This window comes from Archocentrus centrarchus, chromosome 1 (genome assembly GCF_007364275.1).
Source record: "Archocentrus centrarchus isolate MPI-CPG fArcCen1 chromosome 1, fArcCen1, whole genome shotgun sequence".
Lineage (NCBI taxonomy): Eukaryota > Metazoa > Chordata > Actinopteri > Cichliformes > Cichlidae > Archocentrus > Archocentrus centrarchus.
Genome location: NC_044346.1, coordinates 28,455,966 through 28,597,248, shown reverse-complemented (window position 1 = coordinate 28,597,248; position 141,283 = coordinate 28,455,966). Strand labels below are relative to the sequence as shown.

The 141,283-nt window shown below is 38.6% G+C and overlaps 8 protein-coding genes across 13 annotated transcripts; 2 read left to right on the top strand and 6 right to left on the bottom strand.

Moving 5' to 3' along the window:
* The first annotated feature begins 987 nt into the window (after positions 1-987).
* Positions 988-3,794, top strand: LOC115787079 (fibroblast growth factor 20-like). Its single transcript, XM_030739654.1, has 3 exons — positions 988-1,519; positions 2,391-2,494; positions 2,665-3,794. Exons 1-3 carry the CDS (start codon positions 1,195-1,197, stop codon positions 2,908-2,910), a joined length of 675 nt encoding a protein of 224 aa, XP_030595514.1. The 5' UTR covers positions 988-1,194; the 3' UTR covers positions 2,911-3,794.
* A 30,682-nt stretch (positions 3,795-34,476) lies between these two features.
* kpna7 (karyopherin alpha 7 (importin alpha 8)) lies at positions 34,477-38,040 on the top strand. The gene is made up of 12 exons (XM_030740492.1): positions 34,477-34,622; positions 34,712-34,855; positions 34,927-35,012; positions 35,095-35,263; positions 35,380-35,479; positions 35,731-35,813; positions 36,223-36,309; positions 36,409-36,585; positions 36,732-36,965; positions 37,339-37,521; positions 37,631-37,777; positions 37,906-38,040. The coding sequence occupies exons 1-12, from the start codon at positions 34,548-34,550 to the stop codon at positions 37,990-37,992; spliced, it is 1,572 nt and encodes a 523-aa protein (XP_030596352.1). The 5' UTR covers positions 34,477-34,547; the 3' UTR covers positions 37,993-38,040.
* A 611-nt stretch (positions 38,041-38,651) lies between these two features.
* On the bottom strand, positions 38,652-44,907 carry xpa (xeroderma pigmentosum, complementation group A). Its single transcript, XM_030740496.1, has 5 exons — positions 44,501-44,907; positions 44,309-44,414; positions 40,415-40,580; positions 39,279-39,396; positions 38,652-39,200 (listed from the first exon to the last, which is right to left on the bottom strand). Exons 1-5 carry the CDS (start codon positions 44,769-44,771, stop codon positions 39,046-39,048), a joined length of 816 nt encoding a protein of 271 aa, XP_030596356.1. The 5' UTR covers positions 44,772-44,907; the 3' UTR covers positions 38,652-39,045.
* Positions 44,908-47,248: 2,341 nt separating this feature from the next.
* LOC115779389 (sodium/potassium/calcium exchanger 2-like) lies at positions 47,249-64,154 on the bottom strand. Its single transcript, XM_030728028.1, has 10 exons — positions 63,959-64,154; positions 62,051-63,180; positions 53,871-53,906; positions 53,543-53,654; positions 53,218-53,301; positions 52,358-52,437; positions 52,060-52,197; positions 51,728-51,817; positions 50,305-50,471; positions 47,249-50,191 (listed from the first exon to the last, which is right to left on the bottom strand). Exons 2-10 carry the CDS (start codon positions 62,969-62,971, stop codon positions 49,942-49,944), a joined length of 1,878 nt encoding a protein of 625 aa, XP_030583888.1. The 5' UTR covers positions 62,972-63,180; positions 63,959-64,154; the 3' UTR covers positions 47,249-49,941.
* An 8,523-nt stretch (positions 64,155-72,677) lies between these two features.
* Positions 72,678-76,649, bottom strand: LOC115782695 (sialic acid synthase-like). Its single transcript, XM_030733046.1, has 6 exons — positions 76,384-76,649; positions 75,468-75,683; positions 75,288-75,387; positions 74,244-74,398; positions 73,769-74,035; positions 72,678-73,620 (listed from the first exon to the last, which is right to left on the bottom strand). Exons 1-6 carry the CDS (start codon positions 76,513-76,515, stop codon positions 73,411-73,413), a joined length of 1,080 nt encoding a protein of 359 aa, XP_030588906.1. The 5' UTR covers positions 76,516-76,649; the 3' UTR covers positions 72,678-73,410.
* Positions 76,650-83,129: 6,480 nt separating this feature from the next.
* On the bottom strand, positions 83,130-87,358 carry LOC115787798 (sialic acid synthase-like). The gene is made up of 6 exons (XM_030740522.1): positions 87,227-87,358; positions 86,909-87,124; positions 86,002-86,101; positions 84,379-84,533; positions 83,548-83,814; positions 83,130-83,315 (listed from the first exon to the last, which is right to left on the bottom strand). The coding sequence occupies exons 1-6, from the start codon at positions 87,356-87,358 to the stop codon at positions 83,130-83,132; spliced, it is 1,056 nt and encodes a 351-aa protein (XP_030596382.1).
* A 4,548-nt stretch (positions 87,359-91,906) lies between these two features.
* clta (clathrin, light chain A) lies at positions 91,907-105,746 on the bottom strand. Of its 3 annotated transcripts, XM_030727668.1 has the most exons (7): positions 105,450-105,746; positions 104,798-104,826; positions 102,363-102,480; positions 98,581-98,692; positions 96,569-96,622; positions 94,520-94,555; positions 91,907-93,091 (listed from the first exon to the last, which is right to left on the bottom strand). In XM_030727668.1, the coding sequence occupies exons 1-7, from the start codon at positions 105,625-105,627 to the stop codon at positions 92,920-92,922; spliced, it is 699 nt and encodes a 232-aa protein (XP_030583528.1). In that variant the 5' UTR covers positions 105,628-105,746; the 3' UTR covers positions 91,907-92,919. The 3 variants fall into 3 exon arrangements, with proteins under 3 accessions (XP_030583528.1, XP_030583536.1, XP_030583544.1); XM_030727676.1 differs by lacking the exon at positions 94,520-94,555; XM_030727684.1 differs by lacking the exons at positions 94,520-94,555; positions 96,569-96,622 and having other exon boundaries at positions 105,450-105,744.
* Positions 105,747-109,537: 3,791 nt separating this feature from the next.
* gne (glucosamine (UDP-N-acetyl)-2-epimerase/N-acetylmannosamine kinase) lies at positions 109,538-136,261 on the bottom strand. Of its 4 annotated transcripts, none has more exons than XM_030737975.1 (15): positions 136,133-136,243; positions 119,350-119,373; positions 119,170-119,241; positions 118,880-119,028; positions 117,882-118,128; positions 117,165-117,372; positions 116,935-117,087; positions 116,449-116,661; positions 115,673-115,760; positions 113,910-114,120; positions 112,583-112,712; positions 112,280-112,501; positions 111,019-111,201; positions 110,169-110,285; positions 109,538-109,779 (listed from the first exon to the last, which is right to left on the bottom strand). In XM_030737975.1, exons 1-15 carry the CDS (start codon positions 136,133-136,135, stop codon positions 109,544-109,546), a joined length of 2,256 nt encoding a protein of 751 aa, XP_030593835.1. In that variant the 5' UTR covers positions 136,136-136,243; the 3' UTR covers positions 109,538-109,543. The 4 variants fall into 4 exon arrangements, with proteins under 4 accessions (XP_030593835.1, XP_030593827.1, XP_030593843.1 ...); XM_030737967.1 differs by lacking the exon at positions 136,133-136,243 and adding an exon at positions 123,615-123,751; XM_030737983.1 differs by lacking the exon at positions 119,350-119,373 and having other exon boundaries at positions 136,133-136,261.
* Between the last annotated feature and the right edge of the window lie 5,022 nt (positions 136,262-141,283).

Below are 141,283 nucleotides of genomic sequence, written 5' to 3'. Positions count from 1 at the left end.
TGTGTGTGTGTGTGTGTGTGTGTGTGTGTGTGTGTGTGTGTGTGTGTGTGTGTGTGTGTGTGTGTGTGTGTGTGTGTGTGTGCATACCCTTAGTTTGTATGTGTGCGGGCGCTGTAAATGTGCGGCTGGGTTACATAAAACAGGAGCAATAAATCAACAGTCGAGTGTGAAAATTACGCAAATGGGGGCTTTCCTAGCCCCTCTTTCTCGCTGCACCTGAGCCATTTCGAAATGGGGGCACTGAGATGTAAAGCATTTAAGATAATGGTAACATCACTTTCGTGCCTGTTTGACATACACGCGCTCTTTCTTTCCGTGATTATTTCACACTTTAGTTGTTGCAGAGTTTCGCGCTCCCCTGCAAATCTTATAAACACCTGTACTGTTTAATCTAGCCTATTATTTCTGCTGAAGTGCCCATGAGCAACATTTAGTCTACTTGTGCGTCAGGGAGGCGGTCGTGTAGCTTGAGGGGAAGTAAGGGAAAATACGCCTGTCAGGCTAATTTTTATTAGTGGTTCTTAATTTCCTCTCAAAGTCCTTACGTGCCCTGCACTAAAAGCAGAGGGATGGGGAACAAAAAAAAAAAAAAAAGAGCCATAAAGGGAGGGGATCGGGGCGTATTTGCATAAAAGGCAACCCAGGGTGACTAGGAGGCAGTGCGCTATAAATGTGGAGTGGTTTGCACTGGTTTCACTGCGCTACACACTGCTGCTGGGGGAGGTATCAGTGGAGAGAAGAAATAAAAGGCCGAAGTGAATTTAGCGAGCGAAAGAGGGGAGGTGGGAGAGAGAGAGAGAGAGAGAGAGAGAGAGAGAGAGAGAGAGAGGAAAACCCTGATGTGCACCGGACCAAAGGGGGAGTATCCTAAGGTGAAGAGAAGAGAGCAGATGAGAGGAAAGAGGGATAAATAGCAGAAGAGAGGAGACGAGAAGACACGCTCTTGCAATCGGGGATGTATCCTGCAAAAATAACGCAGGAGTTTAATCTCAATTAGATACCAATCTAATCACCGGTGCGTCAACACACACACACTCACTGGGGATTTTTTTCTGCACGCACGGTCAACTTTTCTTTTTCTTCGCCTTTCGGGCTAACCCTCGCTCACTTGCTCATATACAGGCTCTCTAGTCATCACTTGGAACTCGACTTGGAGCTCCTGTACTGCAAACAGGATCTGGTGTCTTATCTGTGATGGGGGCAGCGGCCGAGGTTGGGAGCTTTGCCAACGGATTTTTGGACAGCTTTGGTGCCGCTCCGGCTCCGGTTGGCTCTCATTTTATTCTTACTCCTGCCGGGGCGGTGGACTACAGTTCGGCAACCGGATTGATGATGGGGGCACAGGGGCAGCAGCAGGACCACCTGGTGTCCGCGGAGAGGCTGTCCCGGAGCCTGGCGGACCTCAGCCATCTGAAAGGGATTCTGAGGCGGAGGCAGCTTTACTGCAGGACCGGTTTCCACCTGGAGATTCATTCGGACGGCACCGTGCAGGGCACCAGGAAAGACCACAGCAGATTCGGTACAGACCCTCTGATTACTAGCGCAAGCAGTAATAAGAATGTAGTAAAGCTATTTCGAATTTTGAGATACAGACTGACAGGTATCTTTGTGATGGAGATACTGACAGACTCAAACACTCAGAGACTAAACCGGGGAGGAAATAGTGATGGTCGTGCCATTCAATGGTGAATAGCTTATTGGATTAAATGGCAAATAATATACAGAACAGAGGTGATCAGAAGTGGAGTTATAACTCATATGGGAACATAGCTGCATCTCTTCCACAGTCACAGCCATCATTTTCTGAAATACCCATGCCAATGCAGGCTGCTGTGATCAAATGCTAATCATAAATGTAGCATCTTATTATAACACTAAACCCTGTTTCAGCATAACAGTAGATTATTTAGTTAAACAACTTATTTCAAGATAAAACAGCTTTCCAGGTGGGACAACAGTTGAGATATTTCATGTTTGCACAGGAATGGACGTTTCCTCTTTCAGATTAGATTGGACACTTCCAAGCTTATCTTCAGCTATCAAGATAAACAGCTTCAGGTTGCGGCAGATCAAAAGTAGACCACTTAGAGATTATTTATTGCTGCAAGGTTGTAGCGCCTCTGGTACTTAAATTAATTTGAGATTTGGATGTAACTTCATACCAGAGACCATTCCAGCTTTACTTGTCAGAGTCAGCTGATGGACATACAGCAGACTTACTTTACTAATTGTATTAAAATATACACAATTCAGTCAAGTGAAACAGCCTTAGCAAGACAAATGTTCTATTATAACAAATATAATATATATTTTATGTCTATGTGTTGTCAGATATGTTAATGATTATTGAATGTGCTTATTAATAAATGCAATGCAATGTATGTTTGCAGGGATTCTGGAATTCATCAGTTTAGCTGTGGGACTGGTCAGCATCAAAGGGGTGGACAGTGGCCTTTACCTTGCCATGAATAGCAAGGGGGAACTGTATGGCTCTGTAAGTGTACACCCTTGAACACATATGGATCATACACACATATTTGTGCAGCCACAGATTTCAGACTACACTCTAAAAGCTATTTCGTTGAGAATAATACCCACAGCCAGTAGGTGGCACATTTTGCACCATAAAACTCATATAGTACTTCTTATTCTTTCTTTCTGCAGGAGAAACTGTCAGCAGAATGTGTCTTCAGAGAGCAATTTGAAGAAAACTGGTACAACACTTACTCCTCTAACATCTATCGGCATGGAGACAAAGGTTCATTTTATTTTGTTGCCTTGAACAAAGATGGGACATCCCGGGATGGAACAAGATCAAGGCGGCATCAGAGGTTCACTCACTTTCTACCAAGACCTGTAGATCCAGAAAGAGTTCCAGACTTGTACAGAGACATACTGGGTCAGAGTTGAGGCAGAATGCATTAGCTGATCAAAAGCAAGGTTAAGAGCAGAAGTGCACCTGAACACGTCCCCTTAAGGGAGATGGAAGATCTTGTTGATCTGGACAAAATAGGATCATAAAAGTGCACCAAATCAACACTCCCCACTGCTGGCATGGAGAAAGGAAAGAGAACCTGACTAGCTGGGGAGACTGACTGAACGGCACCAGGGATCTTCTGTGGAAGCTGTGAAGACCCCTATGGCAGAGACAGAGACTACCAGGGCTCCAAATATTTTCTCCTTATCAGCCTATGCAAAAGCCCTGGTGGCCAAATGGATGATCTTAGAATTTTATTAACTTTCACGAATGAAATCCAACTATCTGCTTGCCCAGACTGCATGTTCAAAAGGACAAAGGTGTGAACTTGATAGTTGAGATTAACAACTGGCTGCTATTAATCTTTTACTGCTGTGTCTTGTCAATTTCACTGTTTTGAGTTGAACTTTTTACTTTATTCAAACATTACTGTGGCTGCTAAGTAAGCAAATAATTTACATGCATAATCCACTATACAGTGTGGCTAGTTTACATAAAAAGAAAAAAAAAAGTAGTTCATGCACTGGAAAGCAGCCATGTTTGTTCTGGGAAACGGGTCTTAGAGTTGGGATAATCAATTATACTAAAATAACTGTTGTGATGGCAAGGGTGAAGTCCCATTGAAATCAATCCAAAATATGACTTTTCTGCAAAATGCATGAGGAGGAGGAGAAGAACAACAGTGTGTGTTTTAATGGAGCTCTCATGGAAGCCAGTGAAGGAATTCTGACTCTCGTCAAACAACGGATGGGACTGACAAAGACACCTTTGCAAACATTTTGACAAATTTTATTCTTATTTATGAGTTTTTCTTTCCAAGGACATACAGTATATTTATTTCATATATTTATTTATTTCGAGAATATATTTTTGCAGCTATGAGATAAAATAATAAAAAAAAAACATATCCAGAATATGCAAGAGATTTTTCTTGTTTTATCGTCAGAGTATATACTGTGGTTTTGTGCTCATTGAAGGAGGTCTTTTCATAGGTTTTAAGGCTTTGTGTTTTGCATGCTCTCTCTATGATTTGTGAAAGTGCAGAATCAATTATTCATTCATCATTTAGTCTTTCCAATCAACAGTGCACACAGAGTGTAATAATGTGTCTGTTTGAGCCAATTTGGTTATCTTAATCTGCGTGCGCGCAAATTGTACTTTGAGTTCTTTATGACTAGTACAAAATTTATCTAAAGATGTTCTGTAACAACCATTCCCTAACCTTAAAAATAAGGATCCATGAAAATGCAAAGTAGACAGACTTTCAATCTTCTGCAATGTCAAACTGTAGTGGTGCAACATTTATGCGTGACACCAGTTTATAAAAGACTTCTGTGCAGGACACATGTGATTTCTCCCTCTGAGCTTTTCCAGAAGCCTCTTTTTTTCACCAGTCCTTGTCCACTGGAAAGGAGGGCAATTTCCAGAGAACTGGAAGAAAGAAGACATGAGGAAGCAAAGTTGAAAGCCACCTGAAGATACACTGTGATTCAATCGGGGTCATGAGCAATTCACAGAGAAAATTCCCATATTGCAACCCTAATATTTGTTGCCCTCCAAAGCGCCAAAAAAGCCAAGACATATTTGGGTATTTTTTTTCACTCTTAACAAGTCACATCAAGAGCTGCACATAATACTACTGATTTATAGAGTTTAAATAGTCATTTACGAAAACTAGTAAATTATTTTTGACAAATAATATTACTAGAGTACCCTTTCAGTAAATTCTACATCATGCTATACATGTGGCTAATTATCCACTGGAGAATTTTAGACACTGCAGACTCTCTGTATCCTGTTTCCAATAAGCTGACAGCTGAATTATCATACCTGTTTTGGTTAACAATGCCTACAGAGTCTGATTTTTTTAAAAAAAGTGAATGAGACAAAGAATTTAACATCTTTTTATACTTGAGAGAGACTTCAGCATTGCTGTGGTCAAAAAGTGATGAATCAAGAGGACCCCTGGTTGCCTAATGATTACTTAAATTCAACATCCATTGTTTGGCCCTCAGCCAGGCAGACTGACACTTGTTAACTTTAATCATCCCTTGTGTCTTCATTACCGTAATCATTTATTAATAAGAATGTTTTATCAGTGCAGGATCTGCACTGATAAAAAGGTAAAGCTAACTTGAGAAAGACAAATATCATGAAGCAGAAAGTGTGACCCTTGTTTTGTGGTATTTTGCAAAGAAAAAGTACAATTTGAAAGTGCTATGCACAGAATATTTTCCAGGTTTCATTTAACCCTGTGTGTTGAGTTTCATTGCTGATGTTGAAAATTGGCAACAACAGTATAATCCGAAGGACTATATACTAGCTGCTCACTTCAAAGTCTAATTAGCAGCTGTTCAACATTTATAATCTTACACTTCCCCTTATTTGCTATAAATGGCCCAGTGTGGGGAAGCATCAGCTCTTAATCCCACAAAGTTGATTGTATTTGTCTGGATGTAGTGTTTTTAGTGGGAAAATGTTACATCCCCACTGGTTTGAGTGGGGAGTCAAGGAGGCCATTTATGTGAAAAGGGAGCGACTATTGCTGAACCGTGAAGAGGGCCTGAGAGTACATCGTTCACCATCACGCTCTGTGACTAGTACTTATAGTCACTGATCAACGGTCATGACAATTTACATATTACCATCACGAAACTGAGCTCATGGCTAATTTTGGTCACTGTGCAACTGTACTTTTAATAAGGTTGGGGAAACCTACTGTTGGCTAAGAGTGAAGAGGTCAATTGGATGAGTGATGAAATGTTTCTCCCACTGAAAACCCTATGTCCAGATGAATAGAATCAAATTTCTGGGTTTTCCTTACCTGAATTATTGAGCATGCATCAAGACATCAGCTGTTAAGCGATGACTTAGCCTCTAGGGATAAAGAAAAACACTGTTTTGTGTTTGTTCAGTCAGTAGATATGCAAATAACAGATAACTAGATAACTAGGGCAAGACTTCCTGTTCCTTGTTTACTATAAATACAGATAAATTCAAAAAAGGTTAATAAATGGCTGTTCTGTTGTCAGATGACAGCAAATGCTTTTGAGATTACATCTCAGTAGATGTATTTGTCATTTGCTGTCCACCCAGGCTGTTTGCCAAAGCCTGCTTATACTGAAGCTTCTAGTAATAGCATCTTGTTCACTTTGTACATATTCTGCATATTATTATATATTACGTACAGGCTTAAACCTCTGTGGGGACAAAAACAATGCTCCTGGTGAGCACAGCTAAACCTCAAGTCCGTTCTTAAAATATCTCATGAAGCTACCATTAATTAGCAACTTAGCTCGCTACTGAAAGATTTTACGCATATGCAACTTACTGTGCACTGCAAGCCTTGATGGGTGTAAGAGCACTAACTGAGAAAAGGGTGCTTAAGATAATCACTTCCACAAAAAATAAGCCAACTCTATCTGCAGATAAGGGTTGTGCAGTATGATCAAAAGCTGGAGAAAATCTACTAAACAGTCCTTGAGGTACACATGTTTTGTCACTCTGTGCATGTTTGTTAAAGTTTTCAAATAATTCAAACTAAATTTGATTAAGGCTCTGAAAGTAGAGTGAAACTGGAGTAAGCTAGTTAGCATAGCTAAGAAACATGTCAATCTTTAGAATTATTTTAGCACACCTCAATCACTCTTCACACGGGACTAGAATTACCTGAGGCCTGTGTGCGATTAAGGGATTTGCCCACCACGTTATGTGTGGTAACCTTCAATCTACTTTGTGCAGGCTAAGTGCTCAAACAGGCTCTATAGAGTTATCTGAGCACTGAATAACCCCCTGTTGTGACATCCGCAGGACCCTTGTGTACTGGGTGTAGGAGCTAAAATGGCCTAACAAAACCCAACTCTATGCAGTACTGATGGAAGACTGCCTGTCAGCCTGTACCCCGAAACATCTGGCTGTGTGACACTGGGAAAAGACCAGCTCTTTCTGATTTGTCTGAAATTCTTTTGTGTCCAGCTGCATTTCACATCAAGGGGATACTGTCATGTATAGGTTGGTGCCAGCATACTGGCTCCTCAGCTTGGCAACATGTTTCAGATAAGATTACAGAGTGCTTTCGTTCATATCTGCCCAGTTGTACAGGCTGGAGCATGGTTACATTGTGTCTAGTTAGGACATGGTTCAGTGTGTGTATAATCCTCTGATAGGGGTACACAGTGTAGGCTAAGAGAAAAAGAACATCACACAAATGGTGCCTGAGTACCAGCATACGGATACTGGCTGAAACTTTATGTCAGACACAGCAAGCAAGAGAGAAACATCTTAAAAACCAGGAAAGAAAGAGATGCATGTATAACTTAAAAGTTTTCAAGAAACAGGTGGGTTTCTGAGAAGATAAAATAGGGAAAAAAAACTATATGGGTTCTTAGTGCTTTGCTGGCCTGTCAGGTTACAATCTTCCTTTGAAGTGTGTGTGTGTTTGCAGGGAGGGGGAGGCATGTTTATGTGACTCAAAGTGACTGGATAGATTCATGTCAGTACAACTTCTGTGTGTGTGTGTGTGTGTGTGTGTGTGTGTGTGTGTGTGTGTGTGTGTGTGTGTGTGTGTGTGTGTGTGTGTGTGTGTGTGTGTGTGTGTGTGTTCTCTGAATCTGTGTGAAGGTGAGCCAGGGGTTCTCCTGACTAGAGGGCTGTCTGACTGATGTGTGAAGGCCTGTGTGTGTGTGTGTATTGCTCTACCTCAACCCTGTTTCTTCTTTCTATGTCTATCATCTGTGGGGTTTTCCATGGACTAGTTAGATTTCCACTGCTGGATCCAAACAGAAATAATCATAGCAAAAGGGAAAAAAATATGCTAAAATTCTTTAAATCAGAACTTCCTCAATTATTTTTTGCCTTTCTCTTCTAAGTAGTCCAAAAAAGCTCCACTGAGGCATTTGTCTTACTCTGTTTGTTACACATACTGCTCTTTGCTGGAAGGCTAAATGTTTTCATATTTTTATCACCACAAAAATAACAAGAAAATTCAATATTATCTGCTTCAGGTGTATAGTCTCTTATCCTGAGAAAAAATTTCAAACTTGTGAAAACAGCACTGAAAATAGTTTGAATTTAAAATGAGGAATTACCATCTTCAAAACTCTTCATAAACAATTTATGAAAACACTTTGAAGTCTGTGTCCTTTTTTATGACTTTATGTTTATGTAAATGCTTTAACCTGCACTGACAGACCATAAGCTGTAAACAGAACAGCGACTACTTATTACCTTATAAATAAAATGTGTGTGTTGGTACGTATGTGCAACAAACAGGGTCCACGCAGGTGTTCTTCCTGCAGCCGTCAACACATGCACACGCACTTTTAAGGTCTGCGTACTCAAGCTTTCATCACTTCTGTGTGTGTGAGATTAATGGTTCTCTGGGAGTGACTCAGCTGCAATGAATTCACAGTAGAAAAAGTGTCCATCCCAAATTCTTAGACATATTAGACAGCTAGGAACTCATCCAACCTTTGACTAACAAATGACCCAATCTCTTAAACTCTGACATATCCACTAGTGGCTACATCTTAATAAACTAAGTACTGTTCATATCAGAAATAAACAACCCAGTATTTTATGTTAAAACTGCACTGACTTTTTTGGGGTGGATATTTTAGCTTAATGAGGACACTCACTATTTTCATGATCTCAAGGCACTTATTTTCAAGAATATCTAGTTTGTATGAGCACCAATGGATCAGATGGTTACACATCACACATAGCAACAAAGAAAATTATCTCAAAACATTGTAGTTTTGTAGTGTTTTGTAGCCTTTCAGCTTTAGCTTTTGGTTGGATGGCTACAATTGCATTCTAAATCTGGCTTTGCAGCACTTGCTCAAGAGGTGGATAACATAGTGGAGCATTTTTTCAGCTAAACAACCAGATATGAGTGGAGGGTAAAACTGAGAAAAAAGAAAGTGAATCCTGAAATCATATTAGTTGGCCAGAAATACAACTCAAAATGAATAAAAATGTAGCTGTTGTAGCCAATTTTGATGTTATGTGTTGTTGTGAGGTTGTTGGTAATATCTAATAGGTGTAGATGTTTATCTAGTAGCTTTTAGCCTCAGTCACACAGGTCTAGACAGGTCTAGTTTGCATCCATCTGGCAACCATTGGTCACAAGGAAAAAATGAGTATTCCCCAACTGGTTGCAAGTGGTTGTTAGGGGTTGCTTATAGTCTCTGTGAAATTGTTTGCTAAAATCCCAGCCAAACAGGTATAGAGACCAGTCAGTGACCCCTTGGTTAAAGCTAGGGAAAAGTGTGTATTCCACAGTTTGTCTGTGTAGGTTCTCAGTCATCCAGGTCATAGTAGTCTCTGTGTGTATTCCACAATTGATTGGCGAGTAGTTGCTGGAGGTTGCTGGCCGTTGCTAGCATGAAATTGGTCACTGGCAGGTTGCCATGGTCACCTCCAGTTCACATGCAGGACTTGACTTGTTTGCAAATGCTAGCAAACTAATCACCAAGTGGTAGTCAAACTGTCAAAAGTATGACACAAACCTGAAATACAATACATTGGTTTCAGTGATAATGCACAACTTTTACTTTGAAAATGAACATTCTCCATTTTCATTTTCTGTTGCCCTTTTTCAAGTTTCTCTACATCTCAGAGAGTGAGATGCCAAGTGTTTGAAGGCAAGTTGGTGTCTTTCATGCAAACTATGGGTGACAGCAGCAATCTGCTTGCAACCAAAGCAATGACAAGGAGATTTTTTTGGTGTAGCATCCTCTTTCACCCAGCATCAGACAGGAAACCCACAGAAACCACTTGCCAACCGACTGGGGAAGATACATTTTTGACTAGCAACTGGAGGTTTCTAGGGGGCTGCCAACAACACTCTAGCCCTATGTTACTTAAGCCTTACTGGGGCACCTCACAGCACCTGTGGGTACGAGAGGGAAGTCTCTGGTGAAGGGAATTAAAGCCTCACAATTTTTGAGCCATTGGTCATGTGTTTTTGTTTTTACTCCTTTTGTGTTTTTTAAATACTTTTTTTAACATACTAATTTTAAATACTTTTCAAGCAAGTTCCCTCAAGCAGCTTTTTTGGTCATTACATTTCGACTACAGTATGATGATTAAAAAATACAGTTGGTAGCATGCTTTCCATCTAAGATTTATAAAGTAATAATAAGTTTGTATGATAAGTATTGTGTAGATTACATAATTAATATATATATATATATATATATATATATATATATATATATATAAACGAATTACTTTTACAATTTTCTGGCAAAGGCATCATTACACATTTACAATAACAGAAACTAGAGCATAAAAGACGTGAAGAAACATGAAAAAATAAGTGTAAAATTATCTCAGAAGACACAACAATACTGAGGTAAACCACATCACAGGATAAAGTAAACCAAGTGTACCTGAAGTGCACCTCCGCACCCTCCTGCTGTTTTTGCTGGGTCTGTTTCAATGAAAAAGTGTTACCTGACATATTGCAGATGAAAGATTCACACCGGTGCGCATATTTTCAACCCTGTTATCATCAACAGTTCTTAAGCAGTCGTTGAACATGTTGTTAAGCAGAAGGTAGAGTTTGTGTCAAATACCCATCTAACCACTGCCTTCAGCTCATATTCACACATCTAAAAACCACAAATTATACAAGACACAGGTAGGACATGAGATTGGGCAAAGAACGAAAGGTGAAGTTCTGTAAGATCACAAAATTCTACAGATTTTTAAAAATCCCACAAGATTTTTATGTATTTTTTTCACACAACCACAATGTTTTTGTTAGTTTACAGAGGTTGCTGGCAGTTAGCAGCTGGCAGTAGTTTAATTACCTCCAAAAAACCCCAATCTCTTTTAAGTCATGGAAACACATCAACAGGCCATAATTGGCCATGCAAGAGTTCTTCATGAAATCAATGTTTTTCTCCTGTAACTGCAGTTTCTGCCTTCTTTTTAATTAATTTAGATGACTGAATTATGTTTGTGGTGTCAATTAGTCCATGTTTGTGCACACACAAATGTATAAAGTGAATGACAAACTCAGTTCAACCTGCAGGTGTGATCAGCAAACAACAGGGGTAGAGATTTCTGAAAGCTGTAGAGGAAATGCATATTGTAGGGAGGAAGCCAAGCAGAATAACCCATTAAGCTTGTTTTCTTTTTTGGACCATAAGAGAGTTTAAGTTAATTTCCTCTCTTTAGCTGTACTTGTATGTACTGAAGAATAAAAGCAACTTTGTTGGAAAGAATCGCCTCAGCCACTTCAGCTTTTTGTTTTTGTACTGTTATTAAATTATTTGAAATATAGGACAGTGAACTCAAGTGTAGAGTAAAAAAAGACTAAAGCTAGAATTACCCTGCTCCTTATGTAGAGATGCATGTAAAAGTATTTGCAATTATAGGTTGCACAGGCTCATAGGGAAGCCAGTGCACAGGCATGCACTGCATGGGCTAGTATTCCTGCTGATACTTTTCTGTAATGGACACATAGTGTATGTCATACTTTCAGTCTTGGAAGAAACATTCACAAAAACATGTCATGTAAATCCTGGTGAAGCATGTTTCCAGCCTACAGCTAACTAGTTTTGTGAATCTAAACTTAAACACGCTTACACTGATAACATACCGTTTGGTCCCTTGCTAAATTCTGCTAAGTCTCTAATTTTTATAGAAGTTTAATTTTAATGGAGACAGACAGAATATCAACCAAAATTCCAGTGAAAACACATTACATAAAAGTTATAAGTTATAAATTGATGTGCACATCATTGCGTGAAATAAATATTTGATCCCCCACAGCCCAGCCAGAATTCTGGTTTGGCATCAAGTCGACCCGCTGTGTTTGGAGGAAGAGAGTATGATCCAATAACACCATTCAGTCAAGCACAGAGGTGGAAACATTATGCTTTGGGGATGTTTTTCTGCTAACGGTACAGGATGACTTCACCGGATTGATGGGCCAATGGATGGGGCCATGTACTGTAAAGTCTTGGACAAGAACCTTCTTCCATCAACCGGAACATTGCAGATGGGTTTTGTATGGGTCTTCCACATGACAATGACGCAAAACATAGCACCAAGGCAACAAAAGAGTGGCTAAAGAAGAAGACACTCCTGCCTAAAGACCTCAATCCTATAGCAAATCTGTGGAGGGCAGAAAAGAAACCTAAAGGTTTTAGAGAGTTTCTGTAAAGAGGCGCAAGCCAAAATCTATCCTGTCTTTGACTATTTTGAATTATCAAAAGCTAACTAAACTAAACTAAAGGAAGTAAAAGTAACGCAATTTCTCTCAGGATCATTACTGGCTGCCGAGCCTACTCCCCGGCCTGCGTGGGGCTCCCATCTCCATTGCTGTGAGGGTCTCTCACACGGTCTGCTCACTGGGGACTGGATGGGCAGGCCACACCCCCTACTATTCTGTTATTGTTAAAATAAATGTGCTTCCATTTTGTGCCATTGAGGTTGTACTGTGTGAATCTATGTTGAAAACTTTTCTATTTGCGCCTTTTGCCTTCACTCACACTGGGCGGAGGACAGACTGAAGATGTTGCTGGTTTTGCCTCAAAAACATTTATTTGTTAAAAAGTAGGTAAATTCTTATGTTTACATTTTTGAAAAAAAAAAAAAAGGCACCTCACCATTTCCTGTAAAATGAAATTACTAAAATTTACCATGGGATCCAGATTTTTTTTTTAATTTTTCTTTTAAAAGAAAAGTGCCCAGGCAGATTTAAAGGGTTTTGTATCTGAACTCTTCATGTTCCTATAGTCTTAAAAAAAAAAAAAAAATACAACAAAAATGCCTTCTGAAAAGTAGATTGTACATAGATAAACTCTCATGTAAGATTTTATTGTTTCCCGTGCTCATTATAGCTATAATGAGCACAACTGCACACACTTGTGGTGTTTCCATAACAACCGTTAACATAACAGAGAAGAACATGAAAATGCAAGACTTGCACATCACATCATTAAAAATACTATAAATTTGAAAGGAAAATTGATGTATCAAATGATAATATATTACTTAGGATACAATATTTTATTTTACTTTACAAGAGCATCTGGCCCTCACACTGTCTGGCAAGAAAAATTCCAGCCCTTGGACAAATGTAGTTGAGGACCCCTTCAGTAGACACGCATTCCCCTGTGGTTCTCCACCCTTGTGGTGTAAAATCATTTATAAGGTTTACTGTGAACATGTTTGCTCAATGCTATGGATATGTGGACAAATTCACTCTTAAATTCTTAATAGAAGGGGGAACTATCCATTAACATATGAGACAATAGGGGCTACAGAGAGAAAATGGCAAGGGGAGACAGAAAAGGGTACATTTGAGTGATACAGTAGAGAATAAATGTAAATGATAAGAGGAAAAAAACAACTAATTTTGATATGTATATGTAGAATGTCATATTCTCTAGTTATAGTGTGTCAAAGCCAAAATTTGATTTTAAAAAAAAAATTCCTTAATTTATATGATGCAAGATAAATATATTCAGCTGATACTATTTAGTTTCAACAAAAAACAAAATAATTAACTTTGAAAAGTTAGGCTCCAAATATTTTGGCTTTGTTATCTTCATGTAAAAGAAGCAAGCTCTAGAACAGATTGTGTTTGTCAATTGAACCTATACTTTCTGGGACTAACCCATTGACTACGTAGGAGAGAATCCTGGAAGGTCCCATAGTAAAATAATGGGACTGGTTGTTCTTTGCTTTTTAATGTGGGGTGGCTAGTTAACAAGATTTATGTATGCAAAAACAGACACTCTTCATTCCTAGAGTCTTTTCTCTTGTAAAAGTAACAATTTCTCTTTGAAAAAAAAAAACCTCCATAAGTCTCACCTTTATGTTGCTTGTTCAAGTCTGAAGTCCATGGCTTCTTTACCTCATTGTGGTGCATCAAACCCTAGCAGACTTGTTAATGCTTCTCATGGCTGGAAAGCTGTAAACACCAATCAGAGTTTGATGACTGCTGAAAAAAAAGCAGCTGTAGTGAGTATTTTCTCACCACTAGGGAGAAGTTTTAACAATGTAGCATTTTGTCAAATGACACAAAGGTGAGAAAGGCATTTTATTGAGGTTTCAAAGAGAGATACAAACATAAAATCTCTAAGGACAAAGAATAATTGGTTAGTGTGGCAAATGTCCACTTTTTAGTGACAACCCGCTGTGAAACTTTAAGCTGTGCATTTCTGGGATCAGCAGCTTGGTGTTTTAAACTTGACATGACTACCAAGGGGCAGATCTCACAGATTAACTGATAAGCACTGCACGCTTGCTGGGAACAGCAATTTACAAAATAAGTATAATTTTGATTTCAAAATGACACGAAAATAGTGATTGAGACCAAAAAAAGAAAGGGAGCCTGCTGGTCTTTTTCTCATAGACATGTTTAAAATCAGACCCCAGAGGAGTCTTCCAGTGGTGGTCTTTGGAAAGAATGTAGGTTTAAGGCACCTCTGCATTGGCTTTATTTTTAGACCCAAAAGCTACACTCACATCCACGTTATTAAGTACAGCTTGTCAGCCAATAATGTGGTAGGAACCCATTGGATTTAGATGTGTAGACATGACCAAGATGACATGCTGAGGTTCAAACTGAGCATCAGAATGGGGAAGAAAGGTAATTTAAGAGACTTTGAATATGGTATAATTGTTGTTGCCAGACAGGCTGGTTTGAGTATTTCAGAAACTGCTGATCTACTGGGATTTTCCCAAATAACCATCTTTAGGGTTCACAGGGAATGGTGTGAAAAAGAGAAAATATTGAGCTTAGAACAAAAAACTGAGGCTATGTTTCACATGGGCTCATCAATTTGGGCAATAGAAAAGTAAAAAAATGATGCTAGGTCTGATGAACCTCAATTTCTTCTGCAATATTTGGATGGTAGGATCAGAATGTTGCAAAATCCAACCTGTATCCAACCTGCCTTGTATCAATGGTTCAGGCTGCTGTTGGTAGCATAATGATGTTTGGTGAATGTTTCCACACCATGAAGAATTAATGCAGTTCTGAAGACGAAAAGGGTGGTCCGATCTGGTACAAGCAAGTTGTACCTAGTGAAGTGTCTGGTGAGAGTATGTCCACTTTTTAGTCTATGTTAAGGGGACTGATGGATCAACAGGAGTTTGAATACTGAGTAACACCTTCAAAACCAAATATGTATGCTTTAATGACTTGCTCTATGAAACTACAACGTTTCAACATACCCACGAGGACCTGTGCCCATTGTGTCTTGAAGAAATCTGTCGACTTTAAAATGCATCATGTTACGTAATTTTAAAGACCCAGTTTTCTCTAAGCCCCATCTAAATACTCAGCAAACCATTAATGGTCAAATGATCTAACAGTCAGAACTGTAATTTTATTATTAGTCTTCATGTGTGCTGATACATGAACACACACACACACACACACACACACACACACACACACACACTCACACATACATGGTGGAAGTAATTAAAGCAAGTGGAGCTAAATTGAAGAGTATTGAACTCATCTCTCACACGCTCCTACTATGTCAATAGATCACTCACCAAGCGCTATCGACCACTCCAAAGACTTCCCACTGCAAACCCTGTTGCTGTGCATGTATTAGTATGTAATATGTTGGACAGTATAGGGCATAGGCAGAGAGGCAGAAAACAATGAGATGATTTTTGAAGCAGCATTAGCAAAGGAAATGGGTACTGTTTGCCCTTCATACTATTATTCTTTTTTACATCTTTCCTTGTGTCAGAAATGTCTCATCTTTCCTATGTCACCATGCGCTCTCCTCTCCTTGTTTTCTCCGCTCTCTCTGAATCTCTGTATCTCTATCTATCTTGTGGGAAGGGTAATGATTTTGACTAAATGAGACTCTTGCACTTCCCCAACCCACTAGATTACCAGATCAATGGAACAGCATTTGTGTAAAGGCATCTGTGGGGAGATGCCTATGTGTGTTCTCTCAGTCTACACAGTCTGTATAGTAATCATGAATACCCAATAACCCCAGTGACTAGTTATGACATGGAGGACAAAGCTCTGTTGATGGAAAGTGACAATGGAGAATAATGACAACAGAGATTTTCCACAAACAGCAAGGGAGTATGGAGCCATAGATTTTTACTGAATAATTGGTAGGAATTTTCTACAAGGTCTTGGCATGACAAATGTGTGTCAAGCACACCATCAGTGCTGGAGTAGAAGAACGCGTCGGCTGCTCTGTTGAAATGCATTTCCCCTGTGTGGTGGTTCATCCCTTGTGCTTGATGTGACTTCAATTGGAGAAGAATTGATTATCTCTTATTTGTGATCAATGCTAAATGTGTTAACATGTATTGGCTCAGTTCTTTGACTGTGCAACTGTGCTTGTATAAAGCTTTTTCTCATCCACGTTCACTGTTTGCCACCTGTCTTCATCCACACACCTTTCTAAATGTTGATTCCGTTGTATTTCTTTGGAAAGATTTAATAAAGTAGAAAGGCTGCTTTTTGCAGACAGGTAAGGGTTTTGGCGCTTGTTTGATATTTTTTAATCACACTTGTAGATGACATGATGTTCTCAGATATATACTGTCTTGCACATACAGCATGCTTTTGATCTACTTGTAGATAGTTTTTAATCATGTGGAAGTCAGGGGACTGTGTGGTAGCCAAATTTTCAATATGATTTAAAATGTATACTTATTTTATTTAAATAAGACCAATAAACATTAATTAGCATAAACAGTTACTTTAAGTCTATCATTTAACAATGCCAGATTTAGCCACACAGAATAAGTTTTCACAGTGCAGTTGTGTGCACAAAACTTAGTACACCCTTACAGCTTCCATAGGAAGAGGGTAAGTAGTAGCCAGGTGCTGCTAATCAAATGCATTTGATTAACTGATCATCAGTAAGTGTGACCACCTGTATAGAAACAGATGTTTGGCAGTTTGCTGGTTTGGAGGATTCAGTTGTGTGTTAACACAATGCTAAAACAGATTCACTCCAAGGTCAAGCTGTGCAGTGCTCAAAGAAAAAAAAAGTTTAAAAAAATCTTGTTTGGAAGAGTTTCCAGGAGAAAGCGTTTTCTCTCTAAAAAGAACATATCAGCACAGCTTAGGATTGCAAAGTTGCATTTGATTTCTGATCACTGAAGACTTGAACAGTGTCCTTTGGACAAACAAGACCAAAGCTGAGATTTTTGGCCATAATGTGCAATGGCACATTTGGTGAAAATCAAACACAGCATATCATCACAAATACCTCATATTAATTGTCAAGCACGGTGGTAGAGGGGTCCTGCAGTCACAGGCACCTTGCAGTCATTGAGTCAACCATGAACTCCTTTGTATAACAAAATATTCTAGATTTAACTGTGAGGTGGTCTGTCCAACAGCTAAATTTGGTCATGCAAAAGGATAATTATTTAAAGCTCACCATCAAATCTACAGCTGAATGGCTGAAAAAGAAAAGAATCAAGGTACCGCAATAGCCCAGTCAAAGTCCAGACCTCAACACAATTAAAATATTGTGGTGGGATCACAAGAAAGGTGTTTATAAATGAATGCCTGTAAACCTCAATGAACTGAAGCAATGTTGAAGCCTATCACAGCCACAGGTAATTGGGCAAGAGGTAGGGTACACCTTGGACAGGTTGACAGTCTGGCACAGGGCTAACACAGAGAGACAGACAGCCATTTGCACTCACATTCACACCTATGAGCATTTAGAATCACCAATTAACCTAACCCCACTAACTGCATGTCTTTGGACTGTGGGAGGAAACTGTAATACCTGGAGAAAACCCACACAGACACAGGGAGAACATGCAAACTCCACACAGAAAGGCCCGGGGCAGATGGTGGATTCAGACCCAGGAGTATGTTGCTGTGAGGCAACAGTACTCACCACTGCACCAGCATACTGCCCTCCTTCCTCAACAAACATTTTTTAATAAAATCAGAATTCTGCACATCCAGGTTTAGCATCTTTTTTACTGAGGCATTCTTACAAGTACTTCTTTTGCATTACTGTCACCAGCTGTCTATTAATGCCATAAAGCAAGGCTTGTATCCAAACATCTGCATTATTCGGGTCATTCATCCATACATCATCCATGTTCTTTTCCACATATCTAACTAGAGTCAAAGGGGTTTTGAGTCTATCCTAGTTGGCCTGCTGATAGATAGATAGATAGATAGATAGATAGATAGATAGATAGATAGATAGATAGATAGATAGATAGATAGATAGATAGATAGATAGATAGATAGATAGATAGATAGATAGATAGATAGATAGATAGATAGATAGATAGATAGATAGATAGATATCAGTTACCCTTATTGGCAGTGGAACCTGACAGTATGATCCACACCAATGCACAAACACAAACACACACACGTCCAAGCACGCCGTGTTCAGATTTCTGTTCAGTGCGGAGAGCCTATCAAAGCATGGTCTTTTCCTCCTTTTAGTGTTACAGCTCTTAAGCCTCAAACATGAAAGATTGACAGGCAAGTTTTATTAAACCTCTTCTCAACGCAAGTGTGAGTGCATTTGTGTGTGTTTGTGAGAGAGCAGAGAGAGGTGAAGACAGCGGTCAGGCTCAAGACTTGCCAGATTTTCAGAACAAAGCATGACTGTATAACAACAGACTTCCTCAGGGTTTTTATCTGTGTGCTCCTTCCTGAAACACGAAGCTGTGAATTCAAACACGAAGGATTAATGCTTGCACACTAGGAGTGTCATGACAACACTGTATTGGTGATAGCAGGGATACTTAAAATTTAAATGTAAATATTGTTTCAATAATGCATATATGATGATATCTTAACAATGGTGTAATTTGGCTTTTGGTGACAAATGGCTACAAACTCTCTTGTCAACTTCATGCATTTTTACTTTCAGTTTAATTAATTTACCAAAAAAGACAACACACAATAAGCAAAGCTAAAAAAAAAAAAAATGTCCTTGAAGAAAATTTGTTTGCAAATTTTCTATAGATTATGTGTTTATATCCTCATTGGGATTTTTTTTCCCTTGACCACGACAATTGTGATGTAAAAATTGATGTCAGTACAGCTCTATTACACAGTTGTAGGCATAGACTGGGTTCAGAGAGATACTACACTTTGTAGTATAAAGTATTAAAAATAGTAAATTTAAACCCAATTTATCTTAAGCTAATGGTTAATTTAATTTTAAGAAAAATAAATATAAGTAATAATAATAAGTACTAATTGGTTAATAACTGCAAACAAATTGATGTCTATAAACATTCATTTTTAAAGCTAAAAATGATCATTATAATACTTTTATTTGGTTATGTTTAGGCACCAAAACTACTTGATTTGTTTCAGGGAAAAATTCTAGGCTGGGTTGAAATACCTACCATCCATCCATCCATCCATCCATCCAGCCATCCATCCCACCCCCACCCCCCGTTTATCCTATTCAGGTTCACAGGGACCAACAATTTCTGGTTTATTCATTGGCAGATGAACCCAAAATAAGCAAGACCTTAAAATTATCCCTTTACTGGAAAGATTACTTAAAATTAGGTGTTGGCAAAACAGTTGCAAACAATAAAAGGATAAATGCTCTAAAAAATGATAGGGCCCTAATAAAATTGCTAAATGCACAAATGACACTAATGATTGCATTATTCACTGGGGTTATGCATTTTAGTCATAGCTGCTTTGTTAACACACGCACAAACAAGCACACAGATAGAAGGCATTTGATCATGTCTTATTTAGTAGCTGTGTCACCTCCATCTAACTGATGATTTCATTTATAATGGGAGAGACTTCAACAAAGAAGTAGAGAAAGACATCGAGACGTGTTTGACTGTGATGAAAGTGTCCATACCTGAGGAGTTAGAACATGTGGAGGTGACAGACAATTTTCGTAAAAGCACTGGCAAGCGTGTGTGTTTTGTGTGTGTGTGTGTGTGTGTGTGTGTGTGTGTGTGTGTGTGTGTGTGTGTGTGTGTGTGTGGCAGCAGAGCTCTGGAATGTGTGTCTTATACTGTGCATACTGCTGCAGATGTACTTGAATGTAGAGAGCAACTATGACAATAGAAATCATCTGAAACATTGTTAAAAACCAGGTGCATGCACACACACACACACACACCCACACACACGCGCACGCACGCACACACACACACACGCACACACACACACACACACACACACACACACACACATTGTTATCAGAAAATCAGGATATGAGTGATCACCGCCTTCCCATTTAGACAGGCAGTTTCCTTTTGTGGCTGCTTTTATGTGTGGTGTGAGTCTGTGTCATTAGGCTTAGTTTTCACACATGAACTTTGGACAGTGTCACAAGAATTAGGTCAGGGCAGCTGTCATGGGGCAAGGGCGGGGTACACGCTAGACCAGGGGTCTTCAAATCCAGGCCTCGGGGTCCGGTGTCCTGCAGGTTTTAGATGTGTCTCTGCTTCAACACACCTGAGTCAAATATAGAAGTCATTAGCAGAACTCTGGAGAATTCGACTGCATACTGAGGAGGTAATTCAGCCATTTGATTCAGGTGTGTTGGATCAGGGACGCATCTAAAACCTGCAGGACAGGGGATGGCTAGAACCCATGCAGATACAGACACATTATATATATTATAATATGGGCGCCAGCTGTCCAGTGGATTCAAACCCAGGACCTTCTTGCTGTGAGGCGGCAGTGCTAACCACCATACCACTGTGCTCCCCCAGCTGCTATATTTTAAAGCAAATTAAATTAACTTTATAAAGAAGCTTGATGGCTACATTAGCAATCTATCCAGCATGCACTGTTAACATCTATCACTCCAAAGTCCCAGAGTAGTGTGCAAAAAGAAGTGCAAACCTCTGCCAAGGCAGCTCACTCTCTGGGCAGTATTTACTTTTGAGGGAATAGCATTGTGTTTTGCATATGTTCATTTAGTTTTATTTGGGTTTTTTTTGCATTTTTGGCCACAGTGGCTACAGTGGAGAGTGACAGGAAATGGGGAAAGATACGGGGGAAGACACGCGGGCAAATTGGCGACGGGCCGGGACGCGAACCCACGCTGCCCGCACCGCAACGCGGCGTGTGTATGTGGTCCCCGGCTTCACCACCAAGCCACCCAGGTGCCCTTCTTTGTTCTTTTTAAGAAGTTTGTAGTGCAGTAAAACTCTGATAAAGGTAGCATGACAGATGTTTACTTTTATTACACAAACATTATGTGGGAGCAGGTAATGGATAATAGGTACGGATTTGTAAATAACTGGAAATTTGAGCTTACTATATAATATTATACTAGAGTATATTTGTAATTAATTAGCTCATTCTTTTTCTCGTGACAATATTTTCTTTAATGATATAAGGCATTTTGGGGTCAACTTGAAAGGAAGGCAGATGTCAAATATAAAAGTGAGATCAGAGGTCAAATGTGACATGATATTTGGATGCAAACTATAATGTGACATTTAGAATTCCCATTTACTGGTATCATTTCCTAAATGTTGCCAATACAAACAAAGGCAGCAGAAGATTTAGCAGAGTTTTAAAGCTAAAAGAGATTCAATGAAAATTACATAATGAAATTTTAACCTTATTTGACCTTGAAGAAGTAGTTAGGGGTCCATATTAACATGATATTTAGAATCACCATGTATCATTCCCTATATGCCTATATGTACAAACAACAGCGGTAAGAATCATAGTTTTAAAAATAGCTCCATCCAGCATTATTATCAATTTGATCTTCAGATCAATCTATTGACCTTGAAGGTGAGGTCAGAGGTCAAAGGTGACATGATATTTTAAATCTTTATAAGGTACTTTCTATATGATGATAATACACACCACACTTGTAAGAATCAGTGTTTCATTCATTGTTGAAAATGAAGTTGACCTTGAAGATCTTGGTGGATGTAAAGCAAATTTTAATGCACTGTTAACATGATCCCACTCTGTGCCCCTACAAAGTTTTATCAGAATCCATTCAAAACTTTTCAGGCTATCATGTTTACAGACAGAATGACATACTTGCACGCACACAAACGCTACCAAAAACAAACTTTTTGGCGGAGGTGATGACTGACAAATCTTGAAATTAAGCGCTGATTACTCATTATTAATTAGTTCTGTTGTAGTGCACTTGTAAATGACACCATAAATCAGTCACTCAGAAGGGGAAACAAAGTCTGTAGTGAAGGTAAATGGTCATTAAGTCACAATGTTTCTCCACTGACACTATCATTGCTGGAGATGTTGAAATTCATGTTGTTTCTCCTTGTTTGCCTAACTTGTATAAAGCCAAACACATTCTGCATCAGTCTCAGTGCTCTATATGAATGTGATTCAGGTTACAAAGGGATACAGGAGAGTCTGACCTGCAGCTGTTTTATCACTATGTAACAATTTATTATGTAAGTCACATACACTTGTCCTGTTGTAGCGAACAGAGGTGACCAGGATGACAGCAGGCATGAGGTGCATACAGTACCAGTCAAACGTTTGGACACATTCACCCATCCAAACTTTTGGCTGGTACTGTAAATGTCCAGATAGTTTAAAAACAGTAATCATGAAATACTTCCTATGAAATTCCTGCACATCAAAGGCAGAGTGTAGAATGCTCAACCTACACCTATGCAGAGAAAAATATTCCTGCATTCCAGTTTCAGTCTGGATGTCTTTTACAGCCAGGCCGATCTGGTGTGCTGGGCCTGGACATGTCAGGACATGCATACGCCCTGAACATCCACAGAGCTAGTGAGTTATCTGTGTGACTTTTGTGTGTTTTAGTCACGGACAAGGAACATACTCACTCATGCAGGCGTATGCACAGATGCAATGACAGGTGGGTTTTGCATATGCAACGCGTGGATGTGTGTATGTGGGACACCGCTGCATGGAGTGTTTGTGTCCCTATACCCATGCTTGAAGTCAGATGAGCTAGCACATCCAGGGTCCTCTTTGAAGGTGTGTTCATGTACACAGTCTGACACACATACACTGACCAGCTGTTTCTCTCTTCCACTACCCTTTGATGTCTGCACTTTTTTCATTCTACCCACCATAGTTGCATCTCTCTCTCTCTCATCATTCCCCAGTGTGGCTCTCACCAATTCATCTCCTATAATTACAACTGTTTGAAAAATATAAATCTACTGTACTGTAAGTAATGTCACAATTTGTGCCATCTACATGATTCCATAAAACAACATGCAAAATAGTGCATAATTTAGTCTCTTATTGCATTCAAAAATGGATTTTAATTTCATCAAAAAACAAATCACAGAAAACTACATTAGGTAGAGCAAGGGGATGATTAGACTGGATTAAAAATCTATTTTGCAAGAGTGTCCTGGCTAAAACACTTCTCTTAAACCCCCTGAATTAAAATTAAAAACCTGCACTTCAATCATATCTTGATCGTTTGAGTTGAAATGCACTGTGGTGGGTGAAGTGGCAAAATTACAAAAGCTGTGCCATTGTACAAATACTGACTTAACTGTATCACCAACTCAGCATGTACTCACACTAAGTGATCCCTACCATCCCTGAGTACATCTGACTTCCAAAGTCCAGTTTGTTTAACAAGTGTCATCACTGCATGACATGCACAGGTGCAGGTAAGTATATTGTGCCCTGTACTGCTTGAAGAGGTGATTCTCAGTGTAGCTCAGTTGGATTCTGGCATGGTTTGCATGTACTGTGATCACTAATCTTGGTCCTGTACAGCTGCCTTCATGAAACATGTTGTGGTATGTAGTTAACAAATCTATGCAAGGCATGTGAGAGTTGTCACTGCTGCTAATATGTCCCCAGTAAAGCCACAAAATAGGTAAAATCACTATCTTCATTGTCTTCTGGAACAGTGCTTTTCAAAGGTGCATGTGTGCTCTCTTTTGTGAAAGTGAGAGGCCGATTTAGAGCAAGGAGGCTGGGTTGTTAAGAGCAGTGTGCGCGCAGGTCAGTGTGGGAGCAGGGACGAGTGGGCTTTTGTACAGTACAAGGCAAACATACCTAGTGTGAATACACCCTTAGACCTTATTCTTATTTAGAATGCAGCAAAAGGTTATGTGACTAATAAGAGATTATACTGGACCCTTCTCTCAATAGCCTCAGTGTCCTCTAGGTAGTGTTGCAACGTGACCATTGACTAATCAAAATCCTCGTAGAGTTAGAGAGAGAGTAACTTTGAAATGAAGATTTTTCTTAACATATGTAGGATGTTTTAAGTGCTTCTCTAATCGTCACCTTTAGAGAACTCCAGAATGGCCTTTGTACATATGTATCTTTCTTAAGCAAAGACAACATAACAACATAATAAAACTGTTTTTCCAGTGTTGTTTGACAAAGGATTTCTCGAGTGCCGTTTGTTTAAAGAATTATCTTAAAAAAATCTTTATACATTAAAGCCAACAACATTTGCAAACACACAGCTGTCTGTCTGCATGTCAGTGAGGTATGATAATTATTGTTTAGATTTACAGTTTTGCAGTAGGTATGCTTCAGCAGCAAAACATACTGAACAATGCAGAAATCAAAACGTCTTTTCTTTCATAAATGTTATTAATGGTGTCTCGCAGGGAGGCTGGTGCTGAAACAAGGATCAGTTTCACATGTGCAATCTCTTTCAACAAGAACACACACAGAGATGTAATAAAACTACGTTAAACATTTTTTTTTTCATCAGTCCTACACTGGTGAGCATTTGAAGTATTTGCATGTCATTAAATCAACTTAATTTCATCTGTTCACTGCTTGGTGCACTTTGAATTTTTTTCTCCAACTTGATAATTAAAAACAGCTGTAAGAATTTTTTTTTTTTTTTAGAACTTATTATATGGCACAAATAAGATAGAAACAGTTGTTCAGGTTAATGCTTTGTGGGATATGCCTGTTTATACAGAATATAGCCCATCTCCCCTTTCTATGATGGCCGACATTTACTGTTAGTCTTTTGGAAACAAACTTTTGGCTGCTGAAACAGCTGGGCAATAGCATGGTCTAATTCTAGCTGGAAGCATGGGGTTAGGGCTAGCCTGGGGGTTGTGTTAGTGATCCACTATTAACAGCAGTTGAAGGATAACCCGGGCTTTTTAACTCGTTTAATTAAAACACAGGTTAAGGACCCTGGGATAATCTTTGACACAAACTTGAAATTGCAGCTAGACTACTGACTGGAACAAAAAAAAAAAGAGATCATATTAATCCAGTGTTAGCAGCCTTGCACTAGCTTCCTGTGCATTACAAAATCCATTATAATGTGCCACTATTAGTGTTTAAAGCCTTAAATGGTCTCGCACCTGCATATCTTGTAGATATGCTCCATCCGTGGTCTTAGCTTATTTCACATGGGGTCATACCTTTGCTGTTGTTGCACCAAGACTCTGGAACGATCTCCCAAGTGACCTGAGAAGAGCATCAACTGTAACTGAAGAATTACCTTTTCTATCAATTTTTTTTTAAACTTCAGATTTCTGGAACTGTGATTGGAGGATTGGTTGCTACTGGGTTATTTCATGTGCACACAGTGAATGCATGTAAGTCTTTCTTTTTTTTTTTTTTTTTTAGAAACTAGTTTAAAGCATTTTGGTTTTAAAATGTGCCATATAAATGAAAATTACTTACTAACAAAAACTAATAACATTTCATTTTGTACATCCATTTCACAAAATAGATTCTAACTAGATATAACACCTATGCACTGCCACAGTTAAAAAAGAAAAGCAAAAAACATTAATAAAAGATGTGTACAAATTAATCCAATAACCCCAAAGAAAATTCATAAATTTGATTCTGAAAAATTAAGTTTTTATAACCAGATCGGAGTGCTCTGTGCATGAAAAGCACAGTGTTTGTTTTGCAAAAATCATTTAATGCTAATGATAACTCCAGGTATATTTCTGGAAGTACTGAAGAACTGGTCTCTGAGAATCAGCATCCAAAATGGCACTGTGGGAAACAAGTCACTTTGTTGACGGCAAAGAAAGATAAAAGCTGTGTTTTTTAACCCAACTTTTCCCCATATTGTAATCTTTCGACTATCTTCCCTTCATCTTGAAGCCATTAAGACCTTCTAGAGTTACCTGGCCTGTCTGTGGCCCAGCAGAGCCCCAGAGCCCCAGTCTTTGTCCGGATCAGGGCAGCAGGTGAATAGGATGCCCATGCAAGGGGCCTCTCAGCATAGATACACCTGATACCTGGCTCAGACCCCCACAATAAAATCCATCCACCACCTAGCCTTCCAAAGAACTGATTGGACTCCTAAAGACCCCAACTCCATTTGACAGCCTGCCAGCTGCTATTTTTTTTTTTTTTTGCATACACAGACTCACAACAAGAATGAAAGAAGTTACTGTTGACAAAATTGGCAGTGCACCTCCACCCCACCACCACCACACACACACTCTGTATGTTGTATGTATGTTCTCAGGTCTGCTCTCTTTTTTTTTGTCTATGTGGGCTCTGCCCTGTTGTCTGAGCCTCATATCTGTGTGAACTCTGTGTTCACCTTTGAAGTTCTCTACCATGCATCTCTGCACCTCCTCTGCCCCTCCCCGTCTCTCACACTGCTTTGATTCCCTTTCTTGTTACGGGAGTTGGCTGATCCACAGATAATGCCACTTGGCCTCTCCGACGCTGCGTGCTACTTGAAAAATACAAAACCAAATCTGATTCAGGCGCAGAGAAAACAGAGGCATATAACCCAAACGTTGTTAATTTGTAGATTTACCTGCCTAAGTGTGCAGCCACAAATTGAGTCTGACAGGTGCAGTGGGTTTAAAAAAATGGATGAATGGGTAAAAACCATGGCACTTACTTTGCTTGAACTGGATTTTTGGTGCACTTTCGCCACAAACTCAACGTTTTACAGCGTGTCATCAAGGTGCTGAAATAGCACAGCTGCTTTGAAAGCACACAAATGGATTATAACAAGACTCACAGTTGCATGCTGATGATAGTTTGACTGGACTGGCTAAAGAACAATATAATTAAACGTCTTCATTGCCTTTTACTACATCTGCAAACAGTCACCAAAGGTGTTAACTATTGCACATCTGTGTCAAATTGGCACAGCAGTATCTTTCTGTTCAGGACAAAACACTGTAATTATGTGGCCTGTATACTTTTCAGGAACATTCTTATTTTTGGTTTGACCTTCTGTGCAGTTTAGACTCTTCAACTGAGGCTGAAAATTTTAAACTACTGCAAGTGGATTTCTGCAGTGAATACATTTTCTGGAACAGAAGCTTTCTCTGGTAATCTAAAATAGAGTAGTCAACCTTGACTTTGAAACCACATTCAATAAAACAAGCTAACAAGATACAGCAGTTTTGGGATCTTAGCAAACATCAGTGTAGCGTAATAAGCAACTGATTAATGAATTTAATGAAACAGTTTCAATTTTTATTACTATAGTGTATTCTCCTATTTTTCAATGCCGATGTCATGGTCCGGGGTCCTTTGGACCCCGTGTGTTTTTGTTTTGCTTCATTTTGTCTGTTCTGTTTTGGGTTTCTTTTGGTTGTGAGGTTTAATTGTTATTTCTAGTCCCTGGTGTTCTCTCTGTATTCTGTGTTAGGTCTGCGTCTCTGTTCCATCGTCTTACTTCCTGTTTTATTTTGTTAGTCATCTAGTGTTAGTCACCTGTGTTCCCACCTGTTTCCTCTTCCCTCATCAGTCCTCCTGTGTATTTAAGTCCAGTGTTTTCAGTGCCTGTTGTCGTGTCGTTGTCTCATCTTCGTCTTGTTCTTTGTTCCCTGCTGTGTGCGCCCTGTTTTTGCCTTAGCGTTTAGAGTTCTAGTCAAGTCATTTCTGTTGTCCTGAATCTGCCGTTAGTCTTGCCCAGTCCTGCCTTTTGTTTAGCTCTGCCGAATAAAGCTGAGTTTTTAACTTACCTCGGTCTGGCGTATCCTGCGTTGGGGTCCTCCTTCCTGCCTGCCACACAGACATTACATGACAGCCGATGTGCCAGTGTTTGTGTGAATGTAAGTGTTTGATAGTAAGGATATAATTGCTGTCATAAAATCCTAATCAGAGAAAAAAGGGCATCTCAAATCTTAAAACTACTTCCAAAAGAAGAAATGTTTCCAATGTAGACCTTTCAAATTCCTTAAACACAACTGGACTTACTGCAGCCAGTAGCATAGGGCAAACAGTTGTTTAGAAGTCATCACATAAATACAAACAAGCTTGACAGACTTTGTGTTTACAGCAAATAAACAACATAAACTTGGTATATTTATGACATACTGATGTAGAAATGTGGACAAAAGTCAACCAATTTTCTGCTAAAAGTACAGTATAGAAATGTGGTGTGCATGGCTGCACAGCAGGTATGTTTGGCTCAAAGAAGGAGGGCTCCAGCTCTCTGGGTTTAAGCATTTCACTCACATAAAGGCAGAAACGTCTGTTGAACACACTTGACATCAGAAGGGTGTGACTGCAGGGCAACATGATCCAGGCAAATTGCTTGGTTTCTTCCATACCACAGCGTAACGACTCTGATTGTATTATGCCTTTTAGATACAGTATACTAGACATGTAAAGCGCAGCACTGAATTACACTTTAATAATTTCTGTTAATAATATTAAGGAATTAATGAATCCACTAATTAAACTCTGCTAATAAAATGTATTCACTATTTGTACATTTTTATCATTAGTTGTCTCGTTGACATTTTATGAAATTAATTGTTTTTAACACACAACAGGTAAAATATAGACTTTTTAACCCTGTTTGTCAGTAAACATCTATTGTGTGTTTATGTGAATGTCTCTGTGTCTGTGTGCGCAGATCTAACAGTGTTAATGTGTATTTCCACAGTGAATGATGAATGGCTTATTTCGATCTCCCAGCTGTTGAGCTCATCTATTTAAGCCAACTACTATGGCTATGTCAGCAGAAACAAATGATCTATCAACACACACAAACACATGCACACACACAATTCTGCAGCCTGGTCAGTAATGAGTATGATGGATTGCACCTGTGGTGTGTCATGTCTGGGTTATTGATAGGCAGGTATTGGATGGGCAACATGAAATATTAATAGGCTGGAGCTAAATGCAGATCTGACAAAGAGCGAGAAGGAGAAAGAGAAGGGCAAAAAAGAGAGATATTTGAAATGCAGGGAGTTTGAAATGCAACCTAAGGCTTGATAGCAAGTACAAACCATGCATAACAATAAAAAAGCAAGCATTCATGTAAGTTTGTCTGAGAATTTGAAAGATGTCTAATATCAGTATCACATTTTTGGTTTTCTCAATGGAAATTCCCTCCATCTTTGACACATTTCACATAAACACTCAAATCTCTCTCTGTCACTCTAACCCATATCCTGTGGTGGTTCTTGCTCTCTCCGCTGCTTTGATATCTGAGAACCACTGACTTTCACGCACAGACAAGGGACACCTTTGTCTTTGCCACGCTGCACGAGTGTTTGTCATCGTTTTTGTAAATCCATTTCTTTGACTGCATCCAGGCCCTTCCTAAAAAAAAAAAAAAGTCTTGATAGCAACTCACACACTTACAACAAGTAATGTCCCGCCAAGAATCTGTCCCCTGTAATGCACTTTAAACAGCAAAGAGAACTGAAACATACCTCCCCTGTTAGATGCGGAGAGGGCATGTTATCTTGATGTGTGTGGGTGTGTTTTTGTGTGTGTATTGATGCAGCACTGCAGAACAATCTATACTAATGATTTCCCATAGACACCTCAAGTTGTTCTGAGAACCAGGGAGGATGGGAGAGAGAGAAGTCAAAAGAGACAAATGATATGATAGATGGAAGGAAAGACAGACTGAAGGAACGAAGAGGCAGCACACAGGAAGGGAGGGCAATTATAGAAGGATTGTTACCAGTATTATCATACTGAATGCACAAGTCACAGTTTAAACATGTACTACCTTGTAAACTGCAGTTTTGAGAGCTCTGTATGGGACTTGTAAGCTGTAACTAAGACCAATACTTAAAGGTAATAAAATACTTGATCAATTATAATTACTTTTTGCTAGTAAGTCATTAGTTGTCATTATTGGAATATTAGTGAGGCTTTTACAAGCCTTTTGGCACTGATGCGCTTAAATTTCTCAGCTTCTAAAAGGTCATCCACCAAAGTTAAAAGGTTATCGTTACTTATACACTCACAGGCTAATTTATTAGGTTCACCTGTTCAACTGCTGGTTAACACAAATATCCCATTGGCTGATCACAAGGTAGTAACTCGGTGCATTTAGGAATGTGGACATGGTCAAGAGGACCTGCTAGAGTTCAAACTGAACCTCAGAATGAGGAAGACAGGTGAACTAAGTGACTCTGAATACGGAGGGTTGTTGAGGCAAGACAGGCTGGTCTGAGTATTTCAGAAACTGCTGATATACTGGGATTTTCACACACAGCCACTTCTAGATTTTACAGATAATGGTCCAAGAAAGAGAAAATATCCAGTTAGCAGCAGTTCTCTGGGTGAAAATGCCTTGTTGATACGAGAGGTCAGATGAGAATGCCAGACTGCTTCAAGCTGACAGAAAGGCAACAGTAACTCAAATAACCACTTGTTACATCCAAGGTATGCAGAACAGCATCTCTGAACACACAAGACGTCAAACCTTGAAGCAGATGCTACAACAGCAGAAGACCACACTGAGAGCTGCTCCTATAAGAACAAAAAACAGGCTACAGTTCACACTGACTCACCAAAATTGGACAATAGAAGATTGGAAAAATGTTGCTTGGTCTGTTGAGTCTCGATTTCTGCTGTGATATTTGCATGGTAGGGTCAGAATTTGGCATAAACAATATGAAAACATGGTTCCATCCTGCCTTCTATTAGCAGTTCAGGCTGGTGATGGTGGTGCAATGGTGTGGGGGATATTTTCCCGGCACACTTTGGTGCCCTGGCCAACTGAGCATTGTTTAAACACAGTCTACCTGAGTGAATGACCAGAAGTGTACCCACCTTCTGATGGCTGCAGATGTCACAAAGCTCAAATCATTTCAAACTGGTTTCTTGAAAAAGACAGTGAGTTCACTGTACACAAATAGAGCACCTTTGGGATGTGGCGCAATGGGAAATTCACATGTGATGTGCAGTAAATTTGTCAACAGTCATCTAAATATGGACCAAAATCCATGTTTCCAGCACTTTGTTGGATCTATGCCACAAAGAATTACAGAAGTTCTAAAAGGGGCCCAACTAAGTACTGGCAAGGTGTACCTAATAAAGTGTTTGGTGAGTGTAAATGGCAACTATCATGTCAGCAGCTGGTAATAAATTTATATACAGTTTGTAGTTTATAGCCCATATGCTGTACAGCTAAAAAGCCCTCATTCTATGAGAACATACACATTCTGGTAATACAAGCGTTTTTATGAATGCCTCACAACTGACCAATAAAGCATAAAAAAAAACAGTTTAATGATCAGAAATGCATCTGTTTGTGAGTTTAAACACGGCATTGTGGTTTCACCATATTCACTATACTGCAAAAAGTATTTACTCACCCATTCAAATCATTAAATTCAGGTGATCCAGTCACTTCCATGGCCGCAGGTGTATAAAATCAAGCACCTAGGTATGCAGACTGCTTCTACAAACATTTGTGAAAGAATGGGTCGCTCTCAGGAGTGAATTCCAGCGTGGTACCGTGATAGGATGCCACCTGTGCAACAAAGTCCAGTTGCGAAATTTCTTCGCTAGTAAATATCCCACAGTCAACTGTTAGTGGTATTATAACAAAGTGGAAGTGATTGGGAATGACAGCAACTCAGCAATGAAGTGGTAGGCCACATAAAATCACAGAGCGGGGTCAACAGATGCTGAGGCGCATAGTAAACGGAGGTCACTAACTTTCTGCTGTCAGTCGCTACAGACCTCCAAACTTCAAGAGGCCTTTAGATTAGCTCAAGAACAGTGCAAAGAGAGCTTCACGGAATAGGATTCCATGACTGAGTAACTGCATCCAAGCCTTAAATCACCAACTGCAATGCAAAGCATCAGATGCAGTGGTGTAAAGCACAGCGTCAGTGGACTTTAGAGCGGTGGAGATGTGTGTTCACTCAGGGATGAGCGAGTTTGGGGTGGAAGACCTCGAATGGCCTGCACAGAATCTCAACCATAACCTGACAGAACATCTGTGGGAAGAATTAGAACGGAGACTACAAGCCAGGCTTTCTCATCCAGTATCAGTGTCTGACCTCACAATTGTGCTTCTGGAAGAATGGTCAAAAATTTCCATAAACACACTCCTAATCCTTGTACAAAGCATTCCCATTAGAGTTGAAGCAGTGGGCTGACATCATATTATCAGCTACAGTTGAAATAAAATGAGCATTTGTTTTGTGATATCTCCTCATTTTATTACATTATTGAATTTGTAACTTGTTAACTAATGTTTTTATTCTTTTTTATTGTTCTTGATATATGATACTGTATGGTGTAAGGGTGTAGGAGCGACCATTTCTGCTAACTTGCATGTGGGCTCTGTATGCATGGTGTGACTGTGTGAGTGCCTTGAACCTGCACAGTGGAATTTCCTCCAATCACTTCACATTGTTCACACGAACAACGAGTCAAAGCAACAGGGCAGGACAGAAACACTCCACACCCTTCAGGGTGTCTCTGAGGAACCATAAGCACTTCCAGGTCAAAAGGCCAACACAAGCACACACATATAGTAGCACATTCTAATTCACCATGTAATTATCTAGAAAGTTCATATTTCATTAAACAAGTGAGTGTTCAAAGGGAATGATGCCTTAAGTCTTTGTGTTTCTTATTAATAGCCCAGCAATGTCATATATCAGCACTTTTGGTGAAGGCTCACAGCTGTTTGGTTATCCACTCAAGGACATTCTGACCTTTTAATGGCAATTAAATAAGTTGTCAGAGAGCATGAGAAATCATCCATCTCTATTATCCTCTTTGGTTTCCTGCATCTGACATTAATAGTGAAGCAGGGCTGAGAAAACAGCAGAGCTGAAGAAACAGACACAGGGAGTGATAACACCAAGGGAAAATATATTTTCTTTTTTCCATGGTTCATAATTTATTTTTAATGATTCTTTTGATTGGCACTGGTGTTTAATAGTCAGCATTAAACCTTAGCAATGTCTAGCTATAATATTCATCAGCTGCTTAGTGACTTTGTCAGCTATATATATATATATATATATAGTGGACAGTGGCTGAGCTGTTACATCTAAAACTATGAGCTGAAAAAGGCTAAAAGCTGTCTTGCAAGAAACCAGTTGCCATATACAGTATTAGTATGATTTTGCTTTAAAGTGTAAAACAAGAATTGAAATGAATAGATTGGGGGGGGGGGGGGGGGGGGGGGTTGATTTGTTCCAACATTTATGTTGCATGCCTTGTCTGTGTGAGAGAGGCAGCCGGTGTGGGAAAGACTGTTAAGATACTAGAGGAAATCACTATGTGACCAGGGTTGTGGTCTACAGTTGATTGTAGGTGAGGATGCAGAAAGAAATTAGTGTGTTTATACAGTACAGTACAGCACATGAGTCTGAGCCCTTACAACTGCATGACCCTCTGTGTTTGTTATGAAGAGGAAGTGATTACAACTTGGTCAGGGGGAAACCTCCACTTTGGCTGGTATTGTTCAGCCCTTCCTGGTCATTAGAGAGGAAGACGAGACTCCATCACTGTCACTCCTCCTCTACCTCGCTTTCTCTGTCAGCGACTTTCATCTCTTTCACTGCTTTGATCCTTATATTTTCCCATTTTTCTTGTTTAGCTCTCCCCATTTTTTCTTTAGTATTGACTCTAAAATAAATAGCTAAACTCAAACCTACTGTTTGGGAGATATATGGATACAGGCACAAAATCATTCATGATACCATTAAATCTTTTAATTTAGCCAAGACTTTCATTTCATTAGTTTCAACAAATTGCTTCAACGATTCTATGCGCATGCTGAAAAAGCTCTCTTATGTTATGCTGCCATCTGTTGCCTAAAATGAATCCTGACGCAAAAGCATCTGCAGTCCCCAAAACGTCCACTGTGGAATTTAAGCGGCTGCCTTTTAATGATTTCTCATAACTGTGTGTTTAAGCTATTTAGGTATTAAAGTATTAATAGAAGCAACAGGCGTATTATCTAGAGTGCAATATATGGAAAAGTGAAATGCCCATGCTTTAATTTGGAGTATCAACTGTATCAAATTCAAAACTACTAAAAAAAAAAAAAAAAAAAAAAAAAAAAAAAAAAAGAGAGAGAGAGAGAGAGAGAGAGAGAGAGACAGTGAAGAGCTCTGCTGAGGAATTGCACTTCTTTTTTTTTTAAGTACTGATGTTTAGTGATATTTAGTTCATGATATAAGAGCCGTTTAATACTGCAAAGAAATGAAAACTTACTCGAACACTCTGAACTTACCCAAACCTGAAGGAGCCTTTAAAGCCTCCATTGAAACCCGCACAGCTGCGCTTGAGTGAATCAGTGGGCACCCTCCAACAATCACACCTAATTTGATTCACCTGAGGCAGTTTTGCCAAATATAACAACACGACGAAGGATTTCAGTGTGTTTTTTTCCCCAGTGTAACTCAAGGAGGTTGGACTACCGTGCAGTCAAAGGCCAACATGCCCACCATGCCCACTAAGAACGATACCGGCGAGCGTCTCTCCAAATTTAAAAACAAGGGGAAAGATCCTGCGGTAAGTCGATTTTTTTTTTTTTTTTTTTTTTTTTTTTAAATAAAGTAATACCTTATAAACAACTTTGTATGAGTTGCATTATCCCTTAGAAACTTCGAGAGAAAAGGATCACGCAGTGCGTGGAGTTGCGCAAAGCTCACAAGAACGAAAATTTCTTGAAGAGGAGAAATATAACGCTGTCGTCTCTCCCGGACGAGGAGACCCTGTCTCCAGACTACATCCCAAACGAGCTGGTCAGTTTCCAGAAACCTTTGATAACTCTACTAAGACTAGCAGTGCCTCTAACAGCATACCTGTAATCCAGGTGACCTACGTATCCATTGAGGATATAATTAAAGACGTGAACAGTGAGTGCAGGACGTCTCAGACCCGAGGCTGTCAGGCAGCTCGGTGAGTGTTCAGGGATTAACTCTTTTAATCTAAGCCCGATCTTTCTGATCATAGTAAAGCTTTTTGTCTTATCTCATCTCAGGAAGCTGCTTTCTCAAGAGCGTAACCCTCCTCTGAAGCAGATTATAGATGCTGGTCTACTGTCTAACTTTGTGTCCTTCCTGTCTATGGATGATGAGCCAACTCTGCAGTTTGAAGCAGCTTGGGCTCTAACAAACATTGCCTCTGGGACCTCTTGGCATACACAGCAGGTATCAAAACTGCTTGGGGTTTAATGTTATATTGGATACATCTCACAGCAACTACTTTGGTCAACCTTAGTTCATCCTCTGTTTTTAAATCAGAGCAAATATGTTTCTACCCTTAGGTGGTGGAACATGGTGCTGCACCAGCTTTCATCTCTTTACTGTCATCACCAATGCTGCACATTAGTGAACAGGCTGTCTGGGCTCTTGGAAACATTGCAGGTTAAATTTTAAATGGAATATATTGCCATGTCTGGAGTTGCTGTAACAGAGGGATGTTGAATAGAATGTGAAATGAGTTGAAAAAGTACTTCAGTGGTTGACCAGGGAATTTTTCATTAATTTTTTTTTTTTTTTTAAACTAAAGACTTAAGCTCACAACTCTATAGTCACTTTCCCACTGAACAAAAGGGGATATGAATATAAAACCCAGTCCCCTACATCCCCCTTCTCACAATGTATCTACTTCACAGGTGATGGTGCAACTTATCGAGATGTCCTGATTGAGTGCGGTGTCATCCCAGCCTTGTTGGCTCGTATATCTCCTGACACACCGGTTAGTTTTACACAAGCTCAGAATGACACCCCCATGGTGTGTGTGTGTGTGTGTATTTTTCTTACAGATTTGAGACTGGTCTGCATTTAGAGTAACCATAAGTTTGACTTTTGTATTCCTGTCCCTTTGCTTCATGACATGTCAAATTAAAAACTTATTGATCTTCTAAAGCTTAATGTATTTAAGTTGCCCACACCCAATTGCAGGAGTGCAACAAATTGGAAAAATGATGTAACTTGGCCTTAAAAGGTCTAATAAATCCCCTTGTTTTACTTCTGACTCATGAGCCCCAAATGTTTTCTGGCCCCAAGTGAAACTGTATTATTTGAGCTGCAGTAAAATGCCTGAAGGACAAAATGTAAATCTAAACTATACTGCTATAATCTGAGATTCTTGACTAAAACTGCAGGTTGGCTATTTGCGTAACCTGACATGGACGCTGTCCAACCTGTGCCGAAACAAGAACCCATTTCCACCCTTGTCTGCAGTCCAGCAGGTATGATCGGTAACATTTGTATTGAAGCTTGACATCCAGATTGCTGGTATTCCACACTTAGAAAAAGAAGCTAATATACTGCATCTTCTGCTTCTGTAGATGCTTCCGTCACTGGTCCAGTTGCTCCATCTCAGTGACAAGGATGTCTTATCTGATGCATGCTGGGCAGTCTCCTACCTTTCAGATGGTGACAATGACCGTATTGAAGTTGTAGTGAAAACTGGTATTGTTCCTCGACTGGTGGAGCTCATGAGTCACAAGGAGCTCAGTGTCATGGTAGTGTTTATGGCATTAATTCTGTCACCCAAATTGAACTACTCTGCAGTGCTTGAGTAAAAGTCTAATATGTTTAAGTGGCAGACTCTTAAGTCCAAAACTTTTTTTTTTTTTTTCTTTTCCCTTTCCTTAAATTTGATACCAAGACCCCAGCTCTCCGCTCCATTGGGAACATAGTGAGTGGCTCTGACCTGCAGACCCAGGTAGCAATTGATGCTGGAGTTCTGAATGTCTTACCCACATTAATGAGACATCCAAAGGCCAGTGTTCAGAAGGAGGCAGCATGGGCATTGTCAAACATTGCTGCAGGTCCTTGCAAGCAAATCCAGCAGCTGATCACCTGTGGTCTGCTTCCTCCTCTGGTACAACTGCTAAGAAATGTGAGTAGCTTTCCATCAGTGAATTTCTATGGATTATTAATGGACTCTTCATTGCATGCAGTCTGACTTGCAGTATGGGGAAAGCTCAGCTGTGTTTATGAATGCACTCTACTTTTGTGCTTACTGGGTCACTTAATGAAATGTAGTGGTACAAAGCCATCAATTTTACCCTACTGTGGAAAGGCTATGAAACTAAGTTCAAGGTTGGCTAAGGCTGAAATCCACACAGTAAGTCAGCCTGCAACACCTTAGTTCTATTTAAGCCTTTGAGTAAACTGGCCTTCAGGTCAGCTGACCTTCTGCCATATATTCAGATTGTAGCAATGGGCTTATCTAGTTTAGCAGCTAAATATCATGAGCTTTGTTTTCTCAGGGAGACTTCAAGACTCAGAGGGAAGCTGTGTGGGCTGTGACAAACTTCACCAGTGGGGCTACTGTAGCGCAGGTGGTCCAGTTGGTGCAAAGTGGTGCTCTGGAAGCAATCATCAACCTGCTGCAGGTCAAAGATGCTAAAGTCATTCTGGTCATACTGGATTCCATAAACAACATCTTCATGGTGAGGGCAGTAGACGGTGCATAAAATGCATTAACTTGGGTAACAAAGTTAAAAATGCAGTAAGGCTTCTATCCAAACACTTGTAAGAGGGGGTTTGTATGACTTTCAGGCTGCAGAAAAGCTTGGTGAGACTGAGAAGCTTAGCCTGTTGATTGAAGAGCTGGGAGGTCTGGACCGCATTGAGATGCTGCAGAACCATGACAATGAGATGGTGTATCAGTCTGCGCATAACATAATTGAGAAGTACTTTAGTGATGTAAGTCTTAACTGTATGGCTCAACATGTGTTTAATGTAAAGTCATGTGTTAAGCTTTGTAATTTTAGAGTAAGAACTTGTGCTCCTTTTGCATTTGCAAATTTGAAAGATGACTTTTGTCCTTCTAGGGTGAAAGGCATGGTGAGAAGGTCAACACGACAGAGGATGAATTTGTGTTTCAAAGCCCTGATGTCCAGAAAGCTTTTGAATTTTAAAACTTGACTGTTTGAATTCATGTTGAAAGTGAAATAAAGTAACTCTAAATGTTAACAGTAATGGGTACCTTAGCAAGCCCTGTGGTCTTGTCATTCTGTCTTTCAGTCATTTGACAAATCAACTACATGCCGGTCCTCTTCATATGCCACTGAAGTGTGCCAAACAAGAGATCCAACAAATCCAGTCTAATGGTATTGCATATTGCTCAGTAACTACCCCAACCACTGAGACTCAACATCAGTTGCTCTGTAGAGCAGCATTAAGGCTGTGGAGGACACCGGGCTCAACAAAACATTTTCAGAATGTTAGAATTGGACAGTTTTTAGAAAACTTAATTTTATTATAAATGGACATTAAAATTACAGCTAATACCAAATGGTATAATTTACAAAAGCAAACCTGTGAAACATTTCACAATGGTCAGACCTGGATGAGGTTTGTGCACTGGTACATCTGTCCAATGCTATTACATGTCTCATAAAACTGAAAGTTGATACTGTAGGGAGACTGGTCCTGAATCAACTCCCAGAATGCCTTGAGTTTTAAACCATAACTAAACTGCAGCAGTGAATATCAATGCTTCAACAGGTGATGTCAACTTCCAGATTCATGATAATGGAGAGCAAAACACACACTGAAGACATCTGGCTGCAGCCACTTTTTTTTTTTTTTAAATCGGCCTTCTAGAAAGCCCTTTTAGAAAGTGCCGAGTTTTCTATAATTTCTATTTGTCATTTCATGCAAAATGTTTTTTCTATATCATGCTTTCCTTGATTTGCCAAATTTTAAGAGATGTGATACAGAACAATGAAAAGCAATGTACAAAGGTACTGCTAAAAATACAAATGAGTCATGAATTAACCCAAGGTATAAGTAACAGCCATTCAAGAATAAATTATTGCTAATTGTTAGTGGAGATTTTGGCCCCTATGTGATTTAGATGGCCTGTTAGTTTAAAAAAAAAAAAAAAAGCCAAACTACTGGTACATTGGAAATTTGTGGTTCCTGTTGATGCACTAAACATCAGTTTAACAGTCTGTATATGTGAGTCTTTACATTTTCTCATAGCTAAGTTCGTGTCCACAGGTGATGCAGGTTTTCTTGTAGAGGTCTTCCTCTTCATCTACAACCTCCTCTGGCCCGTACTCGTGCTGGTGAGTGGTGGTGGTTTTGGTCCACATACTGCTCCTTACTGCTCTGCGTAGCTCTGATACACACATAAAAAGATGTTTCACAGTGGAAACCATTTGGGATGTGAGAATTTTCGTTCAAAGAAAACACCAACCTTTGACCTTCTTGTTGAAGCGTTTTTGTTTCTGCACCTCTCTATTCTCTTCTCTCGTCTCTCTCGCTTCCTCTAGAGCTTCCTCTGAGCCCCATACCTCCATACATCTCTTCTCCACCTGTGGTATACAAAAACCCTTTAGAAGGACCATAGACTGTACACAAAAGATGGACACTGTGACCATGTCCCCCTTGGAATTGTAAAATCCTACTTTGAAATTTAAGCATTTTGCTGCAGCCATCTTGAGTTTTTGAAACCCAATGCTAAAATATGGAAAGCTGATGACTATTCAGCCCCACTGTAGCCACACCATAAAGCATATCCCACTTTAACATCTATTTTCTTCTCAAGGGACCCATAAACTATTAAATGAACACAATGTTGTAGTAAAAAAAACTTAACTAAGCAATTAAGAACAGAAAATCATCAGGGAAGTGATTAATGAGTTAATAAACAAGGTGAGAAGTAAGTTTGTTTTTTTTCCATAGGTTTCTATACAATCTGACTTTATTTTTTTTAAGCAGTGTCGCCCCCTGCTGTCCATTAGGTAACTTTTTTCAAAACAGTATTTGTAAAATTGAGTAATTGTTTTACAGTTCAATATTTAAAGGCAGCTCAGTGAAATTATTTAAGATAAAAAATATTACATTTACATTCACAATGAGCAGTCTAGCAACAGGATGCTGAATAATAATGAACATTAGCACAACTGTAGCCCCTTAACTGGCAAGGGCCCGGTGACGGGCCGTTTGTAGTCCCTTTTATATGGCAGGCTAGACCCTCCCATTTTTATTGACACGTCATTCGGCCAATCGTGTAACTGGCTGCACCAAATCACCTGACAAAGCTACGTGACGCCCTCTGAGTATTATTGGCTCTGGGAAACCCATTTCTTAACATGATTGGCCGAATGAGGTGTCAGTCAAAATGGGGTCTAGCCTGCCATATAAATGCACTTCATTCGGCCCGCGGACCAGACGCAGCCGATTAATAGGCTATGAAATGGGTTGTTCAGAGCCAATAATAACCAGAGGGTGTTATGTAGTTGTTTCAGGTGATTTTATTTGCAAGTTAATGCAAGTTCAAATGTGATTAAAAAAAAAAAAATTGTCAACAGCCCAAATATCTGCACACACCTGCAGCTGTAGGTAGAGCTTCATATCTCCCCAGCGTGAGTTATGAGGGTTTTTCTTCAGTATAAACCTGAGAGGAGGCTCCCTCTTGTCCAGGTCACAGTCCTTCAGGAGGTAGCGCTGCTTAGCCTCAGTTCTGGAGATCAGCTTGTGCTTTTCCTCGTTGTCCCTGAAAAGGAAATAGGCTGCCGCAGTTAATCCATGCGATCAATTTTAAATTTTATTATTATTTAAAAGATGTGAAGGTTATACACACAAGGATTAAAGGCAACTAAATGACCAAGAAATTTAAAAAATATATAGTTAAGTCCCTTGAAATATTCAAGGACTTTGATGGTTGCACCAGAACAACATATTGAGTCATCTTAGTGCTCAATTAAAAGTGCTCAAACATATACAGTAAATGACAACAAATAGTCTTTATTTTAATATAGCATACTCATAATTTCTAAAAAATATATTATTTCTATTTATAGTGTGCAGATTTAGTTGCTTTTTGTATATTCAGCACTGTTAAATTACCTTGTCAATTTATTTTTCTTGCTCTACTGAGGCTGGTGAGTCTGATGGTCACAGGAATCAAGTGAGGAAAAAGATGGGATTTGTAATACAGCACTTATAAATACAGGAAGTGCAAACTGGAATGAAGTGTTGGTACGTCACAGGGAGGATGAGGCATTGGACATTAAAGATCTTGTTAAACTAACTGTTGGTGTTGTCTTTGTAGTCTATTAAAGTGTATGTATCCGTTTCGATCTGAGTTTGGTTTTGTTTAAGCAGTTAGTGTGCTGTGTTGCATCTTCGTTACATCTTCATGATGAAGCTGGAGTTTAGTTCTGTTCTTAAATTTGAATTGTTGTTAAATTTTTCATTTTGGTTTTTTTAAAAAAAAAGGGAGTGTCTGCGTGGGTTTGCTCCAAGTACTCACACAATCCAAAGACATGCACTTACTGAGGTTAGGTTAATTGGTCACTCTAAATTGCCCATAGGTGTGAATGGTTCTCTGTCTCTCTGTGTTAGCCCTGCAATGGGCTGGTGACCTGTACAGGGTGCACCCTGAATCTCGCCCTATGTCAGCTGGGATAGGCACTGCCTCTCCTGGCTTGCCTACCCTCCATAATGCATCATGGTGCCATGTGTTACCCAGGTAAGACACACACACACAGCCATCTACGTGATGTAAAAGAAAACAATTCATCAGACCACCTTCTTCCATTGCTGTGTGGTCCAGTTCTGATGCTCACGTGTCCATCGTTGGTGCTTTCAATGGAGGACGGGGTCAGCACAGGCCAACTGACTGGTCTGAGGCTATGCAGCTCCATACGCAACAAACTGCGATGAACTGTGTATTCTAACACCTTGGTTCAGTGGTTCACCACTGTTCCTTCTTTGGACTGCTTTTGATAGATACTGACCACTGCAGACTGGAAACACCCCACAAAAGCTGCAGTTTTGGAGATGCTCTCACTCAGTCATCTAGCCATCACAATTTGGCCACTAACAAACTCACTCAAATCCTTACACTTCCCCATTTTTTCCTGCTTCTAACACATCACCTTTGAGGTCTTGACTTCCTCCCTATTATAACCAACCACTAACAGGTGACATGATGAAAAGATAATCAGTTCACTTCACCTGTCAGTGGTCATAATGTTATGCTTGATCAGATTACAAAATAAAAACATGCATCATGGCCTCCAAAAATACACTGTTTAAGGCAATCTTTTTTTCCATCATTTGTATGATGGTTTGCGATCTTACTCAGCACCACATGGATGCATGCAGAGGACCATCAAAGACAACTAAAGGCACTCATTCCTAAACAAAAAGCTTCTGTAACACAGACATGGTGTGGTTACACGGTCTGACATAACCAAAAAAACTGTACTTTCCAAAATTTCCTGCAAATTGGTCCCCGCAACTGGCTTAAACAACAAAATCCTCTTCTATCACTTAAGCAACAACCATGTGAAAAAGAATGGCGAGAGTTTACAATTGAAAAATACTGTCAGGTGCTTGAAATAAACCGCACAATCAAATGTTAGAATTGCTGCTACAGTTTAAACTTAAAAATACAATGTTTACATTTAGTATTTTATATAGGAAGATGTTGGGCCTGTAATTATTTTTTGAAGAATGTTTAAACTTCTTCAAAAAATAAGAAGTTTTTTGCCTATGGCAGTCCTTGTACAACCACAGTGAGAGCTTGGTCCGTATAGCCGGTAATAAGTCGGATTTGTTTCCTGTGGGTGTTGGACTCCGTCAGGGCTGCCCTTTGTCACCGATTCTGTTCATAATTTTTATGGACAGAATTTCTAGGCGTAGCCAGGTGGCGGAAGGCTTCTTCCTTGGTGGCCTCAGAGTCTCATCTCTGCTTTTTGCAGATGATGCGGTTCTGTTGGCTTCATCAGGGGGGGGCCTCCAGCTCGCAGTGGAACGGTTCGCAGCCGAGTGTGAAGCGGCTGGCATGAGAATCAGCACCTCTAAGTCTGAGGCCATGGTCCTCAGCCGGAAAAGGGTGGAGTGCCATCTCCGGCTCAGGAACGAGTTCTTGCCTCAAGTGGAGGAGTTTAAGTATCTCGGGGTCTTGTTCACGAGTGATGGGCGAAGGGAACGGGAGATCGACAGGCGGATCGGGGCTGCTTCTGCAGTGATGCGGACGCTGCACCGGTCCGTCGTGGTGAAGAGGGAGCTTAGCGTAAAAGCGAAGCTCTCGATTTACCGGTCGATCTACGTTCCTACCCTCACCTATGGTCACGAGCTTTGGGTAGTGACCGAAAGAATAAGATCATGAATACAAGCGGCAGAAATGAGTTTCCTTCGAAGGGTGGCTGGCCTCTCCCTTAGAGATAAGGTGAGGAGTGCGGCCATCCGGGAGGGGCTCAGAGTAGAGCCGCTGCTCCTCCACATCGAAAGGAGCCAGTTGAGGTGGCTCGGGCATCTGATTAGGATGCCTCCTGGCCGCCTCCTGGGTGAGGTGTTCCGGGCATGTCCCACCGGGAAGAGGCCCCGTGGTAGACCCAGGACACGCTGGAGAGATTATGTATCTCGGCTGGCCTGGGAACGCCTTGGGGTCCCTCCGGATGAGCTGGAGGAGGTGGCTGGGGAGAGGGAAGCTTGGGCTTCTCTGCTTAGGCTTCTGCCCCCGCGACCCGGCCCCGGATAAGCGGAAGAAAATGGATGGATGGATGGATGTTTAAACTTTTCAAAAATTTATGTTTTTATTTTTACATTCTTTGTTTTCCATTTTCCCAGAAGTTCTAAATAAAAGGAGAAAAAAATAATCACATATAAAGTTTTTTGAGTAAATAATTTAAAATGAAAAAAATATATATATTTTTGAAAATGGGGATAGCAACTGAAGGGACAAAACGTATTTCCTGAATCACAATTCACAACATTACACAATAGGAAAGATATCACTGAATGAACAGTGGAATTCCTGTCAGTAAGCAGGAGTGTAAACTGCTGCTGAGGTTCATGTTAATGATCTGTTCTCAGGAATTTGGAGGCAGCACAAAAAGTCCAAAGGGAGACTTTCACATGTAAATGAAAAATGCAAGTCAAGATAGTTTGAGGGCCCACCTCTGCTTAAAGTTACACCTACCCTAAAAGGAACTGTCTGCATTTTAAGATATTCACTGGTGTAAAAAGATAAGGCTTAGCATTGTAATTCTTATTATTTTAAACATACTAGTGGTTTGTTTCTAGCAGCCTATGGCAGGTGAACATGACTCCGCAGACTGTAAACAGCTGTTAAGTGTCAGGAATCCGTGACGTTTACAGGTGTTTATTGTTTTAAGTTTTTAAACATAAGTCGCAAAAATGTAATAACTCGAAATGTATTAAGTTTATAAACTGCCACAAACACATACTGGTGTGTGTGTGCTGATGTACCTGCACTTGTCGCACACAGGCAGGTCAAAGTTGTTGCTGAGGTAGGAATCCATAAAGGGTTTCTGACATTCATCACACAGCAGGTACTCTGGTTCAATCACCGGAGCTGAACACACAAGAAAAACACACAATAATCAAAACAAAAGTAAAGAGAGTATGCACGAGTACACATTTAAGTGACGAAACACACACCCGGCTGATGCACCACTTTCTTGATCTTTTGCTCTCCGTCTAAGTCGTCTTCCTCCTCAATGAAGAACCCAGCGCCGGAGTCGATGGTCTTGGAAACTTTCGCCGCAGTTGCGCCCTCCACAGCGGACAAAGGACGACTGGCAAGACGGGCTTGTCGGAGCATCAACGCCCGCTGCCGGTTCCTCTCGATTTTAGCCCGCATCGCTGCAGATAGCTCGGGTTTCGGACTCGGAACAGCAGCATCCACTACCCCGGACTGTGACGGCTCCATGATGTTCTCTAAACACAGCGATCACCACAGAGCAATGGATAAAATTACTCTGCGCAACTTGTCCCGTTATGCTCGGCTCCATGCAAAGTGCAGCGGTACATTGTTGTTACAAAACTGACAGCTGGATGCTTCCGGCTTCTTTTTCTTTTTCTTTTGGGTCTATTGGCGGTTTGCAAACAGCTTTCGGGTGCATTACCGCCACCCTCTGTCTGAGCTGTAGTGTGGACTCCAGTCTTTGTACCTGATCATTTTCTGAGGAATGTTTGTTGTTTGTTAAGCCATTTAACATCAATATAGGAATCATTCAAGGATTTAAAAAAAAGGCACATAACTCAAGGGATGAACCAGTGTTGTGTCTATGCATAACAGACAACTTAGCAAAGAAACAATTTTAAATTGTATCTTTAGGCACTTTGTTACTAGCAGGCTGTCACAAAAACACATCAATTTTTCCAATTTTGTTGAATCTAATATAGCACAGTTTGATAAGCATAAAATAGTATTTTACACCAACAATTCCCAAAGATTTGCCAAAAACTTGGCAAACTTTTAATTGCCAGAAGTATTAAACAGAGAGATAATGGCTAATATGACTTCCTTTTCCTACTTTATCTGCTTTCTTATATATATTTTGTATCACCTACAATATGAACAGGAACCCACACAAAAAGTAAAACACACACTTAGTGACTTCTAAATATAGTTTTTCAAATGATAAATCCTGCCTAATCCTGTTTTTGTGAAATTGTAAATTCATTAGTACTGCACCAGAATCTGATGCTATTACCACTCCCACTGACCTAAAGCCCTTGAACCATTGCAGGGCAAAAATCACTGCCATCATCTCACACACACACAAGAAGTCATTAGTTTGTGTATTCCCAGACTCAACATTAATTTAGTTATTATCTGATGAGCACATTTTAGACTGTATCATTCAGATATCTGTAGGCTTTCTTGATAATATTTTGTAATATCTTGACTGGACCATAACCTAGTTAAACAATTCTGTTTCCTATGAGACTGGGTGACTCTTAAAAGAATACTTGTCTCTTTAACCTTTGCACTGAGCTGCAAAAAAGTGTGTGACAATCTGTTCCCTAGCTCTGTAAAAGCTCTAGCACAAAACTACTCATAGCTCACAGCAATGCAGGTTGAATGAAGACATTTGAGACAACTGCAGAAAAAAACAATAACACAGAAAGTTAAACAGGCAAAGTGTCCTTCATATGCTTTAATCTATTTTGGGCAGGACAGTGATTAGTGCTATTAGCTCATAGAGCCCTTCTGTGTGCGTGCGCGTCCCATGCATGTGCAGGTTTTCTCCAGGAGCTTCCGTGTCACGAAACATGAATGGGTTAATGCGTTCTGCCTTGACCCAGGACACTCTTGCGAAAGAGACTCCTTAATCTCAACAGTTTTACCTCCTGGTTGAATAAAGGATGAAAGGAAAAAAACAAAAAAAAAAACAGCCATTTAAAGATTTGGGGGCAGAAATGCTGAAAATGACAATTACTAGTTAATAGAATATTAAATCATAAATAATTTATCATTTTAATGGCATATTATTGAAGGCAGGTTTGTTTTTTCCCTAACCACCACTCCGGTTGCACATTCTGTTACACAATACAAGTTTTTCACATTAGCACAACTGAGCACTCTTCTGTTGCTTAAAGAAGTTATACATTTGGCACGTCCAGTGTCTGCAGCATTGACTTCTGTTGGCTTGATTATAGTCTCAAATAATTTCCACCCCCAAAATAATTGTTTTTCTGTGGTATTTGTAGTATTGATTTGCACGCTCAAGCATCTCTGTCAGTTACTCACAGAGATGCTTGCTGCAGATACAGGAATTGGGTTTGGGATATTCATAGCATGGTGGCATGGTGGCTAGCACTGTTGCCTCGCAGCTAGAAGGTCTGGGTTTGAATCTACCCTGGCCCAGGTCTTTCTGTGTGTAGTTTGCGTGGGTTTTCTCCAGGTACTCTGGTTTCCTCCCACAGTCCAAAGACATGGAGTTAGGTTAACTGGCAATTCTAAATTGCATATAAGTGTACCCTGCCTCTTGCCCTATGACAGCTGGGATAGGCTCCCAAGAACAACTTACACTATTGTCCTCAGCTGTCCATTTAATCTCGGTTACATCTTACTGTTCTTTGCAGCAGCCCATGCATGCTTTTGTAAGAGGCTTGTGTCTCTGTAAAGTAGACCACATCCTGATGGATGACACTGCTAATCTCATCTGTGTTATGAGGAAGCTTGAGTGCTAAAGTGACCTCCCTATTTAAGTGATTTAAAATATCATGTCAATGTCACATTTTATTATGAATCTAGCAGTGAAAATGTGGCTGAATCTGCAAAGTATTTCGGGCCATTTTTAAACATAAATGGCAAATACACTACAATTTAATTAGGTTAACAAGACTGTCAGGTACACTACATATATTTCTGAAAATTAACTAAAAAAGTTTACCAACTTTGAATTTTTTTTCATTTATTTGATGTTATAACATTTTATACAGAGATAAATTATATATGTTTTTACAGTATCATACATGTTTCAAGTAGAACATATCATTTATATATGATTCCATACAGACAAGAGAAATACAAAATCATTTCATAATGTTTCATAGTATTGAAAATGGTCAAGATGAATTCTTCTAAATGCACCCATTCATACATACATTCCTCACATTCTTATGATCCATCAAAGCAAGAAAAATGTAGTAGTGATACTGCATAGACTGGCTAAATCTGACCTGGAGTCTGAGAAAATTGTGCTGAGTTTTATAAGCTGCTGTATGTGCTGACTTTGACTACACACAGCAGCTTATAATCACATTAGTCTCAATTTACAATTACAAAAAAATATACATATAAATACACAATAAACACAAATTTTAATGTTGGGAATAGTTGAAGTTGATTTTATGGAAATAAATTTTACACTTATTGGAAAAAATAAATAAATTTATTGATAAAGTAAAATGAAACAAAGAGCATCAGAAATACTTGAGTATTTGTATATATGTGTGCCTGAGTAAAACTGAACTTTTTCATGATTGGATCTTCCTTCCAATATTAACATACAGAATATAAAAATCTAATTATTATTTTAACAGGTTGCCAACTGTTGCTTTTAGTGATCTGCTACAGTATATTGTTTCAGCTTTTTTTGTTTAATTCCTAACTTCTGTACTTCTAGAAATAAACAGCAAAGGGATGTTGTTAATATTTCCACAGTGCATTTCACTAGCAAATGACAAATTACCCCAAATGACAAACATTTATTGCTAATGAAGCAACAGGCTTCTGGGCCTGGCAGATCCCCCAGATACCTTTGATAGTGACTGACAACCAGAGAAAAATGGTAGTAGATGGTGGAGCACGGAAATTGGAACAAATAGATTTGTGGTGCAAATAGGCATTTATAGATGTATGATTGGATGGGGAGTGTTTGGGTGTGATCCAGCTTCTGAAATTTAGATAAATTATCTCAATAATTTAGCATTTCTTCAGGAATGGTAAATTATTGCTTAGATTAAGCTCTGCTTCATATATTTTACAGAGGAAGCAGGCAGCATGAGAAAAAAAAATCAATGTGGACATTGATATGTTTCTCTACTTAAAGAGGGAAAGTTCTAAAATACTTTTCTGAGCATTTTGAGTCTTTGGGGGTGAGTTATCAGATGCTTTAAGCCATTTGAGGTGTCTGATATGTTGTACATGAGGGCAGGTGGTTTGGTAGCAATAGGTGGTGGATGATGCTCAAGGTGAACACTACCAATACTAAGCTGCAGTTTCAACAAGGCCCCATGTCTCTTTATCTGTCTCAGCAGTTGGATTTTGCTCATAAAACAACAATGCTAGACTGAAACCTCATGAAATAAAAATTTCACATCAGAGAGAAAATGAGAAGTTAAAGCTTTTCTTAAGTTAAACACTTCTTTATTGTACTTTCCTTTAATTATTTAATATTACACCGTCCTTAAAACATTTCCATTCAGTGCATAAGAATTTTTTTTTTTTTCAGTTTTCTAACATTTACATAACATTTGAATGGAAACATATTGTACTGTATTGTCAGTTTACTACTACTAGGGATGTAAAATTCATGCTTTTCACTCAGTGTTATGTCACTAACTGAACAATGGCTTACAACCTGTAAGTCTAACAGAAATAACACAGAGTCTGTGTTATCGTTTACAGTACGCAAGTTGTTGTTACACCAAAAATAATACAGATGGAAATCAGTGATATTGTTGATATTGAACACTCCTTTTCAGTAACATGTAATTTGAAAAAATAGATTTAAAGTTTAACAAGTAAAATAAAGCAGACGCTGTTAATCTTTAGTCCACAATTTGTTGTCCAAACTGCATCTTTGGGATACAGAAACAACCCTTCGCTAAAGTGATCCGTATAAAGGCAGCCAGAACAGATGAAGTCTTGTTCACAAGCTCATTATAGATAGTTTGGATGTACGTATGTAGGCAGTACTGACAAACCAGTTTTATCCATGTACAGTAACTATTTCGCATTTGATATATCCTATTATATCAGTGGATGGGTGACAATTCTGCCAAATATGACCCCAAATGTCAAAATATATTTAAAAAAAACACTGAACATTTCTCTGATGTAGCAAAGTACGTGGAGTAATGGATGCTGAACGTCTGCTTGTATGCGTAATTTTCTTATGATCTTCAGTTGACATTTCCATCTGGCATTGCTTTCACACACCATAGCTTGCTTTCAGCATGTTTCAACCAACAGTGGAAACTGCTGGCAGTCACATGGTAGAAATAGAATTCTTCTTATTGAATGGCATGAAGTCCATAAAAGAAGCACAGGCCTGTATGCCATGGTTAAATGGCTGTAATGCACCAGCCTGAATCTGCAAGGTTGATTTGTGTCATGGCTTCTGCCTAACTGTCAATGTGTGTGTGTGTGTGTGTGTGTGTGTGTGTGTGTGTGTGTGTGTGTGTGTGTGTGTGTGTGTGTGTGTGTGTGTGTGTGTGTGTGCGTGTGTGTGTACAGTAGCTATGCAGTCCTCTACTGTGTCCATATTAAGAGACAGTTTGTATCTGCTTGTTTTATGTAATGGTCAACATGAGCACAATTATGCTTAATTTCTGCTTTTTGACAGGGAATTGGAGTCCCTCCCTCAGACTGTTACAGGGCAGACGATAACTTTGTCCTCCAGCATGACACTAACGACCAGGAAAACAAAGTAGAGCAGGAACATAAGAAAACCCAGAACTTTGCTCATTTTCCACTTGCAAGCCGCAATGGACATGGTGACGAAGAGGAGCATGAGGAAGAGAAGGACGATGGCGCAGAACAGGCCGTTGCTGCTCACCTCTACTGGCTTGAAGTCATTGATAATGTTGAACATGAGCCAGGGGAATGGTAGACTGGAGCAAGGATAGAGGCATAGAAAGAACAACAGAGAAGAGTTGGGATTTCTCAGCACACATTGTCATTTAGAAATGGATGGCTGTGTGTTTTTGTTAACTGGTAGACTCACCCCACTGTGATATCAAAGATGTTGGAGCCCACTGAGCTTGACACAGCCATGTCTCCGAGGCCTTTTCGTGCTACAATCACACTGGTTATCAAGTCAGGAATTGAAGTGCCGGCTGCTAATATTGTCAAACCCATGATTTCTTCTGTGATCCAGAAAGTCTCTCCAACCTGAAATGAAAAATAAGTTAGAATCAGATATTCAGTTTTTTTCAGCCATGCATAACATGAATCTGTTAATGTGATGGCATTCTGTCAAACAAGCAGAGGTTAGCTTTATGTTAAAAATTTCTGTCATTCAGACATGGCAGTGAAAAATAGGGCCACCGCATGTGCACAGTAATTGTTCTATCCAAAAGCTAGCTTTGTACAGTTGCATGCATTCAGGCTTGTGTAGCGTTGAAAATGATGCCTAAAAATTCCTCTGCCCAGTCAAATAACACAGCTATCAAGAAAAGAAAGCAGGGTGCTCACATAGGCATTAAGCTGACACAGAAAGGAGTGCTTGGCTAAAAGGGTGATATATTGTCTTATTGCTTGTTACTAATTAGTTTATTTTTTTATCTGTTTTTTTTTTTTCCATCTAGACTGTCCATTAGCTTTAGTTATCCAGTTCAGGGTTGCAGTGGGGCTGGAATCTATCCCAGCTGCCATAGGGCAAGAGGTGGGGTACAACCTGGACAGGCTATCTGTTGCTGGGCTAATACAAAGAGACAGAGATCATGCACGCTCACACTAACACCTATGGCTGATACACAATCACCAAATAGCCTAACAAACATGTTAATGGACTGTGGGAAGAACCTGGAGAGAACCTGTGTAATATTATAATTGTAATTTTTATGTTAATCAAAATGTAAATGAATCCTATCCTAATAAGCTATTCTAATCATTTCAGTAAAACAAACTAAAGACAACAATGATATTGTATGTATTTTAGCCTACAAAAGAGTCAGTGCTCACATGCTGTTTTCAAAAATAACATGAGACTTTCAATATTTCTAAAAGTTCAGCTCCAAAATGTACACCATAGGCTGTTTACACACTGTCACTTTATAATAATAATAATTATGTCATATCCCACTTTCCCCACTACTTTTTCACATGGTGCTCTTGACCTGTGGAAGGTAAATTAACAGGTGCACTTTGTCAGTGACCTTGTACTTCTCTCCTGTTGCTGCACTTGTGTTGTTAAAATAGAGCGTTACGGGTTGATCTGGCTGTGGCTCAAGACAGATTAGCCGGGATTAACTCCTACAGTCACACATTTAACACCCTGACAGCTGCACTCTGCTTCTTCTTAGGCTGAGAAAGGCCTCAGATATAGCACAGAACAGAACAGACTACAGAGTCATTGTATGTGACCAACAATCAGACTCTGAGGTATAAATTTGGGCATCTTTGTGAGTGCATTGTCTGTGAAGTACCTGATGAGCCCACCACACCATCAGGTAGGAGAAGAAAGCAATCCAACAGATGGAGCCAAGGAAAGTGATGGGAAAGAACCGTTCTGAGGTCTGAAAAAATAAAAATAAAATGAAATTAATATCTTCTTAGTCTAAGTCTTCTTTTGTTCAAAACAATAGTATGAACTGTCACTTTAACTATCACTTTAAAATATATATATATATATATATATATATATATATATATATATATATATATATATATATATATATATATATATATATATATATATATATATATATATATATATATATTTTTTTTTTTTTTTTTTTTTTTTTAAAGACTTAGATACCTCTCTCCTGACATCAGGCAGCGTGAGCCAGAGAGGAAGGATGATGGGCAGGATAACGAGGTATGTGATCTGTTTCCTGGGGGTCTCAGGCCACGCCAGGCTCAGAGGTTGGTCTTCATCTTCTTCTTCCTCACCACCCTGAGGAGGAGTTCATGACCTTACATTGCAATACTGTGCCTTTACATAAATGTATTTTTATATGGGCAAACACAAGTCAGTTAAACTTCCTGATTGTTAATATCAGAAGGAAGTGAAATATTTTGCTTGTGATCAGAAGTGATGCTGATAAAGGCCATACCTCTTGTCCTCCTGCAGCTCCATTCATTGGTGGCGTAACCTCCACTGCAACATTTGTACTGTTTGGGATTTTCTTATTAGCTTGGAGGTAGAAAGTAAATAAACAAGTAAGAAAATGTAATTTATATAACACATTTAAAATCACAGTGCTTCACAATAAAAGAAAGAAAAAGAAAAAAGAAAGAAAGAGGAACAATACTGGCAATAATTTATAAAAAGCAATATTTTAATGGTAATCATTTAAAATAACAAATTAGAAGTTGTAGTCTAATGAAAATAATAAGGATAAAAATAAGCTTTACGTTCCTCTGTTGAGAACAAAAAATATAATCTTGTTTTTTTACTTAATTGTAAAGCGGTTTGTGCATCTTAAACACTTCTGAGATGACAACAATTCAACTGACAAATCAACCAACTTAAAAATATAATGAAAATTTAATGCATGTGAAACAAATCACAGATTAATCCACAACCAGACAAAAACCAGCCCAGCTCATTAATGTGTTCATGCAATCATAGTCTACAAAAAAGTAAAACCATCATTTTCACTGTTTTGGTAACATGGATGCTCCACAATGTGGATGCTGACATTCAGGGAAAAAGTGAAATTTTTAGTTTTCTTGTGAAATGAAAGGGATACTTTCAGTTTTGTTTCATGGTTTGATTGCCTGATAGTTATTTTTTCTTCTGTGGTCTGCCACCATTTGTTTTTGATTAACACATTGATAAATTTGTGTGTTGCTTTACTCATTCATCTGTTAAACTGGCAAATGATTACACAGTTGATTTGTCACTTGATTTATCAATTCATCATGCATGGAACAAAAGCATAGTGGAGTTTCAGCGTTCACTGTTACTCACCTATTCCATTGGCAGTGGGCCCATCTTCTCTGCACTTCTTCTTGGCCATTTTATGAAGGATTGAAGCCTTCTCTTTGAAACGTCCTAAAACAGAAGAAACTGTCCTTTCAGTCTGTCCAGCATGTGGCAGGAGCACATAGAAATGGTGCAGCTACAGCAAGAATGAGAGGAGCGACTCGGACACTGTCCTTGGACGGTGGTCAAATAAAACAAACTCTGTTATGTGTCATTTTCTGTGTTTATTTCAAACATTTCTAATTTTGGTGGGTTTTTATCGTTTGTGAGAGCGCGTATATGATTTGTATATGTTTCCGCTCACTCATACCTTCATTACTGAGGGGATCCAGCGTGTGTATCATGAGCTGGAAGATGCTGTTTCTCATCAGTGAGTTGTGTAGAGAAGCACAGCTGCCTTCCCTCTGCAGCCTGGGTTTAGCCTGTAAAAAATTAAAGCACAAACACCAAATGTTTACATGGATTGAAATATAAATGTGTACTTTACTCATCATTCATCTTTGTTCATGTCAGCTGACAACAATGGCTTAAGAAAACAAAAAACTAATAAGATATTAAACTGTTATTTGGGTTTGAAACATAAAGCATAGTACATATACAGTATACTATGTCATACAGAAACACACTCATAAACTCACCATAAGCTTGTTCTCATCATCACTTGGTGCATTTACCTTTAGGAAAGAACACAGAGACAGAATATATAATAAACAAAATATATGAGGGGTTTTCTGTTTGTTTTTTTGCAACTTGGTACATTAACTTCTTATATTTGTGGTACTGGATTGGATTGCATTACTATTGCTGTAGGATAAGGAAGCAATAAGTAAATTAACGAATCAATGAATGTGATAACAATTGATAAAAAGCAATAAAGCAACTGTCCTGTTTTTAAAAATCAAATAAAGAATTTAAAAATATATTAAAATAAATATTGAAATGGAAATGGTGAAGGAATGGACAAACAGGACCTCGGCACTATGCAAGACACTCTTCATTTTGCATTTAAATCAAGTACATGGAATTTCTCTATGACAGCATGAAGTGGCAAGGACAGCAAGAATCAAGCTATGATGCTCAAATGAAAAGAATCAAAATTTATCATGGCCTTCTTTTTTTAGTAAGTCAGCTAATAAAGCTTATGTGTAATTTCAACAAAAAAGATCTGTAATCTCTCATGTCTGCTTTCACGGGTGTTCGGCTGTTAGTGTCTTCTTCACATCATTTCCACTTTCTGATGCTGTCAAACTCAAAACTGACATCATTGCTCTAGTCCAATCATCTTTCTACCTGCCTTCTTCAAGCCAATCAGCCTCTACTCTGCACACTTTAAATCGTTCTGGATACTTTAAATCTTTCTCTCTTGCAGACTCATTCGTGCAGCCCATCTGCCCCCCTATCTCCACCTCATCCAAGTCATTCAGTCCTCCATCCTAACTTCCATCTTTATCTTCACCATAACCAGTGTTTACACTCTGGGGGTCCTGCTTTAATACCTGTCACCGCTGGGATGCCATGATGGGCCATTGGAGTCTAATTGCCAAATAGCTTAATTGAATTTTATATATCAATAAATCATATCCAGTTCCTCCTAATTATCTCTCCTTATTGAACTTTAGGTGTATGCCTTCAGTGTAGATGACACCACTCTGTTCATGTCCAGCATGCGTGTAAAATGTCACTTTCCCCTCCTTCTTTAAGCCTCCTCATAGTGAAAGTGAACCAGTGCCAGAAGTTTCAGGCACCTTTCCGACATGAAGGCTACACACACAGGAGGATCTTACACTAATCTTAATCCCAGCCATTTCTTAAGATGACATATGCACCACAATAGAGTCACTACATAGACAAAACATATACAGATATACACATACAGTCAGACTGCATTGGTGTGATAGAAAAATTTAATAAGATCGGTGTCAGATGGAAGCATTAAACTTTTTTGGATAATGGCATGTAATGTAAATGTACTCTTGTAGGTACAGACCAAGACACCATATATAGTTTCAATCTTAGGGGATGTTTTAATTGAAATATTTTTTACCTATGGTAAAAAATAAATAAATAAATAAATAAATAAATAAATAAATATATATATATATATATATATATATATATATATATATATATATATATATATATATATAAAAGAGCATTTAAAAAGCTCCCTCAGTCCTAACTCACAGTGCATCACTGAGCTTCTCGCATGATGTAAAATAACAAAACAAAAACACAAAAAGCCAATAAAAAATTCTGATGCAGAAAAGGTGGCAAGAATAGAACAAAAAAATAAATAAAAACATATACACAGGCTAAAGGCATGAACCATGAATTAATTATAAGTAGCTTAACTACAGATTGCATGATAATACACTGCCTATCTATTTTTTAAAAATTAATTCACAAGTTGCATTCTTAAAAAAGTTGCAGATTTTTATTTTTATTTATTTTTGCACTTTTGAAATTCATTGGGATATTATGGAATTGGGTTCAATTCCCAAGCCAAGTGCTGTTTAACAAAATGTAAATTCTCAGTGACAAGTGCTCAATAGCTGCCCATATGTCACCCAACTAATTATCTCAGACAGGTTTGTGTAAACATGACAATGCTGTAATTCACTCACTTCTTTGTGCCAGAGAGAAAAATCTCATTATAGGTAAAATAACCTCCAGAGATCAATGGGAGCATACGGTTCCTGTCCAGAGTGCTGTATGCATTGAATTTCCATTAACAAAGCAACAGCCAAAAAAATGAAGGATGCAGTCAAATACATTAACTGAATTCAAGGTGTTCTCATGAGATTTCTGGTCATTTTAGTCATCTGCGTTCACCTTGTGGGCTTTTCTGTCATTTGTTATCATGACAATGTGGTCCAGGAGACACCCAGTGTAGTAGTAGTGATTACCATAGTGGTTACTTGGGAAAGTTTTCATGTGTCTGTCTGTATGCAAGTTTTGTCAATATAATAGTGTTGCCATTGTGCAAGATGCAGTTACAGTACTACACAGTAGCTTAAATGATGTAATGGACATCCAAATAAAGGCCAGTTTCAAAGACTGGTTGTGGTCCAAGACCTCATGCATGTCACTGCTGGTGTGAGCCCATTGCAAAATGGTTTCCAGTTATTCAAAGTAAGTAGTTTTAAAAACACAGAGTTAACATGTTAAACTTAACTACAGAAGGTTTGCAAACTCAAAAAGTTTCATCACAAAGATAGCGTAACTATCTTTTTAAAAAAAAAAGAAATTATACACATTCTAATTCATCTTACATCTGCGAATGTAAGAAAGATGTCTGAGAAAGATACCACTTTCTGAGATACTACTTAACAAAAACACCACACAGCACGTTTTCATGATGGAGTCATCAGAGATTGAGCAGATAATCTCTTTAACTTTAAGACACCTGCTGCTGCTGCTATGGCAGCTAAACCAAACAAAACTAAATCCAGTTTTGTTTTCTAAAAGCTTCGCTTCCAAGTTTGTCTTACAGTTGTGTCTAGTCTCAGTATTAATGAGCATCAGTTAAACCATCACAGGTATGTATCCTATCAGCCAGCTCCTTTTCGTTCCTTTCGTGTAGCTGTGAGTTTACACATGTGACGTCTCTGTTTACATTTTTCAAACTCAGCTAAATGATATAATTTCAGAAATTTATGACCAATCTTCTAAAACAATTTGATGATTGAGGACGGAACATGAATATTTCATGACATTCTTCATCCTACCATTTTTCATGATAATAATAAAAAAATTAACTACTACTACCACTAATAATAATTATTATTATAATAATTATTATTATTTTATATTATCACTATATTGTTTTTGTTATTGTTGCTTGAAAAACATGGTAAAATTAAAAATGACAACAAAAGATAAGAAAGCTGTGGACACTTGTATTAACTGGCCTCGTGATTTCCGAGCAGTGTGAGCAGAAGCCAGCTCAGCATTAGGATACGTTGGCTAATGCTCACATGGCTTGATGACAAAAGATACTTTCAGCCTGCTGTAGAGTCTGCTGAGCCTGAAACTGTTTTTTTTGCTAATTCATCTTTGAAATGACATTGTTCATTTCAAATGTTTATTTTCTTATTGTAGTTATTAATTACATCCTGCAATCTGAGAACGTTCTCTGATTTAGGAAGTTTGTTTTTTGCATTTTATTACCTAAACAGATATTTCAACAAACTCACAATAATGTGTCACAATAATAATGAAATGTCCCTTTTGTGTCAAAGATGCATACTTGATAATATTGTAAATAACTAATTAATTATGTAATTGCTCTTTTTGTATACTTCTGCACAGTTATGGCTTCAGTCTCTCTCCTCACCTTGCATTTCAAGATAAATTAATTTGCAAAAAAGGCAAAGGCAATAAATATTTAGAGATTAATTTTACTGTTAACCTTATTTTTGTTTTCAAACAGACCTACCCTAATTTTAAGTATGTGTTGGTGCTGTCGTTAACTATGACCTCTTCTTAGGTCCTCGGTCAGCCAATTAATTACATGTAAACCTACCCTGCACAACATACCTATCCACCAAGCACAATTTTTTTATTTTTCATTTAATTGCTACAGGTTAGAATATCAGATTCAAAATTATATAACTAGCCTAATGTCAAATGTAAAAAGACAATGAGATTTTCAGTAGTGACTTTTCCTGTGACTACATAACAGAATGCTAAATAAAATTTGGTAAATTACAATAATTACTCTTTTGGTAGATATAATAGTACAACTGCAAACTGGACAAACAAGAAATCTTAGATAGATGTAAGAGAGCACAAAGGGAGGTGTGTATCTATAAAGATTTTGATGCTGGGTTGCTCATATATAAAACAGATGTGAATAACATATTAATATTCAAATATTCTTTTTTTTCTTCTGCTTCTTTTTTTTTAAATATATAATTAGGCTTGTGATATGTAGTGTTAAACAGTTCCTCTGTGCCATGTGAGAAAATGCCAGATAAGCACAGGTCATTTTCTGCATTAACAGCTGTAACTTGAGCACATGCATATAGTCTCTCTCTCTCTCTCTCTCTCTCTCTCTCTACCTGAGTATCTGAGCTGTGGGACTTAGCCAGGATTAATCAGCTGAGATCACCACTTTTAGACTGGTCATTTTCAAACCCATGTGTGAAGTCCTGCAGAAACCCTCATAGGTCACAGTACTGTTAAGCAACTTTCTTCTGCTCTCATTTGTGAGCTAATACTCTCTGATTCAAAAAGCAATAAATAAATAAAATACAAATATTTACAGGTTCACACTGGCTTATTCTAACTATAATTTCAGGTTAGGTGTGCCTGGTTCCGCAGAACACATCAGCTGCAATTTCTTGCATTACTAAATATAATTAAATCTGCATTCATCATAAAAAAAAAAACTCACTTATGAGCAAGAGCCAAAATATTATTAATATATGACAACACATTACACATTACCACCTTCTTTTTCATGTACTAATGCAAAGATCATTTGGTTTTAATCTTACTACCACACCATTGCCCTGTGGTGTAGGACAGACATTTCAACCCTCAAGAATAATTTGAACATTTCTTCAGTGTTCTGCAGACACTGGGTGAAAGTGTGCTGGTCTGTATGTTTGCTGTCGTCACTGCAGGTAAGCAGTTGAAAAGTGGATTAGAGAGGATTAGCATCTTTGGTCCCATCAGTAAGCAAACCAGCACATCTTCTCATTGTCTTCTGCTACCTAAAGGAAATGTATGCACTGTGCAAACCAACTTGAAACAGTCACAAGTATGCACAAAATACAAACCGCACAATGCTATGAGCATAGCTGCAGGCTGAGAAGGGAGCATTTTTTTCTCTCAGAGATCTGCTGATTCCTGCTCCCCCAGGAACCATCTGACTATTATTAGTGGCTTTAATAGGATTGGAGAGCATTAACCCAAGGGATTATTTATCAGCTACCAACACATGGGACCAAGACAGCTTGACATCAAGTGCTGGACGGCAAAAAGAGAAAAGCTGTTCTTGGGCTCAACTGAGGCAGCTCGAGAAAGAACTGATTCTCAGAAGGGCACCAATGTCAAACAGAGCTTCTTAAATAACAGTGATACTAAGAAAAGTTTATTAGCACAGATATGTATGTGATCAAAGGTTTGAGTAAGTACACGAGAACTAAAATTCTAGAACTGTACACTGGAAAATGAATTCTTAATGGAAGATGGTGAAAAGCCTGAATATAACACATTTGATATGCCTTTTGTCATTAATGGTAAAACTGCTGGAATAAAATTAAGTTTTACTACTTGGAGACCTTTTTATAGCTTAGACCTACAAAAGCATTTTCAGGGGAGGAGCTTTAAAGCAAATGTCACCCTATTAAAGGCCAAGGGCTAATTTGTAATCTAAAATTTCAATAGTCCTACATCAGCAGCTGTACAGCAATGGAATTTATGGCCATGATGAACTCATAATGAGATAATGAATGCCAGCAGGCCAGATTATAAATATGTGATTGTAGCATCACAGCACCCAAATAATAATAGAAAAGATGGTGGGACAAATGTAAAAAATTAAATAGCTGTTTCTGATAATGCGCTTCTTTATTTTCTTCTTTATTTTTATTTTAAATGAGCCCTCCAACATATTCTCAAAATGACACCAGTCATCTTCTCCCAGCTAACATGAAGTGATTAGTTAGGTGATTGTGGCTGATATTGTTGGATTTCTCTCCTCAAAACTCAGCATATAACCAGTACTATTACCACATGCAGAAAGGCTTGGGGACATCTCCGTGTGATCAGTTTTAGGATAAATAAACACAGGTGTTGATGGTGATATTATGAAACCAGCAGCAAACAACACTCTATCAGAATTAACAGGCCCTGACCACTTTTTTTTTTTTTTTTTTTCCCCAGTGTCAGAACACAGATGAGGGGAGCTAAATGCGGGAAGGGGCTTATGAGGAAAGAGAAATGCTACAAGGACTTTTGGGCTAATAATACTTTTCCGTCTTACGTCATCACTTCAGTTTTTGATGTTTTCTTCCTCTTCTCAGAAATCAAGACAATGTGGAATACACATTGGAATTAACAATGAAAAGGTGAAATAAATGATCAAATCATCACAAAAGATCTAATTGTGGCACTTCTTAACATAACACTTGACAATGAAATTCAGCTTATAACCTTAATAGGAACACAAATGCAGCGTCTTATTTTGTAGTCTCAAGCATCCCAGAGTAAGTGTATGCAGTAATGGATGTCTAGTCAATGGTAATCTGGTTTGGTGGTAATTTCTGCATGACATGACTTTCCCTGTTATTCATTTTGAATAAGTTTAAAAGTGAATGCATTACTAAATCTTAATATTATTGGACTTAAAATAAAAGGTTATGGTCAAGAAATTTTGGACCACCCACTGGGTTGATATAAGTCTTTGGCAAATGTTCAATAATACCTGTGATCAGTGTGGTCTTGAGAATACAGTAAAATCTCCAATAAATTTTTAAATCTGAATTAAGTTAAATGCATGCCTAACAGATTAATCTACTCTTTGACTTACTTAAGTATCCAAACAAAAAACATAATGGTTTTGTAATCCAGTTTAAATGGGGGCACTGACAAGCTTTCTTACATCACGCCTATTCTAAGAGCACTGCTGAACTCTGGTCTGAACTGTTACTAAAAGTAGCCTGATGAAGCCTGGTCTTAGTCAGCATGAAGAAGCTGCAGTCTGGTTATATATACAGCATCATATGAGGTGCACAGATGGTAGGTTAAGGTAAATTTTTATGTGCTTTGAGTAAAATTCAGGAGGTTTAAGATGGAGGAGAGAATGCAGCCTCTTCAGAACTCTTTCAACACTTCTTAAGTTCCCCAAACATGAACATGACTATTCTAAGGCTCAGTAGTGTTGTCCAGTTTTCCCTGTGATGTAATTCAGTTGGGGGGAAATAAATAAATAAACAATTTGAAGTTTATACTTTGTCCTACTCCTTCACAAACATGTAAATTGAGTGGCATAGTGTTGTTGGAAGCAACTAAGTGTCCGTTTTCTTTGTTTACCTATTTACAATAGACTTTTGTTGCTTATTTTTCTTGTTTTTCATTTAAATGTTTGATATAATGCAATCAGTTAATCAACCAATCAATTGCTTCATCTCAAATGAGGCATGTTGCCATCTGAGAAACCAACATCAGAATGTCATTAGCCAAACCAAAAGTCATGCATATAACTGAACCATGGGTGCACCATGGAAAAAACTAAGACTTGCAGGTTTTGTACAGTATCTAAGATGTGAGCATCAATCTCGTGACCCAAAGGGTTGATATGACTAAGCAGTAAGAAAAGTCTTAATGGTTGTTTGACCCAGTGGACTGAAGGGCGTGGATGGTAAGGTAAATGTAAGTGTCAATAGATAAATGTATAGGCCCTTCAATATACAGTTATAGTTAAATCAATGAAAAAGATGCACCTTCCAAGTATGACAGCTTGTGCTACTAGACCAAAAACATGTTTCCAGTGTTTAATACCCTTCATCAGAGCCAATAGGCCAAAATGTTAGATTGTTTCACATGGCAAGAGTAAATTTGTGGAATTCAGATTTTTCAATGTTTTCTTGAATTTAATGTCTTTTTTTTTTTCTTTTTTTAATCTCTGGGTATTCAACTTTGGAGCAATATTTAGTGTCTATGTCCAGCTGTCTCCTGGCAATGAGCATTGCCTAAATAAGGATGCTGGTGATTAGAAAAAGCTGGATAAGGAGTAGGGTAGATAAACCAAGCAATGATGGATGGATGGATGGGTGGATGGATGGATGGATGGATGGAGTTAGCTCACCTTTTGTGCATTCTCCAGCTCATCCACCTGGTTGCTGCCCAGCAGGCTCTTGATGACTAATTCAACTTTGGCATTGAACTTCATGAAAGTTACATAGCAGGTGTAGAACAGCAGCAGACCAAGGCTTTCCTCCAATACGATTTGATTATCCAAAAAGAAATAGATGAGCATGAGCAAGCCAATGATATAAAATGAGACATCTCTGAACAGAGGCCACCAGGTGAGGTGCAACACCTCTTTGGAGAACAGGGCACACATCCCAATTACAAATAGGATGTTGAAGACGGCTGATCCCACAATGGTACCAATACCCACATTGCTGTGGGAGACAAAGACTCCTATGACAGATGTGAAGAGTTCTGGGGCTGATCCACCTGCAGCCATGAAGGTGGCTCCTGCTACATCATCAGAGATCTCCAGCTTCTCCGTGATGACAGTGAGCGCAGGGACAAAGAACTCATCACAGACAATGGCTAAAGCTATGAACATGTACAACATGCCAAACATATGAAGCACTACATAGCCCTGGCGCCTGTCCTCCACACTGAAGTAGTCCGTTGGGTAGTCCCCATGATTCATTTCTAAACTGGATGACTTCATGGCCACCGCTGTGTCCTCTGGTGCCGCTGAGAGGTTGTGGTGCTGCAGAAGTGTTCTTTGGGGCACTGTTGCCTCTGCTGAGCCCTCAGCAGCTGAATCCACCTGAGTGGTCACTGTTTTGGCCAGCATCAAGGCACTCCATGAACAGGCTATGCAGACAGCCACCAGGCTGACGATAAAGCCCAAAATCCGTCCAGGCCGCAGCTTTCTCTTGACACCATGGTACAGGTGCCTGACACTCATTTTCTGAGGGCCCCGAAGAGGTGGTGAGCTGGAGTATGCTATCAGGTCTTGATTTCTTATAGGTAGCATGAAATCCATTGTTTCTGGCACAGGTTGACAGACTGGAAGTGTCTGGAATCCCCCCCAAAAGCTGGGTTGGTGGTGCTGTTGGCTGTAAGGGTGGGGGTTTGACAGGCCGTGGCGGTTCACCGATTGGTTTGCATGCTGTTGCCAGGTCTAAACACAATGGAAGCCCTTCAGTCTAATACCAGGATCTTTCCCATTTAATGGCTCCCCCATATTACTCACTGCAAGACAGAGAAAACAGAATTTATAATTCAAGTGTGCAACTGATTCTTAATGAATCTTAATTTAAGCTCATGTTAATTATTTTATAAGGCTAAATATAAGTAGTTGGTCAGGTTAATAGTTTTAGCTGTTTTAGCTTGTGAAATAAACATTTTTAAAAAGCACATTTTTATTGCAGCCGTATTTCATACATTCATAAATAATATAAACACATCCAACTTTCGAATGTAATATTTCATTTTGAGGGAACTGCAATCATGATGTTATTGTGTTGAATGACAGGATGTACTTAATTATAAATAATACTAAAAATTATAGATTGCAACAATTCTTTTGAAGTGATCCACATGAAGCTGCAGTGAAAGCTGTCCTTTAACTGAAGCTAGGACATTAGTTAAAGCTCATTAGGGAGCTATTTAATCCCAGAGAAGATATACTTAGATTAGCCTCAGGTCCTTAACACTAGTGCCAGTGCAAAGTCAAAAATTAGACACCAACTAAATGAATAAAATTACAAAAAAATAGATAAAAAAAGTCACTTTGCACATTAGAGTTATTCAACACTAAATCACCAACAGTAAAAATCATCACTGAAGTCCTAAATTTTGTAGTCTCATGGCATCTATTACAGTTTATGTAACATAAAATCTTGTCAAACCCCAATAATTTGCTATCAGATGAATACTTTATGAGTTAATCCAAATTCTTTACGGTTATGAGAGCAAAGACAAACTGTAGCAACACACCAAATATAGACGATTTTTTAGGATCTCATACCACTCTTGGATAGCTCCAGTTCAGCGGCGAGAAGAACAACAGCCAACAGCTTGTCAGATCCTGAATCTCTGAGTGAATATTCCTGTAAATTGACTTCTAAAACAAAATGGTCCCAGATGCTCAGTGAAGGTCCCAGCAGTAAATCATCAGTGAGATTTTCCTCTCTAAGCACAGAGAGGTTCAGGACAGCAGGTCCAGAAGGGGCTCCTCCCTCCCTTCAGTGTTCCTCCCCCTTTGACACTGCCTACTTCCTTTTATTTTCTCCTCCTTGCTTCTCTATCCCCAAGTCACTGTCCAAAAGTGAGGATCACTATCGCTATCCAGCTTCTCTCCTTCCTCTGGCCACCCTCCTACCTCCCTCTTCTTCAAGTGTCCTGCATAACTTCTTCCCATCTCTACACAGAAGGACCTGAAATGATGAGCTTACAGCCTGATGAAGCTGAAAGTATCAGATCATAGACCTGTGTGTAAAGTCCTTGAAAATTATCCTACTTACTCAATTATGCAATGCACTACAACATAGTTCAGCAACATAATATCTGTATGCATGGGAGGTTTCTAGCTTATAAACAGAACCCTAAATTGTTTTTAAAATAGAACATCATAGGATGTTTTTTAAATCAAACTTTAGATTTGCACATTTCCATTCCATTTTATTTATTTATAAATTTTCTTAGATGTTATTTGCCTTATTAATCTGCATAAAACTATTTTTACTGGTTTTGAGGTATAATGATGCAACATTTTGACAGCATAAAATAAGTGCCTGTGAATTCCATATACAGTATAGATGGATGATGCTTGCAAATTTCACTGAGTGTATGTGCACACAAGTGAACTTAAGGTTAGTTCAGCGTTAACACGTGAGAACTGTAAGCCAGAGCAGCTCCCTTAGGGTGAGTTCAAATGCTGCTGCTTTTTCTGTTACATAGCATGTCTATAGCATAGATGTATGGAGCATGGAATAGGCAACTGTATTGTTACAAAAGGAAGATTAGAAAACAAACCCCACAAGTTTAACATTACATATTAAATCTCACTCAGAAAAAAAATGTTTTCAAAACATATTATTCAGAAAAACACCTACAAATAAGAATAATTCTAATAATTCTATTTCAGTTCTATTACGGACCACAAACCATGCTGGGAGTAAATCCAGTGAGACCTTTCTCACCTCCTATTGCTGTCATCCAATTAGATGTGAGCATACTTAATGAAGTGGACCACTCATGTTCCTTTGTAAGCAAAATCTAGGTCTTCATGGCTGCATTTTCTCACCAAATCAAGAACATTTAAAAGCTCCATTACCTTTTAATATTATGACTGAACCTTTTGTTAAATTTTCTTTAAAGGATAATGAAGATTTTCTTTTAATATTTGTCCAGGTGGTGTGTGTCCTAAGACCATGTTACATAAAAGAAGTAAGAAAACCCCCCACAAACTATGCAAACATGTTTCGATTAAATTTTAGCATTTTATATATTTCCACACCATAAAACAAGATAGTATGGCCATGTCCTGAAGAGACACTTGGTTTAGAGCAGACAAAGTTTGACCTTAGTAGTGATTGTGTATCTATAGCTGAGAGATTAAGAGCTACGTAAAGTCCTGACAAGGCTAAACTTGTTGCATAATCAACGAAGCTAACTTAACCTTTGGGGTCAGCCAGGTACATCCAGTGCATAATTTGAAATATAAATAAGTCACTTCACAATACAGCTCTCTTACAGTGCGCAATAAGACAAGCTAAGGAGTGACTTTTATAGCTGTGGATTCTGTGCAAAGATGCAGCCTCATCTGAAATTTTTTTTTTTTTTTTTTTTTTTTTTTTGCGCTATATTTAGATCTCACCAATGACTTGGGCTGTCCCTGTTCACATTAAAAAAGGTACCTCCCTTTCTAAATTCACTGCTGTTTCAGACAGGAGCTTTTAGTAGAAGAGCATGTCCCTTTTCATTGACCTATCAAAGAAACCTGATCTTTGGATGATGATATTAAACAAATATCTCGGACCGCTTTTTTGCATTTGCGCAATATTTCTAAAATTAGAAACATCCTTTCTCAGACTGATGCTGAAAAGCTAATCCATGCATTTATTACTTCTAGGGTGGACTATTGTAATTCATTATTATCAGGCTGTCCTAAAAGCTCCCTGAAAAGCCTTCAGCTGATCCAAAATGCTGCAGCTAGAGTACTGACAGGGACTAGAAAGAGAGAGCATATTTCTCCCATATTGGCTTCTCTTCATTGGCTCCCTGTTAAATCTAGAATAGAATTTAAAATTCTTCTCCTCACATACAAGGTCTTGAATAATCAGGCACCATCTTATCTCAAAGACCTCATAGTACCATATCACCCCAATAGAGCACTTCGCTCTCAGACTGCTGGCTTTCTTGTGGTTCCTAGGATACTTAAGAGTAGAATGGGAGGCAGAGCCTTCAGCTTTCAGGCGCCTCTTCTGTGGAACCAGCTTCCAGCTTGGATTCGGGAGACAGACACCCTCTCTATTTTTAAGATTAGGCTTAAAACTTTCCTTTTTGATAAAGCTTATAGTTAGGGCTGGATCAGGTGACCCTGAACCATCCCTTAGTTATGCTGCTATAGGCCTAGTCTGCTGGGGGGTTCACATAATGCACTGTTTCTTCTCATTCACCTTATTTACTTTGTTTATACTCCACTCTGCATTTAATCATTAATTGATATTAATCTCTGGCTCTCTTCCACAGCATGTCTTTCTCTCCCCTCAGCCCAACCGGTCACAGCAGATGGCTGCCCCTCCCTGAGCCTGGTTCTGCTGGAGGTTTCTTCCTGTTAAAAGGGAGTTTTTCCTTTCCACTGTCGCCAAGTGCTGCTCATAGGGGGTCGTTTTTGAATGTTGGGTTTTCTCTGTATTATTGTAGGGTCTTTACCCACAATACAAAGTGCCTTGAGGCGACAGTTTGTTGTGATTTGGCGCTATATAAATAAAATTGAATTGAATTGAATTGAATTGAATTGAATTGAATTGAATTGAATTGAAACAAACACCCACACACACACACACACACACACACACACACACACACACACACACACACACACACACACACACACACACACACACACACACCATTGGAAAGTCTGTTTATTTCCACTAAAATGGTACCATATTTGTAAGGAAAATGGATTTGTGAGTTGAGCAAAAGGGTTGAGTATTCAATTCAGTTCAATTCAATTCAATTTTATTTATATAGCGCCAAATCACAACAAACAGTCACCTCAAGGCACTTTGTATTGTGGGTAAAGACCCTACAATAATACAGAGAAAACCCAACAGTCAAAAACGACCCCCTATGAGCAAGCACTTGGCAACAGTGGGAAGGAAAAATTCCCTTTTAACAGGAAGAAACCTCCAGCAGAACCAGGCTCAGGGAGGGGCAGTCATCTGCTGTGACCGGTTGGGCTGAGGGGACAGAAAAGACATGCTGTGGAAGAGAGCCAGAGATTAATAACAATTAATGATTAAATGCAGAGTGGAGTATAAACAAAGTAAATAAGGTGAATGAAAAGAAACAGTCTATTGTGGGAACCCCCCCCAGCAGCCTAGGCCTATAGCAGCATAACTAAGGGGTGGTTCAGGGTCACCTGATCCAGCCCTAACTATAAGCTTTATCATAAAGGAAAGTTTTAAGCCTAATCTTAAAAATAGAGAGGGTGTCTGTCTCCCGAATCCAAGCTGGGAGCTGGTTCCACAGAAGAGGGGCCTGAAAGCTGAAGGCTCTGCCTCCCATTCTACTCTTAAGTATCCTAGGAACCACAAGTAAGCCAGCAGTCTGAGAGCGAAGTGCTCTGTTGGGGTGATATGGTACTATGAGGTCTTTGAGATAAGATGGTGCCTGATTATTCAAGACCTTGTATGTGAGGAGAAGAATTTTAAATTCTATTCTAGATTTAACAGGGAGCCAATGAAGAGAAGCCAATATGGGAGAAATATGTTCTCTCTTTCTAGTCCCTGTCAGTACTCTAGCTGCAGAATTTTGGATCAGCTGAAGACTTTTCAGGGAGCTTTTAGGACAGCCTGATAATAATGAATTACAATAGTCCACCCTAGAAGTAATAAATGCATGGATTAGCTTTTCAGCATCAGTCTGAGAAAGGATGTTTCTAATTTTAGAAATATTGCGCAAATGCAAAAAAGCGGTCCGACATATTTGTTTAATATGTGCATTGAAGGACATATCCTGGTCAAAAATGACTCCAAGATTTCTCACAGTGTTACTGGAGGCCAAAGTAATGCCATCCAGAGTAAGTATCTGGTTTGACACCATGTTTCCAAGATTTGTTGGGCCAAGTACAAGAATTTCAGTTTTATCTGAATTTAGAAGCAGGAAATTAGAGGTCATCCAGGCCTTAATGTCTTTAAGACATTCCTGTAGTTTAACTAATTAATGTGCATCATCTGGCTTCATTGATAGGTAAAGCTGAGTATCATCTGCATAACAATGAAAATTGATGCAGTGCTTTCTAATAATACTGCCTAAGGGAAGCATGTATAATGTAAATAAAATTGGTCCTAGCACAGAACCCTGTGGAACTCCATAACTGACCTTAGTGTGTGAAGAAGACTCCCCATTTACATGAACAAATTGGAGTCTATTAGATAAATATGATTCAAACCACTGCAGCACAGTACCTTTAATACCTATAGTATGCTCTAATCTCTGTAATAAAATGTTCTGGTCAACAGTGTCAAAAGCTGCACTGAGGTCCAACAGGACAAGAAGAGAGATGAGTCCACTGTCAGAGGCTCTAAGAAGATCATTTGTAACCTTCACTAATGCTGTTTCTGTGCTGTGATGAATTCTGAAACCTGACTGAAACTCTTCAAATAAACCGTTCCTCTGCAGATGATCAGTTAGCTGTTTTACAACTACTCTTTCAAGAATCTTTGAGAGAAAAGGAAGGTTGGAGATTGGCCTATAATTAGCTAAGACCGCTGGGTCAAGTGATGGCTTTTTAAGTAGAGGTTTAATTACAGTATGTGGGTTAGGCCTAAGAAAAACTTGCCATAACTTCTCTGCCAAAATTATTCTGCTATTGATTTTCTAACAGTATAAAATTTATGGCCAAAATCATTGTTAGAACACAAAATTCCCCACTGTTTGCACTAAGTTTGTATAATGAGTCTATGAATAGCTGAGTTCTCCTGCTCTCCAAAGAACTGACCCTTTAATAAGCTCACACTCCGGTCACCATGCCTGCCAAGCACAAAAGCTGTTTAAAACCTCAAAGATTGCTAGAGGTAACACTTACAAAATGTTTCATGTCTAAGGGTCAGGGTGCATTTCTAGTTTGCTGTTAGTCTCTCTCAACTGTTCGTGGCAATTTCTGCCTGTGACTGTTAATACAAATACTTACCTTTTACAGTACTATATTTGAAAGCTTTGAACCAGAAATGTTACCTGTACAAGGACATACTAAGATGAAAAACAGGATAAAAATTTTAAAAAATAATAATAATAATAATTCAATTTAATTCCATACTTATAGTACCAAGTCACAACTAACAGTCACCTCAAGGTGCTTTATATTGTAAGGTAAAGACCAAACAATAATATAGACAAAAACCTCAACAATCAAAACAACCCTCTATGAGCAAGTACTTGGTGACAGCGGGAAGGAAAAACTTCCCTTTAACAAGAAGAACCTTGATTGTTCAAGACCTTGCATGTGAGAATAAGGATTTTAAATTCAATTCAAGATTTAACAGGTAGCCAATGAAAAGAAGCCAGTATAGCGCTCTATTTCTAGTCACTGACAATACTCTTGCAACACCATTTTAGTTCAGCTGAAGAATTTTCAGGGGGCTTTTACAACTTGATAGTAATAAATTACAATAGTCCAGCCTAGAAGTAATAAATGCATTAAATAGTTTTTAGATATTATGCAAATGCAAGAAAGCAATCCCACATACTTGCTTAAAATGTGCAATAAAGGACATATCCTGCTGAAAAATTACTCCAAGACTGCTTAAAGTATTACAGGAGACCAAGGTAATGCCATCCAGAGCGAGTATCTGGTTAGACACTGTGTTTCTAAGATTTTTAGGGCCAAGTACAATAAGCTTGGTTTTATCTAAATTTAGAAACAGGGAATTAGACGTCATTCATGCCTTTATGTCTTTAAGACATTCCTGCAGTTTAGTTTAGGTGTGTCATCTGGCTTCATGCATAGATAAAGCTGGGTATCATCTGCATAGCAATGAACCTGCATCATTATAATTAATCATAATAATAATAATATGATTGGAGGTTATAGAAGAGTAAAATTTTAAAATTATATTTAAACCCAAAATATGTGTTTAGCCAATAATTTATGATGTAGCCTATTGAGCCTTACTTTTTATATGAAAGATGACAAATTATTGGAAAAACTAATCATTGACACCTCGTCCATTGTCATCCCAGACGAAAAAACTCCCATCAGGAAAGAACAATCAAAACATTAAAGGGACCAATCAGAATAAATTACTCTTCCCTCTTACAAGGCAAGTGGACCTGACCCACATCAGCAAAATGTCCTACTCCACCTAATAGTGCAACCAGATCCGTTCACTTTAGCTTGTTTTGAGCAGGTACGGTTGCCTAATTAATTTGGCAGACATTTAATATATTAATTTCTACAGTAAACTTTGCTGGAGTGGGAATTTCACACAAAGAACAGCCAGAAGACATTCATTTTATACTAAACTCTGAGCAGGTCAGATACAGGTTCTCAGGTTTGTCACAAATAAGCCTTCTACTGTAACCTGGAACCCTATAATGTCTATACCTGATAGTAAGCCTTGAGCTGAGTTACTGCTACTGAGCTACTAGTAATAGCTCCTTAGTAACAACTAAATCTATTTAAACCATGCAGAGTGCAGTTTCTGTAAAAATGCTTTGCTTTTCTTAAGCTATGGTCTTCAGAGAAGCAAATGATGAATCATAATAATTTAATGTGATTTAAATTATTTTACAGTAATGTGGAGAAAGTTTAATACAAAGCTGCACACAGTCATGTATAAAATGTATAAATGTACAATGTACAATGTATAAAATTCTAACAGAAAAAAAAAATTACAAAATATATACTTCATTTTGCCTTAATCGGTTTGTTGTCGGCATACAGAATGGGTAAATGTTCCTTTTACTGGAATAAACCAGATGTTTACCACAAGACTGCACCTGCTTCCTCTGCAGCTGGCACTGTATTTTAGGATTAGGGAATAAAGGCTTCTTATATTTCTGACAACAGCAGTTAGAGGTAAATGCTAATTTGTCAAGACGGTGTTTCATCTCAATAGCAAACTGATAAAGGTCTGTGACACCATCATGAAGATCGTGATATAAGTAGCTGGGACAGGTGTTACAAGAGCAGACCAGAGCGGTGATTAGTTTTAATTAGCTCCAGCTTGACTGCCAACCCACTCCATCATAAAACCAGAGGACTGCAGAAAAGGTTTTATGATATTGGCAGGGAAATCAGCAAAGAGGAGGCTCACTCCTATCTGAGGGAGTTTAATGAGGCAAAAGTTTCCTATCTGATATTATGTTTTGCTTTTTCTTGAAATGGCACTGAGTCATGCTGTGACTGGAGACACAGCAAGAATCAAAACAAATGGGAAACAACATCTCCATCTAGTGGTTCAAGAATGAAATCCCTTCTTTTTTCTTTTCCTTCTGAGTTTTTCCATACAGAAAATACTGTATTAAATATTATTTTTAGAAATCGTGCAGCACTGATTGCTGATTAACCCTTAAAACACTAGAAATTAGACAGTGCTGAGATGCAAACATTAAAACATTTTGAATGCTTTATTTCAGATTTAATAAGCGAGGTACAACAACCATGGCAGGATAAGCACAGCGTACATAAGTCAACAGGGTAATTTTTGTTTTCAGATGTTTCTTCTTTGTGTTGCGGATCATTTCACTTTCATCAAGCGCAACTGAAGTTTGGAAACTTCTTTCGATTGCTCCCTTCAGGAGCCACTACAGTGGCTCATCTAGCTCTAGTGACTATTATTACTATTACATTACCATTATTACTATATTACTTCTGAAAATGTTTTTGATGCTTTTCTTTTCAGTGTATTTCTGTTTTTGCTTCTGCCATCATTAAAAATCTGACACTGATCATTTTGTTCATCGTGCTCATGAAGCGCAGATTAGTCCTACTTGCTACTTTGAAACTGAACCACATTTATAAACGTGCTCATTCTCTGTGAGTTCTGGAGGTACAAAGATTCCACTTTGATACTCAAGCATATTAACTGATGTGCATGTTAGAATACTTTCTGAATAATTCTGCATGTTAAGAACTGACTAAGCAATGACTTTGAAAAGAGTATAATTATTCACCTCTCAGCGATAAATAATGTGTATTAACCAAGATGTGGAAATGATTATAATGTCGTACACAGTAGCTATGAGTAATTACTCAGCCATGACAAAAATACTGACACCCATGAGACTGATCACCTACGTAAAAACAAAAAAACAAAAAAAACATCAGTATTAAGGCGAAATTTTATTTGGAGGCTTCATTCTTCGCATGACATTACAGATGTCAACAGATATTGTTTACAGGTGTAAAAAAACCATTTGTAATCGTAAAAATCAGACATCCTGTATGTTGAACTAAAATAAGGACATTTGGATTTATGGCAACCCCCCCCCCCCCCCCCCCCCCCCCAAAAAACAAAAAACAAAAAACAAAAACACAAAACAAAACAAAACCAAACAAAAACAATTGTGAGAGTGGACATTAGGCTGTCTGCAACAAAAGGGAAAATGTATAAATCTGATACGGACATAATTTGCACAATTGTAATTTTTCTGTCTCCATTAGTTTCATTTTCCTCCTTCCAAAGAAACTATATAAATACAAGTCCTTTCAAGCACCAGCTGATGCCCTAAAGAGTGCAAAGGCAGCTGGGTCAATAGGTTCTGTGACCTCACTGCTGTGCGATGAGATGACAGGTCACAGCTTTGCATTTTCAACATTTATTTAATCTCTCCAGTGCAGGCCAAAACTGTAGTGCAAAGAATGTAAAGTTAGCAGTAAAATCTGGCATTCGTGCCATCTCTCAAAGTGATGGACCTCAACTGGCTGCAGAGATGAATTATTGAGCATTTGGATTTGTCAGAGACTGTTTGCCAGAAGATGAAACAATTCTTTGGCTAAAGAGAACTAAAAGAGGAGCTGTGATAACATTTTAACTATCTGAATCAATGCACGGTTCATGCATTTGTTTTAAAACAAATTACTAATCCCCCATCACTTAAGTTTTCAGCAGCACCAAGCAAAATAATCCTGACTCTCATCCATATTTCACCTTAAGTGCTTCAGAATTAACCTTAAACGAATCGACTACATTTCTTCTCAAATTAAATGCCTTACTTTAACTATCTCAACGCTCACTTCCATTTTCAGCATTTTGCCTTCTTGCCATAATCATCCACAACCTCAGGTGTGATGCTGTCGTCCTCTTCCACTTCCTCTATGATGGTCTTTCCAACCAACTGGAAGATGTCCTCAGCTCTAACGCCCATAGGCTCCGCCACCTTCACTGTCAACATGTCCTCAGTCAGGACTGTTCCTTTGGGGATCTTTACCTTGGCTACCACTGACTTACCCAGCTAAAGAAACGGCAAACAAATCAACACTATTATCGCACAAAGTTGGAAAAGAAAAAATGCAGCTTATACATGAACATTGGTTTGAAACGTATTTTAAGCATTGGTGGAGCACTTTAGTCAATTTTCTTATAGTGAAGGGTGTTCTCACCTTGTCATGGCACGGCTTCTCACAAGGTAACATCTGCTTGATTCCACTTCCCAGTGCTCTCTCCACCAGTCGGATGGAGCGAACCAGCTCAGCCAGTTCAGCGCGCTCAAGTGAGGCTTTGTGGTCACTTCCTTTCCATGTCTTGTCCAAGGTTATGTGGCGCTCAAGGACCTTTGCCCCCAGAGCTACAGCCGCCACTGATATGCTGATTCCAGACTCGTGGCCTGAATACCCAATGGGAATATCTGGAAATTCCTTCTGATATTCCTGCAGCCAATAAATGGGTCACAAAGTACAACATGAGCACAATAAAGGAAACTTATTAGTAAAAAGCATTTGATAAGCTTCAGAACTTGTGAATTTGGATAATTCTGGACCCCCTGGACTTTCTCCTTGATACCCACAGCAGTCTGTTCCTGCCAACAAACTTCCATGCAGTTTGGATTAAAAGACTGTAATATTCTATTGTATTCACCGTGATCACTCTGAGGTTGACATCCTCAGCTTCCAGAGGGTAGGCACTTGTACACTGCAGAATGGCAAACTTTTTGTTGTGCTCTTTCACCATCTTGTAGACCTGACGCATGGTCTCCATGGACTGCATACCACTGGACACCACCATGGGGCGTCCTGGCATACACAGGCAAAAAAGCAACTCTAAGAAACCTTATGCTACTGGCAGAAAATAAAGTGCTACGATAGGCCTCTGTAATCTTTGGGATTACTGCTACTTAACTGACCAGATCAATATCCCAGAAGTTTAATTGACTTGATGCTATTCTCTCACTAAAAGTGTTTTGAGCAGTGTATATTCTGTTGTCTCTATTTTTTTCTTTTTAAAGTGGACCTATAATGCTTTTCTTTAATTTCTGTCATATAGTTCCACTGTTAAAATGGTGGATGCTCATAAATCCATCATAAACAAGTTCAGTTACAAATAATGAGGTACATATATGCCCAGGAAATCTCTGTGAGCCAAAAGCCCAGGCTTTAAAATGACACATTTCACAGTTTTCTTTCCTCCAAATTTTACCTTTGTATGAGAGCATTTATTCCCAATATTGTAATGTCAGGCATATAGCTCTGGCTCTGATCACAGAAACCCCACTCAAGTGGCGCTCAAATCTTATTTTTAAGGGGCAGCAGATGAGAAAATAATCTGCCTTAAAGCGAGAGCAGCCTTAAAGAGAGAGGAGCTTAACTGCTTGTTTCAGAGGGGATGAATTCAGTTCACCAAGGCTAAGTGTAATTTAAATAAGGATTTTTTTTAACTATAAATTATGCAAAGCTACTCTATTTGATAAAAACATTTTTAAATATGGCATTGGAAGCAAGCATAATAGAGTAATCCTGTCACCAAAGTAATATACAGGCATCTGTGGAGAAATAGATCACTCACTACAACTAAATAAACCACTTCTTGATTGATTTGACTATAACATTTGAACACTGTAAAATATAGCAGATAATTCAGCTTCATTCTTGAGCCATTTCTCCACAGATGCCATTTCACTCTCACCTTTCTTGGCAGTTTTCACTAAATAGGGGAAGTTATTGGTGTCTCCAGAACCCACTTTGAAGAAAGGCACATTAAGCTCATGGAGGAACTCTACTGCCATCTAAAAACAGAAAAACATATGATGAAACTTCTCTACTGATTAAAGCATTATAATACTGTGAACAAAACTCTCTTTCTTACCTCGTCCATTCCTGACGCAGTGAAGTAGATTCCCACCTCCTCTGCATATTTCTGCAGTTCCTTATACTGATCATGGCTGAACTCCAGATGGCGCTTGTGCTCACCATAAGTTTTCCCCCAGGAGTGTGGGGAGTTGTACGGGCGGGCCAAAGCTTTTTTGTTGAATTTAAACTCTAATTCACTCTTCTGAAATTTTGCACAGTCTGCACCACAGTCCTGAGGAGGTGGGATAGAAGAATATATGTATTTTTTTATTCTTTTCTTTTCTTCACAGAGAGACTACTGGAAAAGATTTGTAACTACTGTACTAAGATGTGGAAGTTTTTGTTTGTTTGTTTTTTTGCTTGCTTGCTTGTTTGTTTGTTATTAGCATGTCAGTGTGTTATTAGCTGGTTTGAGTTAATAAATTATGAGTGTAAAAAAAAAAAAAAAATGCTATTGAAGAAGCCAAACCATATGTACCAGATTAAGGTTTCTTAAAAAACAACAACAACAAAAAAAACTAAACAAAAACAGTAGGTCACTGTTGATTTAAGTAAACTAAATAGTCATCAAATATATTATAAACTCCTTTTAACAGGTTTAATGGGGCAGGCATTGAAAGACAAGCCAAACGTCATTTATAAATCTGTTAATTTAATATCCTACAATTTGTGGCAAAACACAGTTTAAATGGCTAAAAACATCCAACTGAATTTTCACGATTTAATGTCTAAAAGCAGGGACTAGTTTAGAATTTAATCACATGAATGATTCGGGAGAGGGACGTGTCAGTGTGTTATCTTATGAAGGAAGTTTAGGTAACAAACCTCATGTTCTGTTCTAGAGTGATTAGGTGTGTCTGTGTGTAAATATATCAAAAAAAGCAAATCAATACGTTGCCTAAACGTGTTCTTCTTATTCTTCTTATTATTACCTTTGCCATTTTGATCATTTTCTTTGCGATCTCAATGTCTCCCTGGTGGTTCTGTCCAATTTCAGCTATGATGAAGCATGGATGGTTCCCTCCGATCATACGGCTGGGGCACAGCTCAAACTCTAACGGCATTTTGATGACAGAAAAGAAAGCAAGTGCAACAAGTGAAATTAATAAAGACAAATGCAAAGTGTGATCGACGTGTCTACAAGACAGTTAGTGATCTGCAACCGGAACGGTTAACGGATTGCACATTCAGGATGTGCAGGACTTCCGCTTTTGTAGAGCAACGTAGTGGCAATTCCTTTCAAAATAAAAGCATCGTTTCTTTTTTTGTTTTATATCAACTTTATTGTAACTAATATAACACACACACACACACACACACACAGGCAATCTTACACAAGAGTAAAATTATTTATTTATACATTAATTTATTTTATGTAAAAAAATGATTAAATCATAGCCATAAATTTAGCAAAATGACAGTCACTCATTTAGTCTATTCAAAGACATGAATGCCACACCCTCACACGACCAGGCCATGGTCTTAAAATAGAAAGTAAAAAAAAAAAAGTTTCTCTGAATGCCAACAAACTGAAAAGATGTTAACCTGTTTATCGGACAGAGCTCACTTGACTTTTTTCAGTTTTCATTTGTATAGTATGGAGGGGCTTCTTTTTTTTTTTTTTTGATCAGATTATATTCATTTTGGTTCAATATCAGTGAGTTTTTTGGGGGTGGGGCTCAATTCACATTACTTCTTATTATTTGAAATGGTTAGTTTCAGTGTAGTTGTTAAGAGGTTCCAAATTTATCTTTTATCATACCATTTGAGTATTTGAGGCTGGATTCAAGTAATTCAGGATAGGGAAAACAGTGCAGACACAGCCCACTGACTCATGTAGACATCCCATTTTCAGTAAACATATGCACTAAGCCCCTCATCATGGTTATTATGTAGACAGATTTTACCAAAATGACAAATACTAAAATTAAACAAGTTTCTGGACTTCTTAATTTAATTTAAAAAATACATATATTGTCAGTTTTTTGTTTTTTAATTTGTTTTCTCTCGCTTAACTAATTTTTTAAAATGTGGTATAAAATTAATTCACCACTCGCCCTGTAGGCGGCCTTTTGTCCTCCTCTAATCACAGGTCCTCTACCAGAGGGAGCTTGAGGGTCCTGCGTGGTATCTTAGCTGTTCCAGGACCGCGCTATTCAGGACAGAGATCTTGGATGTCATTCCTGGAATCTCCTGGAGCCATTCAACCAGTTTTGGGGTCACTGCTCCAAGTGTTTTAAAGGAAGCCCAACATAAAATATCTTAGTAAGGTGCTGGGCTGTAACACACTGGCAGAATAGTTTCTGTGCACATTGGCATTAATCTCTGGAGCTCTACTGGAGGGATTGAACACCATTCTTCCAAGCCTATTACCTTTGGTGATTTGATGATGGCTTTCAAGAGCTACTGTATGTCTGAGCAAGAGCTATGCTTTCAAGAGCTAACCAAGCTCAACACCTCTCATAGGTGTTGAGCTTGTTATGATGTGCTGACTGATAAAGTTCTACCATGTGATTCACCATGTGATCATGCTCTATGGGGGCATATTTATCCCAGAGAATATCAATACCACCAGGGTAGAATAGGTTAAATACAACAACTTTGTACTGATTTTGATGGCCCTCCTTTCTTGGCCAGGGCCTGCTGTTGTCCCCTGCTTGTCCCTCTGTGTTGTCTTGCAGGCTTATGGTGGTCAGGGTTAATTAGTGCAACTGGGAGCACCTGGCCAGACTCCCTGAAGAATTTTTAAGAGCTGGTTGATCCAGCTCTTCTCTCTCCCCATTCATCCAGAACCATGTTATTTGTTTTGTTGTCTTTGGTCTGGTTGTTTTAGGTTTTACACCATACACACTATGCATACTTAACATTCAATCACCCATCCAATCACTGATACACTGAAAACCCTGATTAGGACACCTCATGGAGTATTATAGTTTTCCACTTTATTTGGTTAATAAATCGGTACATCTTGGTGCAAGTGGTGTCACTCTTATTATTTGCCATGATCTTCTAGCCAGACTGTGACAATTTGCACAGACCGTTCATTCTAAGGGAACAAGTGGATATAAATCCTGCTTTTAAAATACATCTCACAGCATTGTAGACACTTACTGTTCTCACTGATCTTCTCTGTACATATTGACAATGATATGAACCAAAATCTTTAAATTTGGATTCATCACTCCATAAGATATGTTGCCATTGATTTCTTTTGTTATTGGCATATTCAGCCTTTTATCTTTGTTTCCTTTCCTTAACCCTTTATCGGGCACATGCTGAAATACTTTGAACATAACAAGACTTAATTACTTTTGTGACATTTTTCAAAATGTGTGAGGGCCAGATGTTCTTGAAAAGTAAAATAAAATAATATTGCATCCTAAGTAATATATTATTATTTGATATATCAATTTTCCTTTCAAATTTATACTGTTTTTAATGATGTGATGTGCAAATCTTGCACTTACATGTTCTCTGTTATGTTGATGTTGTTATGGAGACAGTGCAATTGTGCACAGTTGTTCTCATTATAGATATAATGAGCACAGAAAACAATAAAATGTTACATGAGAGCAATGAGTTTATCTGTGCACAATTTACTTTGTTGTTCTTTAAATGAATATAAAAACATCAAGAGTTCAGATGCAAAACCTTCTGAATCTGCCTGGACAGTTTTCTTTTAAAAGAGCATTTTTTAAAAAAAAATCTGAATCCTATGGTAAATTTTAGTAATTTCATTTTACAGGCAATGGTGAGATGCCTTTTTTTTTTTCAAAAATGTAAATATAGTAATTTACCTAGTTTTTAACAAGTAATATTCAATCTTCAGTCCGTCCTCTGCTGAGTGCAAATGAAGGCAAGAGGCGCAAATATCAGACTATGAATAAAAGATATCGACATAGATTCACCCTGTACAACCGCAATGGCACAAAATGGCAGCACATTTATTTTAACAATAACAGAATAGTAGATACTAGGCCGCAGGGTTCGTGACAACCAAGGGACGAATGCATACGGGGCTGTGACCGCATGCGGGTACACGCCGAGCCGCCGAGCCACCTACCCATCCGGTTCCCCCGCGAGCAGACCATGTGAGACCCTCACAGGAAAGTAGACAGGAGTCCCTCGAAGGCCGGGGAGTGAGTTCAGCAGCCAGTGATAATCCTTCCACAGGTTCACAGACTGAAATCTCATAACAACTTTTACTTCCTTTAGCTAGACAAGTTTGATCACCAAACATTTTTTCTACACAAAACAAGTAACAATACTTGAAGTCACATGTCCCATCTTGCATTCTGATTGGTTCTAGGGACATGGAGGCATTTAAGGACAATGTAGCCTTTGGGGGCTTTTGATAATTCAGACTAGTCAGAGATGGGTATTTAATGGGTTATAATGCTACATGATTGATTGGTGTATAGTAACTGTGGCATTACTATTTGGGCAGCCGGATGGAAAGCTCTGGCGGGCTGAATGTGGCCCACGAGCCACCAGTTGATGTTCCCTGATATACATCAATATATCTAAAATTATCAAGTGTAATGGACAAAACAGTTTCTGGTGAGGCATAAGGGTTAAAAAGTGAACAGATGAACAAAAAACACTGGACATGCTTCTGTGATGCCATGAGTCAGGGTACATTTTTCACACTGACGTTCTTGATTGGTAAAATATGATGATGACAATGAACACTAAGGGTAGTGGAGCATTTCTAAAGTCAACATTGATGTGTTTTTAAAGGGTGTGTGACAGTACAGGCAATTCATGTTTATGTCCGCCATAAATGATGAACACCTTATGTTGCAGCTTTTGAGCCAGGTCGTAACACGAACAGGATATACTAATCTCCATCCAATATTTACTGAAAACCTTTTAAAAACAGGGAGGATTATTGCCAAAGCTTCTTCACACTCCACTTTACTTCGTATGCAGAGAAAGAATAATAAAGAAGACTTCACTTTTATTTTAAGTGAATGCTTGCTTCATCCAGGGCAGCTGAGCCACAGAAAAGAGAGAGGATGTTGGTACAGTACAACCTGCCAGCATAACAGCATTTTAGCTCTTTGGCTGAGCTAGATGGTTTTTGTTTAGGCCTACCACGTCCTCTTTTGTCTTCCACTTATCCAATTGTACAGGACAGACTGCACATCATGTTGAGAGATGCCAAATTTTTTGGCTAAAAGCTCTTTAGGAATTCCCTTGTTGGCTAAAAAAATACAACTTTATGCCCGTCAGACTATTATTATCTTTGGCATTTTTTGTAGAAACAACTAAGAAATGTTGTCTTCAGTCTGTCAGTGCGTTAAGTCAGGCTGCAGATGTTGAGACATTTTATGGATTTACGTGAAGTTAGAAGGACAGACATTCATGTTCAATGCAGGATATCTACACTTTTCTTAATCTTTCACTACAGTAATGCTTAATTATATCTAGCTTTATTTTCTAGTTCAATTTTTTTACATTTCCGGTAAAAGTCATACAGTGCCTTTTAAGATTTCTTAATTTTCATTTAATCTGCCTTTAAAATAGTAACTGTCTATTTTTCACATTTTTGATAGTAGTTGCAGGTAGTGAAACATTCATACAGATTCATATTTGAGATTTACTAGGAGTTAAAAGAGGATTTTATGCATTTAAATTATACTCGCAGACATTTTAAGTACTATCACACCCCTCTGCAACCCCTACTCTCTTTGTAGTGACAGTGAGAGAGTTTCAGGCGCTGCCTTTGCTAATTGCTGATTGACTGCACCTGATGAGGTGTGGATTAAGGCATGCCTGAGGTCAGCTTTGCAGACTGACTGCTTCTTGTTCTTCTAATCTCTAGGTTGCAACTGTTTCATCAAGTAATTTAAAATAAGCCCATTTTTTCTTAAGACTCTGGTGTCAGTCTCCACCTTATGTTGTGGCTTTTGAGCCAGGTCATAACAGTACACTTTGCAAATATAAGGACCCCCTTTTACCTTTAGAATCATTGTTGGTGGCAAAGATTCAACAGGTTGCTGGAAACATTGCCCAGAGATTTTGTTCCATAGTGACATGATAGCATCACACATTTGCAGATTTGTCAGCTATGCGTCCATGATGCAAATCTGCTGTTCCACCACATCTCAAAGGTGTTCTGTTGAATTGATTTTGGACACCTTTTGAGTACAGTGAACTCATTATCATGTTCAATAAACCAGTTTGAGATGTTTTTTATCTTTGTGACATGGTGTGGTATTCTGCTGGAAGCAGCAATCAGAAGGTGGCTACACTGTGGTCATAAAGGGATGGACATGGTTAGCAACAATACTCAGGAATAATACTCAGGTAGACTGTGGTGGTTAAATGATGCTCAACTGGTAGTTAAGGTTTCAAAGTGTGCCAAGAAAATATCCCCCACACCATTTCACTAGCAGCAGCAGTCTGAACCATTGAGGCAGGATGGCTCGATGCTTTCATGTCATTTACTCCAAATTCTCTTGCAGCAGAAATTGAGACTCATCAGACCAATCTTCTAGTTCAATCTTCTAGTGTCCAATGTTGATTTCCTGTTCTTAGCTGACATTAGCAACACCTGGTATGGACATGTTGTGCGATCAGAGATGTTCTTGTGCATGCCTCAGTCATAATGAGTGGTTATTTGAGCTACTGTTGCCTTCCTGTCAGCTCAAAGCAGCTTGACCATTCTCCTCTGTGTTCTCTATTATCTCTTATTCTAACCATTTTTGTGTGATATCTTCACACCATCCTGCCTGGCACTCACAACCACACCACATTCAAAGTCACTTAAATCTCATCTTCCTCATTCTGTTGCTCAGTTTAAACTTCAACAGGTCATCTTGCCCATGTCCGCAAGTCTATAAGCGTTGAGTTGCTGCCTTGTGATTGGCTGCTAAGATATTTGCAGTGCCAGTTGAACAAGTAAGGTCTGGAGACATTCTGAAAGCAAAATTAAAACTGCTTCCCTTTTGGTAAGATGAGTCAATGACGACAAACTAGAAACAAGAGGTCACAAGAAATAGATGGAATACAACAACAAGAATGCAAACCTTCTTAAAGCCTTGTTTGTTTGAAGCATTTTTAATACAGAAACATTTGATTTCAATGATATCCCCACATGTGACACCTGGATAAAGTTGCATGTGCAATCACCAAATTATGTCACAATAACATTCCCCACACACGCAAACATGTATATAGGAACTCTGTATAATTGGTATGAAGCCAGCGTTACTACCCATAGTCTTTTTGTTACAGTTACATCCTGGAAAAATTAGGCAGGGATAGATGATAACGAAACAGAGAAAATGTATGAAAAATTTTATCACTGAATGGGAAAACCTAGGTAATTTGAACAGGGCTGGTGGTGTGGTAGACAAGGCCTGTGGATGCATATAGAATTGGCATCAGTATCTAATATAAATATGCATCTGCGTTCTAAAATGTTCACATTTCTATTGTTGAATTTATTCAGATCACATAAAGACCATAAACTTGTCAGGTAACTTCATTCGGGCATACTATTCAAGTTCAGTTATGCTCATGTTTCTCTTCTCCTTCATTTAGCGTATCCCTATCTGTTCAGATATTGTATTATTGCCTTCCATTTTCTGTCTGCTGATCTAACTCTCTTCATATTTATTTTCTATCCTTCTCATTTTCCTGCCACTCTGTCCCAACTTTATTGGTTCCTTTATTCTATCATGTCTGCCATGATACTGTCATCTTCCTTGACATCCACTTTGATCTTCTTCCCCAACAGCTGCTGCATGAGCTCTGGAGAGATGCCTTTTGGCTCACCAACCTTCACCGCAAACATGTCCAGGTTCAGCACTGTACCTTTAGGGATGGCCACCTTAGCAATGACTGACTTGCCCAACTGCAGTGAAAGCAAAATATAAATATATAAATATAAACAAGAAAGTTAACCATCATCATAGCTAAACTAAATGTGGAAAAGATATTCTAATCCAACTAATGTACATTTGCAGAGTGATAGATGTTCAATGAACTGAAGAGGATGCAGATAAATACAGTTAACAGTGACTGGTGTGCTAGCATTATGACATCTGATAGAATTCTAAGACTCACGTTATATAGATCAAACTGACCTTATCATGGCAGGTCTTTTCACACGGTAACATTTGCTTGATAGGTGATCCCATTGCTGTCTCCACCAGTCGGATTGCTCTAACCAGCTCTGCCAGCTCGGAGGGTTCCAGGGATGCCTCGTGGTCATTTCCCTTCCAGGTCTTATCCAGGGTCACATGGCGTTCCACAACCTTTGCTCCCATCACCACAGCAGCCACCGTGATGTAGATCCCCTTCTCATGTCCAGAATATCCAATTGGAACATCCAGGAATTCCTCCTGATATTTCTTCAGAAATAGAAAGAAGAAGTAAAACCTATGTTTAGCCGTTATTGCTTGTAGTTGTGTGCCATGTGCAATTCACTGTGTATGTGTATCTGCTGTATAATACTACTGCAATATAGCTTTCATTCATGAAATAAGCTAATTAATATGATTCTATGTATCTGTGAAAAAATTAACTTGGTGTCGTAACGTCACCTTTCAGTTAGACAAAAAGACCACTTCATGCCTCAGTTGCTAATTAATTTGAGGGACAACTCTGTCCTATGTATAATATAACACACAGGATATATAGGGGCTGTATTTACAGTCAGATAATTCTGATAGGTCCCAGTAATCATATAAAAGTGGAAAATAAACCTTAGATCACCCAGAGATGAAAGAGTCAAGTGCACAGCCCCCAGTTCCTTTTTAACATGTAAACTGAACTAGACAATACAAAAGCAGAACAAGCAGTGTTTACAGTCTCTGCATCAGTGTAGACTGACATATTGCAAAACAAACATGCAGGACATGCAGGCATATTGATTATTTCACTGCACACATGGTTATGCTGTTCAATCATCTTACCCTGATCACACTGAGGTTGACATCCTCAGGGTCCAGAGGGTAGGCACTGCTACACTGCAGAAGAGTGAATTTCTGGTTTTGCTCTTTTACTGTCCTGTAGACATGGCGTATGGTTTCCATGGACTGCATCCCAGTGGATATCACCATTGGTCGTCCTGACATTGATAGATTCGGACATATGTCATCCAAAACTGAACTGAACTTGTCATCATTTTCTGATTTGATTGTTGTTTGTGTTGTAGACTGTTTCAATATACAGCGTCAAAAATCTGAGGAGGGGATGAATTCAGAGTTGGGGGGCTGGAGCCTATCCCAGCTGTCATAAGACAAGAGGCAGGGTACGCCCTGGACAGGTCACCAGCCTGTTGCAGGGCTAACACAGAGAGACAGACAACCATTCATGCTCACATTCACTCTTCTGGCCAATTTAGAATCACCAGTTAACCTAACCCCACTAAGTGCATGTCTTTGGACTGTGGGAGGAAGCTGGAGTACCTGGAGAAAACCCACACAAACACAGGGAGAACATGCAAGCTCCACACAGAAAGGCCCAGCCAAGGTGGATTCAAACCCATTCTTTGTACTGTGAGGCGACAGTGCCAGCCACTCCACCATTGTGCTGCACATTTAAATTATTAATTACTTTATTTTTTATTAATAAATGTAATATAACTAAAAATAATAATTAATTAATTTGATTAATGAATTAATAATAACAATGTATCATATTTTTTTATACCCCTTTGGATTTTTAACGTTGCATCTTGAAACAGTCTACAATGCAATCAGCAAACAAACTTTAATTTTCAGCACCAGATCCATTCTGTTCCAACTTTTCATTAAGTCACTAAGCTTAAGTCTGTTTCACAGTGAAAGCTACCACTAACTAAAGAGAAATGAGAAACGAGGAAGACTCAGAAAATCCTTGCAATATTTCTGTTGTGTGTCAGTCACATGAGTTTAAAATTAAGCGTTTTTTTCTTTTGTTGTTCAGCTTGTTGCAGCTATGGCTCGGGGTGTTGTTTGTGACATCCTGCAGTTATGAAGGATTTCTCTAAAATGATGCACAGGCTTTGCTGGCTGATAGGAATGTGAGCAACCACATTTTTGGCTCAGCCGAAGAAGCTAAGCTGTAATTTCACCAGCATTCAGTGCATAATTTCAAGTTAGAACTTGCTGTCATGTCCGTGATGTGGTAATTTTTAATATAAAAAACAAAAATTCCCAACTTGCCCTACAGACAGTCTTTATTTGTCCTTCAAGCTGAGGTCCTCTACCAGAGGCATGGGAGCTTGAGTGGTCTGCACAGCATCATGTTCTATGTTCTATGTTCTTCAGTTATAAAATTCATACTACAACGTTTCATTGCTATAAACTGAGTGAACACTCAGACAGAAAATAGACACAAATAGCCTCAAAAACACAGAACCTGGGAAGGAGGCCACGCCTATTATTTGAACTTTATCACCAAATCGTGTTACTCTTTAATCCTGCCCAATTTTTCAACCCTCCAATGCACTGCTAAGGACCACACCAACCTCACTGCACACTCCAAGTCTTTGTCTTCTGTAAAGTGGGCTTAAGCAACAGTGTTTTGAGGTTACATGCTACAAAGCCTTGTACCTTTTTTGGCAGTTTTTTCCAGATAGGGGAAGTTGTTCGCATCGCATGACGCAACTTTGAAGAAGGGCACATCCAGGTCATGAAGGAACTCCACAGCCATCTATGGATATCAAGGTAATTATGAGAAGGATTGTCATCAGTAATCTGTGATACATGTACTATTCTATTTGTTAGTTACACATCTAGTTATGTGAAAAAGAATGTATACCCTCCTTCAATTCTAAATTTTCAGGACAGAGTAAAAAAATATCATCTGATCCTTTGCAGGTTGTAAAATAGGCAAATACAACCTCATATCAATAACAACACGTGGCATGTTACACAGTGTCATTATTTATTTAAGAAAAACCAGGCCAAAGTGAGGAAGCCGTGTGTAAAAAATTAAACGCACTGAAAAAGTAGACTACTAAAGTTACTACAAGTAATACAAAAGTAGGTAATTATATATGTGTAAAATACTAATAATACACATCAAATGAATACAAATCAACTAAGAAAACAATATAAAATTAAATCAAGCGTTGGGCTGCCACATATCTTTAGTGTGCCTTGACAATGATTTTACAATGATTATCCCTGGATTTGAGCACCATTATTCCAAAACTATCTCCAGCACACTGAGCCAAAGTCTCTGAGGTGATCAGAAGGGTTATAGTGACTGTGAAAGCCATAGAATTTGATTCACTTCATTTTTGTCAACCCCTTCAGTGATCCCTCACTACTGCTACACCAGGGTTGTAGTAAGATAAATAATTGACTGTAGGTTAAATAAGATTTTTTATAAGTTTTGTTACCTGTTTTTTTTTTCAGGTTAAGCAGTACAGTTATTTAACATACTGTGTAGGTAAAGTGAAATTTTCTTGACAGGTTGCCAAGATTAAAAAAATTGATTATTTGCGTCTTGTACCTCATCCATGCCAGAGGCGGTGAGAAAGATGCCAATATCATCTGCATACTTTTTCAGCTCCCTGTACTGATCATGGCTGAACTCCAGATGACGTTTGTGGTCGCCGTACGTTTTTCCCCAGGAGTGCTTTGAATTGTAAGGGCGCTCTAAGGCTCGTTTGCTGAATTTATACTCTAATTCACTTTTCTGGAATTTGGCACAATCTGCACCACAGTCCTGATGAGACAAGAGAAGAGAAAACAAGACAAGACAAAATGGTCATTTTACAGTACAAATATTTTTTCATCAGTTTTCGATAGGCAGTTTCACCTCCTTTACCTTTGCCATCTTGATCATTTTCTTAGCAATCTCAATGTCTCCCTGGTGGTTTTGTCCAATTTCAGCAATAATGAAACATGGATGGGAACAACCGATCATTCTGCCAGGACACAGTTCAAACTGAAGAGGCATGGTGGTGACAGAAAGTGAACAAACTAAAATTCTGAGTGGAATCAAATTAACAGGTGACCCTGAGATGAGCAACGTTCTCAGGCTGGAAAATGAAAGTCATCCTTGGATGCATTGCCCTTTATAACAGTGTGGAGTCCCACCTCTGCAGCCTCTAGATTAATTTGTTACTCGGGTTTCAAGTATACACCCACTTACTATTTATTCTCTGTGAGGTCTTCTCTCCAACCAATTGGAGTAAGGACCAAAGGCTCCAATCAGCTGTCATCTTATTCCTCATACTAAGTCAGATTTTGACAGTGAAGTCAGATCTAAATCCAAAAGTCTTCATTTTATGTCATAAACCCTTTTAAAAGTATGATAAATTTGGTTTTCAGTATCTATTAGTAGGTTTTTTTAAGCTGGACATCACCAATTCTTTGTAATCATTTTCATGCTGCCAACAATCTGCATTCAAAAAGCAATTTTTAAAAAATCACTATCATTAATTACTGAGTTATTTTTCATTATTACTTTATGTTATCAACAGACGTTCCCGTCAGACTTGTAATACCACGTGGAGAATTTGCATGTTTTTCATCTCCTTTTTTGGAGTGAGTTTTTACTCATGGAAAAAATGAATGCTGTACAGACAAGTATATCAGCAAACAAACAAACAGCAAAGTACATAAACCAGCTTGGCACTAAATGTTGCATTTCTTGTATGAAATGGTTTGGATTACACAAGAAAAATCAAATCAAAGGTTTTTGCTTTTTGCAATTTGTTTTTTTAGTTAAATGAATACATTGAAGCATCAATAATCAGGACACCGTTAACATACTATACTGTGTTAGTTCAAATGGACTTTCCAGACAAATCAGTTGCTTGGGTTAAATAATGTATTTGCTTCTTGTACCTCAAAAATGCCAGTGATACATTTCTTAGTGAACAAGTCTTTATCTGACTTCTTCTTCTTTCAGCTGCTCCCTCTAGGCGTCGCCACAGCAGATCATCTATCTCCAGCATCCTCTCCTCTCACAGCAGCCTTCTGCATGTTCACATTCATCAGCTTCACTTTTTTCCCTTTTGCTTTACCTTTGACTGAGATACACACTTCAAGATCAGTTATATCCACATTTTTCTTTTCTTTTCTTCTTCACATTTTATTTTGTGGATTCCTTTCTGTTCGCATAATGCAACATTGTCTCTCCATTATATGTCAGCCTTCCCATGTCACTCTCTTGTTCATTTTCTAACCATCTCTATCTACTTATCTCACCAAACCTTTCCAGAAGATCCGTTATTCTCTTGTTTACCGAGCTCTTGTCTCTTCTTTTAACATTTTTAGGAGAGGAATATTTTCCTGCTCCTTTCTGATGCGGAATTCTAGCTGTTCAACAGTTCTGGATCTTCTTGCTTGCATTTTTCATTTCATGATGCGCCAAATGTTTTCAGTTGGTGAAAGGTCTGGACTGCAGGCAGGCCTGTTCAGTGCCTGGACTCTTCTGCTATGAAGCAATGCTGTGTTTTTTTAAATATATATATATATATATATACTTTATTTTTAGTGAACGTTTTCCATACTGAACAAGGGTAACCAGAAACAGAAAGAAAAGAAAGGAAAAAGGACCTAAGGACCGAGACAAATTGAGCAAACAATTAGGAAAGCCATCCGGTAAGAGGGAAAAAGAAATCAAATGTTCTATAGGGTTTTAGTTCAAGATTATGGATATTTTGCATAGAGTTCAACATTGATGCAGGGTGGTTAATTACAAAGAAAGAGTTTCCATTTTTTCCAGTATTGTTCACATTTTTCTGTAGAATCTCTAAGGGAAAACGTCAGTCACTCCATTTCATAAAGTTCACGAATCACGTCCATCCATTCCGAAGCAGTAGGTGGTTCCTCCCTTAACCATTTTCTTGTTATGGCCTTTTTGCTGGCTGCCTGTAGTATCTGTAACAGGTATCTGTCCCGTTTCGTCAATCCAGTTGGGTTATTGCCAAGATAGAGTACGGTTAGGCTCTCCCCCAGCTGTAGCCTGGTGATCAGTTTAGTAGTCTTAATCGCTTCCGTCCAATAGGGGGAAATCTTAGGGCATTCCCAAAAAATGTGGAAATGGCCAGCTGACGCACAACCACACCTCCTCCAACATTTACCATGTTTCGCATTGTTGCTTTGGAGCTCCTGAACTCTGAATTAAAAAAAATTTTTTTAAAAACCTCACATTTTTCCAAGTAAATTCCCTCCATAAATCAGAACTTGAGGTGGTTGCTATAGTTTTACAAATGTTTAACCAATCTTCTTCAGATATGTCAATTTAATCTCTTTCTCCCACCTGTGCTTAATGTATACACTTGACCGTTTCTTTTCAGTTTGTGGTAAATCTTAGAAATCTGTTTTTTAGCCAATTTCCCTTTGTATGCATCTACAAAAATATTAATTAAAGACTTTCTATACTGTTGTTTGGGATTAATATTTGCATTGAAGTGATGTTTTAGTTGAAGGTACCTAAAGAAATCGTCCTTCTCTAGGTCATAACTTTCCACTACTTGTTGAAAAGTGTTAAGGCCTTTCTCAGATGATATATAAATTATCTCTTTAGTCTTTATATTTTTAGTCTTTGTATCTTTATATTTTTATGCCTTTAGTGTATGTTATTGTGTTTTTGGTTTACTCATTTAAATGCAACGGTTGCAGCTGTAACAACAGAAATTTCCCTCTGGGATCAATAAAGTATTCTGATTCTGATATCTTCCAATATGCAGTGATGCCCCTTCTGCTCTAGTGTTTAAACCTACTGTCAATCTTTGCAGGAAGAAACTCTGCATCACATGCTTGCCAACGTAGCATTTTTTTGCATCAACCTCCAAAGCTTTGTCCTCAAGTTCTTTAAGCCACATATTCAGAGGTACGGTACCTTGATCCAATTAGACATTTTATTTAAAAGCTGCTGTAATAATGGTTTATCCCCTAATATTGAAAGAAGGGGGCTGTGACTTCAGCCTGATCCATTTCTTGCACCTGGCATCACATCACACCATGCAACCAGGGTTCTAAGCTGTACAGCCTTACAATAATTTTCTAAACATGGGAGAGCCAAACTGCCCTAATTTCTAGGCAATTGCAATGTCTCATACTTGATTCTTGGTCTCCGTTTTCTCCAAATAAAACTTGAAATCATTCTGTTCCATTCAAGAAATTGCCTGGGGGGCACCTCAACCAGCAGTGCTAAAACAGGTAGAGCAGCTTGGACAACATCATTTTTATTAATTAAATCCTATTATGCATATTTGTTGGTAGGAACAACCATCTGTTTAGATATGCCTCGATATAAGCAGTGCTGGTTTAATAGATCCATTATGTGGTTCAGCATTGTTTAGCTGAAATATGGAAGGCCTTTCCTGAAAAGGATCTTATTTGGATAGAAGCATATCTAAAAATTGTATGTACCTCTCAGCACTGATGGTGCCTTTCCAGATGTGCAAGCTGCTGCCAGTTCTACAGGCATTAATGCATCCCCATGCCATCAGAGATGCAGGCTTTTGAACTGAGCACTGATAACAATTCAGATGGTCCCTCTTCTTGTCTTCTTTGCATGATAGAGTTTTAACCTGCATTTGTGCATCTGTGTTAAAGATTTCTGGAAGTGTTCCTGAGCATGCAGTGATTTCCATGACAGAATCATGCCTGTTTTTAATACAGTACCGCTTGAGGGCCTAGAGATCACGAGCATCTAATACTGATTTTCACCCTTGTGCAGACATTTCTCAAGATTCTCAGAATCTTTTGATAATATGTACTGTAGGTGAGTCAAAATCATCACAATTTTACATTTAGGAACATTATACTGAAATTGTTCCACAATTTGCAGCCACATTTTATTTATTTTTTGGCAGCTTGGTGAACTTCTATGTTTACATCTGAGGAATTCAGCCTAAGATACTCTTTATTTACACTCATGTTACCGACCTAGTGCCAGTTAACCCAATTAGTTCCAAAATGTCCCTCCAGCTGTTTCTTTTTAGTATAATTTACTTTCCCGGCCTTTTGTTGCCCCCGTTTGAATTTTGAGACGTTACTGCTACCAAATTCAAAATGAGCTAGTATTTTTCATGAAATATTAAAATGTGTCTCTTTAAACACTGATATGTTTTCTATGTTTGATTGTCATCTATGGGTTCAGATTTGCAAATCATTGCTTTGTTTTGTATTTACATTCAAGTGTCCCAACTTTTTCAGAATTGGGGTTGTATAATTTTGATAACTGAATACTGTAAAGGTATATATATATATATATATATATATATATATATATATATATATATACACATACACACACACACACACACACACACATTTAACAGGTAGAACATTGTCCTTTGACCTGAGCAGGTTTTATATGTCCGCATAAATATTTAATTTCTGTGCAAACATCACTAAAATCATAAAACGAGGAGTCAGTGTGCCTTCCTGTGGACACAAACCTTTAAATAAATATTAGTCTAAAATGATAAGTTTAACAAAGACTGCAGACACTTAATATCCAGTTGAAGGACGACAGAACAACATCTTTCATTTACTTTTTTACTGATATTGAAATCAAATGGACAATGAACAAACATGGTCAAGCAACAGCTGGCTAGGATCTAGTTCTCTTTAAAACCACAACTGCCTAATATTCAGTGACATAAATGTTTTATATAACGTATATATATTGCCTTCTGTATATGTACATAGGTACACGCATCAAGTACATACACACTGTTGAGGTTTAAACACACATACAAACAGGTCACATTTATTGTAATGACTGGACTTGAGTTCCTGACTGGAAGGGGGAGAGGCTTTCAAAAGAAATGCATAGTTTGGAAAATTTAACACAATATTCAGGTTCCACACACAGTTCAAAGTACACACACTGAATTTGGAGTTTTGTCTTAAGAGTTTGGTCCTTCAAAATCAAAAAGAAAAAGAAAACAGTAGATAATGGTTTTGGAAGAATGAGAGAAAGTGACATGCTGTGTGGAAAAATGTAAATGAAACCACTTAATATCAAATCCCCAAAGGTGTAAAAATGAATAAGACTGACAGGTTAGCAGTTACAAGACAGCATTATATGAATGATATTGTTTGGGGGGGGGCATTGTGAAGTAGTGTAGTGTAGCTGTTGGCCCAAACAAACATCACCTCTTCCCTTTTAGTGTCCTAACTCGCCATCCTCACACAAGTGTCATGTAAACCATGAGACTTTGTGTAGATCTAACTGTCCTTGATATCATTTTGCTAAACAAGGGAAACAGTCTTGACTGTGTCTATGCAAGAGGTGTAACGTAGAATCCTTTCAAGGGGCAGAAAATGGTGAGCAGGTACAAAGACTAATTTCTACAGCCCTGCCGGGAGGAAATGTATCAGGATAAGACAAGTCGCTATACCCTGGGGAGGTGGGCGAACAAGGCTGTGCATGACTAACATATGAACACAAGGGGTCTAAGTGCCCCCTTTTCATCAGATATGAGTAGTTGGTTTCGTTGATGGGTCATGGGAAAGGATGATATGGAATGATATCCTGAGCAGCTTGGGAGTCTAGCGGACTAGTGGGGACTGCTTCAGGGAGATGAGGACCGAGCGCATACGGGACACATCTTTAGCCTGCTTGCTGGACTTGGGGTTGAAGTCGCAGAGCCGTGCCACCCGCTCCCACTCTGTGCCTGGGTTGTTCTCATCCAGATCTGAAATCATGGCTTCCTCAGCCGCCCTGTATGCGTCAAAGAGGAGGAAAATATGTGGAAGAGAGAGCAATCAGTGCGAGAAGTAGTAAAATACACAAATATATGTGCAGCCCTGAAAAAGACCTCTGCTAACTAACTCAGTGGCGCCAACAGTGACGTTTTACCTCAAGTTCACAGTTTTGACTCTCGTATCTCTTACTTCTCTGCCAGATACATTGCACTGAAATTAATCTTTCAGTCTAGCATCAAGATCTGAGTCATTCCATCTGATTTCTGGCTGGGTTGGACTTTGTTAGTTCAGCAGAGTCTAACTCAGGGCAGGACACAGAAACATCCACCTATCTTTACACCTGAAGCTGTGAAAGCAAACAAACATTCACAGCTCCATTACCTGTGGCATGCCCCCAACTTTCCTTACACAATACAGCAAGTCACCTGTTTATTCTACTCTCAACAACAGTAAGGGGAGATACATACACGACACTGAGAAATCAAACACAAGCCAAAAAATCAAAATCAAAATCAAACTAAAGAAAAAAAATAAAATGTATTTTCTGGTTGGTTAAAAGTGCAGTTCCTTAAAGAACTGAGGGAAGGACATCTGCCCACTCCTCAACAAGAATCAAGTATAGGGAAATGTATACTTGTCCTTGATTAATAGAAACAATAATGCATGTTAAGATTTTTAACCAAGCCTCACAAAAATATAAGCACTATTGGGCATTAGCCATGCATTTTGCTGAAGCAGAAAAGCAGGCTATTTGGGGTGTGGAAAAGAATGTGCTGACTTTGGATTTATGTGTATTAAGTGCCAAATAGATAATTAACTGTTATTCTCTTGGGAAGAGGTGTGGCTTCTTTAAATCCATGAAAAAGCAAACAAAGGGCATTTACAAAAAGAACTTATCATGTAATTAAAATGAAAACATAAACAAAAGAACAGGGAAGAAAAGAAAAAAAATTTTTAAACGGATCAGTGCCACCATCACAGGACATTTTGAGATGCAAGCCACAGATTATGGCTAAACAAATGTAAACCTCGGTGACATCCCACCCAGAAACAAGAGAGCAATTCCACTACTTTGGTTCCATTTATAAAGGCTCTTTTATAGTGTCCACCCCACCTGCAGACATAAACTGATCTACTAACTAAAACACAGTACACAAAGCAAAATGGGAGAGATGAGAAGCTAATGAGCATTCACTGTCACAACCATCTACATTACACAAGAGACTAGAAGGACCATTATATGGATCACAACATCAAAGAAGGAACATTGTCAAACTTCTGACTAGGCAGCGGATCTAACTTATCTGCTATTCAGCTGGGTATCTGTGCAATATACTATAAACACACACACACACACACACACACACACACACAGAACTGCATCTAAACCCTGTGAAAATTGGCAAGTATTTGGAGATTCTGGGGTTTTATATTTTTACTTAACTGGTCTAGGCGGTAGCAAGGATGGTTAATATGTGTGCTTTAAGGTGCATAGGAAAAGAAAACAGGGAGAAACAGTTTCACAAGTCAGAATTTAGAAGATAGATAGAAAGGGGAGGGAATGAAATAAAAGACAACAAAAATGAGCTCAAATGCAGATGTTTAAAGCCAGCATGCAAAAGCAACATTTCTTTTTTTTTTCCCTTTAACCTTGTTTCCTAGAAAATGAAAATGATTAGTGTGCAGCCTTTGGTTTGGTAAATTAACAATTGTCTGTATATATGGCCTATGCTTTCAACTCAGGGTCTCATTCACTAAAAATGAGTTGGTGATTTTCTAATAAAGTTAAGTTAAAATAAAACTCAACATCTACATCATCTCAGAAATATCCTGATCTACAAAACGTCCAAAAGCTTCTTTGTTTAATCTTCATATTCCACGACTCATTAATACACAATGTCTCCATTTGCAAATAATACAGTTCTCACTTCAACCGTGTAGTATGCATGAACAATTCTCTATTAGACTCACACCAACCAGATGGAGGAGAGAAAGTGGGGTAATTGTTATTCCGTGTCATTCTGCAGTACCATACATCCATCCATTTTCTTCCCCTTATCCAATTCAGAGAGACTATTTTCTGCAGTACTAATTAAGGTAAAAGAATAAAAACTCTGTAGGATTGGGTCAACACAAGTTAATAATAAGCTGCAAAGCTCCACTGAGGTGTGCACATGTTTTAGAAAATCACTATTCAAATAACACAGTGGATTTTCAGATGAACAGCTAATACACCAGTTCAGTGAAGGAAGGAGCACTCAAAAATTTTAACCTACTGCACACAAATAAACAAAAACCCTGGAATTTCTTTGCGCTGATCTGAGTTGTTCCATTTTAATATTGTAAACTTAAGCTGACGAACAAAATATGCACACCACAATGAAGGCTAATGGATATATCCAGGTAACCTGATAGCAGAACCAAAGGCTGCACAGCTCAAGATATTCAATAGCTAGCTGGGCATATTAGCAGGTCATCCTATAGGACAGCAGTAGCTACAGAGCAGCTAACAGTCTAATAAAGCAAGAACACAGCTCAGTTTGAAGCAGTTGTGTATCCGTGACTTGGCCAGTTGTACCGACAATACAATCTCGCTTAAGAACTACCTCCAGTAGAAATAAAAGGAGAGGCAGTGTTGCATCACAAATTAAGATATCTTCACCTTTCTTACATAAGAAATCCAATTTCTGAGCCATTTTTAATGTTACTTGGAAATGAACTTCAGACCAAGTCAGTAACCAAAATCCCAGAAACAAACTGGAAAATATTTCTAAATAATTCGTTTTTTAATTATTAACGAGCTATCGTTTGCTTATACAAGACTAAGAAATACCTCAAAAGGTATTAGTGAAATAATTTATTGACTATAAAAGACTAAAATAGATTTAGGTAGACTGACCAAGTAGACACACAATTGCTTCAAATAATAAATCTTTAAAGATCCTACTCTTTAGTAACACATTGTAGATTAAAAAAAAAAAAAAAAAAAAATCATTCACAAAGTCATACCAGTGAAAAAACATTTTCTGTTAAAATTTATACAATTAATGTAAGCAAGTGTTAATTGTTAGAAATGTATGAAATGCATTTGCAAAATGTTCTGCTGAAATGAATCAAGGGAAATGACATGGAAATGAATGAGAAATCAACATGGGCACAGTTGTGTGAGTATTAATTTGATTTTTGTAGATGTGACTGAGGCGCTGGGCATGCGTTACTGAATTGTCCCGACAAAGCATCAACTCGCAAATGGCATGCAGAGTTAAAATTATGAATACGGCTTATATTTGAAAAGTAATGGTCAAGCCGAATGGGTAAAGTGACGATTATAAATCCATGCAGTTCAAACGTATGACGTAAGAAGGAAGCAAAACATGGCAGACAGATGGTAACTAATGCCCTAACTAAAGAAATAAATGTGATGTCAGTGGCAGTTGACAATGGAAGAAACAAAAGTAAACAATAAAAGGAGATGTTAGTTGGAGCAACATACACATAACCAATGAGCTCAGAGAAGGGCTGCTTGTAGAAGTCTTCATCCAGCACCCTGGACAAATATCCACCCAAACGACAGAGCAGCAAGAAGCCAGGAGAAAAGAGAAAAAGTGGTAAAAGGGAGAAGAGGATGGAAACACAAGCATTACAGGTTACCGTATAACAATATGCTCAGACATATAATCAAAGGCTCATGTGTTTGGAGGAACTTTAAAATACAGTGTCGGGGGGTTTAGAGAATCAAAAAGGCTTGAAATCTTTAATGACATGGCACCAGTGATGCACAACACACTTTTAGCTCGTCACAGTTCAGATATTTCCACAAAATTACCTCATTTTGATTAACTGACAAATTTTTAACCAGTTAATTAATTGAATCCCTTAATCCACTATGTTTTAGCTATAAACAATGCATAGTTATACCTCTGGGATTTATCTGTTGGCAAGACATGACAAGCCAAGGTACAGTAAAGGAGCTCTGCAGACCTCAAAAACCAAATAGTTACTACAGTATGCATCATGGGATGTGAGGATTTTACATGGTTTTATTAACTTACTGTACCTGCCTCAAATCATGAGCACAGAACTAGAGATGCACCGATTGACTGGCCAAGGACCAGAATAGGCCGATTTCCAGAGTAGTCAGCCTTGACTGGTGATCAGTCAGCCTCCCACATCACTGATTACGAGCAGGTCTATTTTATGCATGTGTAATTTGCACACAGCAGCGCAGGCAAATAGTTGCATGCCAACTCACAGCCACACATCACATTGATAGTGTGGAAGCAAGTGAAAACAAGTTTTCTTAAATAACCCACTGTGGGAAACTGCAAAAACATTCAAAACAAACCTAATGAGACCCTTAAAAACTGACATTTTAAGAAGCTAACAAAGGAAAAGTGGCTAAAGCTACTCAGAGCCAGTCACAAGCCAGCAGCCTGAGTACAAGTAAGGGATCAAAGCAGCTACGAAGGAAAAGGAAATGAGTAAAAAAGAGAAAAGGGTCGATGTTCTATTATCTGATGACATACTGGAAAATTATCCAATCCAAGTACCTGAAATTTGCTGTTACATAAATCTGCTTCATATGCTTTTGTTTGGTAAAGTAAAATATCAGGTAAATGTGGATTTACAACAACTCATTTTCAGTTAATTATCTGTACCATTTTCCAGCAGCAAAGCACTTTATTTTCAGCTGTTTACATGAGAGGAGCTCCTGTAACTTACTGTAAGTTGGGGGACATTGTCAAGTTTAATATCTTTATTATGAATATATTTTGCAAAGGTTGATTTTTTAAATTGGAATTGGCCAAAAAAAAAAAAAAAAAATCGGCAGGTCGCACAGAAAAATCTGAATTAGCCAAGACAATTGCAATCGATGCATCTCATCATAGAACCTTTCTGTGATGACAATACAGACAGTAAAAAAGTGTTTCCCTTCGCGGGAAATGTCTGTGACTAAATCCAGTGAACAGAAACTCTAATGTTTGAGGAACTTCATCTTCAGCAGCATTTAATCTGAAAAAGTGGTAAGCTGATGTAACATGAGGGGAAACACCATGACACCTGTAGAAGTCTGAGCCATTTGTGTGCGTCACAGCATTGTTCTGTTTTTTTTTGGTCATCTCAGGTTGCCCCCTAGAGAGAAAGGCTTTTCTTCACAATATGAACACGCACACATATGAAATAAGAACTGTTGCCAAACACAAATGTGGACACCAGCATAGTGTGTTTCTTGAAACTAAAGGATTAAGCATTTCTATTCCTCCAAGAGTACCCAACATACTGATACAAACTTCGGTAATCAGTAAAGCTCACCCAAGGGTACTAGAAGTCAAGTGACCAGGTGGCCATCGTCTCTTCCCCAACCACAACTTGCACAATTGTCCTACATTTTCTTTAAGCTGGGATAACTCACATATCCCCATTTAAAATGAAGAGGCAAACAATATGGGAAGAATATTAAAATTGATCTTTCATCCTGTTTTTATGTGCCCAAGACTACAGTACCTGTTATTGGTTTTGGTTTTCTCCAGCTGCTCATTCTGCCTGGCATGCCACTCCTCCAGCTCCACCTTAGCTTTTTCCTTCCACTCTGTCTCCTGCTTGCGAGAGTTAGCATCTGCAGAGGTAAATGCCAAAATACAGAAATCATACACAAGCGCAGAGACTGACGAAAGAATGAACAACCCCAAAAGACGATCACTGGAACAAATAATGAATGAATAAGGACAGAAAAATTTGATCATTGTGTGAGAGATCTCCACTAAGGGTGGGCAATATTGTCAAATAATTTTGAAGCTATAGTTCAAGAAAATTTGCGTTGATATTTATGACAACACAGGAAAAAAAAATACTGAACATTTTATTAATGTTTGCAGGCAGCAACAGCATTTTTAAGTAATTAAATGAAGGGCATTTTCCATCTTTCTTTTCCAATGAGATACTGTCATTGATGACATACTACCTAGGCATGCAGACTGCTTCTACAAACATTGTGAAAGAATGGATCGCTTTCAGGAACTCAGTGAATTCCAGGATGGTACCATGACAGGATGCCACCTGAACAACAAGTGCAGTCTTAAATTTCCTCACTACTAAATATTCCACAGTCAACCAATAGTGGTCAGAACAGGGTCAGCGGATGCTGAGGCACATAGCACACAGAGGTTGCCAACCTTCTAAAGAGTCAACTGCTACAAACCTCCAAACTTCATGCGGCCTTCAGATTAGATGAAGTGCGTAGAGAGCTTCAGGGAATAGGTTTCCTTGGCCGAGTGGCTGCATCCAAGACTTACATCACCGAGCACAATGCAAAGCATCGAATGCAGTGGTGTAAAGCACACCGCCACTGGATTCTAGAGCAGCAGAGACATGTTTCCAGGAAGTGACAAATCATGCTTCTCTGTCTTTTAAGCCGATGGTCGAGTCTGGGTTTGCTGGTAACCAGGTGAACAGTCCAAGTGTAAAGTCTGGTGCAGCGGAGAATTACGGTGACGCCCCGCCCACTGTCAAGAGTTCTGGCCTGGCCTTTTTCTGATAATTGGCTGGCATGGGAGGATCGTCTGTTACCTGTGTTTTCCAGGCTATAAAAGATAGCCCAGGTGAGCTGCTCATTCTCACTCTTCCACTCCATCTTTTATCAACCCATTGTCAATGTTTGTCTCTTAGGTTTAGACTAGGTTTAATAAATGACCTTTTATGTTAGTAAACCTCTTGTGTGGACTCCCTTGTCACTTTCTCTGAGCCAAGCATCCTCTCTGGTAGGCTTAAGTGGTTGATCTCAGTAGGAGACCAATCATGCTTCTCTTTAGTGTGGCAGAGAACGTGGTTGAAGACAATATCTTGGGAGCATTGCCCTGGTTTCCAGAATGTTGCCAGCTTCTGGTTGCTTTTTGGTCCTGGTGGAATTGGTGTATAAATATCCACCACAAGTATCTGTCTGAAGACTAGGGTTGAGATTAATTTATATGGTATAACTAGGACTGGTGGGCATGGGCTCTGTGGCTGGTGCTTCACCTGTGTATTTTTCTCACGGGTTCTGGCCTTAAAAGGGGTTGTGGTGTAACTATGTGGCAAGGCATAACTGGTATGAACTGCAGAGTTGAACTTGAATAGTGCTGTCAAGTATTTAACTTGGTGACTTGGTTCGCTAGCTTTGGTGTAGACCCTAAATGAACTGTGCTTTGAATTGGTGTCAACTTTGTTGTAGCTTGGTTCTGTCTTTGTTGGCATCTTGAATGCTTTGGTTAGCATGGATGTTTTTTGTTTGGAGGCACGTTTGGTATGCTACTGTGGTTGACGCTCATACTTTAATTTCAGTTTTGGTTGTTGGTGGCTGGAGTTTTGGCAAAGCAGTGTGGGGTGATTGTAGCTGCAGGCCATATAGTGTTGGACACTTGTGATGAGATCAGGTGTATTTTTTTTTTTTTTTTTTTTTTTTTTTTTTAAAGGTAGCAACACTTTGCTTTTTACTTGCTGTTCTGACTACCGGATAGCCTGTTGACTGCATTTGCAAGAACAGACTTGCTTGTGGGGCAGGTAATACTTGCACGTCTTGGTATACCTGTTATGCTATTAGAAATCTTTAATGAATGGTTTGGCTATGTCATATTGCTATACCTGCAGTCATCTATTTTAACTCCACAAATAAGGGAATTAATTTGGTAAGTGGGTGGGGTGTGAGCTTGTTTGATGGGCCAGGTTGTTGTAGCCATTTTAATAAATGGGGATGTTTTCTCAGTGTTATTGATTTGATTTCAGGTAATTTCCCATGTCAATGTGGAACCTTCATTTTTTTGGGGGGTGGGGGTGGGGGGGGGGGGGGGTGACGGCCCTCCCACTGCCAAGAGTTGGCCTGGCCTTTTTCTGATAATTGGCTGGCATGGAAGGATCATCAGTTAATGCAGCTCTCAGGAGTTGGGCTCGGCCCTTTAGTTCCAGTGAAAGGAATGCCTCAGCAAGACATTTTGGACAGTTTCCAGCTCCCAATTTTGTGGAACAGTTTGGGGATGGACCCTTCCTGCTTCAACATGACTGCGCACCAGTGCACAAAGCAAGATCCATAAAGACATGGATGAGCAAGTTTGGTGTGGAAGAACTTGACTGGCCTGCACAGAGTCCTGACCTCAACTCAATGAACACCTTTAGGATGAATTAGAGCAGAGACTGCAACCCAGGCCTTCTTGTCCAACATTAGTGTCTGACCTCACAAATGTGCTTCTGTAAGAATGGTCAAAAATTCCCATAAACACACTCCTAAACCTGTGGAAAGCCTTCCCAGAAGAGTTGAAGCTGGTATAGCTGCAAAGTGTGGGCCAACATCATATTAAACCCTATGGATTAAGAATGGGATGTCACTCAAGTGCATATGCGTGTGAAAGCAGACGAGGAAATACCTCTGGCAATATAGTGTATGCTTAACAGCCACTGTACTAGTATCTCCACCTTTGTAGCCTGGTTGTACGCAAAGGTGTGTTCTTGTTTGCCGTTTCCACCTTTAGCAAGAACAGTTTTCTTGAATATTTTGCAAAGTTTTGTTGGACGCTGTTAAAGCAGCTCCTTTTTTTAAACCCTTTCATGCATAGTGGTCACTACAGTAGACAGTTATTCAAAATATTATATTATTATTATTATAGTTGCATATCAGTCAACACAATGGATGCCTGCACATCATCCCACAAACTCCTACCTACTGGCCAGTCACGGAAATTTGTTTTTATTATTTTTTATTTCAATGTAATTAACAGGATCAGGATTAGTGAATACCAGCAGTAGTGACAGTCACTCTGAGGATGCAATATCATTTTCTGTTACTGGTTAGTTAAATACATATTTCTCTGGTTCAAACGTCAAGCGCATGGTTTCCAGCTCAGTGGATGTGTTTGTAACTCCATGAAAAATATGTTCAAAAACTAAATCTCAATTGCATTGTTTTTTTCATAAGAGGAATACAAACACACGGGAAAAATATCTTGACTGAGTTTCTCATAATTCATGCATGAAAGGGTTAAAGAAAAAAAGGTACTAAATTGCCACCAGAACCTGACACATGGCAATCAGGCATGCCTGGAGTTCTCTCATTGTTGTGTACACTAGGGACTATAAACCCCTGGCATTGCTATATCAATGATATTGCAATATGACATTTTATATCATGTGAAATTTATATTGCTATTATCACAAACAATACAATATGGCACACCCCTAATCTCCACATTTTCTTATTACATCTCAGAGATCAGTAGTCTGTTTGTCCTATCCTATAATAAAATGTTCTGCTGGGTGCTTACCAAGCTGCTCCAGCCTCTCTCTTTGCTCCTCCCTCCACTTGCGTAGACTTTCTGGTTCGGCCTGCAGTCGGTCTGCATTGGAAATTGCTGCATAGGCATCTGATGGGCCATTGCTTTCCTGAGAAACAAGGGAAAATAAGCAGACTTCACAGTTTTATCAATATTTTCTAGGATTTTGGCTCCTCATCCTAAATTGTTCAGTGTTTTGTCTTTCTAACATTATATGAAATTTGCAATTAACTTGGTATTAGCTTCCCCCCACTAATACACATTCTGTACATCTGTTCTTAGAAGTGAGGTTCTCTCACTGCCAGGAAAGGAAGAAATGTTGCAATGACAGCACAGGAAAAGGAAGCTGAAATGACTAACAGCCAGATGCTCAAACCTCAGATACTAAAAGTCACTCTGCTATGAAAAAAGAAAATTTGTATTTTCCACAATGACACATACAGTGAGAATTCTGCAGAATTGATGCACAAACCACAGTGAACTGAGAAAATCTCAGTATCCCATTAATTTGAAGGATAATGGCAATCCAGCAATTATCCAGGAAAATGGGAACATAACTAAAAGGAAGTCTGATGTACCAAGAAACAAGACAGTCTTAAAAGACCATGAGGTTCCTCAATTTTCATTTTTTAAAACTGATCCTTGGCAGCTGTATGTGGTGAAATTTTTTTTTTCTCTTTTTTTTAAATAAATCACCCCTTTTTAAAATTTATTATAGGCTAAAGTTAGGGGTGTGGCTACTGTAACTAAGCAGCCAATTGCTTGAGCCAATAACTCGAGTCACTGAACTGAACCTTTTGCAGGTCAGTCATGAACAGCTATGGCATTCAACGTTTGCACAAAGTGTATTTGAGCAAAATGTAGCAAACCCTGCTACTTTTTTTTTTTTTTTTTTAAGTGTGGTTGTGAATTTCTAGGCAGACCCCCAAACAACAATTTAGCCATTATCCAATGCTGATGATTTTTTGTTTTTGTTGTTTTGATCTCTTTTCCCTGGTGGTAAACAAATCCTCATTAGCATCTCTTCAAGTTTTCAGCTATTAATCGCACTCTCTTAATGTGCCACCACAGATAAACATCAGCCAATGCAGTTAAGTGAGGTTTTATTTTCCTACAGGTCAGTGGCAGAAAAGGCCTCTCTTGTTATTGTTGTATATCAATGCATCCCTGTAATATGAAGCAAGTTCGACATACCCCTGGTATCTTTTCGTTTCCTGGATTCACCTACCCTGACGTCATCAATCAGGATAAGCAGTCACACAAAGCTGATTATCAACTCGCTAACTTAACTGACAGCAGAACAGCTAATTTTAATAAGGAAAATAAAACCATAATAGGGGAAAAAGGTTAATCACATAGTACAGATCAAAAGCAGCACAGTTACTGTGATGTGAGAGGAAAAGTGCTGTACAGTAGTTTAGTATTAAAAGTGCTGTATTAAGTGTTTTCAGCATTTTGGTTGGTAAGACTGGAAAAAGATCTACTATTTTAATAAAGTAAAACCTATCTGAAGCCGGGAAGAAAAGCCTGCAAATATGCTGACTGTGTCAGTTAACAGACTTATCAACTCCATCACTGGTGGATTATAATTATTTCATTAAATTACTGTTTAAAACAACTGTTTTATTTTCTCAGCTGCAGCCCTGCTGGCATTTAACAATCTGAATATATAAAGAAAAAAGAAAATAAAAAAACAACTCAAAGGAAACTTAATTTATTTGATACAGTTCACAAGTCCAAATAGGTGGCCTGTTTTAGGATCACATATTAATGCTTGTAGTACAATAAAACTGTTGTAATTGTTTGCAGCCAACAGGAAAAAGTAAAAAAACTAAAGTTGCATCTAAGAATCTATATTTAATACTGACACTCTGGGGGAAAACAAAGCTTTTTGATGCTATTGAAAAACTTAGGTCCTCCTACTACTTGTGCGCCAAGATCTGAGGGATCTTCCAGGAATGGTGATGCTATATGCCTAAGACCTGATTGATCAGCAGGCAGTGATTTCATACCTGTTGATGATCTCTAATCTCAAACATAACCTTCTTCGGAGCATGTTAGGTTTGCAGCATGAGTTACCATGGCGAACTGCCTTCATAATACAGAAATCCCAGGGTTAACCCTGAAGATACCTGGATAAGCCAAAAATCCTGCATAGTAGTACAGGCCTCTGGAACAATGAAGCCCTGGGCAGTTCTAGTCACTGATCCTTCCTTTTTCTTTAAAAAAAAAAAAATCTCTCTTTAGCAGTGTATTTTGGACACATACCCAAACCATAACATCTGTGACCTGATAATTTTCCGTGAAATCAGCACACACAAAATCACAAAGCTAAATGTATGGCCATTCTGCCCTTATACACACAAAACACTGAGGAACAAATAAGGTCTGTTACAAGTTGATAACTCAAGAGCAGATGATATTACCCCGTGAAGTTCTCCATTGATGACACCATCTAGAAAATGTAGAAGTGAGACTGCAATTAGAAATCAAGCAGACAAAATGTCCTGAAACAGAGACCTTTATAATGCCTAGAATTTGTCTAATGGAGCACCAATTACTGCTGTTAAATACGATAATTCGTAATATGACATGTCTGTATTTCTAAATAACAATTGCTACCACTGAGGCTATACTCGATAAGGTGGAGAAGGAAATGAGATAGCCATGAGCAAAGGTTGTTAAACTGTGTCCATTTCCTTAAGTGGCTGACAGCCGTTTATGGCTGTAAATGTAGCCGCAAGCAGTCAAGTTGATTGGAAAGCAATGAATGGCACCATCAGCAGCCGTAGCTTCATTATTTCAGCAAGCATTAATAAGTTATTTGAAGTTTTCCCTTTACATGCGCCTTGTATATTTTAAAGTAAGCTGACACAGGTTAATGTCAACGATAACTATGTCCACTTGGCTAATCTGCTAGCTCAGCTAGCCTTAGCTTCAGTGTCCATTCGGGGCCAAACTAACGTCCGTATTAACTGAACATTTATCATTTAACTCCACACACAATCCCCTGTGACTAAAGATGACTAAACAGACAATATAACGCTGATCTCTCGCTTGACCACAGCAGTCACACACCGTTAGAGTCTCCTAGCGAAAAGGGGACCTCTCCACTGTCCAGGATGCTGAAGCCTTCGTCGTTTTCAATCCCCGCAATTTCGCTCTCCTGCTGGGCCAGAAAAGCGGCAGCAGGGTCCTCCTCCGAGCCTACACCGTTTCCAGCAGTAGGCGCGTTCAGCATGTCAAAATCATCCATGTTGAGTGTAGTGGTAGGGGGTTAAAAGTGTGAAACAGCGAACTGGTATAGCACCTCAGTGAAACCGATGAGACCAGCGGGAAGAAGGACGAAAGGGGAAAAAAACGCTAAAAGCTGGCGAGCGGAAGCAGAAGAGTAACCAATCACAAGCAAGAATGAATTACTGGCAGTGGCGATAACCAATCATGTAACAGCTGCCTCAAAATTCAACCAATCAAACCTCTGAAAGCGCTGCATACGGATCCCATGACCCGCTGCGTGCTGCTGTCAGAAATGTGATTAAAAAAATGTGCAGTAAAATTTTATCTGCTGCACGTTTAACGTGTCAGATGTTGGCGTAATCAGGCCTGTGTCATTGATATTAATTTGTCAGATAAGGAAAAAAAACATGAATTTATTTTGTGCAATTCCAAAAAATACAGTTGTTTTTTCTATAATGAAAGAAAATGTAGATTTCCGTTGCAAATTACATCTATTTTCTTAAGGTGTCCGTTACCCTCTACCTTTACGGGGCCTGTTGTAACTTTAATTCCCCACACCCTGATGCTGCATATCCCGTAAATCATTGTGGGAAAATTGTATTGATTTTAGTTTGATCAGATCACAGATCCCTTCTTCCACTTTACTCCAGTCTTAAGAACTAGCAGGTTTTTCAGCTCACCATAGCAGCAGTTGTGTCCAGCCCAGGTATAATGCCGCACTGGTTAATTATTCACAGATCTGGCAGTTTCAAAGGGCTCAGGTGACACCTGACTCAAGTTATAAAGTTGGATGCAACTAGTGTTTTAAAACACAGGAACAATGTTGGGAGTGACTCAGGAAACACTGAGATAATTTATTATTAGAATAATTTAAAGGTGTAACTTGCCAAGGTTTAAAAACTATACCACAACTGGCTAACTGGTTACTAATGACAATAGATAATATTGTTATGGCCATGACTTCCCATGAAAAAAAAATCCCCCTTTGCAATGCTTTCACCATAACCAATGTTCTTTCACTGAAATGTATTGATATGGCACAAAAAAAAAAAAAAAAAAACTGCTAAATTATCCCAACATCCCAAAATAAAGATCCACTTTCTTTCAAAATGTCACCCAACAAAATTATGCATTTTTAGTGCAGCTTATCTGTTTAATAATTGCCTTTTGACATTGGATGTAGGCTTGGCTTGTTGAGCCAACCCTACATCTTAAGTTATTACCATTGCTACATGTACCGGTTCTTATATAGAATTTTTCTACTCTACATGAGCACTCAAAGCACTTATTTTCTTCTCTTATATTTGTTGATTTTTGGTTGAGAGAAGTCATTGTAAAGTTAGAACAGTCAGTAACCAGGAGGCACAAAACAGGTGTCAAACAGCTTCATGTCACCCTGTTGTTGACAGTAAAACCACCTAAAAACTTACTGGCACACAGAACCTTGCATGTTTGGTAATTAAAAGTTCTTTTATTACACAAATATTAATTCCACAGTGTTTACCAAGTCTCCAAAGGGCTTTTCCTTTTGAAGCTGTCTTAAAGTCTGTGTAATTGGCCAATCTCTCTATATGCGCTATACTCAGTTTGGACCCCCCTTTGAATTCAGAACTGCCTTCATTTTTGGTGGCCCAGACTCAACAAGATGCAAACATTTTGACACACTACATGCAAATCTGCCATTCTACTACATCCCAAAGGTGGTGTATTTGATTGAAGTCTGGTGACCGTGGAAGCCATCTGAGTGAACTGATTGTCATATTCAAGAAACCAGTCAGAGATGATCTGAGCTTTGTGATACGGCACATTGTCCTGCTGGAAGCAGCCATCTAAGGATGGGTACACTGTGGTCATGAAGGGATAGTCAACAATACTCAAGTAGACTTGGTGTTTAAACAATATTCAATTGGTACTAAGGGACCCAAACTGTGCCGAAAATAAACTAGAAGCACTCAGAGAGCGCAAACCTCCGCCAAGGACATAGGGTCACTGACGCTGTAATATGTGTATCTAAATACTGTGAAATAATCTTTCATCTTTCCCAGACAACAATAACCCCCTATCCCGCAATAGTGAAGAATCCTTAAATTCCTGGATCCAGATCGTGATCCGGATCACCGCCAAAATGTAATCACTTCTTCCTCTTGTCATTTCCAGCCACTCCAGAAAATGTCATCAAAATCTGTTCATAACCTTTGGAGTAATCCTGCTGACAAACAAACAAATAAACCAACGCGACCGAAAACATAACTTTCTTTGCAGAGGTAATAAATAAATTCCATACACCACTACCAGCCTTAACGTTTGATACAAGTCAAGATGGAGCCATACTTTCATGCTGTTCATGCCAAATTCCGATCCTACCATCAGAATGTCAGACCAGGTAACATCTTTCCAATTTTCTGTTGTCCAGGTTTGTTGAGCCCATGTGAATTGTTGCCTTAGTTTCCTGCTCTTGGCTGATAGAAGTGACACGTGGTGTGGTTTTCTGCTGCTGCTGTAGTCCATCTGCTTCAGCGTTTGATGTGTTGTACGTGCAGGCATGCTCATCTGCATACCTCAGTTGTAACACGGTTATTTGAGTTATCAGCTTGAACCGGCTGGACCTTTCTCCTCTGACCTCTGGCATCAACACGACCACTGCTCACCATTTTCTCTGTTTTGGACCAGAGATGGCTGTGCAGGAAAATCACAGTAGACTAAATTCAGACTAAATTCTAAATTCAGACCAACCCATTTGGCACTAAAGCCAATGTTCAAAGCCACTTAAATCACCTTCTGATACTCAGTTTGAACTTCAGCAGGTCATCTTGACCATGTCTACATGCCTAAATCCACTGAATTGTAACCATGTGATTTCAGGATTAGAAAATTCTTTTGGACCAACACAAACCAAGAAACTTCCATACAAATGTATCTACAGCTCATAAACAGCATGTAATACAATAGCAACAGCAATACATACAAACCACGCTGTATATTTTATATCTTGAAAACACTTCTGTGGTAATACAATTAAATAAAATAATAAAAAACTAAAACAGGGACAACATTAAAACCAGCTCTGACCGAGTTTGGCAACTCTAGGGGTCGCCTGTGCCGTCTGGCACCATGATGTTAATAGCGAATCCTTTAGTTCCTGCAAGTTCCTTTGCAGTATTTATAGTAAGGCAAGGCAGCTGCAGTTGGGGACTGCCACCGCATTGTGGGGTATTCTTTGTGTAAGTGGGTGGTACATGTCAACAATATCGACAGAGCAACGGAATCTGATAATTGCTGCCATTTACTTCACCCACAAGCAGTTTTAATGTTGTGACAGACTGGTGTATATTTCCAGTTATAGAACACCACTTTAAATGATTTAAATCAATAACAAAACACAGAAATGAACATAACTGGGACAGCACCCTTATCTCAAAGAGAGATACAACTGAAAATGAAACAGTCATACAGGATTTATAGAAAACTAAAAAATTAATTAGCTAGAATAGAAAAAAATGCTACAGAAGCATTTTCAGCAATGATTTGGTCATATCTGAAATGAAGTTTCTATAATGACAAACATTTCCATCCACCCACATCACAAGCACAACACAATGGTGCAAGCTTGTACAAGTAATTTTGGCATAAATTTGCACTTGTACTTTACCCAAAAGCAAATTCTTAAAACCTTTAGAGATTTATTAAACCTTGATTATATTATAGGCACTGTACAAAAGAGAGGTGGGATTTCTGGTCTGTGCAATGGACCCACTTCATGCATGTTTCCAGGTTCCAATCTACCAAACAGGTTTGGTAGTGCTCGTATGTATGTGGATGACACAAAAGTGCGAATATTTAGGTCACCAATCAACAAAAAAAAAAAAATAAAATAAAATTTATATATATATATATATATATATATATATATATATATAAAATTTTCACTTTATACTTCAATATATCCTTCTGGTTGCATAGTCTAACACCATGCTGGCTGCTCCAAGTAAAGCAGGTTCTTCCAAGTCTGATGTTACAACCTTGATGTTTCGGACAGAGAGGAGAGCTCTCTGCGAGATGACATGCTGTACTGGGACCTGGTAGTAAGAGGCCAAGACTCCAGACAGAACCACCTGTGAAGGGTTGACTGTGTGCAGGATGTTGATGATGCCCACACCTAGTGCTGTGGTGGCTGCAAAGAGTAAGGAAACATAGCAAAGTTATATTTTTGAAAAAAAATCTCTCTTTATTTCATTGGTATTTAATTCATCTTCTAAATTATGACAGTTTAAATATATATTATTGTCATATTGTGATGTATTTCAGTTCAGACCAAAATGACAGGTCAACTACTTCTATCTGTTTACCAGATTTTGAGGCTGCTGATGTTTTATACTTTTATAAAAACAAAAGGGGAGATAATTATCATGGTAACAGATGTCTGTGTTACCCCATAGAACAACTCTTAAATATTACCTCCTGTTAATGTAAGCTACTATACCCACTATACTCAAACAAAATGCATTCTGAAGTTTGATTTTCTTTGACTGAATCTTGTGTTTTTGTGCCCTTTGATCTAACCTTTGTTCAGAATAGCAGCAGCTTTGGAGTTTCCCATTCTGGCTGCATCAATAAGATGTTTAGCAGTGACTGACTCCGAGATCTTCATATCCATCCCCTCCACCTTCAACTGGTCCTCTGAGAAAAACAAAAACACCACCACATAGGTCAGCTGTATGAACATAAATAGCAGTTAATGAAATGAAACTGACTTCACAGCACAAGAGACTGACAGGAACCAGCATTACACAGCTTACAGTTTTTTATAGATAATTCCAGCCTCGCTGTTTACCAGATGATGAGAAGCAGACACAGCAGCATAAAATATCTGACTCCAGTAGTGACTACAAGCATTCTTCAAAATTCTGACATATTTGGCTATAATATTTCACTGGCCCAAGATACAACATCCCAGGTAGAAACCTTTTCACTTTTGTTACAATATTGTACAGATTGATGAAGAGTTACATGATTAAGTTACTTCAGTTATTGTTAAACTAAAGCGTTAAATAGTCTTTTTTTTTTCTTAAAATTTCCAGAGAAAGTACCTCCTGGGCTACTTTTGTGCTTACATTTGCCTTATGCTGTGTCACTGGATATATTGCTGTCACTACTATTGCACAATAATTCTGTTGGCACCTTCTTTCAATAGATTCACACGTCAGATAAAGTAGTCTGTCATTGGTGACAGCTGGAAGAGAAGACTGGAAGATGCCCTTCATTTCCCTCATTTCACCAGAGGTGATCCTGACAGTTTGCAATTAACACCTGTGGTTACTCATGCAGTAAGAACATTTGTCAAAGATTAGCTCCTTCATAATGTATTATTTATGTCATGTTTATATTTTTGCATGGAGAAACAATCACTCACCGTCATGTAGCTTTTTGGCCTCTCTCTGAAGAGCCATCCCAGATGCATAGGCCTCTATGCAGCCACGGCTGCCACATGTACACTCTGGGCCCTCCAGTGAAACCATGATGTGACCCAGCTCAGCAGCACAGAAGGTACTGCCGTGGACCAACTCATTGTGATGGATAATTCCTCCTCCAATACCTAAACAGAGTCAAGAGGTTTACTTCCTGAAGCTTTCAAACCAAATAACCAGCCAATTCAACTTAAGCCAATAAATAACATTAATACAGGCTTTAATAAAGGCTATAAATCATCATCATAGTTTGTTTCAAATGAAAAAAAGAACTGTTGGCCTACAATATGTGATATACTGGAACAGAAAGTAATTTGGCTGTAGGCCAACCATCATTGAGCTGATACTTTTTTTTATTTATTTATTTTTTTTTTTTACAAATATCAAAAAAATTTGTTAAAAAAAAAAAAGTCAAAAACTGACCCTTGTCTAATAAATACTCATACCAAGTTTCAGAAAAATTGGCCAACAAAGTGAGGGAGGAGTTAAAGCTAGAGTATTTCTTGAAAAATGTGAAAATTTGTAAAAAAAATAAAAGCGAAAAATCAGAAATTCATCTGCATTATTTTGCATAGATTTGCCCAATGAATCCTTGCAATAAGTTTCAAAAGATTCAGCCAATAAATAAGGAAGAAGTAGTCTCTGAATGTACTGTTTATCTTCAGAATGTAAAAAATGTGTAAAAGAAAACAAAAGAAAACAAAAAAAACCCTGAAAATAAAAAATTAAGCATTTTGTAGAGCTTTGCACATTGAATACTCATACCAAGTTTCAAAAGAGTCAGATGAGGAATAAGGGAGGAACAGGGATTAAAGGTAAACATCAATGTATAGTATTTCTGGAAAAGTTTGAAAAATGATAAAGAAAAAAAAGTTGACAGATGACAGACAGCTCAGTATCAGCTAAGCTACGCTGACCGTCGTCGACAGCAGAGCTAAAATGGGGATTTGTTTTCATTTTATAATGTTTTAAGCTTTTATATTAACAGGTATAAACCTTTCTGAAAATCTATAATCATCTAAACAGATTAAATTCCATCCATCCATTGTTTAACTGCTTATCCATTTTTCCTTTTTCTATTGACTAAGAATTATGTCAAAAAAAAAAGAAAAGAAAAAAATGTGTTCAGAAATATGAAATCAATGATGGTGTTCGTACTGAATATAATGTATAGTTAATAAAATAAAATATTTATCTGGTTTTTACCTGTTCCTGTGATGACAGTGACAAAGTTTTCCACTCCCTTGCCATGACCAAACTTCTTCTCGGCCAATGCAGCACAGTTGCCGTCATTGTCAACCCAGACAGGCAGGTGCAGGGCATCTGATATGGGTGTTCTCAGGTCCACAGAAGACCACTCCTGGATTACTTTTGTGGAGTGTAGGACCACACCATCTTGCGGGTTTACACGTCCCCCAGTGGACACACCTAAAGAACAGAAGTTAAATCTGAAAGATGTCCCCTCCCCCACTGAGTAGTGTGTGTGTGTGTGTGTGTGTGTTTTCATACCAGCACCAAGTACTCTACAGTTATAGTCCACAGCATCCCGCATAGCTTCTTTGCACATCTCTAACATGAGATCCATCCTGGCCTCGAAAGTCTTTGGATTGGGCTGACAGTATTTCTTCACTATCTTGCCCTAAAAAACAAGTTATAAAAAAAAAACAAAAAAAACCCAACACATACAGCAAAAATTAAAAAGCATGAAAATTTTGATAGGACTTTATCATCACATACAACAAAAGGAGTTATAGGAAGAGAAGATTAATGCAATGTTTTGCCACAAATAAATTGACTGCAAAAACTGAGGGTTTGTTTATGGTTACTAGTGAGAGACAAGTTATAATTACAACCACAATTCCAAAAAAAAAAAAAAAAAAAGTTGGGATACTGTGTAAAATTGAAATAAAAACAGAATGCAGCAAATTGCAAATCTCACAAACCCACATTTTGTTCACAATATAACAGAAAACATATCAAATATTTGAACTGAGATTTTATTTCATGAAAATATTTGCTCATTTTGAATTTGATGGCAGCAACACACCTCTAAGATCCATCCTGGTGTACTAAAAGACTGGAAAAATAGCCAGAAAAACCTCTGGTGGAAAATTTTGCAAATAATTAGGTGAATTGGCAACAGTTTAGCAGCATGATTGGGCATTTAAAAAAAAAAAAAAAAAAAAAAAGCCCCCCGCCCGAAGGTGGGCAGTCGTTCACTAATGTGCAAAAACCTGCATCTACAAATTGTGGAATTATTTCAGAATAATGTTCCTTAACATAAAACTGTGAAGACTTTGAATAGCTCATCTACAGTACATAATACCTCCAGAAGATTCAGAGAATCTGGAGAAATCTGTGTGCAAGGGACAAGGCCAAAAATCAGCATTAGATGCTTCTGATCTTTGGCCCTTCAGGCGGCAATGCATTAAAAACAGGCATGATTCTGTCATGGAAATCACAGCATGCTCAGGAACACTTCCAGAAATTGCTCTGCCGTCATCAAATTCAAGTCTTTTTTTTTTTTCTCCTAACATGGTCCATTTTCTCAGTGTAAACATTTGATATGTTTTCTATGTTTGATAAATAAAATATGGGTTTATGACGTTTGCAAATCATTATTATTATTCTGTTTTTATTTACATTTTGCAAATTGTCCCAACATTTTTGGAATTGCAGCTGTGAAATAAAAACCTTAAGTTTTTAAAGGGTTACTGACAGCCACTGAAAAACACTGCCAAAGTGAGCAGTGCAACCTAACAGATAAAAGCTTTATGAAATGGAAAAACTGATAAGTAAAAATTAACATTTGAAGTTCAGTATCCAGGCAGCCTACTCTCATGCAGACGATAGCCACTCTGAGGTTGGTCCCTCCCAGGTCAATAGCCAAAGCACTCTGGGTCTCCAGGATATGATCAATGTCCTGGGAGATCGGATCTTTCACAGGGGGAAAACAGAAGGTCTTTTGGAGGGGCTCATCCAGGTCAATAGAATGCAGAAACTTGAGAATACGAGGCACTGCGTTGCCATCACCATAAATCTTAGAGCTGATTTAAACAAACAAAAAAAAGATAGAAAAATATTTGTGTTTGTGAGACTGCCACAAACCTTTTGCATCATAATACTAATTGGCAAATATCATGACCGTAAGTACAGCTCAGTCTGATCCATTATTACAAACATTTTTTAATTCCTTTTCTCAACCCATTTTTTTTTTAAATTTCTGTCAGTGATTCTGTGATGATGGTATTTTTTTTTATTTTTATTTTTTTGCATTTTTGGCCAGAGCGGCTTTTATCGGCAGTGGAGAGAGACAGGAAATGGGGGAAAGATACAGGGGAAGACGCGGGCAAATTGGTGACGGGCCGGGACTCGAACCCGCGCCACCCACACATGTATGTGGTCGCCGGCTTCACCATTAAGCCACCCAGGCGCCCCGATGATGGTATTTTTAAGGGTAATTTGGAAAATCTGCCATACAGATTCAGTCTGCCAAATTAACATAGCTGACTTCTTCGTAAAACTTTACACAAAAATGTTAATATTTATACTCACTGGTGTATGTGATATTAATTCATGTGTCCACTGTCAATTATATAGAACATGTTATATAAAGCATACTGTAGTACAGTGGTTCTCAAAGTCAAGAGTGCTGCAGCACACTTAAAAACCAGAAAATCCCATGGAACCCCCTGATCGTTGGATAGTGCTGGCCTATGAAATTTTCCTGGCTAGAAGCCTGTCTTCACTCTCATCAAAATACAAGAGAAAGTGATGCTGGCTATAAACTGCTAATACTACCCAGTCATAAGAAAAGTGCTAATGCCATTAAGTGACCTCCTTACCACTGGGACACAAACTTCAATACAAGAACAGTAAGTTTAGGTCAGAGTAATGAGTAATATACACTAACCACCAGTTTTAATTCAGTTTTTATATAAATAAATACCTTTATCTAAATATGTAACTGTACATACTTATGAGTAATTTCAAACTGAATTTCTGTTATTACTGCGGCCTCCCTGCAGTGGGCTGTGACCCACACTTTGGGAACCACTACTGTAGTATATACTTCCTGATATTCGTAATAGTCTCCGGCCTTTAATAAATACAACACTGTTCAGCAGGGAAGTCAGGATAGGAATGTATAACTATACAGTACCATTCAAAAGCTTAACAAGTACTGTCTGACTCATTTGAGAAATATACAAATACATGACTATTAAGCAAAGAGGATTAAAAACAATTTAAAAAGCTGGCTCTACAACTTGATTGCCCCAACTGGGAAAGACACACCTGTCCATCTGTCATAAATACACTGTTAAAATCATGTTCAACAGGACTTCATTTCAACCGATACTGTGATGCAAGACATTTAAAGCACTTCTGTTATCAAAAGAAGACTCAGTAAATAAAACTAAATGCAAATGTTGGAAAGTAATGAGAGATGCTACGATGAGAAAACATTTAGATGCTGTCCTCACAATGAGCAAAAATCATCAAAACCAAAAGTGAGTGCTCAGATGAAAAAATATATCAGAAAAACTTAAACCGTCTGACAAAGACCCAGAGACACAGAAGGTAATGCATTGGTCATACCAGGGGTATCTCTTTCCAAACTGTAGCTCCAGAGCATGGTAGATTTTATTGTGAGTGTCAGCATCTCTGACATGTAGAACATTTTCACCTGGCACGAAAAGAAATGCCATCAAGTTAATAAGAAAAACAACCTTAGGCAGATCAATTTATCAAAATAGTATGAATTGCTAGTACAAGGAAAGTAACCTTGATACTTTTGTACTATTTTGTCCACCAGCAACCACAACCCTCCACTATTCAGGACGATAACTTGTGTCAGGCAGTAAACTGCCTTTATGAAAAGACTAATGACATTTCTGCCGTCTCTTGCTAAATCTTTTGCTGCTTAATCCCAGCAAAAGAAACTTGATCTCAGTGATATCACACATACTAAACATATGCAATTACTGAGTTATTTAAAAAAAAAAAAAGTCAGTCTCAGTAGGAATATAATGACCCAATTATCTACTATTGGAACTGGGTGTTTTGAGATGCTCAAGGACAGCCTGGCTGCTTGTAGACAGTGCAGATGCATGGTTTCCTTATGATGGGAAAACCATTCCTCCTGAAACTCTGTTTTCATCTGTTCTCCTTAATATCATGTTTCATAAAAACAAACAAACAAAAAAAAAACATGGATTTATAATATACTTTTTATATTTGCAGTTCATGATAAGCTTTAACACCACCTTGGCACCACCCGTGCCTTTCTTTGGCTCCTGTGAGCCTTCACAAATGATCTTCTGTAAGAGGTAAGCTCATGACTCAGAACTATGGCAGTTTTTGGTTACACCTACCCGTCTCTCTGCCAGTTTGTCTTGTTCCCAGGTTAATGACTGGTGTGCCGAAAGCCCCAGCCTCTCGCACCCCACAGCTGCTGTTTCCAATCATGCAGCCGGCATGGGAGACGAGCTGTATAAACTGCTCGAAAGGAATGTGCTTCACTGCTCGGAAGTTAGGGTGTTGCTCGATGCCCTTCTTTCGCATAACACGTACCATCTCCTTACTTCCTGTTTACATGAGAAGTTGAAGTGACAGGAACACTGATTTTTTTTAAACTAATGACTTTTTAAAAAATATAAAATGCTCTGAAAATGCTTTTGCATAATGTTAGTTCTACTTAATCTAAGCTCTACTTTGACAAAACACTACTATACAGCAAAGTAAAACATGCTTTTGTTATTTCTGTCACAACTTTTTTTCCATATTTTTACCGTGGTATAAATGTTTGGAAAACAGGACAGTAAAAATTGCAACTATGGTGACCAACAAGGGCAGCTAACCGGCATCAATGTTAGGAAAGAGGATGAGGGTCAACTTGTTGAAGGAAATCAGTGCATCCAGCATCAACCCATAGATCTTAATAGAGTGCTGGATGTCCGTAGTGACTGGGTGCTGAAGTGCCACAATATAGTCACCGTCCTGTACCTTCTCACCTGCAACATGAACACATCACATACATAAACAGACTAATTTCTCATTCAATTTTTTTTGCCGTGTGAATTCTGCATACCTAACCAGCTTTTGATGATATCCATGTAGTCCTCTCTGTGATGAGATGACAGCAGCTTATCGTATGATGGGCAGCCAGCAAGGAGGATACGAGAGTGGTCCTCACACATGGCAATAAGGTGCTGCTCTGCCATGCGTGTACAGCAGGCGTGATAATGGGCCAGTTTACTGATGGCATGGCGGATTGAGTCATCAATTGTACCACTAACCTGGGAAAATTACCGCGGGACAGAATAAGACAAGAGATATAGAGCTCTGCTGGCAAATGTTTTACTGTACAATATGTGATATATTCGAACCATCACTGTGCTGATACTGTTTTATTTTTTACAAATTTAGAAAATTCATTAAAAATAAATAGTCAAAAAATTCATCTCCCCTATGTTGTAAAGCCTTAGCCAAATGCACCAAATTTCAAAAGATTTTAAATATAAATGACCGAGGAGTGGTCATTTATATTTAAGTTGATAGACAGACGATGGAATTTGGCTGAAGAATTCTGTAGAGCTCTGCACACTGAATACTCCAACCAAGTTTCAAAAGAGTCGGTAAACATCCATACAGAATTTCTGGAAAATTTGAAAAGAGTAGCAAAATAGAGTAGCACTTGATAGACAGACGGCTCTGTATTGTCTGTCATTGACAGCGAAGCTAAAAAAAAATGTATCATACTTGTCTCTAATGCAGCAGACTCTGCTCAACAGAGAAGGTTTCTCACCTCTCCTCCCTCCAGGTGAAGTATTCTAATATTCATTAGCGCTGCTGCAGTCGCTAGAGCAAGAGCATCAAAACGGTCACCATGTACGACCAGGATGTCCGGGTTCAGTCTCTGAAGAACATCAGGGAGTTTTACAAGCGCTAGCCCAACACTTTCCACCATGGCTGCCTCATCCTCTCCTCTCACAATAGTGTGGAGCTTTGAGCCAATGTCAAAGTCATCCTGCTCAATCATCCGAAATGTGTTCCTGAAAAAAAATAACAAAAAAGCCCCAAACATTACAGGCCCCATACGGTAATACATGCATTTCAGTTGTGTGTGTTTTAATAAACTGAGCTGTTATGTTATATCTCTGCTTTAGCCTGTTTCTAGGTTTAAAATAGATAACTATAAGGCAAAAAAAAAAAAATAAAAAAAAAAAAGAAGAAGAATTACAGCCACCTCACTGCAAAACGGACAGTTGACTCACAGTCTGTTATTTTTATTTAGCCATGAGAGTGACTCAAGCTAATTAAACTTAATGTAATATAAAGTTATAATGTTTTGGCCATGAGCAAAGAACCCAAAGTGTTCTTGTTTACAAGTGCCAGCCCAACACCTTCCACCAAGACTGCGTCATTGTTGGCTCCAAGAGTGAGAGCAATAGTCCTCATGCACACCAGACATCTGAGGACCCAAGGACCTAGTGGATTTCTTCTGTTTTGATGGAAATGTCCCAACAACAATAGAAAAACTCTTAAACAAAAATTAACCATTAAGTCTATAGGTCAAGCTATAGCATGAAGAAATAATAATGCCAAGTATTCAAAAATAGTGCAAACTTAAAACCTGCAGTGAAATTAGTGGGGCTTTATGTAAGTTATTTTTTTATAATTTATGTTTTGGGTTACAGTGCAACCAAAGTACTGCTGGGTTTTTGTAATAATTTCTTGGAGGTACACAAGTGGAAAAACACTGTAAGGATAACTTTATAAAGAGGAAAAGTCAGGTCATCTTACCCGTAGTCATCAATGAGATGTGAACCAAGCACCACAACTTCCAGTTCAAACTCATCTGGGTGGGATTTGATCCCAAACATGATGGGTGCCAGCTTTGAGTAATCGGCTCTGTTGCAAGTTGCCACACACACTCTCAATCTCCTCTTACACTATACCACAATTGTGTAACCAACACATGCACACAGGGACACACACAGACATTATTTTCATTTTTATGTAGTATGCACAAGAAAATATGCTCCTCTCTGCTATTTCATTACGGTCTGAAGGAATATTCCACACAATCATACCTGATTTGATTCTTCCATCTTTTTCCCTCGTTTATTTTCTTTGTTCCTTTGCATTCTTAGATAATACTGCTCCTGGAAAAGAAACGCAAAACGTGTAGGTAAGGTGAAGCTAAAAATCTGTAAAGCATTATCTTACGCATTATTTTCTTTATATAGAAAACACCCACAGGTCATACTCACTTGGGCCTTCCAAATATTCAGAAGCTGAAGCATGAAAACAAACAAAACTACACTAAAAATGACTTGTATTTAACATAAAGAACACATGCAAATAGAATCTTTCAGAGATGGGAAACATGCTGTAAGGCAGTGCTTTATATGACAAGGCAATGGTGACATACAAATATTAATTTCTTGTATTTTCTGTTGTATGATCCATTAATTATCACAATCCATAGTGTGTTATATTTTCCCATGTCTCTGTCTTAATTACTAGTTGGTATCAGAAAACCTTTCACAGTGACCTTCTGTTAGGATAAAAAAATTATTTTCGACCTGTGACCTAAGGTGTCCTGGTGCCACGTGCACTTCTGGATTTATTTTCCTATATGTTATTACTAATGGAAAGTAATATGCTATGTTGTTAGTATATGCAAGGTACAGCTTTAGCTATTACTGAATGGAAGACTTCAAGAACAAAAAAAAGTAATTCTTCGGTTCATGTCGAAGAACCTTTGGCAACAGACGTGGCTCCTCTTTTTAGGGCCCGAGCACGAAATGTGCGAAGGCCCTATTGTAATTGCTCCGTTTATTTTTTTATTTTTTTCATATCCAGACGCACAAAAAATCCTCTTGGAGCCATGCTCTAAACCCAACAGGAAGTCGGCCATTTTGACTCAAACATGCAAATTTGGCGATTTGCACCCTTCAGACTTTCTCTAATAACTCAAAGGTTTTAGAAGTTATCAACTTCAGATTTGGTGTGTTTCATCTACACACCAAGGGGAATCTACATTTAAAAAATGGTGAGTTTTTGACAAGGGGGCGTGGCCCTTATACCCCCCTGAAATTTGATCATTCAATTTTCAGCCAAATTTTGATTGGCTCTCATACTCCAATCTGGATCAAACGTTCTAGGTAGGATGGCACATACATATGGCAATATTTTATGACAATCGCAGCGCCACCTAGTGGGAGCAGGAAATGTCATGTTTTACACTTTCAGGTCCAGCTCTACGGTGGTTGTGCAGAACCATCTCAAATTTCCTGTGGAAAGTCTTAAGGAGTTGGGCTTACACTGTTTTCAAAACTGTGGGTTTTTGCCAAAGGGCGTGACCCTGGCGGGATGGCAAACTTTGATGTTTCACCATGAAGACAAAAAGGGCTGTAACTCAAGGCCACATTGCCCAATCTGCCTCAAACTTCAGTGATTTGATTAGATTACTGTCCTGAACACATTGATATGCATAAAGTCCATAAATGTTAGAGCGCCACCTAGTGGCAGCTCAAAATATCATAAAATAGCATGTTTTTTGGGTAGCCCCAGAGCTACATTTTATCTACAGCTCTGAACTTTTGCAGACTCATGTAACATCCTAAGACGAACAAAAAAGTCTCTTGGACCCATACTCAAAACCCTACAGGAATTCGGCCATCTTCAATTGAAGGTGTCAATATTTGCCATTTCCATGCCTGCTATTTGAATGAACTCCTCCTAGGGCATTTTACCCAGTGAGACCAAAATGGCTCCACATCATCTAGACAAGTAGCCCATCAAATATTGTGGAAAGTTTTACAAAATATTAAACGGCCTTGTCACACCAGGCCATTGAAGTTGGCCTTCGTTTTTCTCCCTCACCACCAAAATTGTTTGTGCACTTGTTCGCACATGCTTTGTCTGATCAGCCTAAAAATGTAATCACTCATGTACACACCCAGGCTGAATCCATAACTACAGATTCAAGACTGTAGGTGCAAGAACACCCCTACAGAAGCAAATGAAAATTTGTACAGCGTCCACAAAATTAGTTTCTCTGAAATGTATGAAAATTTGTTTCAACATTCTTGACATCATCGTGATCAAAAAAGTCAATCAGACCCATGCCTTATTTTGGACACTGCAGCCGTGACCAACCCCAAAATACTCCATTGGGTCTATGTGGAGAGCAACAGATATATTTTCTCATAAACGAATTCAACTTGCTACAGACCTTTTGTACACCATTGCACTCAAAAAACCTCCGAGTGCGCCACGGGACGGCGTGCGCCACGGGTCGACGTGCGCCACGCATGCGAGGGCCCGATATCACTGCTTGCGGTTTTAATTGGTATTATTCCCTCTGGGTCGTCTTCAGCAATCTGTTCAGTTGCTTTGCTTTTACTTCTGTGGTGTTGTGGTGCCACAGTCAAATGGGTCCCCACTGAAATACTTCCGGACACCACCATGCATGTTCCAGATGTTGTTCAGCTATTCACTGGTATTGGGGTATGTGAAAAAGGTGGCAATTTACGGAGAGGTAGGGGGGTGATATAATTTAATAAAATGAGTATGCTTAGAAATCTAGATGAACTCACCAAAATAGATTTCAAGTGCTACATTTAGTGGCTCACTTTTTTTTTTAAAGGGGACCTATGGGGGAAAAAAAAATACCTGGAGTGGATGCCACACATAGCACATACCCCCTTACCATTTATCATAATGTGCTTCAGATGTAGGTAGTGCAGAGTCTACTTAAGGTTTATAACATGGGAAACAATAGCCACATCATCATAATCCTGTATTTCGAAATACCAAACCTAAAAATACATTGCGTCCAGTTAGTTCAAGCGCATTTATTTCATACCTGTGTGAACTGATGTGTACATGACTGACATGCCTATAAAGAAAAGGACAAAAGCTGAGCACTGCTTACCGAATCTTGAGATTCCTTCTCATTTCTGACCACAGGTAAACAGGACCAATTTGCAGAAGAGCATAAGGAATAAAACTTCCAGACTGTCAAGTGTATTCTGAATTGTCTGTCAAGTGTAATCTGTGTCTCACAAAATAAAAGTATGGTTACAGCTGGTTGCCTCAACTTATGCTTGGTCAGTGTCCATACAATCAGGACTTAAGCTCACATACTCATACTTAAGTGATGAGGTTGTAAAAACAAAAGTTTTGCCCCTGCAATTACATTATTTAAACCCAATTTTTAATTCAATGGGAATTTCTTTTCCTTTACATTTGAGTACAATGGTAAGACATAAAAAACATTTACTATGTTGAACAAACTTTTCAGTAAAGATGACACTGCTAGCAATTATCACTTGCTAGCAATGGCCTTAAATCAACAGCATTGCTTTTGCCAGTTGCCAACACTCTATTTTTTCAAATGTTATTTAATTTATTTCAAGAAATTCTGAAGCTTTAGCTAAAATTTCTTCCACAGAACATACCTCCAGCTAGAACCTATCAACGGCACAATGAGAAATTTATACTGGTCCCTGGTCAGTGTGTTATTACTATTATGCCGCCTCAGCTGCAAACTCGTGAGTTTAAAGGAAACAAAACAAAGTGAAATAAAATATTTTGATGAATTATCTTCTGTACTTTAGCCACAGATGGAATACAAAAGATAGATGCAGCCACCAATTTGATTAAATCCAAAATGTGGCATCAAACAACTGATGGCAACCCCGGTGTTTTGAAACCACGTGTCAATCAGGGTTTAAATCAGACTGATAAACTGAAGAACAATGAATCATAATGTAGTCCTGTCTTGAAGCACAGAGACATGAAACTAGCCTTTGAAACCATACACAAAAATTGTTTACTGGAGTCACAAATGAAACAAGTAGGACCGTTTTCCCAGTATAGGCTTCTATACAATCTGACTTCCTTTTGCTAAGAGTGGAGGTTCAAGCTGACTTCACTTTCAGACCAGCGGGCTCTGTCCATCTTTCAAATATAGTATGTTTTCAGTTGCACTCTGTAGCTTTTCCTCACTGCCTCCAAAAATGTAGCTGACATTTATTGTTAACTTCATAATTCATACGGAAGCTGCTTTCTTTTCATTTAGCATGAGGGCTCTGCTGCAGGACAAGACAAACCTCTTAATAAATATTTAGAGTTCAATCAGCTAGCACAGCAGTGTAGTGAACCCTATCTTTCAACCTAGATTTAAACCATGAATTCATTGAAAGCCGTATCTGTATGATGCAGTAAAAGCAACATTTACTCTTGTGTCACATACTCTTAAACCATTTAGGAGCAAATCCTGTGATTTACCCTAAATTTTATTCAGCACACTGCGAGTTCGGCTCAAGCATCACAAGGCATCATCAGCAGCCAGCATTATGATATGAAAGGGTGGGGGGTAGAGATGACACAGCAATCGGAGACAGAAGGAGATGCTCAGCGCAAAGAAGCAAGATTATAGCAAAATGTGCTAGAAAGGAATGATTAGAAGATGATTTAAAACAATGGAAGCATGATAAAAGAGAAAAAGGGCATTCTGACTTACATGAGGGTCTTTGTGTACAGAACCCAGATGCTTATCCATGCCACACCTCTGTAGATTCTTGACTAGAAACCAATCTTTGTTATTTTTACAGTCCTAGGATTTATTTTTCCCATTAGCATGGAAGTATTATCGAAAGGAGGGAGAACATACGCATGCCAGAAAGCGGCAGAAGAGAAAGGAAGAGAGAGGTAGCCTGACACAGACATAGAGCTGGGGGAGGAGCTGAGGGAGACGAGGGTAGGGTTTAGCTGAAATAATGCTCATGATTCGCTGAGAGTGTGCCAGACACACAGTGAAGGGGAGCATCTCTACCCGGATCCTACTGTATCTCTCTGTTAATCTGTCAATTAACCGGGGGTAGAAAAAAGGAAAACCACATAGGTGATTGGTATGGCTTTTCCCATGAAACCATAAACACCAGAAAGTTGTAAAGTTGTAATAAAATCAAAGAGAATGTGGAAATATTAACGCTAGACAAGGCAAAGGTGACATACACATTTGCACAGCTACAAGGAAACAAGTTAAGTACAACCTGTAGCACCTGCTACATCACTGATAAGTAGGGAGTCCATGGATGAGTGCACAAACATCTCAGCATAACAAAATCAATGTATGGGACAAGTATGGAAGTCGCTTTGGCAACACATAATACATGGCACACATTACAAAAGTATTAAAAAAAAAAAAACGTTATATTATAATAAGCTTTTTGTGCAGCACTGAATGACAAATCATGAAAATAGTTAAGTGCAGTTTTCCAGAACACTGTTTAAAAACATCTGCATGCTCATGCAGTGTAAAACTAAAATAAAAACAGAGGCTGGTGATTTTCTAATCATTTAAACTATATCCAAGCTTAAATAGTGTAGAGGTGTATTTAAGAGAGGCAAAAAAGTGCCATAATACCCCCAATAACTCCTTAGTGATTATCAACCTAAATCTGCTATTGGTGATGGTCAAAAAAAATTAATTTAAATTACATTCAGGACTGCAAAGATTCATCGAATAACTCAAATAACTATCAGAAAAAAATCCTCGATGCAAATTTTTTGCTTTGATGCTTCGTTTAACTCACCAATACGTAGCGCTCAGGCGTCACGATGTAGCGCCAGTCAGTGTTTAACCTACATTTGCGACTAAACATAGACCTGCGTGTGAAAAGTAATGCAACATTACGCCAGTGTAAACCCCAGTTTTCCAACAAAAAGACTGACATCACAACAGCAGAGGTGACGATGATGTTCCTGCAGGCTAACGTGGAGACGACATCTGTACATACACACACGGCGAAGAGCACAGGAGCCGGTGTTACACCAAATTCTGCGACCCATCATATTCTGCGACCACAGGGGGCGATAGCGTACATCCCTCTGCATGTACGTGCTGAATGAGAGCTGAGCTGGGTGGCAGAAAATCTTATAAATCGTTTGAACCCCTTCCCAAAAAAGTGCTTGGAAACATTTATTTATCGTTTACCAATTTATTGAAGGATGGGTAGTAGTGGGTTTATGTATTTCAAACGATAGAATAAAAGCATTCAATGCAACGGTCCGTCCAGCTGTGTTCAATGTCAAATAAAAAAAACGCATTTCCTTCGTCAATGCGAACGAAATAATATTCCGTAAGGTTTACAATCTCCTGTTTTGGTGCTTACACAGTTTACGTACAGTAAATAGTGTCCTTCTCGCTCGTATTCAGCACGTACATGCAGAGGGATGTACGCTATCGCCCCCTGTGGTCGCAGAATATGATGGGTCGCAGAATTTGGTGTAACACCGGAACTGTTACAGTGAGACGGGGAGCTGGGTGAAGTGAAAGAAAATGTTTTTCTAGGGTCCAAAACAGCAGCGCTGTAATCGCCATTACAACCTTTACTGGGAAAAAGCTGATGAGAGTCCTTCATGAAATCACCTGATCAACCAGTTCCAACGTGAAGTAAAGCGAACTTTCTAGTTGTTCCCATCCACCGCCGCTTATTTTATACAGCGAAAATCTAAAGTAAACCTACAGAAGTTCAAATACAGTATGCAGAACCGTTAACTTAGTCTGATGTGATTTTTAAATTAGGCTGAAGGCTGACGGCAGCAGTCTTACGGTACATTATATGGCAGCGATACCTGCAGCAAACGGGTGAGCCTAAAGGGGGCCATTTTTATTTCATGGCTTTAGAAACACTATTTTGCGGTTTTAAATAAATATAAAATAGAAATAAAATGTTATATTCATCAAATTGTATTAATAATTAAAAATATTAAAATGAATAAGCTTTTTTGTCGTAGGCCAGTAAAACTGAGCCACTGACCGGGCTGTTAGGTTGGATTCTGGTAACTGAATTATTATTATCATTAATTATTAACATCTACACCATCAGAACGTCTGTTTTCAGCAGCATCAAAGCACAGGGCAAACCTCAGTTCTGAGAATGCTAATGTACTGGATTTTCTTCACTGCAGCCACCACATGCTCCTTTAAAAGCTTACAACAACATACTCATTCACTAACACACCTAAACCAGTAGACACACATTCCATCAACTGATAGAATACTCAATAGAATATCTAATTACTAAAATAATTTAGCTGCAGTTCTAATTACATTAGGTAATTAAATTTGAATAATTACAGGAGTCACAGTAATTATGGGAAACACACACAATAAAAGCACAATATTGACACGATAACCTCTGCTGCAAATAATGACTTTGAATTTAAACATAAACTTTACAAATATATTTTTACTTTAGCAAATGAATCAGACTAAGAGAGAAATCATATATATTTTTTACACATATTGCTGAAAGTATATTAATTCATTAGTGATTATGTGTAACAAATTATTTAACAACAAAACTTTGAATATGTGCATCACAACTCACCTATCTCAACAGAACAGCAGATGTGATTTACTATTAGGCCCTGACTGATGCTCTCTCCAAATAATTATAGAAGCCATCACTGCTGTGCTATGTGTATAAAAGTGTGCAATTCTTGCTTTGAAGAAGCACACTATGGATCCTTTGAAGCTAAAGATATTTAATAAAAGTCAGACAGCCGTAAACAAAGAGCACAACCTGACCTCTTAACAGACCAGGAGGATTAGGCCACATTTGCTAGTGAGTCTAATTATTAACCTTTGCAAACATGTGTAGCTCAGGCGACTCAAGAAAGCAACTGTATTCTGCTTCCTGATGATCATACTTGTTCCTGGTGACTAATTTATTAGTTGACTAAATGAAGAAGTTCAATTTAATTCAATTTTATTTAAATAGCACCAAATCACAACAGCTGCCTCAAGAGCAACAATAATACAGAGAAAACCATCAAAACCCCACTGTGTGCAAAACACTTAGCAAGACTGAGCGTTTAAAATGCCAGCACCCTGGAGCTGTGAATGTAAGGGGAAAAAAAATAGACAATGTCACTGCTCCTACTGTCGTTCACTCGTTAGCAAACATCATCCATGAGACCTTGTTTCCAACAGGTAAACTAATAGAAACATTCCTGTACAAACATTAACTGGGTGTCAATGTGACGCACTAATGAGTGAACGACAATAGGAGCAGTGACATTGTCTATTTTTTTTTCCCTTACATTCATTTTAGCGTTCTTTCTGAATAGTAAACCTCTTCATGAACTGAATCGTCTGTAAAATTTTCAGTTGTTTTGCACAGAACAATCTTTTTGATTTAATTTGGAGCCTTGTTTGAACTTTTGGACAGAGGCCATTTTCATTTACTTATTTGCACATTATATTTTCGTCGTGAGGGGGCTCCCACACAACCCTGAACAGGACAAGCGGAAGACGGTGGACGGATTTTCATTAAAAAAGGAAAATTGCATTCAGTTTAATATGCATATTTATTGTGATGGTCACATTAATGTTAAAAATACATTTGATTAGTTTCACACTTGCATTTTTATGGGTCATTATTTTAATTGTGGGAGGAGACAACCTGGTGGACAGGCTTGAACAGGTGGAGTAAGATTGAAATAACTGTTGACTAACTACCAAAATAATTTTTTTTTTAGTTGCAGCCCTGGTCACATGGGCTCAGGAACACTTCAACACAGTTTGTTCCTGCATCTACAGCTAATTTTTTACTCTACAAATAATATACCATGTAAAATATGCTGCCTTGTCTATTTCCCAAGCTCAGTGAAGATGAATTTAGGTGAAGGTGAAAGCTGCCCTATGGAGTAAAGAACAAAAATTTTAAATCCTTTTTGAAATCTTTTTGAAATCTGGCTTGATATCTGTGCACATGTTACGCAGTGAAGGCTTCTGCAATCATGATGGACGCTCCGATGTTTTTTTCTGAACGGTTAAAGTTCCGTTTTTTATTGACGAGCAAGGTAACAGTTGTACAACAGAACAGATGATCGTATACTAGCAACACCAAACAACAGCTGACAAGATAACAGCACAGACAACACCCGATCCTGTTAGAAAACTCTTCAAAATAAGACTCTTCCTTTTTCCAAATAAATCATACTTGCCACTTAAACACATTTCACTTTACCTTGTGTAATTATGTACAATCATGTTAAATTCAGTGAATATTAATAATCAAATAAATTATACTTAACAACACACACGTCACAACAGCACAGATCAAAACCAAGCCATGTCACCCATGAAAAACACTGCTAAGATACAACCGTGCACTCAACTCCAAATCTCTGAAGACATACCAAGAAACAATGGCTGATTTTTTTAAATGCACCCATCTTTTCCCCTTTTAATATAGTGTAGGTTCTTTCTTTCTCTTCAACACAATTATGAATCTAAAAATTTGCAAGGAAGGTGCCAACAGCTGAGGAACTGAAACCTGTATATTAAACAAAAATACCGTATTTTTCGGACTATACGTCGCTCCGGAGTATAGGTCGCACCAGCCAAAAAATGCACAATAAAGAAGAAAAAAACATATATAGGTCGCACTGGACTATAAGTCGCACTTTTTTGGGGGGGGGGGGGGGGGTTGATAGAATCCGAGACCCAGAGCAGAAATTCCATCTTGAACGGCAATTTAAAATAATAATGGATTAAAGAACAGGACGAACACGGTTACGCCTACGTTATGCTAAAGTAACACATTCAGCTACATGACGCACAACGAACACGTGTTCAGTATGTTAACGTAACATTAACAGTTATTCAGATAACCATAGCATAAAGAACATACTAACAAGTTAACCAAACCATCAATCCATTGAATTCTTCATCCTCGGTGTCACTTCTAAACAATTCCGTACACTCCGTAGACGAAGCGCCGCTTCCTCTTCTGTGTCGCGTTAGTCAGACTCGTCGTCAGCTGCAGTTCCAATTATTCCAGCCTTTCTGAATCCCAACAGGATGGTTTGGTTGTCACTGAAGCCCATGTTTTCTTGATCCATCCAATGACTTCCAGTAAAGTTGGGTGGCGCATTCTCCCAGTTGCCGTTAAGCTGTGCTCTCCGTCCATCATCCACTGCGCCCACAGGTTACGCAAGACTGCCTTAAAGCTGCAGTTCACGGAGATGTCAAGTGGCTGGAGTATTTTGGTTCATGTGTTATAAATGTCACATATACGTCGCTCCGGAGTATAGGTCGCACCCCCAGCCAAACTATGAAAAAAAGTGCAAGTTATACTCCGGAAAATACGGTAGTAAACTCTTGACTTTCAAAACCACAGAAACTGGCCTTCCAAGTTTGCAAAACCAACAGTTTGCTAAAAGAAAACAAGGTGCAACAACGTTTCAGAGATTTTTTAACATCTGCATACATTCTGAAATTTAAAAAAAAAAAAGCATTTCTTCAGTGTCAACATGTACTGAGTGTGTGTGTGTGTGTGTGTGTGTGTGGGGGGGGTCTCTTATTTCATATATTCCTATCAATCCAGTGATGTTAATTGTAAGGCACAGGAACATAACAGCAGAGCTGTGTCACAGACCCGTCGCTATGGGCGGGCCCTGGGGGGCCGTGCCCGCCCACTGATACGCTTGGGCCCGCCCTGGCCCGCCCACCCAAGCCAGATCACTAATCAAGCTAATAATAGTGGTGCCCCCCCTGTTGGATTTCATAAGCCCCCCCTTAAGAGTGAGATCTGGCGACGGGACTGCTGTGTCAGCCTTCCCTCTCGTCAGTCTGACACAAGAGATACACCTAGATACACCTCGTCAGTCTGACACAAGAAAGGCTGTGGAAGGTGAATGAAAAGAACTAGTGCATCATAGGAACCCCCCAGCAGCATAGTTAAGGGGTGGTTCAGGGTCACCTGATCCAGCCCTTATTATAAGCTTGATCAAAAAAGGAAAGTTTTAAGCTTAATCTTAAAACAGAAATAAACATGATGTGCCCTACTCCATTTTGACTTTTATATTGACTGACTCAACATCCTGGTGCTCACTAGCATTGTTAGGACAGTGTTTATTTAAGCGGTTCAGGGACCTGTGGGGTCCTGCTTTAGTAAATTTGCATGAGTTAAAGTTTTGCAAATGATTTCTTTTCAGGGAAATAAAGGCAAGGTCACAGACTTGAAAATTACAGAAACCTTTAAACTTTTAATTTTATTTTAAAAGGGACCATGTGCAATAGAACACTGAATAATTTGAAGTATATGACATAAACTGTTATTTCAGATACTGTATATCCACTATTCATTAGTTACCAAAAAAAGAAAAAAAAAGGCTTGAAGGCCTTCAAATCATGACTTCAAAGCAGACATGGAGGGAAATACTACTGGCCTTAGTAAGCATGGTAAAACAATCCTGAGTGTAGCACACTGTGCTCACATCATTACATTGTCTTTGCAGAATAAGTCGAAGCCCCGTGAATAAACTAGTGTTAGTGCTCTCGTCCTTTTATGCTTTCATGATCGCAGATATACTGAATGGACTGGAATTGAAATGCAGTGCAAAAAAGAAAAAGAAAAGGAAGGAAGAAAGAAGTGAATTAATCAATAAATGTGTAAGATGCCTTACTTTTCAAAGCATTCCAGTTTACTTATAGTGCCTTGAGCCTCTGCACAACTAAACCTTTAATATTCTGTAACATACTCATACTGACGTTTCCAGATACTCTAGATTCAAAATTTGAATAGTCTGAAACGAAGGTAAAAATCAATGTTCTTAAATGTTCCTTGTTTTTGTGCATGTAAAATGTTTACAAAAACACCAATTCACACCAAATATTTATTCTCTCCCAGAGAAATACTGCTGCTACAAAGCCTGAAGCACCTTATTAGTAGTTCAGGCTTTTAAAACATGACTAATCTATGTAACAGAGTGGTATAATGCCAACCGGTACAGCACAACCTCTCACAAAGCATAGGCAGCAGTCACAACTAAATTAAGCCATATCATTGCTTCTCTCATGCACACTGTGCTCACATAGACAAACTGCCAAAAAAAAAGAAAAACAAAAGAAAAGACTACAGTTCAAATGAGTTAAAGACAATAGCTATGTTGTGATTTTAGTGAGACTTATATGGAAAAAAAGAAAACAAAAAAAAATAGAAGAGAACAATTATATTACTGCTAGGGGTGTGCGATAGTGACAAAAAAATCTCGATATTTTCTGTAATTTTGTCGATAGTCATAAACAATATTTTGCATTGTTTAAAAATGTGTTCATAAAAGAAGTGAAAGCTAGTAAAATATAAGACTTAAATCAATGTTTTTGACACGATAACTTCGGCGAATTTTTCAAAAGCAATCGCTCAATACGGGAGACTTAAGAAAATGGGGGGTGGCCCGTTTCAGCATACTATCCGAGGCTCCAAACAGGTGAGCTCCGAGAATGTTGTTAGGTTATGACATAGTGATTGTAACATACCAACTTTAACTTAAAGGACATTAACCATAGACATATATAACTAGGCGCTGCACTGAGCGGGTGGGTCTGTTGCTGTGACATGTCAGTGTCCGCCATAGTGGATATGGCAGATCTGTGCTGTAAACTAATACAAGTGAATGGACTGAACTTGTACTTGTCCTCGCTTCGGAATTAAATCTAAGGCGGTAGACTGCAAGGCTGGCGATGTCTGAATTTCTTCCACTGGCGCAGTGTGTTCACTCATTTCCAGCTTTAGGTACGTTGTTTAGGCAGCTATGCTAACACACAGTATGGGCACTTTCAATGCACACGCACAGCACCCTATACTAAACCATAAAGTAGTGAAGGCGTGGAGCCGAGATGTTTGATTGTTGTTTTTTCCCTCAGTCAGTAGCATACTCGATAACATCAGCCTGCACATCGTTAACACTGCAATTATGATATTATGGTGGACGATCAAGCATACTGACTGCCAACTCTCAGTTCAGCACAAGAGAACAAAATGCAATGTCATTACAGAAATTGCGTGACTATATCTTTGCATTTTTATCCATTATGATTGACCTTTAAACCAAGAACTACATTAAACATAATTAAAAGGAGCAGTCATCCTGATTTCTGTGTGTGAAATTTGTATGCAGGGTTTCAACAAGGATATGGAGTAGCCCATTAGAGAGGTCTCCATTTTTCTTTGTGCATGAAATTTTTAACATCTGCAGTTCCTGACAGACGAATCTAAATCAACTGTATCCAAAGTTTGTTTCAGTGTAGATGCACACAAAGGCACATACAAAGACAATGACAAAAAAAACACGATGGTATACATTTATTGTCTCCCAACTAGCCAATGTTACATTATATTGAGTCATGTTCATATAGTGTTATCAACAGAAGTGCGCTTGTCTAATCTATATTTTCATTATTTACCTTTTGGAAGAGAGATTTGGGTTGACAGTTCTTCAGAGTGAATTGTTGAGACAGATAAAGCACTGACATTCTCATGACTTATTGGAAAATGCATACAATATTTACTTTGCTGTCTGTCTTTAAAAGAACCAAAGACTGCACTGATGTTCATTTCAAAGAAAGAAGACTTAGACCTGCTGCTAGTCATCTAAAAGGGTGCAGTTTATGCAGTAACTCCTACTATGCTGTCTCTGAGCAAACAAAGTAATAATCCAGGAACTGTGCATACATCCTTCTTCACTGGGTAATTATATAAACAAACCTATTTTATAATGTGCAGAAATAACTTATTAACTTCTTATTGCAGCTCTACTATTTGTCTTTTTTTTTCTTTACTTATGGATTTTTCTTTTTTCTTGTATATTAAGCCTTGAATTGCCTGATTTTGTCATACCCTTGGATTTAAAATTTAAAGTCCTGGTAAATAGCAAATGATCAGGATGGTACAATTTCCACTATTCTTCACTTCCAAATGTGTTTGCTGTGCTAACACCAAAGTGGATTTTACCAGAAGGTGAAGTATAAATTATGATATCTATTTATATATGCTGTAAATCCTTATAGGTAACATTCACACATCTAAAATATGGACTATGAGAATTCCAACTGAGACAAATAGAGGTTTGTCATCTTTCTATTAATACCACACTGCCATCTAATGTCGTTATTAAGGTGCTGTTTACACGAAGCCGTTTCACTGGAAACGGTGTCGTTTTGATGCGTTTCAGCCTTTCATTTACACGATGACGTTTGAGAAACGATCCGCGTTTACACGATGACGTGAAACGATGGAAACGATGTAGTTCCCATGCCAGGCCACAAGTTGGCGTTGGTTTTCTCTTTGCAAAGTTTGTTTATGCAAGATGCGCATGCGTGGAGTGACACAGTAGGTAGTGCGGCAAATTGTTCATTACTTACAAAACGGCCAATGTGAGAGGTTTTGTGTGGATTGACGAAGAGGTTGGATCACTGGTGCACACAACGCTGAATTACAAAACGGTAATTCAGCTAAATAAAGATTGAGATGGTTGCTTTCTGACTTCTTTGAAAGGGAAAAAAAAAAAAAATTCAGTCTACCAGTAATATCAGTAGTACCACTCAGTTTTGTCTGGCATTTTTATCTTATGTCCAAGCGAATCACTGTCGCTGTTGTGCCAAAAAGTGATCGTCTGCCATAAAGTGATAGCCGATGTTTCTATGTGCTTTTAGGTGAAATGTATTTGCTTATATTGGTAAATAGAGTGCAGTCAGCATGATTTATAAAAGGCTTATATATGAAATGAAAAAATAACATGTTTTGCAAGAATCTTTAGGAGTCTGTGTCATTGTACCTAAATTATAATCAATCCAGTGCTTTTTGGCCACTTAAAATATTTTTATAGAACTGTGATGTTATATTTCTTGTGTTTTTTGTAGCCTTCTCAGCCAGATTTCTGTTCAAAAAGACATTTTAAATGTCACTGACAGTTTTTACCTTGATAAAAAATGAAAATTTTGCCAAAAAATGATTGCAGCTTCTACCGTGAGACAGAAATGCTGTTTGTCACTCAAAATTACTTGAGATAATTCATGAGAGATATGTTGACACATGTTTCACAGATTACAGGTCAACAGGTCATTTACAGCCATTCAAATACAGGCTGTCATTTTCTGGCAAATTCCAGAAATCGATTTTTGGCAGATGATCACTTTTTGGCACAACACCAGGTTTAGCTAGAAACTTAAGCTACGATTAGCTAGCCCCAGAGGTGGGAAGTAACAAAGTACAAATACTTTGTTACTGTACTTAAGCACATTTTTCAGGTATATGTACTTTACTTGAGTATTTATTTTTCTGACTACTTTTTACTTTTACCTCCTATATTTTTACATAAGTATCTGTACTTTCTACATCTTCCATTTTCAAAACAGATTTGTTACTTTAGGTTTAACATGTCTGAGAAAAGTTTGCATTTACGCCAAACATCAAACAATCTGAGTCTAAACGGAGGAATAACAGATAAAAGACAATCGTACTGGTGTAACCTCCATCACCAGGGCTTATTGCATACAAAGGGATTAAATACACAAATACATATAATTTATGTATCATTTATAGTACTATAATGATTGGTTACAATGGGCCAGCCCGAGTCCATAAGTTGTGCTCGCAGGACCGCTACTGAAGAGAAGTGAGCATAAAGGGAGTAAAGTGTGGGAGGGAAATGCAATGTTTCTAAATGCTCAACAAATATCAGCAAACACACAAAGTGTGTGCAGTTTGTCACACAGTGTGTCTGCTAGCTAAAAGAAGAGCTGCTGTATTTCCAGGGAGAGCAAAGAGAGAGAAGTTCGCTCAGAGATGGAGAAAGATGTAAGAAAGGACAGGAGAGGAAGAAGAGAGGTTAGATTTAAAGGTAAGGACTGCAAAACAAACTGAAGCATGCTGACTTTGTGATAGATGATAGATCTACCATGACCTGGATGACTGAGAATCTACACAGACATACTGACTTTGTGATATTCAAAGATTGTATCCAAATACTGCAGTTTAGTACGTAATAAACAGGTCAGTGTGCTGTACTGTATTTACAGTAAAGCTCTGTGTTGGACTGGTGCACAGAGGCTGCGTTCATGGTCAGAGTTACAGGTTACATCAGTGTTGCAGAGATGAGTTTGAATCAAAGCTCCTGATGCTGAGATTCATTCACTGAATTCGACATTTATACAGCCTGTATGACAGGGCTCTTCAACTCCAGGCCTCGAGAGCCCCTGTCCTGCAGGTTTTAGATGTGTCCCTGATCCAACACACCTGAATCAAATGGCTGAATTACCTCCTTAGTATGCAGTCAAGTTCTCCAGAGTCCTGCTAATGACTTTTATATTTGACTCGGGCGTGTTGAAGCAGAGACACATCTAAAACCTGCAGGACAGGGGCTCTCGAGGCCTGGAGTTGAAGAGCCCTGCTGTATGCTGTCAGCATAGGCGGATGGAAATCAACTAAGATAGCTGCGAAATACTGGGTTACATCATCTTTGGAGCTCACAATAGAAAGTTGTGATTCTTCTCCCCATGCAGAGCCACTACAGCTGATCTTAGGGTTCTTCCACCTTCTGAATCCCACTGTAACCCCTGAGTATCCTCATGTTTGTGTTTAGGTGGAGGCACAGTCAGCCTCTACTACTGAGGACACAGAAACTAGAGCTGTTTTAAAATTCCCTTTCACAGCTTTTGTCCTACATAACAGATTCAAGATGAGTGCATTCATTTAAATTGAAATGTAGATTGGAATAACGTTTGTATTCTCATGTATTATTTTATATTATTACAATAATATAGAATGAGGTTCAGTTAGCTTTACAGAAAAATAGTTGGTAGAAACGACCTCCAAAGAGCTACCTTTACTTTCTTGAGTACATTTCAGACTAGCCTGTATTTTTTTAACTTTTACTTAAGTACAGAATGTCAGTACTTTTGCCACCTCTGGCTAGCCCGTTGGAAACTAACAACTTGATAGCACTGCTAACAGCTAATACTAATATCACACTAATATCAGCGAGGTGCTGCGTGGTTTGAGTGAGAGATAACTTGTCCAAATCATCCCCCCAAAAGTGAAAAACCGTGTCCCCAGTGGCCTAACAGTGAAAGCTAGCTACCGTTAGCTGGTAAGATAATAGGAAAGTTCGGTGAAGTTATCCATCTGTTTTTAGCCATCATTTAAATCATACCGCTGTGGAAATCCATGTAACAACACTTACCATAAATCTCCCAGAAACGCTAGCTTCATCTCACGCTGAAAACACCAATGGTTACACTTCTTTCTATTCTGCTTCTGGGTTTCTGTGGTTACCAGCGCCTTAAGGCGTATGTGCACACTAGGGCACGGTGCCACCACAATACCGGAATCACATAGTTTTGCCTTTCATAATAAAAGCCAGAGGAATTACTACTGCTTTTCTTCCAGGCACGGCCCAACAAGCACAACTTACCACAACATAATAGATTAAATTAAGTATAAGAGTTCAGTAAAAGGAATTACAATATTATGAGACAAGATAGCTCACTGAGGTAAAATTCTACTTAAAAAAAAAATCACAATTAAATACAAAAAGTGAAATAAATAAAGGGCCTCAATAAATACAGCTCTAAGAAATCAAATGTAAAAAGCTTAATACAGTACTATAAGGATCTTAACAAACACACGCACGCGCGCACACACACACACTTAATTTGCCCTAAAAGCTAGAAGCAGTTAGAGCAGCCAAAACATGTTGTTGAACAACTTAGCTTTTAAAAAAACAATATCACAAAATAAAAAAGCAAAAAAATGTTTTACCATACGTGAAAGATGTGAAACTAACCAACGCCCATCGAGATGTGTATAAAATTTTCAGCTTTTATTCTATTGAACTCTGGCCGGAAGTGATATTGGTTGGGGGGTTCCCTTCCATGCTCTCCGTTACTACGAGCTAGTGCTCAGCTACGTCAGGAAACCTGGCAACAACGTAAAATTTAAAGGAACTGCGTACACCCATGATGGAGTTCGACTTAAACGTAGTCCAATATAGAGAAAATATCTTTTCAAGAAAGATTTATAAGCAAAACTGAATGTTGTGATTTTCAGAGGTGCTAAAATTGATTAAAAACTGAATTACAGTATATAGTGCAACATGCAGTGCATGGCAGTTGGATGTATTTAGTCTGGACATCTCTCACTAGTAGGTTACACTTACTTAACCTTGAAGACAAAACATGAGATACCGCTAATGTTTTGGCCGTGAACCACGTCAGCCACAGAAACACATAAATTTATGTCTTTCTCAGCAGCACCAGTACACGGCAGTATAACCACCCAGCAGTAGTGGTAGTGTTTTGTCTTAGATGCAGCCCCCACAATGGCTGCTGCTATTTTATAACTGTGCTGCATTGCAGGGTTATTCCCCCTACAAGCAGGACTGGAGTTGCATAAACTGACTGCATCATGGTGGTTTGGAGGTACCCTTAGAGGGAGCTGGGTAGAGAGTAGGATTAGAAAATAAAGATAAGGAAGATTTTGAAAAGTCAAAACCTTTTAGAAGGCCTGATCAGTGAGATGTACTGCAAAGTTAAGCAAGCAAGAAAAAAAACAAAGAACCAAAGAGCATTGAAAGAGCAATAATTGCATGTGTGTGGAGGTTGAGTAGTTATGGAGTAAATGGGGTGGGTGACCCATGGGATGAGTCACAGTGAAGGAGTGTGTGAGAGATACATTAGAGACTGAAATACTTGTACTTTATTTCCCACTCAGCTCCTTTCTCCTTCCAGACCTCCTTGAGATTTCACAAAAGCACTATACAGCATTTTACTGTGTATGTCTGACATTATGTGTACATACACAAATCATGGGGGTATTCCCAGCCATAGAAATTTAATGAGGTTTGACACTGATTTCTCTGCTTTTAACAGCAATGTTGCACTGGAGGACTTACTGCTGTCTCTGCTGATGCATTCAATTACAGTAAGCCACTCGTGCTGACAGCTAACATAATACAGATGCTGTTAGACATTTATTAAACATCGCTATAAGCCTACAGTATCTTACAACTGTACTATTTTACATTTTGTTTTGTTGTTATGTTTCAGATTGTTTTTGTTTTTTTTAATAAGTTAGTGACAAATTTACTACATCTTGCATTATGCAATGTTTGACACATTTTAACTTGCATAATGCATTCATAAAAAGCAACCATGTATTAAGTCGCATGATCAATACTCTCATATATATATATATATATATATATATATATATATAATGGCTTATTATGCATGTCTTATCTCAGTAGCTATGACAGGTATGCATAATTGGATTGTATTATTCTAGTCTGTACCATAGCTTTCTCAACTGTGTTCTTACTGTCACTGTCATGAGTGAAAGATTCATTTCCCTTCATTTCTCAGGAAGGACATTTAATTTTTAGTATGTAAAGTTCTACATTGTGTACTTGACTGTGTTATGTCATTCTGTCCTGCAAGAACATGAAAAAACCTGAAAACATCAAGACAGAAAGAAATGTATACAAGAAATCCTAAAACTTGCAGATATACATTATAATAAATTTTTTAGCCAAAATAAAACTGATATAGAACTGCTGTTCAGTTTACAAGTTTATCCAACTGTTAGATTAATAAACTGAACACTAATAAAATATGTACCTTTGGGTAATTTAGTGCTGCATGATATTTGATTCAAAAAGCCGTTGAGCACTGAACAACAATCGCTGTAAATGATGCGACAGTGAGGATGAAAAAAAGAATGGTGTGACATAATCATGTGGAGAACTTGTGACTTTATCATGTGGAAGTGCCTTTGTGCAGAGGATTAAAGCTACACTTCAGGGCATAGTCAAGTTTCTACAGGCTACCTTGTAAAAGAGTTGGCGTGGGGGTTGTTTTTTTGTTGTTTTCTGTAAATACAAATCTTAATCTATACTGCTGTGAAATTCCACAGATAATTTGCATTTTAAAGATTTCAAACAGAAGTTATGACAAGAAAGGACCAAAAAAAAAAAAAAGAAATGAAAAAGAAAAAAGTGCTGAGAGACAATTTACACAGTACACCTCCTTCCTTTTCCAACTGTGAGCATGGGGTCCAGGATACCCAATCACCCCTCAATCACCCCACCTCTCCCTTTTATACGTATGCACACATTTAAATGTCACCACAGGCTTGAGACTCCCTAAGCTGCATTTTCTTGTAACTAACCCGGTTAGGGTCCAGCTTATCACAGCAGTTTTGTGAGATAACAAAAGAGAGTGTAGGATTTCCTGAACATAACCCCCTACATGAGATCAGCAAAAACAAACACAGCAGACAAACAAATGCCCTGCAGATACACACATTATCAGTTGTTACTGCTCATTGTCACTATCTGCTTTCATTGGTCAAAATGCCCTTCTCGGTGCATTAGGAATAAAAGGAAAAGAACTGCCAATACAGGAAATCACTGATGTTCTACATGTAATAGTCTTTCTTTTTCAAAGCAATACATTTTACTTGCATTGTAACCAAACATAGAATCATAAGATACAATCACACTGGACTGGCTGACATCTAACAACACAAAAAGGTGTTAGAACACTGCATAACACTTAGTGAGACTACAGTTTTTTATTATTTGAAGGTGAATAGCAGCTCAGAATTAAGACTCAGACTTCCTTTTTCTGAAGAAAAAAACCCATTTTTGTCTTTGAAAGTGCTCACAGAGGAACAGGGTGATTTCCTCTTGTGAGTTTCTGATACTTTTGGAGCCGATTTCTGGGTGTGAGCAGCTGCCACTTTGCTGGTGTAAGGAAATGGTATTACGCAGTATACTTGGTAGTGGCCAGTTTTTAATTGGGGTGTTTTGCTGAGATACTTTTGTACTTTTAACCACAAATTCACATGAAGCCAAATGTGGAGTGGAACTGTATTCAGGCTAAAGAGGAGAAAGAGGTTAGTGGCAACCAAGGTGGGTTTGATAAAATCTAACATTTTTTGTGATTTGATTCTGAGACCCTACTTGTGTGTTTCTTGAGCCGGTGATCTGGAGGGGCAGCTGACAAGCAGACAGGATTCCAGGAAGGTGGAGAGGGATTCAGTAGAGAGTGGGCAGGTAAGCATTTTTCCTTACAAGTGCAGTGACTGGGTGGAAAACTCAGGTTAATAGAGTGGGAAGTATCTATGTCCCCCAAAATGACAGGAGTACACGGAAGCTTGTTTTGTCCACCAAGGCACACACTGTTTTTTTTATATATATTGTCAGGCATGAAATTTAACAAAAACAATAATTTTAAAACCGACACATAACACATCTCTTATTTAATCATCATTATGAATGGATGGATGGATGGATGGCTGGATAAATAGGTGGGTGGAGTTTGCATGCCACCACTGCTAGAGCAACTGAGACTACAGTGTTTAGTCACTGAAGGGAATTCCCTCTGTTCACATGGCGAAACTATTTGCAGCACATACAAAAATCTGCAGCTGCACTTCTTTATTTTGTCCACAGGGGAGCAGCAGTGTAGCCACAGTGCTGCTCTCATTGCCATCATCGTGACTGCAATGCAAGCCAAGGTTTCTTTCAAGGGCACACATCATATCTGCAAAGTCACATGTTAGCGAGAGACTGTATGGGCGTTTTCTGCTTATCACACAGAGTATGCAGTAGGGGAGAGAATGCTGAAGCTTAGTCTAGACATTCACTTAATATCTAATTCCAAATCACACACTGACACCTTGTTGTAGTCAAGCAAGAAACTTTAAATTCCAGTAAACATGAATTTTAAGCACATAAGTTTAGCCGATAAAGGGTGTTTAGTAACATGTTGACATGAAAAAGAGGACAGATGCATATAACAGATGCCTCTTGTTTTGAAAGAAATGTGGTTTAGAATCAAGGCAATGACAGTACTCTTCCTGTGCTGCATGTAATGAAAAATCTATGTTCTATTAAACATAATGACATATAGTCAGGTAGAAGCTGTATTGTTCAATCTGAAAGGGCAGGAGAGCCATCATAGCTCTCCCCCAGCCTTACCTTTTTATAGTCATCAAATATGTATGGCCCCTCTGAGTGTGTATGTATAATGTATTCACAGATCTCCACCACACTGGAAAACCTGCATCAGCAGTTTGTGTGTGTGTGTGTGTGTCTCCAGAATAAAACAGAAAACCCAATCAATAAAATGAATCATGGAAGACCCATTCTGGAAGAAAGGCGTAATACGAGAGGCTTTGGATTGCTTGTTCTAAATCTGTCAACGAGAGTGTGATGTATTTTTGAATATAATAGAACATCTTTATTGTCTTTGTAACATGTAACACATGCAACAAAATCAAATGCGCTCGTCAGCAGTGCGAAGATAACAGCGATAATAAAAGAACTATG

What these genes read in the sequence shown, in the direction of transcription:
- LOC115787079 (XM_030739654.1), top strand. Translation starts at nt 1,195, where the DNA reads ATGGGGGCAGCGGCCGAGGTTGGGAGCTTTGCCAACGGATTTTTGGAC. An exon ending in GAAAGACCACAGCAGATTCG is followed by an intron (nt 1,520 to 2,390) that starts GTACAGACCCTC and finishes GTATGTTTGCAG; the next exon opens with GGATTCTGGAATTCATCAGT. An exon ending in AGGGGGAACTGTATGGCTCT is followed by an intron (nt 2,495 to 2,664) that starts GTAAGTGTACAC and finishes TTCTTTCTGCAG; the next exon opens with GAGAAACTGTCAGCAGAATG.
- kpna7 (XM_030740492.1), top strand. Translation starts at nt 34,548, where the DNA reads ATGCCCACCATGCCCACTAAGAACGATACCGGCGAGCGTCTCTCCAAA. An exon ending in CGAGGCTGTCAGGCAGCTCG is followed by an intron (nt 35,013 to 35,094) that starts GTGAGTGTTCAG and finishes ATCTCATCTCAG; the next exon opens with GAAGCTGCTTTCTCAAGAGC. An exon ending in CCATAAACAACATCTTCATG is followed by an intron (nt 37,522 to 37,630) that starts GTGAGGGCAGTA and finishes TATGACTTTCAG; the next exon opens with GCTGCAGAAAAGCTTGGTGA.
- xpa (XM_030740496.1), bottom strand. Translation starts at nt 44,771, where the DNA reads ATGGAGCCGTCACAGTCCGGGGTAGTGGATGCTGCTGTTCCGAGTCCG. An exon ending in GAAAGTGGTGCATCAGCCGG is followed by an intron (nt 44,415 to 44,500) that starts GTGTGTGTTTCG and finishes TTGTGTGTTCAG; the next exon opens with CTCCGGTGATTGAACCAGAG. An exon ending in AGCTCTACCTACAGCTGCAG is followed by an intron (nt 39,397 to 40,414) that starts GTGTGTGCAGAT and finishes TGTATACCACAG; the next exon opens with GTGGAGAAGAGATGTATGGA.
- LOC115779389 (XM_030728028.1), bottom strand. Translation starts at nt 62,971, where the DNA reads ATGGATTTCATGCTACCTATAAGAAATCAAGACCTGATAGCATACTCC. An exon ending in AGCTGGAGAATGCACAAAAG is followed by an intron (nt 53,907 to 62,050) that starts GTGAGCTAACTC and finishes TCTTTCCTAAAG; the next exon opens with GTAAATGCACCAAGTGATGA. An exon ending in TGGTGTGGTGGGCTCATCAG is followed by an intron (nt 50,472 to 51,727) that starts GTACTTCACAGA and finishes TTTTCATTTCAG; the next exon opens with GTTGGAGAGACTTTCTGGAT.
- LOC115782695 (XM_030733046.1), bottom strand. Translation starts at nt 76,515, where the DNA reads ATGCCGTTAGAGTTTGAGCTGTGCCCCAGCCGTATGATCGGAGGGAAC. An exon ending in TCAACCTCAGAGTGATCACG is followed by an intron (nt 74,036 to 74,243) that starts GTGAATACAATA and finishes TATTGGCTGCAG; the next exon opens with GAATATCAGAAGGAATTTCC. An exon ending in AGAAGCCGTGCCATGACAAG is followed by an intron (nt 73,621 to 73,768) that starts GTGAGAACACCC and finishes CCGTTTCTTTAG; the next exon opens with CTGGGTAAGTCAGTGGTAGC.
- LOC115787798 (XM_030740522.1), bottom strand. Translation starts at nt 87,358, where the DNA reads ATGCCTCTTCAGTTTGAACTGTGTCCTGGCAGAATGATCGGTTGTTCC. An exon ending in CCGCCTCTGGCATGGATGAG is followed by an intron (nt 86,102 to 86,908) that starts GTACAAGACGCA and finishes TGATATCCATAG; the next exon opens with ATGGCTGTGGAGTTCCTTCA. An exon ending in TCAACCTCAGTGTGATCAGG is followed by an intron (nt 83,815 to 84,378) that starts GTAAGATGATTG and finishes CTATTTCTGAAG; the next exon opens with AAATATCAGGAGGAATTCCT.
- clta (XM_030727668.1), bottom strand. Translation starts at nt 105,627, where the DNA reads ATGGATGATTTTGACATGCTGAACGCGCCTACTGCTGGAAACGGTGTA. An exon ending in AGAGAGGCTGGAGCAGCTTG is followed by an intron (nt 98,693 to 102,362) that starts GTAAGCACCCAG and finishes TTACCTCTGCAG; the next exon opens with ATGCTAACTCTCGCAAGCAG. An exon ending in AAAACCAAAACCAATAACAG is followed by an intron (nt 96,623 to 98,580) that starts GTACTGTAGTCT and finishes ATATTTGTCCAG; the next exon opens with GGTGCTGGATGAAGACTTCT.
- gne (XM_030737967.1), bottom strand. Translation starts at nt 123,653, where the DNA reads ATGGATAAGCATCTGGGTTCTGTACACAAAGACCCTCAT. An exon ending in TGAATATTTGGAAGGCCCAA is followed by an intron (nt 119,242 to 119,349) that starts GTGAGTATGACC and finishes TTTCTTTTCCAG; the next exon opens with GAGCAGTATTATCTAAGAAT. An exon ending in TGGCTATCGTCTGCATGAGA is followed by an intron (nt 112,713 to 113,909) that starts GTAGGCTGCCTG and finishes CTTGTTTTTTAG; the next exon opens with GGCAAGATAGTGAAGAAATA.